Source organism: Sciurus vulgaris, assembly GCF_902686455.1.
Source record: "Sciurus vulgaris genome assembly, chromosome: 4".
Lineage (NCBI taxonomy): Eukaryota > Metazoa > Chordata > Mammalia > Rodentia > Sciuridae > Sciurus > Sciurus vulgaris.
The window spans coordinates 1,295,738-1,424,938 of record NC_136464.1 but is presented as its reverse complement, the minus strand read 5'-3'; the positions used below and the strand labels follow the sequence as shown (position 1 = coordinate 1,424,938).

General features: G+C 58.1%; 3 protein-coding genes across 28 annotated transcripts in view; 2 read left to right on the top strand and 1 right to left on the bottom strand.

The window, feature by feature from the left end:
* Window positions 1-61,176, bottom strand: part of STK32C (serine/threonine kinase 32C) — a 76,044-nt gene extending 14,868 nt beyond the window's left edge. Inside the window, exons 1-3 of one of the 2 annotated variants that reach the window (XM_079137438.1) lie at window positions 60,315-61,176; window positions 19,234-19,289; window positions 2,182-2,333 (exon numbers count right to left, since the gene is read on the bottom strand). In XM_079137438.1, the coding sequence (XP_078993564.1) occupies window positions 2,182-2,333; window positions 19,234-19,289; window positions 60,315-60,579 (473 nt within the window). In that variant the 5' untranslated portion in view covers window positions 60,580-61,176. The remainder of the gene's footprint in view (window positions 1-2,181; window positions 2,334-19,233; window positions 19,290-60,314) is intronic. The other variant, XM_079137437.1, reaches the window with a different exon arrangement.
* An 8,562-nt stretch (window positions 61,177-69,738) lies between these two features.
* Window positions 69,739-99,322, top strand: LRRC27 (leucine rich repeat containing 27). 16 transcript variants are annotated; one of them, XM_079138448.1, is made up of 12 exons: window positions 69,768-69,874; window positions 71,118-71,181; window positions 71,310-71,567; window positions 74,353-74,483; window positions 78,559-78,617; window positions 79,317-79,469; window positions 83,438-83,813; window positions 84,978-85,139; window positions 87,111-87,207; window positions 94,756-94,871; window positions 95,915-96,089; window positions 99,004-99,322. In XM_079138448.1, the coding sequence occupies exons 3-12, from the start codon at window positions 71,358-71,360 to the stop codon at window positions 99,142-99,144; spliced, it is 1,620 nt and encodes a 539-aa protein (XP_078994574.1). In that variant the 5' UTR covers window positions 69,768-69,874; window positions 71,118-71,181; window positions 71,310-71,357; the 3' UTR covers window positions 99,145-99,322. The 16 variants fall into 16 exon arrangements, with proteins under 16 accessions (XP_078994570.1, XP_078994566.1, XP_078994574.1 ...); XM_079138447.1 differs by lacking the exon at window positions 69,768-69,874 and adding an exon at window positions 70,703-70,723; XM_079138444.1 differs by having other exon boundaries at window positions 69,739-69,874; window positions 71,052-71,567.
* Window positions 99,323-109,529: 10,207 nt separating this feature from the next.
* Window positions 109,530-128,692, top strand: PWWP2B (PWWP domain containing 2B). Of its 10 annotated transcripts, none has more exons than XM_079137762.1 (4): window positions 110,006-110,723; window positions 116,823-118,195; window positions 124,425-124,610; window positions 127,919-128,692. In XM_079137762.1, the coding sequence occupies exons 1-3, from the start codon at window positions 110,599-110,601 to the stop codon at window positions 124,565-124,567; spliced, it is 1,641 nt and encodes a 546-aa protein (XP_078993888.1). In that variant the 5' UTR covers window positions 110,006-110,598; the 3' UTR covers window positions 124,568-124,610; window positions 127,919-128,692. The 10 variants fall into 10 exon arrangements, with proteins under 10 accessions (XP_078993882.1, XP_078993883.1, XP_078993887.1 ...); XM_079137758.1 differs by lacking the exons at window positions 124,425-124,610; window positions 127,919-128,692 and adding exons at window positions 114,527-114,608; window positions 115,445-115,551 and having other exon boundaries at window positions 110,678-110,723; window positions 116,823-118,547; XM_079137759.1 differs by lacking the exons at window positions 110,006-110,723; window positions 124,425-124,610; window positions 127,919-128,692 and adding exons at window positions 113,120-114,113; window positions 114,527-114,608; window positions 115,445-115,551 and having other exon boundaries at window positions 116,823-118,547.
* Window positions 128,693-129,201: the final 509 nt, after the last annotated feature.

The following is a 129,201-nucleotide window of genomic DNA, read 5'->3' as shown; positions in this document are numbered from 1 at the left end:
GGTGATGATGGTGATGATGGTGATGGTGATGGTGGTGATGGTGGTGATGATGGTGATGGTGATGATGGTGATGGTGATGATGGTGATGATGGTGATGGTGATGGTGGTGATGGTGGTGATGATGATGGTGGTGATGGTGATGGTGGTGATGGTGGTGATGGTGATGATGATGGTGATGATGGTGATGATGATGGTGGTGATGATGGTGATGATGGTGATGGTGATGATGGTGGTGGTGGAGGTGATAGCAAAGCAACACTTTACAAACCTTCTTTTTAATTTCTTTTGAGATCTCTCAGATGTAACTAATATTTAAAGGACTGGATTTTTTTTCAAAAAGAAAGTCATGAGGAACTCATTTTTCGAGCCATGTCCCTCCACTACCCTCCACAAGCCACCCGGTCCTGCACCCTGTCAGTGTAGGGTGGGCTTGAGAAGGTGGTACAGGTTGGGGCTTAGGGAAGAGAGCTCAGGGAGAGAGCCACAGGCCAGAGATCAGAACATCAGGCTTCAGAAAGGGCCCATGGTCCTGGAGAGCCATAAACAAGAGCTGTGGCCCCACCTGGAGGCCAGGTTATGGTGCTCCTGCCCTATGTGGCCCTGGGATAGTGGGCAGCATCCCCTGGTGGCTGGCAGTGGGGCTGGGAGTGCTGCAGCCGGAGGGAAGGAGCGTGCAAGGCACAGGACAACTGCAGCTCAGCTTCGCCCACAGACGCTGCAGACGGCAGCACAGGACCACTCCACCCACTTTGCACGGCAAGGAGACTGACAGCAGGGAGGTTAGGTATGTCGTCCTTGGCCGGGGGAGGGGGAGCCAACCCAGCAGCTGTGCTCCTGACCATGAGGAAACAATGTCTCTCAGAGCTGGAGGGCCCCAAGGCCCCAGGGGAGGGAGATTTGAGGTCCTGTTTCTTCTCAAGAGGTCCACCAAGGTTGTGCTTCTGCTGGATTGCAAGCCAGTCTCCTCCTCCCTGCTGACCCCTGGGGAGCAACCACCCCACATAAGTGTGGGGGTCTGCCCAGGCCTGTCCTCCCTGGCCATAGGTGGAAGGGGCAGGCTCAATGGCACTTGGTGCTTGTGTACCCCTACCTTCAGGACAGATGCCCTGGGCTGCTGAAAACAAGGCAGACCATAGACCATGAAGATGCCATCTTACCCACCAGCCCATCTCCTGCTTGGAAACTAGATGGGTGCAAGCACCCTGGTGGCTTCAGTGAGTGAGGACAGTGGCCACACACAGCAGGGGCTGAAGTTGCCACACAGGAGGGGGCAAAGAGCTCCTCATGCTCCATCCTCTAGGCCTGGGCAGCCCGGGGCCCGAGTGCTGTGGTCAGTACTCCCATCTCCCCCAGCTACCTGGGAAGGCCAGGCTCTCGCCAGCCCTGTCCGAGCACCCCCCCGTCACTGTGGAGCACAGCCTCTGAGAAGACTCCTGAGCCACGTCATGCAGTCCCTGGGCAGTGGCTGCTGCCCACTTTGAAGTCCCTCACCCTACTGTGGGGACCCCAGGTAAGCACTCAGGTGGGGGCAGATCTGAGCTCTGCACACTGCCTGCCACCCCAGGTCCCCCTCAAGCAGAACACGCCTGTCTCCCTTATCCCTAGCACGGGATGCGCTGCCTCTCCCTGTAAGCCACCTGCAGGGAGGGGGCTCCTAAACCCTCCAGGGGCTGCTTGACAGGGCTCCCTCATGTGCTCACGGACTGTTTGGGTACCAGGCCCATACGGAAGCACGTCACAGCAGAACCCACCGTGAAGGGAGTCAGAGAGGACCCCTGCACTGGGGAGAGGGGAAGGGTGAAATTCCCCACAGCCTGTAGGTGTCTACGCTTCCTGGGACTGGTTTTGACACTGATTTTTGCAAGGAACACAAGGTCAGCACCTAAATTCTCCCCCTGGCTTCAGAGCAAACTGCCCCATGGGAAGCACATCTCCACTGCTATAGGCTCTGGGCTTCCAGCAAGCCCCAGTATGCTGAGGACCCTGGCCTTGCACTGGCCCTGGGCACAGGAAGACAAGGAGGGCACACTGGGAGGGCAAGGAGGGCCTGCAGGTGGAGCATCCCAAGGCACCAGGGTCAGGGAGCAGGAGGGAGGGCAGCCTAGAGGAGAGGACATGGACGGCATCCCGCTCGGGGCAAGGCCCTGCACAGGCGTCCCTGGCAGGCCTGGGCGAGCTCACCAGAGGTTCACCAGGAAAACGTGCTCGATCTCCTGCAGGATCTCCAGCTCCCGGAAGACGTTGCGGACCTCATCACGCTCGATGCACTGCTGCTTGTTCATGTACTTCATGGCATACATCTTCTCCGTGTCCCGCTTCTGCACAATGCACACCTGGCGGGCAAAGCACAGCTCAGCACCATACCTGGGGCGGGAGCTCCGAGCCCCGTCTCTGGTGCCACTCTGAAAGGACCAGGATCTCCAGCCATGGTGGGACAAGGCTAGGAACAGTCACCTCTGCAGACAGCAGAGAGTACCCAGGTCTGAGCCCAAGCTTCGCAGTGGGCTGGCCCATAGAGGGGGCGCTGCAGTGAGTCCCTCCCCAGCCACGATCTGGGCAGGTGGCCCCACCCTCCTGAGCCCGTTTCCCTTCATGAGGTCCAGATCAGCACAGGGCTGCTGGGGAAGACGAGAGAACCCCCTCAGCACCGAGCCCCCAGGAAGCCCTCACCAACCCTAAGACCATCAGTCCACCACGCAGAAGCCCTGTGTTGACTGGGCCCCGTGCAGCCTTATAATGCAATGCTCCCCAGGCACTGAGCTGCCATGTCAGCCAGCATGCTGACATCGCTAATGCACTGCTAATTGGCTGCTTGGCAGAGAAGACTGGGGCAGAGAAGTGAGAAGTCAGGGTCCCCTGTGGCCAGGGAACATCTGTCAGAATCAAGGCCAGGCGCTCCAAAGGGAAATCGGAGTTGAAGTACAGGGTGGTGGCCTCAGGGACAACACCCAGACCCTTCCAGGCATGGGAGCCCTGCAGGACGCACACCTGGGGTCCAAGGTCATTTCTGCAGGATGCCTGAGCAGAAGCTCTGCAGTGCCCCCAACCTGCAGCACGACTCTGCAAGGGCCAGGACCAGCCACAGCAGGACAAGGCTGTGAAGAGCACCTTCTGCAGCAGAGGACCCAGCCCAAGAGCACCCAGCACTCTGGGTACCAGGAGGGACCAGCCACAAGTGTGCATGTCAGTGACCACAGCACCCACCTGTGCCACGTCAGCTGGTGACCACAATGTCCATCTATGCTATGGAAAATTCACTTCTCAAGCTGTCAGGACTGCTCTGGACAATAATGGGCAATCAGGCTCAGGATGGACAGAGTGGGCAGAAACGCTCATAAAAGAATCCAGGGAGGTGGCCCTTAGCAGATCTCCTGCCCATAAGGCCACAGACTTTAGGGCAATGATACTTCCTGTACCTTTCCTTTCACTTAAAAAAGGGGGGCAAAAGTTGTCCCCAGAACAGCCACAGAGCTCCCTGGTTGGCCAACCCTTGGCAGAGGGAGGCAAACCCAGAATCTGCCACGAGGGCCTTGGGCAGCCAGGTTTAGCTTGCATTTTTCTGTCCCATGTTTTTCCCACGACCTCCCAAACTGATGAGTCCCCTAGAAATGAGGAGTGACACAAAGGACAAGAGGAGAACAGAGGCACCAGGCAGTCCTGTGAACTGCCTGACGTGCAACTCTGCAGGCGCAAAGCCAGGTCCTCATGCGTGCACGTGCTTTCTCGGGATTTCTGAGCCTATGTCAAGGGCAACTGGGTTCTCCCCTCCCACCCTGGCCAACATTTGAGGGTCCAGGAGGGAAACTGCAGGCAGGGCCCCAAAGGGCAAGTAGGGCCAAAGAAAGAGGGAGAGAACAGGACGGGGAGAGCTGCAGGACACCTCTTCCCCACAAGGCTCCCGCAGTGGCTCTCCCTGGCTGGGTGCCCTGGGAGGCCCTGACGCCAGGCCCCACGCCCCTGGATTCTAACAAGCAGCAGATCAAGCACCATCCAGCTACAGGGCAAAGGGGGCTGGCCATTCTCCAAACAGCTGTGGCCTGTGTGAGGACCCTGCCCAGGGGGGACTGCCCCCTGCAAACTGTCGTCCTGGATGTTAGAATGGGCTGACACTGCAGACCTTGGCTCCAGGTGCCCACACGTGAGGCCACACACCTGAGAACCGAGGCCACGTCCTAATGTGGAAATGGCACACGGGTGTGCTCCTCGTCACGCGGGGCTCCACACCACCCTGCCCGGCCCAGCACCAGTGCAGGCTGCAGGGCAGAGGTGCCGACTCGCAGAGGGCCCTGGAGTCAGCCAGGCAAGCACTTCCACTCCGGGAGGTCGGGCAGCCACACCTGCAGCCACTGGGCTTGTGCCATGCAGCCTCGGCTGCCTGACTCTAGGATCCCGACATCCTAAGAGAGAATGCCCTGAGCTTCCAGAGGACGTGCCAACCACGGTGCAGGGGGATGAGCGCCCTCGTGGCCCGCCGGTTGAGGGTCCAACATGGCCCCGTCGGCTTGCACACAGCCTTGCTCTCTTCTGCTCCTGTTCCATGCTACCATTGTTCTGCTCAGTGCTTTCTGGGCCTCTCCAAGTGAAATGCCTAGGAGGCAGAGGCTCGGTCCTCGGGGCCAAGCAGAAGCAGTTTGCAGAAAGAAAGAAAAACAGCCAACAGCACCTCACGCCTCTGTCTCACTGACACGAAGCTCCAGGACCAGCACCTGCCCTCCACAGTGCTGCAGAGTCCCAGAAGGTCCAACTGCTCAGCTGGCCCCAGAGAACCTCAGCCCAAGTAGGCCAGGAGTCCATCCAGGGCAGTACCCCTAGAGCCAGGCACCACTGGGCACAAGGACAGCCAGGCGGGCATGGAACTCGCACATCATCTATTCTGAATTAAAAGCACTTTAAAAAAGAGCAGGTGCCAACAGATCACTGGCCATCGTGTTGCCTAAAATTCCCAGGGGAAGGTGCCCACCCCTTCCAGAAGGAAAGCAGTGTTCTTGTGGCCAAGTTGAGAGCCCGTCCTGGATGTGCCCTGCATGGCCAGTGTGCACAGGGGTCGGACGGCCTCACCCGCCTGCTGGGCCACCATCATATGCCAAGCCTGGGAGAGACCTCTGGGGAGTGCTGACCATTACCCAGAGCCGGGGCTGGGCCTGGGGAGGCTAAGAAGGTCACTGGGTCACCACCTGTCAAGTCACGTTCTGTCCCTCTGATCAGGACCCCTATGTGGCTGGCTGCCCGCCTCAGCTAAGAGCTCTGGCCTGAGCACCCTCGAGGCTGACTACCCTGTCCCCGCTCAGTCCTGTCACTCAGGGATGCCCTCTTCCCAATTGGCAGCGACCCTGAGCCCCTGGCCTGCAGGCACCAGGGCTGCGGCCTGTGCCTCCGCCTGCTGAACCTGGGCAGCGTCAGCAATCCCAGCTGCTCCAACAGCTGCTGGAAGGGCCAACGGCATCTTAGTCCACGGCAGCACACCGCGACTGGGCACAGGACTGGGGCAGGTGTGGGGAAGGAGAGCACAGGTGTGGTGCCATTCAGGCCTGCCTCACCTGGTGGCACCCTGGGGGGGCCAAGTCACAGCTCTGATGAGGAGCGGGCTGCACCTCCCTGGCTGAGGCGGGCAGGGGTCCTTACCGCTCACTGCCCCCACGGGGCTCCTACTGCTACCTCTGGAGCCTCCAGGCGGGGCCCTCCAGGAGGTCACGGCATTCCAAGCCCTGGTGCGGCCCCTGTGAGCAAAACCGGCAGTGTGGCTCGTGGTGGCGGCTGCACGAGGCAGACACTGTGTCTTCAGTCTGGGACGCGAAGCTTGCCCGTCACCAATGGCCTGGTGGCCTGTTTCCAGAGGCTACTTCTGCATTTCATTGGTTGAGACTCTACCACAGGCAGCAACCCCCCTCCCGCCCTTCTCATTGCCCTGAGCAGCGGCCACCCTCAGCCAGCAGGACCTGCACCCTCTCTGCTTGACGCTGCTGGGCCTGGGACAGGATGCAGCCAGGCCTGTTAAATTTACATCCAAAGAAAGGGCGCAGGCTGCCAGGGAGCTCCAGGCTCCAGCACCAGAACGTATGCCCACTGCTGCCTGCTTGCTCAGGTCTGGGTCCCTGCTCATAGCCCCAGTGCACAGGCTGCAGTGTGGACTTCCAGGAAGGCCAGCTCCATCTCCCATGGCAACAGCCTCTGCCAGGGCAGCTCCCGGCCAGCTCTGGAGCCTGCACTGCAACAGTGGTCCTCTGGGTATCCTGGGCACCTTGGTGAGACCTGGTACCTCCCACAGACCCTATGTCCATTCCCTCCCCTCCCCAGAGGCCTGAGGAAGGGTGTATGTGCCTGTGGGGGTGAGGATGGAGGAAAGGGAAATGAGGACATTCCCAGGGTCTGTTCACTCTACGGCTCAGGGAAAGGATCAGCCTCTTGAATTGCTTGAGACACATTTTCTTAACTGGAAAAAAGAACATTTTGCAGGGTTCTCTTATTAAGACTGCAGCATAGGGATGGACGCATCCAGGCTGTCCCTGGAGACCCCTCCCTATGACACGGTCCTGCAGGGCAAGCATAAGGACCCTCCCTCTGTTCCCAGGGCCTGGAATGGCCTGTATGGACCTGGGCTGTAGAGTGTGGGTGCTGGAGACATGGCCAGTCTGCACCGAGGACTCTTAGCCAGGCCTCTCCATCACCCTGCCCCAACCTGGTGGTGGTTGCCAGCCATCAAGTGTGCAGACGCAGGTCCCAGAGGATGCAGGGGCCAAGAACAGAGCCAGCTGCAGGCCTCAGGCCATGCATGGAAGCCAGGAGGAAGCATGTACCATGTGCCAGTGAGGCCCCTCGGTGCTGTGAGGGACCTTTTCCTGAACTACCTACAATTATTTTTTAAATTATTATTTTGAAAGCCAGTCGAAAATCTCAGAATGAAAATAAGCATCAGCCGCAGCAGGCCACCAGCCCACCTGGTCTCAGCTCCAGGCCCTTCTCCAGCTGGCACTTGGCTCTGCTCGCTGGGAGCTGAATTACAGGCTCATCTGTCACAGCACAGGCCGGCAGCAGAGCAGCCCGCCTGTCCCCCAACACACACCTCAACGTGGGAGGCAGAGAAGTCCAATTACTCCCAGTAGGGAGTGAGCTCTACTTATCAGGGCCCAGGACCGGAAGAACTGTGCTCCAGCGCAGGGCACGGCGATGCCCCTCCAGCCCGACAGTCCACCGCACACACACAGGGATGGTGGTGGCCTGGATTGGCTCTGGTCTGCAGAGGGTCATTCACGCAGGGCCATGCGGCAGCAGGCTGGGTAGGGCAGGGATGTAGGCCCTGCTGCCCAGCTGGAGCTGGCAGGGCTCAGTGCAGGGGTCAGGAAGGCGGGGTGGGTGGCAAGCCTCCCCAACGGGGTCCACCTGTGGGGCCAGTAGCTCAAGGCCTTCCCAGCAGGGCCAACCCCAGGCTACCCTGTCCCTTTTGTGCCCTCCACTCAAAAGCTGCCTGCCCAAGTGACCTGATCCTTTCTGGGGTCTCTGCACACCTAGCCGCACATGGGGCAAGGTCTCCAGGATCCTAAAGAGGAATGCTTTCCATGGCTCAGCATGTGGCCTGTGTGGGACAAAGCTCTCTGAAGATGTAAGTTGAGGGTCTCAGGCTTCATGGGGTTCCCCTTACACGGACATGGGGCAATTCCGTCCAAGTGTCCTCTGGCGCAGGACCGAGAAGAGGCAAACGTCCAGCTGAAGAGCCTGCTGGTCTGCCTCCAACGTGGGCTCTGCCCCAGCCCCACTGGGAAGCTCCAAGGAGCTTAGAGTGGGGGTCTGTGCCATCCCTGTTCAGAAGAACCCCAGGTACCACGGGCCCAGCGAAGCACTGCTTCAAAATCCTGGGCCGCTCAGGGCAGGGAAGACTGACGTTTCCTTGTTGGAAACTGGTCTGTGCTTTCAGGCTGCTTCTTCCAGTGACCCACGCAAGCCCAGACGAAGAGGAAGCAGAGCCAGACCTTTGAGGAGTGAGCCTGCAGATCCCGGGCTGCGGGGTGCCCCTGTGATATGCCGCCCTACGCCCAGAGTGGGCTGCTGACTGATGGCAGCTAATTGCCACTTTAATTCAATGCTGTTTACGTATTTTGCAGATTTAAGTGATTCACCCAGAGCTCTTTTTCTTTCCAAGTGATTTTTGTTCCCCAGAAAGCAAATGCCTGACAACAGGTACTTAAATCCTCTGAATTACAATGAAACTGCTCCTAATCCACCTGGGGGAGCTCAAAAGACCCAGGCTCTGCCAAAGAGCCACAGGGGACCAGGGAGGGCCAGTCGCTCCCCAGGGCTCTGTGGCCATTGTCAGGCACCACAGAAGCGAGGCTGGACGGGTCTGGAGAGGTGCCTGGGTTGTGCGGAGGCAAGGCCTGTGGGGGAGCAAGGCCCCATGCTGAGCCCGGCACCTTGCGCAGGGCTGCGGTGCCGGCGGCGTCCAGCAGCCACTAGTCTCCACTCTCCTCTGCCCCTTCCAAGAGGCTGCCCAGCCGCCTGAGTCCCTCAGGCTCACCAGTCCTGGGGACCCTCCCTGCTGAGCTCCCGAGCACACCTGGTGGAAGAGGTGCCTCGGCACCTGGGCCAGCCCCGCTGTTCTGCACCTGTATGGGCATCCCTCACCACCCCCAACCACCCTCCCAGGAGTGGGGGCACCCCAATGCCACAGGGGAGGGGAGAGGAGCTGGAGGACAGGAAGGGCCAGTTTCCCCATGCTGGGTGCAGCGGCTGAGCTGTGGAAAGTGGCAGCAACCTGTCTTGAAGGTGCGGACACTGGAAGACCCACAGAGGGACCCCTGGAGCAGCCTGGGTGGCCAGCTGGAGGCAGCTCCTCATGCTGAGGGCTCTTTCACACCTGGAGCTTCACATATTGGGGTCGTTTGTTCTAATAACTGCTGGGAATCCCAGCAGAGCCCGCCAAGCCAAGGACTGATGAGCCAGCAGGAAGATCCACTCTGGGAGGCAGAGGGGAGCCTGGGGGGAACTCCGGGCCCTGGGGCCAGATACCCGTGTGCCAAGTGCAGGTGGCAGTCCACACTCTCATCCCAGTCCCCAGAGCACCTGGGGCAGGTCCTCCTACCCCGGCTTGTAGGTGTAGAAACTGGGGGTCAGAGTGCAGTGCATCCCCTGGCTCCAATCCAGCCAGTGACCAGCAGGTCCAAGGCCAACTAGATGAGCAATGAGCTGCCTCTGCCTGCAGGTGACTTGGCTTTATATCTGAAACGGACTGAATCAAAATAATCTCTGGAAAAACTACCAGAATTTTAAGGAAAATCAGCAAAACTGGTTACAAATGATACAAAATATCGGTGGACTCTGCAAATACAAAACTAGTTCAAATATTTAACCCAAGTGAAAAGCCTTTTAAAAAAGCAAAATATGTTGGCAAAACCCACATGAAGAAAACTCCCATGGTCTCCTACGGCAGAGAAGCAAGGAGCAAATGTAAAGCAGCCAGGTGCACGGCCAGGACCACACCTGTGTGAGTCGACAAGGTCCCAGAGAAAACGAAATCCAGCACCCCACAGAGAGGACACGCTCGTCACTCGACTCATCTGCAGAGATAACCAGGCACTGACAGTTTTTAAAACCTTAAAGAGGACCAGGGTGGCTGCTGGCCCTGTGGCATAGTGAGTGTGTCACAGGAAGTGTCCCCAGGGAGAGTGTGGCTCTAGTGCACAGGCAGGTAGGCGACGGAGCAGATGGACGGCAGAAACAGCCCCAGCCACAGAAGGACACTGGATGTATCCTCAAGGCGGTATCTCAAGTTTACGGGAAAAATGGACTTTTTAATAAGCGGTGCTGGGGTGACTTGAATAGTTCTATGAAAACAGGATGAAATTTGACCATTTCTGACACTGCAGGCCAAAACATGTCCCAAATGTGTAAATTTTAACATGGCAAATGAAGGCCAGAAGTGACAGAGGAACACAGGACATCTCTGAATGGAAGCAGGATAACGACCTGAGACCCAAGAGCCAGGACAGTCTGGAAAGGACCAGCTAGCACAACTTGTAAACATGCTATGGCGGGCGACTTGAGAGGCTTCCCCTGAGGTCGGAGCAGGGCGAGCACGCCCACCCGGACACCGCCTCGGGCAGCGTGAAAGGCAGGCAGGGGTCTGCAGCTCCTGGAAGGAGCCCGGCCCATCGAGGAGAAGGCAAAGCACAGCCAATAAGACAAAGTGCCTGTCGGGCTGGCACAGATCCACGTGCCTGGCAGCGTGGCTGGCGGGCACCGCGTGGAGGGTGGGTGTGCCACCCAGGGCCTGGCAACTTCTCATGTGCAGACCCCCCACCCACACAGCCACTCCCAGGCACCAGCAGAAAGGCTGCAGAAGGCAGAGGCCCAGTGACAGTCCCCAAGGTGCCCACGTCCGTTCTGGAGCTGTGTCACCTTCCCCGGCAAAGGGGCTATGGATGTGACGAGGATCTTGAGAGGAGAGCGCCCTGGACCACCCAGGGGAACCCGAGCCACACAAGTTGCTGGTCAAGCCAGGGTAGAGGCAGGGGTCAGAGGCAGGAGGAAGCGTGAACAGAGCCAAGAGGTCTGGGTTTGGGCACAGCCACCTGCCCAGCATGCCAGCTGCCTCTGGAAACTGGACAGAGGGACTGGGCTCTCCCTGCAGGAAGGCAGGCCTGCCAGCCCGGGGGTGCAGCCAAGGGATGACCAGGCTAGCACTCAGCAGCAGCAGCACCAGGACACAAGCAGACACAAGGTCCCTGACAAGAATTCAGCTTCCAGAAAGCCTGGCTCAAAGTTCAAAGTCACGCCTGACCCAGGGAAGCCTGCCCAGATCCACAGCCAGCTCTCAGCAGCAGCAGGGACAGAAGGAAAGGGACACACCCGGGGACTCCCAGTGATGTGAGAGCAAAAGCAGGTGGACTCTGGGAACAGAATGACCTGGATCTCACCAGCGGCATGGCTGCTGCCCACAGTGGACAGGTCAGCAGGTGAGTACTGGTCAGCTCTGATGCTGGGCTCTGGGCTGTTGGGAGGCCTGGATCGTCAGACTTTGGATGAGCAGAGGGCTGGCTGCCCTGGCAGGGGTTGACCAAGGCTCATGCAGCCCTAGCACCTGTTAACTGTCACCAGGTTCCTGCAAGGAGGGGGGACCAAAGGGGCAGCTGGAAACCCCCAGCAGAGATGGGCCTTTGCAGACCCACTCAGAGCCAGCTGTGACCCACAACTACTTCCAGACTCATGAACAACGGGTGACCAGTAAAGCTGCCTTTTGAGGCCTCACTGCCCCTGGTGATCAGCTGGACCAACTTGGCTAGGCATTCCCATGCCACTAAGACCAGGGTGGCCCCCCACTGCCTCGGCTTCTGCAAGGCTTCAGGGCAGGCAGACGCCATCACATACACACACCTGTCCAAAGAAGAGAATAGGTGGACACATAGCCCTCCTCCAGAGACCGCCAGAGGGAAATGGCTATTTACAGCACATGAAGCCCAGGGGACCTCGGGAGGTGGCCCAGCGCACTCATACCAGGCTTTGGCCCAGTTAGGGGCATGTGGCAAGCACCCTGCCCTGTTTAGCTGATGCTCCGTGGAGAGCCTGCTGGCGCCCTCACCCTGCAGTATTGGCAAAGGCAATTCTGCAGCAAGCCTGGTGGGGAGGGGTGTGCCTGAGGCTGCTGGTTAGCAAACAGGCTCAGCAGAGCTGCCGGCAGAACAGGATCCCAGGTCTGGGCAGGGAGACAGGCTCACACCCAGGTCCAGCCCCTTCCACTATGGTCTGACCTCTCCTGCTGACCTTTGACTTTCCTCATGGCTCCTCTTGGTTCTGACTGGCCCCTCTGACCTCTGGCCACTGCAAACATCAGCCCTGACCTTCCTGGAGAAAGGCTGCTGTGGGAACCCCCTTAAGAGGGCAGCAGTGTGGACAAGGCCAGCAGGGGGCCAGCAGCCTCAGACAGGGCACAAGGCAGGCTCTGGTGGGGAGGGATGAGGCCCAGGTGGCTCCCACAAGGTCTGTGGCTCTGGGGCCCAGGGGAAGGGACAGCTGGGGTCTCACGAGACAGACTGTGCACCCCAAGGCCACATACCTCCCATTGGGGTCCTAAGCAGGAAAGATCTTGTTTCACTTTCCAGAGTTAAAACCCAGCACCAAGCTGGACCTAAGGGGCCGAGTTGGGCTGAGGGCCTCCCCCACAGCCTGGGCAGGACTCAGGCCTTGGGCACGTACCCACTCTGCATCTCTGTAGCCCCTCGCTGGTTCCAGAGCAGGCCCACCTGCTTCCAAGGTCCCACAGGGGAGAGGTTATGCCTCAGCCAGCACCAGCATGTGGCCACGCGTGCGCATGCACACACACACATGCACGCTCACACACACACACAACACACACACACAATCACTACAAGCAGCACGACCAGCGAAACCCAAGCAAGAGTCAATATCAAACTGTCTTAGATCCCAACTAGTCTGCCAACAAACGCTGCTGCTCTGAGATCTGCCAAAGGGAGTCACCTCAGGACATCTGCTGGTGAGCAGTCTGCCCAAGTGGGTGGGTGGGCTCAGTGGGATGGCTGTGAGAGGGCACGAGGCAGGAGGGCCCAGGAGAGGCCGGAGCTGGCGGCTGCAGGACTTTCGCAGATGCTGTTGAATGTCACCCAAGGCTGGTGGCTACCTCTGGCTTGCTGGTAGCAAAGCCTCCCAAGCTCACAGATGCTATCTGCACCGTGGCAAGATGGGGCTGCAGAGCTGTGGTCCTAACATCCCTGCACACCGAGTGGGTTTCCAAACCCAGAGTCTGGGATCTGGGTGGGAACATCCCAAGAGAGGCTGCACAGTGATGGCAAAGGACACACTGCCCACCTCTGTGGGCCACAGCACACCTGGCCTTCACCTGTTGGTCTCAGAGTTCCTTGGGTGAACATGAAGGACACAGCCACTTGCCACACTGGATCAGTCCAGGCTGCCTCCAGACAGAGCTGCTCATTCTGCATCCTGAGGGCATGAGCCCAGGCAGAGCAGGGCCGAGTGTGGGCTGCAAGCGGAGCTGGCTCCACAGTCCCGGCGGCCCGAGTCCCACAACTCTGAGCCAACGCCAGGCCACACCCCAGAACTCAGACACTGAGCTCTCTGCAGCCACAGCTCACCTCTTCCTACAGCACAGAATCCCCAAGAACCATCTGCTCTGGACCCTGAGAGCCACTGGCCCAGCAGAGCTGTCCCCGCAGCACTCCTGATGGGGTGATCAAGACCAGTCACCGTGGTTACCACGGTGCTGTGGTGTGGGTACGGAATGTCCCCCGAAGACTCATGTGCTTGGACCCCAATACAGCAACGTCTGGAGGTGGGCTCTTGGGAAGTGACTGGGTCATGGGGCTCTGACCTCTTCAGTGGATTAAGCACTGACGGATGGATCGAGGGGATCACTGGAAGGTGGGAGAAACTGTAGGAGGTGGACCTACCTGTAGGACCCGGCTGGAGGAAGCAGGCCACTGGAAGGGTCTCCTCTGTCCCCGGCCCCATACTTTCTCTACTTCCCAGCTGCCGTGAGCTGAGACGCTTTCCCCCGAGCTCCTGCCCCATGGCGTTCTGCCCGCCTCAGGCCCAAAGCAATGGAACCAGCTGCCCTTGGACTGAAACCATGAGCCCAAATGAGCCTTTGCTCCTCTAAGCAGTGTTCCTCAGGTGCCTGTCACAGTGACCAAGAGCCGGCTAGCATGGCGATCACAATGCTGTCACCTACCAGGCAAGGCTGGCCTGCCAAGGTGGGAGAGGCGCCTCCAGCTCGAGGCTCTCTGGCTCGACGCGCCTCTCTCCTGTTCCATCCGAGGACCTGGGGTCACAGCAGGCACAGGGGTTCCTCAGGCCTTCGTTCCTAGCACAGAAACTCTGCCCTGTGCCTAGCCCTTTCTCCCAGGGCTGGTCTGTGCGTTCTCTCTCCCCTCGAAAGCCATTCTGCCATCCTGCCAGCTCTGTGTCCATTGGGCGGGGCCGGCTGCCCAGAAGAGGGGCCTCAGACTGATGGCTGCACAGGAGAGGGTCCCCAGGCCCCATGGCTGGAGAAGGGTCCCATCTACTCCTGAGAACCTGGGCTAGGGGAGAGGCAGAAAGAGGCAGGCCCACCTGGCAGCACCTGTGTGGGCTCAGGTCAGCCTCTGCAGCAACCACAGGGAGGAGGGATGCTACGGGCTGCAGGTACACAGGCAGCAGCGGGAGGGAGCCCATGAAGGTGCCAGAGAGGGGAGGGAGGAGGTCACTCAGAGGAGAGCTCAGACCAGCACAGGATCCAGGGTGCTGGGTGCGAGACATTTCTGCCAAAACACCTACTCGTGCCCACTGCCCCAAGTCAGTCGTGAAAAAGTCCATCCAGGTCAGGGGCCAACCCCCAGATGTGCCTACCAGTGGATGTGCCCACCAGGAGCCTCCACGCTCTCTTCCAGGAGGAGCTGCAGGGCCTGGCCCAGCCTGCAGGCAGCACTGAGGACACACTCGCTCCCAGCATGGAGCACAGTTGTCACGTCACACAAAAGGGTCTCCTGCCTCAAAAGCCCCAAATACCCCAAGTCACACCTGGAGAAGGGCTTGCTATGCCCAGCAAGTGCCCACAAACTGGCAAAGCAGCCAACAGCAGCCTACCTGTGCCCCAGGCTGGGTGCAAGTGCTATGTCCAGGGTCCCACCCCACTGGCCTCAGGCATGAGGACAAGGCAGGGAGCAGGTGAACGTGGGACCCAGGAGGGCTAGGGGAGGGCAGGACTGACAGGCAGACGCACAAGTCCAGCAGCCTCCCAGAGCTGGGCAAAAGCAGGCTGGGCCTGCTCCGTGGAAGGTGCCTGCCTGGCACGTGTGAGGCACTGGATTCCATCCTCAGCACCACAATCGATCAATCAATAAATAAACTGTGTCCATTTGCAACTAAAAAAAATTTTAAAAATATTTTTTAAAAAGCTGGACAAAAGAGACCCCTCATTCTCAAGAGCGAGACTCAATACATAACACAGCAGTGGCCACAACCGCAGGACACAGTGGACACAGGAAAGCATGCAGGCCTGCTGTATAAAAGCAGCCAGGTCCCTAGACCTTAGGATGTCGACCCAACGCTCCATGGACCCTACAGGGCAATCCCAATGCAGACCTCATTGGCTTGCCCCTCACCTTGAAGTTTATTCCAGAGTCCAGCTGGAAGGACGGGCCTGGGCCAACAGCAGCACTTCTGGAAGACTGAGAGGAAGCCGGGAGGGAGGAGCAGCTCACTAGGACACTCAGCCCCCAGAGCCACACGGTGTGGAGAGGATAGCATCCCTGAACGGGGCAAGCTCTGTGGACAGCGACTGCCCAGGAAGGACCGAAGCAGCTGGCCAGACCCGGCTGGGAAGCTGGAGCTTGTGGGTGGGAAAGGCCCCATGATCTGGGCGTTTCCTCCATCTCTGGAAACAGGCCGTGTGAAGCTGATGGGGGCCTCCCCAGGATGGTGGGGCTTTCCAGAGGAGGGTCCCGTGCACTGAGGGGACCGCCGGCAGAGGGGGCAGCTCCTCAGACCCTCCTGAGGTGGGGAGAGTGGTGAGGAGGGCTGCCTGGCATGAGGGGAGGCAGTCCTGGGGCACATTAGGGGTCAGGCCAGGCGTGGGTACACTGCCACTTTGGGTACCAAGTACCTGGAGCTGGAGGCACGTGAACTCCAGAAAGCACCAGAAAGGATTTCTCCCCCAACAAACTCACTGCCGCAAATCCTCCCCGGGAGACGGATGCTCTCCACACGGGGCCTAGGCAGACCCTCCCCAGGGTCAGCCACATGCAAGACACCCCCCGTGTCTCTAAGGCCCTCTCACCATCCCTGCGTCCTCTGCTGCCCGAGCGGCCCTCCCTGTCTTCCACTGAGGCAGTGTTGGTGCTCAGACCCCACTCACTCTGGCCATCCATGGACTGTCCCTGGGACAGTGAGGCCCAGCACCTGTGGCTTGGGCTGGAATTCCATCCCCTGGGTTCACAGCAAACACAACCGGGCAGTGCTGGGGAGGGCAAGCTCCGTCGGGGGTGGAGCTGGGGGCCCTGCGGGCTCTCACACGTGGGCCTAAGCAGGGTGGAAATGTCCGAGCAGCAGTCTTGTGCCTCCTGGCGCCTCCTGGTGTTCCCGAGGGCCCAAGGACAAGGCCTTACACCGTCCCCCAGCTCATTCCCAAGCCACAGCAGTGGCTGACCACTAACGCTCTCTCCCTGGAGCACAGAACACCGGCTCCATGACCTGATGCTCCAGGTTGCAGGTGATGGGTGGTCTGACCACGCCCCACTTCTTCAGGGACACCCATCACATCAGGGAGCGGCAAGAGCCTGCAGGAGAGTGAGGCCACCTGGGAATGACACCGTCCCATGGAGCATCCGGAGTTCCTCTGAGACCCTTCTCAGAACTCTGACTTGGCAAGGAAAGCCGAGGTCCCGACACTTGGACCACCAGGGCCTGCTGCCCTGTGCAGGTGACCCCCAGGCGCGCAGGTCTTCCTCCACGAGGGACAAACTTGAAAAACCAGCACTCAGAGGGCAGCTCCAGGGCAGGTCAGTGCCGAGGTCAGCCTGGCTGGACTCGGAACAGCTGGCCCTTCTGGTTCTCATCTCCACCCTCTGCTTCCCAGACTCGAGGCACACGTCTGAGCACCGACTGCATGCCCAGCTGTGCCCTGACAGCAGACAGCCCGCCAAACTCTGCTCCCAGCAATAACAGTGCCTTCCTTTCTGGGCAGGAAACCTTGGAAGAGAGCAGCCTCCAACGCCCCAGCAGGAGGTGAGGGGCCGGGTCCCCTCCTCACAGAGGCTGGGGTCCTGTCACCTGGATGGTTCCTCCTCAGAGGTGAGAACCTCGTCAAGGGGGCTTCACCCCAGACTTAGGAAAAAGGCAACTCAAAACCACAGGACACACCTCAGCCCTCCAGGAAGGCTCCCGGAAGTGCTGAGGACCTGGGACACGGGCCCTGGAACCCTGCTGCTGGGATGAGACAGCTGCAGGCCTGCGGCTCCTGGAGGCACACACAGAGCCGCCCTGATCCAGCCACTCACCGGGGAAGGAGCGGCTCTCAGGGCCTCCAGGAAGTCCTGTGCGCCCCCGTTTACAGCAGCACTGTTCCAGCAGTGAGGACGTGGGGGCGGCAGGTGTCCATCCGTCAGGAGGTGGTTGCTGCAAACCACAGGACACCTCTGCCTTCAAGGAGGGGATTCTGACGCACGCGACTCGGATGGACCCGAGGACATCTCGCTACTTGAAATACAGTGAGCATGGAAGACAGCGATCACACGATCCACTTCAGGGCAGTGAGAATGAGGGCCTCCCTGCCTCTGTCATCCTCATCCCTGGGAGGCGGCCGAGGCCGGGAGGGGGAGCCTGGCGAGTGGATCTGTGCCCTCACGGGGATCACAGGAGCCCCGAGAACTCGCTGCCTCCTTCCACTGCGTGATGCACAGCGGGGACCCGCTGTCCACCCTGGGAAACCGGCCCTGTCAGACCCTGAGTCTGCATCCGAGCTGGCCCTGCAGCCCCTGGCACTCTGAGACCTGCTGCTCCAGCCCCCAGGCTGTGGTTTGGTTGTAGCAGCTGAACAGAGTGGACAAAATCACAGGGAGAAGGTGGACGGCTGGCCGCGGGGCGGGCAGGGGCCGGAGCGTCAGCTCTGCTCCAGGAGGCTCAGAGCCTGCTGCTCGAGAGTGCTCCTGCTGGAAGCGTGGGAGGCTCCTGAAGGCGGCTGAGGGAAATGGCACCATGACCACCACCGTATTTTAGAAATGGAAAAACAGAAGCCAAGGACCAGATGCTACAAATTTAGATACTCCCTCTCCGGGAGCTATGGTGAGGTGAAAGGGACGCTGGCTGGGAGCAGACCGTCTCCTGGGATGCACACCTGACTCTGCCACCAGCCTGAAGGGGCCCAGCCTCAGTGGGTGCTGCAGGCTGACGCCCACCCACACAGAGCAGTTGCAGGTGGAGGTGCTGGGAGCAGGGAGGCCTGTGCACGCCCCCAGGGGGAAACAGGCCCGCTGAGGCACAGCCGTATACGCAGATGCACCCCAGGGCCTGCTGGACCCTCTGCAGGCAGCTCAGCACCCCTCAGTTTCTGAACTATTTCTGAATGACTGGTGCCTGGTCTCCTGTCTCAGTCAGTCCTCCTGAACCTGGTCAGAGCCACTGTCCTCTGCTGCCAGGGCTGAGGCGTGTCCCCACCTGCCTGACCTGGTGCTTCCCCATACCCTCTGTGGCCCTGGGGACAGAGCTTATGCCCCACGGGGAGAAGAGGAGTATAGAGGTGTCCCAGGACCTCAGGGTCCTCACCCCAAAGTCCCACCTTTACGAAGGCCAGAACCACAGAGGCCACTGACACCTCCTGACACCAGAGACCCTCTCAATGTCCCTCCTTGATGTGTTTCAAAGGGGCTCATCTGCCCAACTGAGAGTTACCCTGTCACCCAGCACAAGCAATCACTCCTGATATCACAAAATGGAGGCAATTAATCAGATTTAAACACCCTGCGCAGTCGGCTCTGGTAGACAGCAATCCCTTTATTTAAAAGGGCTTACGGAGCTTAAACAGACACGGCGTCCAGGCAGCTGTCAGGCGGGAGGGGCCGCCGTCTGCCAGGCCCGGCAGCACAGGAAGCGCTGTTCAGCGTCAGCAGCATGCACAGCGCAGCGGCTGGCCAAGACTTTCAGAGCATCCTGGGCCTCTTGGAGTCATGATTACCCCAATCTCTAGATGCCACCAGGCGGCAACCAGGCAGCTGAGCTGGCCAGGAGGGAGTGGAGGACAGTGAGGAGCTGCTGGGCTCTGTGGGGGCTCCGTGGGGCCTCCAACACAGAGGCACTTGGGCCACGCGCCCCTGGTCCAGTCATCTGCATGTCCTGAAGAAGCGGGCAGGCGCAGCCGGCCTCCGGGCTCCAGTGTGGTCCACTGCAGCCTTCGAGTGCCACAGGGGCTCCTGGACACCGGGCAGCGGCAGCCCCACGCAGCCCTTCTAAATGCTCGCTCCTCAGGCCCAAGCCACTGCCTCCCTGAAGGAAGCTTGTCAGTCCAGCGCTGGCCTCAGTGCCCCTGGTGCGGGCAACAGCCTCAGCCCTGTCACGTGATGACAGACCCTGTTTCGCTGGGCCTCCCATGCTGACACCCCAGGTACCCACGCCCTCCCGACACTGCCCAGTGGGGCTAGTTTCTCCAGGAGAGAAGAGGAAGCAAGCAGAAGGGTGGTCAGTTGCCCAGCTCAAGGTCCAGCCACTGCACAGCCCTGGCCACTGCAGGCCCCGCCTTACCTTGCCGAAGCTGCCCTTCCCGATGGCACGCAGGATCTGGAAGTGGTCAAAGTTCACTGCGGAATGAAACAGAGGACTGCAGGTGAGAAAGGCCCATGCCGGGCACGAGCCCCCAGCAGCTGCCCCCCTCAGCACCCACAGCCCGCCAGAGGCCCACCTGCTCCACCCCGCAGGGGGTTCACTGGGGCTCGGGCGGAACTCCGGCTCTTGTGCAAGCTGGAAGCACGGAGGCAGAGGAGGGCCCAGGCCCAGCAGCCCCTCTTCTCAGGACCATCATGGGTGGGCACAGGCACCTGGCCCACAACTGCACACAGGTGACCAAGAGGAAATGCACCCCCCAGAGCACTGGACCAGTGGATCACTACAGTCCTGCCATCGGCAACCCCGACAGAAGGCCACCTGTCGCTCCTGAGGGCCCATGGACAGGCAAGCCTAGGAGTCAGGGAACCCTGCCCATTCAGTGGAAGTGTGCCATCCCCAACTCTCCTGTCCAGAGGGGTGGGGAGGGGTCTGCCCTGCTGGGATCACTGGACAGGCCTGAGGGGCTGTGACGGCCCACGATCAGTAACAGAGAGGCACAGGAACAGAGGCTTTGCACGGCCCGGTCACTCCTGCAGAGAGCCTGTAGTCACCATGGCCCTGGTGAGGGACACGCCGTCGTGCGTGTAACCCCGGGCAAGTGGGCTCCTGAGATTTCCCAGAACCCTTTGCCCCGCAACGCAATGCAGCTCAGCACTGGGCTCGGGCAGCCTTGGCGACGACCCGCCAGCTGATCCCGGCACCAGGTGAGCACCCCCAGGGCCGTGTGCCCACGGAGGGCCTGCACTTGGCCTTGGCCCTCACCCGCGCAGGCTCTGATGAACCCAGTGCAGGCCTGGGTGACAGTGGGTGGATGGAGAAGCTGCTTCGGGCGGGCAAGGAAGGCATCTGGGGAGGTGACCAGGTCGGGAGGCCCTCAGGGAAGGGGACCACATTCACAGAGGGAACCGAGGCTGTGGGCTGAGCTGGCACAGTCCCTGAGAGTGCAGCCCAGGCCTGACCCAAGCCACCCACCTCCGTGGCCTGTGCTCCCCATGGCACCTCAACCACCAGCTGCATCACGGCCTCCTCCCCTGGGGATCCTGAGCACACCAGAGACTGGGCCACCGAGGAGGAGGTGTCCGCAGCCAGAGGCACCCAGGGCCACCCAGCCCGCAGACCCCATCGGGGGAGAACACCGCTGCTGCCTGGCATAATTCCCTCAATCTGCCAGGTACGAAGGGAAGGCAGGTGCTCTCAGCCTGAGCTAACGGGGACACAACTGGGGGAAGAACAAAGCAAGAGGGGGCACCTGGCGGTGAGGGGTCCCTGTGAATGCTGGCCGGCAGGGAGTCCCAAGCGCGTCGTCCTCCTCAAGCCCCAACCACCTCGCCTCCGTGTGAAGCTGGCAGGCAGGAAGAGCCGCCCTCAGAGGACATCCCCCTGCAGGGGCTGTGAGGACGCTTGGTGGGCACTGCGACTGCTGGCCATTGCTGAGGTCTGTTTATTCTGGTCCTTGGCCACCTGTGCCAGCACTGACTGCACGAAGTGGTGCCAGACAGCATCACACTCAAGCACCTGTGGGGCTCCTCGGGACGTGCTCCTCAGCGTCCAGATGTGGAGTGGGGTGTGCAGAACTGGCTTTTGGGTCTGCACTACAAAGGAGGACCACAGGGGTGTCCATGAGGGGCCCAGGGCTGAGCAGGCAGTGGTGCAGCCTGGGGTGAGGGGCTCCATTGGGAAGCTCTGGGCCAGGGACCTTCTGCCCACTCAGTGCACACCAGGCCGGCTGCTGCTGCCCAGCTGCTCCCGGGCTCCTAGAGAGGCACACGACGCTTGTGAGTCTGGTTAGACAGAAGCCTCCGCCTTCCAGCAAAGCTGAGGCTGCAGCAGGACACTCATGCACCCCCAGGGACACTTGGAGTCACTGGGCCACAGTTCCAGCCACCAGCCTGTGGGTGCCTGCAATTCCATCCAGCACCACATGGGAGGGGGATGATGGGTTGACCCACCATGATGCACAAGCTCCTGGCCACCTGGCTGGGCGGGAGCACCTGACCGTGTCACCAAGCACCCACTGCAGCTTACAGAAGGCAAGGTAGGCATCCTCCTGCCCAAGGGTAGCCCACTGCAATGCCCCCTCTGCAGCGCCCTGCAGCCAGCACAAGGCAGAGCTCCAAGCATCCACCCCTGGGAACCTGGCCAAGACAAACACCACGTTCAGAGAAGCAGCACTTGTTTACAATTGGGGTCTCTGCTGGAGAGAAGGTGAAATACACGGTGCAGCAGGTCCAAGGCATAAGGGAGTCCCTGTCAGACTTCACGCTCAGACACCCCGGCCACGTCACCACCAGGGTTTTGGCAAGGAGAGCTCTCGGGGAAGGAGATCTGGCGGGGTCATGGGCACAGAGCCAGCTGAGCCAGCAAGCAAGAGAGTGCATGCTGCTAGCTTGGATGCTAGCCTGTGGCCTCCCGCCAGCCCTCAGCTTCCGGTGAGGGCAGGGGAGGTGTGGTCTCTACCGGCAGCCCAGGCCACTGAGACCTGTGGCTTTGAGCGTTATGCTGCCCACTTCCTAAGCCTTACCAGGAGGGGCAGCCACATGGACAGGGAGTCCCAAACAGTGGCCCCCAGATGGCCACAGAGAAGTCCTAGGTGAGACAGGAATCCCAGATGTGGCTGGTGGACACCTCGAGGCAAGCAGAGTGGAGTCCCTGGGCAGGGCACACATTGCAATCACCACCAAAGACCCTGCTAGACGGCTGCCTCCATAGCATCTCTGCTCAGAGGAACCACCAGCCCAGGCCCTGCCTCAGTCCTCAGGGTGCTGGGGACTATATGGAGGACCCACAGACCTGCTGACCCACCCGGACAAACAGGTTCCTACCTGGTCCTGACCACCTGGCTGGGGTGAAAGCACCTGACCATGACATCAAGCACGCACCACAGCTTACACCCCCTGCCCTCCAACTCAGCCCAGGCCAGGGAGCAACAAATCCGAGATCTGCCCAGGTCCCTCCCGAGTCTGCTATTAGCAGCCCAGGAAGGTCTCAAGTTCTCGGCAGCAGGTCAGGACCTCCCCTAACCACCTGCCCTGCCCAGCTCCCAGACAAGGTACTCAGCCTGGCTGGCTTCTAAAGGAGAAGGGAACTTTAGATCCACCCTCACGGAGGCAGCAAACAAGGAACTCCACCAGCAGGAATTTGTCCAAACAGTCGTCTCATCGAAGGGCTTTGCCGAGAGCAACACTGATGCGGTCTGATGCCCCGTGCAGACAGCCTGCATCTGTGCGGCTCTCAGAAAGCCACTCTGGTGGCATTTAGGGCAGTCCCCCAACTCTGAATCCCAAGTGTGCCCCACCTAGAGGAAGGACAGGCCGCCAGGGTCCTGGGATGCGGCCCTCCACGCAGGGCCACGAGGGGCAATGCCCTGAGCGGCAGTGAGTGCAGCAGGCGGGTCCCCAGGACCCAGAGGAGTGGGACGGGGATGATGCCCAGGGGCTTTCAGGACCTGCCCACCCTCTGCCGAGCACAGAGCACTGTAGGGCAGAGTGCACGTGGTCAGCGTGGCCAGCGCGGTCAGCGTGCTCACCAAACTCAGTGAGAACTAAACTGAAGGGAAGACGCACCGGGTGTGGCAGGCCCACAGCAGGAGGCGCCACAGGGCACTGCAAATGCACAGGCTGCAGGCGAGGCTTCCCGTGGCAGCCGCGTCTCGTAGAGGCCTGACGGCCAAGGGCGCTCCTGGGCCCGGACGGGGAGGAGGCTGCACACGAGGGCAGGGCCCTCAGGAAGTGGAGCGCGGGCTGTGCGGTCAGAGTGGGGGCTGTGTTGGGAGAGAGGGGTGGAAGGGAGGGGAGGAGATGCGGGAGGGTAAGGCGGACAGGCACACTCAGGGCAGGCAGCTGGCAGGCCCCTGCCGCCCACAAGCCTGCAGCCTCGGTCTCCTCATCAGTCAAAGGGATGTCTGCCCCCGCCCCCGCCAGCTCTTGCTGTGGGGTGAGGGACTTGGACAGGTCTGGCACTGCACCAGAGGAGGAGCAGTGCCGGGCGGCCTCAGGCCATCGCCTCCCGCAGCCAGCGAGGGAGCAGACCTCAGGGGACATGTGCATTCCAAACTCACAAACTGGAGAGCGCTCCAGGGCCTCCCCCAGTGTCGGGGTCAGTGTCACCCCAGGAAGAAGACCCCAGCAGGCCAAAGGCCCGAGCTAGACTGTCGCCCACCCTCGGGTCAGCCCCGGCCCTGCAGCCATGTGAAGATCCTTGCTGTAAGAGAATCGAAGCGCGAGTTCCTTACTCTGCCCAAACCCGCCCATTAGCAACAGCTTCCCCTCCCGGCCCTGGCGGGGACCACCCGCATCCTCCCTCAGACAGCAGCCAGGGGACTCAACCCCACTGTGCCGAGAAGAGCCTGGGTCTGAGGTGACTTCTCGGTCCCTGCGCCATTTGGGACACGCAGGAGATGCCCCCAAGCACACGCCCTGAGGTAGGGAGACCGGCTGAGGAGTAGGGACAGGCAGCAAGCATCCAGATGGGGTTCCCGTTTTTCATAAAGTCGATGCAGAGATCCTTCTGAAGCTGATGGGCCTGTGACCAGGGGCTCTCAGAGCAGAACCTGTGTGGCAGGAAAGCCACTTGGACTCCCGGCCGGCCTGGGCAGCACGGACGAGTTCCTCCCGGAGCCAAGGAGCTGTGGGGAAGCCCCTGCCTACCCTGTGGCTGATGAAGGCAGAGCTGGGAGCTCCAGCCCCATGTCCCCTCCTCTGTGCGTAGCAGGCTGAGGGGACATAAATATTCCCAGTGCACATAAATATTTCAAAATTAAGGGCTTTAAAATTCATTCTTCAAAGGTTTCCACTTTGCAGAGCTGGTCATGGGAAGCAGGGTCGTTGCCATGAGAACGTATCCTCCTTCTGCAGGTGCTGTCAGGAGGCGCTGTGCGAGCCATCGCGAGCCTCACCAGGCCTTGTCCGAGGGCCACCAGCTGGGCTCAGCTCAGGAGGTGAGCCCAGTAACGACTGACAGATCTCGTCACTGCTGCCCAAGACGGGTGCCCAGATGGACCCTCTCCACAAGCACTTAACTTTGCTCTCAGTCTCGTTCACCCTCAAGGCTGGGCTAGGGGCAAAGCAGACACTGGCAGAGGAAAGGCCAGGAGCTCTCTCCTCAAGTGGGCCGTGCTGCATGGCCTGCTCCAGCGGGCCTCACACAGATTACTCCTGCCTCTCAGGACCACAGGTTGCCAGGACTGTGCCGCGAACAGGCGTGTTCTGGATCAGAAGCCCCCAGCACATCTGGCTGGTACACAGGGCCGCGTGCCCTGGTCCTGCTGTGGGGGGTGGAGGGGAGCTGGAGGGGCAGCAGAGGGCGTGGTCACTCCCGAAGACAGTGTTGCAGCCCCATTAGAGACAGGGAGAGGGAAAGCCAGAGCAAGGGCCACTGTTGGCAACCCCAAAATCCGAAGCAGAAGGAGTAGGTAGTGTTGAACATTTCCTGTTAATAAAATCACCCCCTTCCCTTCATGTGTCTGGCCAGACTTCCTTCCCGATTCCCACAGACCCTGCGTGGCTCTGGCCCTCAGTGTGTGCCCTCCACAGGCTTGGAAGCAGCACCTTCCAGACAAACCACTGGGCTTCCGTAGCCAGGGCTTTCTTTACAACAGACATGCCCACCGACAGGGAGGCAGAGAAGACAGCCCCTGGGAGGGTAAAAACAGACCTGCTACGGGCAGTGAGTCACTCTGCTGTCATCAGCTGCCCCCGCAGCCAGAAGGCCTCCTGCAGACCGGAGGTGCTGCTCCGACACCCCAGTCCTGATGCCCAGAGGTCCAGCACCTTAGAGCCAGAGAAGCCAAGGCAAGGGAACTGCCCAGTCACAGGACTGCCCTGGCCCTGCACGCAGAGGGGACCTTCGCTGCCTCAGCCTGCCTCATTGTCACCAGGGGAGGCCCTGGACCCACAGCTGCCCACAGACCAGCTCCTTGGTCCACAAGTCGTTCCGCCCTAGCAGTGGGGCTGTCTGGAGTTTTAGCTTGCCCATGCTACACTCCACGTGGAAGCCAATTAAGTCTTACGTGTGTCACTGGCCCCGCGAACTCCCACTTGAAGAGAATTCCCAGTCCAACTTCCCCAGAGCTTGTGTGGCCTCTGCAGAAGGAGCGGACCACGCCAGGGGCTTCCCGGGGCACGTTGCCAGGGGCCCTCCTCGGGAGCACTCAGCCCAAAGCCTCCTGTCTGCCACAGGCTGCTCCAGACACAGGCAGGACCAGAGCTGGCTCTCAGTCACCACGGGGCCAGGGGTGCCCCTATGTCCCCAGGTGCTCTCGTAAGGAACATGGGACCTTGAACAGAAAAGGCTGCTCTCTGCTAACCCTCAGTCCCTGGTTGGTGCCGGCCACTGTTTTTTGTGGCTCCTGGAGACGTCTCCAGCTCCTGGGACAGAAGTTCACCTGTTGGAAACAGGGGAGCAGATGTCTGCTCTGGCCCTGACCCTGGACTCCTCTGTCTGCGGAGGGACGTGAAGCCTGGAGGGCATGCCAGGTGATGACCAGTGTTTCCAGTACTGCCCATGGATCTCAAAGGACCCAGTCAGCCATCTCCCCATCCTCCACCGTCCACCCCAAGGCACAGCAGCAAGCAGACCCCAGTGGCCAGGACTGAGTCCTGGCATCCCTGGCTACCACCCGAGGGGCTGGAAGGCTCTGCCTCAGTTGGCACCTCCAGGCGACTGCAGGTCACTAGGCTCTCTGGCCTTGCTACTCCACCCACTTATCACCTCTGGGCCTTCCCTGAAGGCAGGCTAGTCTCGGTGGCAGCCCTCTGAGCACCCCAGCTTGCCTCTGAGCCTGCTGCTGTCCTCAACCCCTAACCTGGGGTCCGGTGTAGACCCTTCCCACAGGGCACCAGCTGAGTGGGAGCAACATCAGATGTGGCAGCAGGGCTGAGACCCCCAGATCTAGAACAATGTTGGTTTTTCCTGCCCAGGAAGGTGCACAGAGCCAGGGCCTGGCACCGGCCTCCAGGCTGGACCCTGCGGGGGCCAGAGTCTCACCACCCCCACCTTTATTCACAGCAGAAACTCCAGCCAAACCCAGTTCTGCTTCCTGACCACTCTGGTCACGGGCCTGCAGGCCTGAGTGAACTGGATCTGTGCCCCAGGGCTTCTGCTGACATCCCAGGCAGCACCGGAAACTTCCATAAATTATGTATTAGGACAGTGGCCAGATAATACAGCATCCCTAGGCCAGCTGCACTCAGCTCCTGGGACTGCAGGAAGGCCACCTGGGACAGAGAGGGAGTGGCCCACAGTGGCTGGAACTCAGGGTTCTCCCAAAGTAGTGGGCAGCAGTACCTCCCCAGAGCCATTCAGAGGGGCCCTTCAGTTCGAGGCCTGGCCTTTCCCATCACCCCGGGTGCTCAGCACACCTGGGATGGCCCCAAGTGGCCCCTGCCTCAGGTAAGGCTGGTTCTGGGGGTTGGGGTGGCAGACCTGTGGACCCCAGAGCAGGACTCTGCCCCGGCCCGGGTGGGCTTGGGTTGTGGAGGAGGTGCAAGCTCTATCTGCTCCAGTGACCTGGTGACTCTGGCACTAAGGCCCTGGGCAGACCCACCTGCTGGGCCGTGACGATGGGAGGGACATGCCCGGGGCCTGGTGTGGCAAGGGCACAGGTCACACCTCACACAGTAGCACTTCACTCAGGCAAAGACGCCGTCCCCAAACTCAGCAGTGCACAGGCCCACAGCCTCCCCTTTCCAGGAACAAAGCGACCATGGCAACATGTGTCCAGGGCCCTTCACCAAGGCCAGCAGGGCAGCCTGTCCCCTTCTTCCTTGGCCTGGCCACCTGCCAGAGGAAGGAACCTGACCAACCAGTGCTCACGGTTTCAGCCTTTCTGCACAACCCTTCCCAACCCAGCAGGGACGGGCATGGGGGCACAGGGCTGGTCCTCTGGCACCCTGCCAGCCCCTGTCCAAGCAGCCTGCAAACTGATGCCTGAGCAGGTCCTCAAAAGAAGCCACTCACTGCCCCTGGACAGAAGGTCACACCGTCCTTTCTAAACAAGCCAAGCCCGTGGCCACACACCTGTGGTCTGCCAAGACCACGGCCCCCAACGCCACCACACCCAGGAGGTGGACACACACCAAGATCTCAACCACACACACGTAGGAGGGTGAGGACAGGCCACGCCTCCCAAGCTGCTAGAGCAGGAAAAGAGCAAGTCCAATTAAAGCATTTGCCCAGGGGAGTCCTGCTCAGGAGGACCCCGGGCAGCACCAGGTGAGGCCTCTCCCCGCCCACACTGCGAAGCCTCCCCGGCCTAGAAGGAGAGGTGCCAGGGTTGGAAGCACTGCCAAGTGGGCATCTGCAGCTCCTCCCAGCAGCCCAGAGGCCGCAGGGCTCCTGGGGAGGGGCCCGGCCTCAGTGGAGAGGAGCTACTCCCAACAACGCCCTCAGGAGGTGAGTCCTACGACACCTCCTCCACGCAGCCTCACGGCCTGCAGACGGGGAGCAGGCCTGCCCGCGAAATGGAGCCTCTTGCTCAGAACACACAGCTCCTGACCAACCTCTCTCGGACTGGCCCTCAGGTCAGAGCGGCCCCAACACGGGGCCTGAACTCTGCCTGCCTTGGGGACCCACAGCTCTGGGACGGGCCTAGTCACAAGAGAGAACCCAGAGGCCTCTCCAGGGCAGTGGGCACCAGTGCAGCCTCAGGCAGAGGAGAGGAAGGGACTGAAGGGAGAACTCCTCCCAGTTCTGACCACCAGGCACTGGGAGGGACACGGCTCAGGTGGCCACCCAGTCGCCCAGTCCACCTGACCGGAGAGACTCACACCCCCATTAACTACTGGGTGGGGTCCAGGCAAGGTCAGTGCCTGCCTCGGAGGCCAAGGGGAGTGGGCAGCAGCTCTGAACACGTGGACTCAACATGGCGGGGCCCAGTCCTGCACACATCCTACCCACCTCCCACTCCCCAGGTCCCAGCTCCCCACACTGGAGGGTCCACTGCAGGGAGGCCTCTAAGTCTCGCAGCAGGGCAGGTGCCCGTGTCCTCCATCAGGACGAGGGGCTCTGGACGCTCAGGAAGTTGCCAAGGCAACAGGAGCAGCGCGATGCTAAAGTATCTGTGGCGCATGCGCAAGCATCCTGCCAGCAAGCCAGAGCGGCTAGTGATGCCTTCACTACTCACTCCCTCGACAGTGCACCGCGGCGCAGGACGCTCCTGCACACTGCAGCACTCCGTGCCACACCCACACGCTCACATGTGCCCACCCTGGTGTGTGCACAGGACACTCCTGCACACTGCAGCACTCCGTGCCATACCCACACGCTCACATGTGCCCACCCTGGTGTGTGCACAGGACGCTCCTGCACACGGCAGCACTCCGTGCCACACCCACACGCTCACGTGTGCCCACCCTGGTGTGTGCACAGGACGCTCCTGCACACGGCAGCACTCCGTGCCACACCCACACGCTCACGTGTGCCCACCCTGGTGTGTGCACAGGACGCTCCTGCACACTGCAGCACTCCATTCCACACCCACACACTCACGTGTGCTCACCCTGGTGTGTGCACAGGATGCTCCTGTATGCTGAAGCACACCATTTTACACACACACACACACACACACACACACACACACACGCTCCCACCCACTCTGTCCACCCTGGGTATGCACAGGACGCTCACACTTCTCCACACTCACGATGATCACACTTGCCCCACACGAGGACTCTCCATCAACTCTTCACCCATCAGGCACCCCGCTGGCCTCTCTGCTGGCCAGCTCCTACCTGCCTGGAGCCACCTGCCCCTCATGCCCACTCTCCATGGGGCCCCTGCTGCCACCTGGAGAAAAGTGTGAGCAGGGAAGAGCCCCAGCAGGGCCACCCAGGCCTGTCCTCCTCTCAGGCAGAGGGCCTGAGAAGAAGCACCAGCCCCTCCCGGGCCCAGTGACCCTGTGCTTGGAGCCATGGAGTCCACCCACGGCCCATCTCCCCCAGCCTGGCCTGAGGAGCCCCATCTCGGTGCCACGGAAACCACAGCCAAAGGCCTTCAGCTGATAACTCGCACAGGCCCAGGACAGGCCGGACCACACCCCAGATGTGGTCTGCAACAAGCCTCAGGTCCCAGGCCCCAAGGCGAGGAAGCAGGACCCTGAAGCCCAGGCACCCCCCTCCTCTGCTGCTGCAGACAGACGCCATTCTGTCTGCCAGCTTCCCAGGCCCTGAGCCAACACAGAACCCAGTGTGAAGGACACCTGCAGAGCTGAACGGGCCATGACTACAGCTCACCTCGCAGAACCCTCTCAGCTCGGGACACCCAGATGCAGGGGTTCCCCTGAGGGGCACGCGCATTCCTCTTCCCAGGACCATTCGGTGCTGGGAACACTGGGCCCCTGCCCTGGGCAGAAGTCCTCCCACTACCAGGGTGCCCCCTACCAGTCCGCGGCGCCTGCCCTGGGCCCATTCCAGGGCTACCTCACAACCCCAAGTGGCCTGATCACTGAGGCCAGGGGCCTGAATTCCAGGGTTCAGGTCAGCAGCTCTGCTGCACACTGCACGCTCCTCTGCAGGTCACTGCCCTGTGCAGCACAGCTGTGGGTCCATCCAGTCTCCCAGCTCTGCACGGGCTCCCTCACCCACCTGGGTCCTCCTCCTGCTGTGCCTATAGAGCTGGGAGCGGCTGAGGAGCCCCTGGCATCTGCACGTCCTGGCCCGGAAGCCATGGCTTATGACCAGCTCAGCTGTTCTCCCTCACCTCTGGGGTTTCAAGCCCCACATGGGTGTCACCCAGCTGACGTCACAGCACCGGCTCAGGAAAGTTCTGAAAGCTTGCATCCCCCGAATCCTCATGCTGACCCCCCATGAGCTGGTCCTGGAGGTGGCCTTCCAGAAGTGGTCAGGTCATGACAGAGGCCTCGCTGATGGGATCTGTGCTGTCGTGAGAGGCCCAGAGGGCAGCCTGCCACTCCATCAAGTGAATACACAAAAGACACCACACGGGAACCAGGGGGCAGCCCTCCCAGGGACCCAGGCCTCAGCCCCAGGCTCTGGACTGCTGGCCCAGCACCTCCTGGCAAGGCTGCGAGGCAGGGAGTGCCTCACTGGGCAGGGCCTCAGGCCAGCGCTGTCCCACTCACCATTGCCCAACTGCAGAGTCACTGCCCTGGCAGCTGTGAGCGATTAGCAAGGACCACACCACTCCCAAACCTGCCATTATGTATTTCAATCCAGAAAAAAACAATTCTATTTGGAGACTAATTGCTCTGAGGGCCTCTTTTCAAAATGCAAATGTGTGCCTGAGACCTTCTGGTTAACCAGCACAGGCGCCACCTCTGCCCAACCTACCCGGTGGCTCTTGAAAGAGCATAAGAACTTCCAGGGCCAGCCCAGGGCTGGGCTGTTGTGGGGGGTGCGGTGAGGGCGCTGCCCCACCCCAGAGGAAATGGTGCCACTGGACAGACACTGGATGGCACTGGAAGGAGGGCAAGGGAGGTCTCTTGGAGGAGAGGCCCTCGGGTCTCCCATGGGCTGATTGAGAGGGAACCAACACTCCTTGGGGTTCCAGGAAGCCTGTGGGGGTCTAGATTGGGCAGGATGTGGGGTGCAAGGCCACAGGAGGGTGCAGTGCCCAGCTTCAGGGACAGGGAGGGCCAGAAGGGCTCGGGGGTCACGAGGAACTGGATCCGGGGTGCCAAGTGCTGCCTGACCTGCGAGGCCAGGGAGTCTGGGCTAGTGTGGGCACATGCATGACCACACATGTATGCTCAGGAGGAGCATGTTTACATACATTCACATATGTGCTTACATCTGTGTGTACCCATATATGCTCACATGGGCTCAAGGGCTCTGTCAGGAGCGTGCTGTGTGCCTGTGCACATGCGTGTGTGCTTGTGTCTTTTTATCAAACATTTGTGTGCACACGTGCTTTCATTCATTTGTGCATTACATGCATGTGTGCATGTACGTGTGCTCATAGGTGTGTGCATGCTTGTACATGCATGAGCACGTGCTTTCAAGTACGTGCACACATTTGTGTCTGCACAATCCGACCTGTGAAACGACATCATCATAGAGGGGTACAGAGGACCCTCGCCCTCGAGAGCCAGCCTGGGGCCTGACACCCACTGCACCGCGGCCCGTGCTGGATGCTGCTTTCACCCCTTGCCCGGAACCCGTTGTGGGAAAGCATTCTCACCCAGGCGGGGCCTTCCCCGCCCCAGCCCCAGAGCCGGGTCAGGTGAAAACAGGCCCTACATGTCCACCTCCTACTAGGGACAGGCGACCTACTGGGGCGGTCACTGGTGGCAGCAGCAGGTCCGATGGCTGGAAGCTGCAGGCTCCTGGGACATGGTCGCTGGCAGGGCACTCGAACACGGGGCGCCACGAGCTCTCAGCCACCCTCCCCACGGTCAGCTGGTTGAACACCCACTGGCTCCAGGGGCCCCCACAGTTTCCTGCTCCACGTCAGCTCCTGGCCAAGGTCAGGGCACACGTCACCAGGACTAGTTTTGCCAGCGCCTGGGGGAGGGGAGGGGACAGGCACCACCCAAGCCCCAGCGCCTCCGGCACTGGCTCTCCGGCCACACAGGCCCCTCAGGAAGCCATGGCCACTGCCACACATGCTGTGATGGAGGACACATAGTGTCCTCTGCTCCTGCTTGGGGGACAGTGTCACTCAAGGGGACAGCTCTGCTCCCACAGCCACCCCAACCACAGCACCATCAGAAACCAGCCAGGCCCACACCACTGCTTTCCGAGGACACCTGGGGATGAGGCCCCACCTGTGTCTGTGCACGTGAACCAGCAGCAGCCATGTGGCACCATTTAATCCAGGACACTCCACTCCCATGGGTGTTGATATCACCCAACACCAGCACGTGAGACCTCCAGGGAAAGAGTTTTCTCCCTCCGAATGCTGTTGGGCAGGATGGTCAGCAATCGTGTTTTTTTCTTGAAAGAGGTAAATATACATATCCACAGCTTTATTCTGACTCTGACTTCATGGATGACCTTAAACTACTTAGACCCAGTCTCGGGAAAGCACTCACGGCAGCCATGCTTGGTGACACTGCCTCAGAGCAGCAGGGAGGCCCCAGGCCTGAGCTGCTGCCGCCAAGGAGGAGCACCAGGGCACAAGGCCAGGGTCCCCGTCACCCTCCCTCACCCCACTCCATGTCACCCTCTCCTCCAACAGCAGCCTGACGCTCTAGGGGACCCACTGGCAGGAACACAGCTCCTAAGAGCCAGTCTGGCGTCCAGATCACAGAAACGTCCAGAAGGATCACGGGGCAGGACCCGAGTCCAGAGCTGTTGCTTGCCACGACCTCGGGGGAGCGAGCCGGAGCACGAGCCAGCCAAGGACAGAGTTGCTGCTGGCGGCGGGGGCGCCCAGGCAGCTCCGCTGAGCCCTGCAGCAGCCTCCTGGCCCCGCCTGCTTTCCGGCCAGTGCTTTTCCTCCTCCCTGAGGTTCTGAGTCAGCTCCAGCCACAGGCAGCCAGAGCGAACAAGGAGCTTCTGCAAACCCGTAGAAAAGTGGCAAGAAATTAAGAATAAGCAAGCTTGGTCAGGTGCGTCACTGGGGGATTTACAAAAGGCCAAAAGCACTCGGGAAGTTGAGGAATAACATTCATCTCCAAGAAAAGCCGACTAGAACCAGCAGGACGGCTCTGACACCAACAGCGTGGTCAACATGGCAAGACCCACCGCACAAGCGTTGGCTGGAACCCATGGGCAGAGGTGGGAGCGTGACGGGGCACAGGCACTGTGCGAGCCCCGCGGCTTCTTAGGAAGTTAAACCGCTTGCCGTGCAACCCAGGATCCCATTCCTAGGTGCTAGCCCAAGAGAAATGAGACACATCCACGCAGGAATTCAACCTGAGTCGCAGCAGCCCAGAGCTGTAAGCCACCCCAGTGTCCACCAGGAGGGTGGTGAAGAGGAAATCGTGCTCTGTGACATTCATGCAATGGAATAATACCTGGCGATTTTTTAAAGGAAAAATTGACATGTAATAACATGGACGGATCTCAAAAATATGATAAAAGAAAGAAGTCAGATTTGAAGACTACCTATGGTACAATTCCATCCATTTGAGTTCAGAAACAGCAATCTCAGTGCCAGATGAGGAAGTACTCAGGGCAGAGCACAAAGGGACTCTGCAAACAGCAGCAAAGGTCTGCACCCAGGGGTTGTAGTTTCAGAGCAGAGCACACTTGCCAAAGCTCACCAACCTCCCTCTACCTACAGGCCCTGGGTCATGATCATAAGGAGGTGAAAATGCCAAATGTGCAGAATAACAGGGACACTAGGCAGAGGGCAGTTTTGGGAATTATCTGCACTGTGGGAAGTGGACTATGCCACTGATTGACAACAGGAAACAGGCTCATGGAGGTCCAGGGACCTCCCAGAGTCACAGCCAACACACAGTGCCAAGCAGGTCCAGATCCAGGTTCTGGGATGACCATCTGAGCCCAGATGGGTGAGGTGAGCCAGATAAGATAGGCAGAGCAGGGTGCAGAGGAGGAGCAGAGGGACGTGCTGCAGAGGGGTCCAGTCAGCTGGCTGGGTTGTGGTGAGGCCTGCAGGGACCAGGGCACTGGAGGTACATGCAGCAAGAGGAGCTCAGGGAGCCACAGCAGGCTGGAAGGGCAGACCAGTGGGATCATGAGCAACCTGGAGTGACAAGGGAGGCTGGGGAGGGGTTGTGGGCCCAGGGCCAGCAAGGAGCCACAGCTCCATCTCCACCTCTCCCATGGGGCACTGGGCACTCAGGCCATCACTGTGTGGGTAGCTGTGTACCCAACCCAAAGCCAGGTCAGTGGGCACAGTGGCCTATGCAGCCCTCTAGCCCATCCCAGCTCCCCAGCCCCTAAGTCCCCACACAGCTCCTCTGCCTATGACACACACTCCCTGGGCTCAGTGGGGCAGAGCAGACCAGCTGCACCAGGGACCAGGCTCCTGTTAGAAACAGGGTGTCCACTGCAGGGCACTGCCCCTTTCCCTCAAAATCTGGTCATAACAGGAGAAGTTAGTGCAGCACAGAGTTCATTCTGACTCTAGAAGTCTCTGGTGCACCTAGACCACACCTGTGTGCATGTGCACATGCATTCGTGTGTGTGTGTGCATGTGCGTACCTATGGATGCAACTCTGTGCATGTATAAGTATGCATGTACCTGTGGGTGCAGGTCTGTGTATGTGTATGCATGTGCCCCTGGATGCAGCTCTGTGTGCGTATGCATGAGCCCGTGGGTGCATCTCTGTGAGTGTGTATGTATGTGCCCATGGGTGCAGCTCTGTGTGTGTATGCATGTGCCCAGGGGTGCATCTGTGTGTGTGTGTGTGTGTATGCATGTGCTCATGGGTGCATCTCTGTGTGTGTATGTATGCATGAGCCCACGGGTACAGCTCTGTATGTGTGTATGCATGTGCTTGTGGGTGCAACTCTGTGTGTGTATGCATTTGTGTGTGTGTGTGCATGCATGTACATATGGAAGTGGCTCTGTGCATGTATAAGTATGCATGTGCCCGTGGGTGCAGCTCTGTGTGTATGCATGTGCCCATGGGTGCAGCTCTGTGTGCATGCATTCATGTGTGTATGTGTGCATGCTTGTACCTATGGATGCAGCCCTGTGCAAGTATAAGTATGCATGTGTCCTGGGTGCAGCTCTGTGTGTGTGTATGCATGTGTCCTGGGTGCAGCTCTGTGTGTGTGTATGCATGTGCCCATGGGTGCAGCTCTGTGTGCATGCATTCATGTGTGTATGTGTGCATGCTTGTACCTATGGATGCAGCCCTGTGCAAGTATAAGTATGCATGTGTCCTGGGTGCAGCTCTGTGTGTGTGTATACATGTGCCCATGGGTGCAGCTCTCTGTGTGTGTATGCATGTGCCCTTGGGTGCAGCTCTGTGAGCATGCGTTAATGTGTGTGTGTGCATGCATGTACCTATGGATGCAGCCCTGTGCAAGTATAAGTATTCATGTGTCCTGGGTGCAGCTGTGTGTGTGTGTATGCATGTGCCCTTGGGTGCAGCTGTGTGTGTGTGTGTGTGTGTGTGTGTGTGTGTGTATGCATGTGCCCTTGGGTGCAGCTCTGTGTGTGTGTGTATGTGTGTGTCCTGGGTGTAGCTGTGTGTGTGTGTATGCATGTGCCCTTGGGTGCAGCTCTGTGTGTGTGTATGTATGTGTCCTGGGTGCAGCTCTGTGTGTGTGTATGCATGTGCCCTTGGGTGCAGCTCTGTGTGTGTGTGTATGTGTGTGTCCTGGGTGTAGCTGTGTGTATGTGTATGCATGTGCCCTTGGGTGCAGCTCTGTGTGTGAGTATGCATGTGCCCGTGGGTGCAGCAGTGTGTGTGCTCATGCATGTGTACACATATAGGCTCTGGTTTGTGCATGTGTGTCCATGTGGTTCATGTGCCTGTGTTTGTGTGTATTTGTGTATGTCTGCATGCATGCAGTGGTGTGTGTGTGTGCATGTGTGCACATGCAGGGGTGGGGCATGGAGGTCCTGCACAAGGTCCTCTCTGAGTGGGTCTATCATGTGTTTAGCTTCAGTTGACAGATACATCCTGCCAGAGCCTGGAAACTGCCTGAGCTCTGAGTGTGGGATGCAGCCTGAGATTCTGCTGGAAGAGCCAAATCTTCCCTGGAGCCCTCAGGATTCTGCCAGAACTGTGAGCTGCTGAGGGAGCACCTGGGGACAGTGGGTGGAGCACGTGGTCTCACAGTCACTTATCACCATCACTGCCTCTCAGAGTTGCCACTCCTCCTGGGCTGGCTGCTGGGCCTCAGCTGGCTGGTGGACCAATGTATCTGCAAAGGCCTGGAGCCTGCTCACCCAGCTGGCAGGCAGTGTGCAGGCCTGCCCCGCAGGTTGGCTCCATAGGACCCAACTGCCCCTGCAGCAACCCGCATAGAGCACTCTGGACTTCCGCCTGCCTTGCAGAAGTGGGGTGGTCCCAGGTCCCCTTCAGGCCAGGCCCTCCCCTGTGCCTGCAGGAGTGTGGATGCCAGTTGAGATGGAGCAGCTTTCCCAGCCCTGGGAGGTCACTGCTGGGAGCCGTCCAGTAAGAGTCCTGGGCCGCTGAGCCACAGCAGCAGCCTCTCCCCCAGGCCTGCTGCTCCCTGAGCCAGGCCCCTCACCAAGGGCACTGAAACCCAGACCTGCACCCATTCTTCGCTCCCTGTACATAGCCTCCTGGCAACCATGCAGGGCTTTGCAAGCTGGCCCCTCGGCGGGCCCCATCAAGGCAGCACTGACCGAGGGCACCCGTGGTGAGGAGGGCCTCGGTACCCACACAGGCAGCCTGTGGCGGCTCAGCGACACCCAAGCTCTCGTCCCCAGTGTCTGTGAACTTGTCTCCTTACACAGCAAAGGGGCTTTGCAGAGGTGACCCACGAAGGATCTTGAGAAGGGAGCTGATCCTGGGTTGCCCAGGTGGCCCCACTGTGGCCACAGCATCCTTGTAAGAGGGAGGCAGAGGGAGGCCTCAAAGGCCTCCATGCTAACGCAATGCCAGGGTGCTGCTTTGAGGAGGGAGCAAGAGGCCAGAAGCCACGACCTGCTAGGAACACAGCCTCCAGCAGCTGAGGAGGGCAACTCTCTGGGGAGGGGAGTGCAGCCTGCCCACGTCGACCTCAGCCCACTAACAGCTGAGTCCCAACAGGCTGAGACGAGGGCACACAGGGCCTTAGTCAAACGCCAATCTTCCCCAAATGGGGACAAACAGAAGCAACACTTCATTGTTAAGGAAAAGCTGCTATTTTAAATTCCATCCCACAGTAAGTGAATGGTTCATTTCAGACTTCTCTGCAAAGAAATTTGCATGTGCTTTGATGGAAAGTCGATACTTAAAGATTAACAAGCCACACGGCTATTCGTTCTGCAAGAAAGGCATGTCACCAAAACCCTCCAGCAGGCTGTGGAGGCCACACCATGGGACTGACACAGACCCCAGGACTGGGCTGCTGTGGGGTTGGCCACAGAGCCTGCCCCTGCCCCCATCCAGGGTGTCCTCAGGCTGCCCCGGTCCCTCAAGCTCTGACTGCCTGCAGATTAAGCCTGGCCAAGTACACACTAAAGCACTGGAGGGCAAACACCATGTCCAGTGGCTCCTCAGCAGATGGGGCACCTCCATCTCAAGGTCACCTGCAGCTCAGGGTCGGCAAAGGCCAGCTGAGGCCAGGTCACTCCCAGGAGTCCTTCAGAGATCCTCTATCATCCTTTCTCCCAGCTTCAGCGAGGGCAGCCACATCAGAGGCCATGACAGGGACCCTGAGAACACAGCTCCCACATCACCAGCCTCCGAGGACCAGCCACCATGCACAGCCACAGCGCATACATGGGGGTGTCCCCAGGACTAGGGGCAAACCACCACTCCTTTCTCTAAGTGCCGGAGGGCAAGGGGTACTGTCCCTGGTGCTGCCAGCTCCCTGCCAGGCTCCAGCCCAAACTTCTCTGGCTTCCACCTGGACAAGCAGCCCTAATATCCAAACGCCTGCTGCGCCTGGGGCCACGCCCACCCCACCCACACCCACCTCCTCCACAGTCCCGTGGGGCTGCAGGTGGGGCAGGCTGGAGAGCTCCTAGAAAGGTCCCCCGGGGAGACAGGCTTGGCAGGTGGGAAGGCAAAGGAGCCTGGGGCCAGGGGACAAATCACTGTCTGCCCACTGAGGGAGGCAGGCCTGGCCTGGACAATACTGGACTTGGTGCCAAGAACAAGCAATGACAATTAGGTCCCCTTGAGCAATGGGAGAGCCTGTGCGTCCCTACAGTCTTACTCCACAATCACGTTGGGGTCGCACACCCTCTTTCTGACTCAGCTTCTGCAGACATGTTTCCTCTGACCCTGGAATTCCACAGCAGGACTGTACCGGGGGGTGTGTAGGCCACTGCCCCACACAGCCGAGAGCTGGCAGTCAAGACTTCAGCTGGGGTGCACAGGGCCCTGGGCCGCCGGTTGCCACGCCGGCTTCTCTCAGACTCTGTCAGTGTTCCTCCCCACAGACCCCTACATTAGTGAAGCACCGGCTGGGCCAGGTCTCCTGGCAGCTCCATGCTGCCCCTACCCCCCACCTCAGAGGGAGCAAGATGCTCCGCTCCTCACGGGAAGCAGTGGTTCCTGGAAGATCCAGCAGCCCAGAGAGCCCCTGCCCACCCAGCAGCCTGTGGCCTCGCACAGGGAGGTGGTAAAGGCCAGGGCCTGGGAGGACAGGAAGCCAGGATGGCTGGCATTAAGCTCCCTCCCCTCCCAAGGTCGTGCTCCCGGAACCTTCAAACACCACGTCTTTGAGGATCAATTTGTGGTCACCAATCTCCAGTCCACATGTGGACGACATAAAATGCAGGAGGGGAATTTTTCAAGGAAAGATACAAAAAGGTGCTAAGAGGAGTCTTGAGATACCAAAGGACCGAGTGGCCTGGGACTGGCCCGTGTCAGAGGCACAGCCCCACAGCCTCCGGTCATCCCGCAAACCCGTGGTGCCATGGCTCAGACGTAGGCCAGGACTATCCCCTGAGCTGGTGAAGAGGTGCTTAAGCGCAGTCCTGTGAGTCTCCAAGAACACTGAGAAAAGTGTCGGCCAGACGCGCTTCAAGTGTTTGTATCCGACAAACAGCTTAACGCACAACATACCTCCAATCCTGAGGCTCCCACCCTCCCAGGCTGGTCCACTCAGCCTGAGGGCCTGGGTAAATGCAGGGCTGGCTATCCCCAAGTCTCAGGCCACCACACTCAGGCTCCAGAGGAACAGTCCTGGCCAGCCTCCCACCACCCATTCCTGCCCCAGCTCCAGAGACGGGTCCTCACCATGAAAGGGGTGATGCCCGTTTTCAGCCAGCTGAACTAAATCAAGGCAAGCCACTATTTCTAGACAGAGCCTGAGACTTCTGTTCCTTTGTTGTTTCCAAAAACAAGAGTCACAAACTAAGCAGCCCTAGAATTTGCTCAGGTTCCTGCTTTCCAGTGTGAGTCTTGGCCAGGATGCGAAAACCATGTGAACAGACGAGGGCAGCCAGGCCCCCGAGGCCCTCCCAGAGAGACACTGAGGGGGGCCAGGGCTGGTGCCAGCAGCGAGAACCTCCAAGCTGGCTCCAGCACCCAATCCCCAGTGCCCCGGGCAGGAGGGGCCAGGCTGGGGACGGGCATGAGGGCTGAGAGCCTCCAGGAGCATCACAGGCTTCTCTCCAGTCCTCCTGAGTTTCCCAGGGACTGCCTGGGGCGCCTGGGGGGCCTGGCTGTCCCAGCCTCAGCATCACGACCCAAGGCCTCCACCAGGCAGCACTGCCTGAATCACTGGCCCACAGGCTGGGGGAACTTGACTTGGCTCAGCCCAAGTTGGCCACACACCTTCCCCAACCCCTGCCTCCAGCTGTAGGCAGCTGGCTTCTTACCCAGGGCCCTAGCACACCCCTCTCTAATTTCTGAGGCCCCTCAGTCAGTGACAGACTGTGCTCTGGCCTCTCCCCTCCCCCCAAAAAACAGTGGACATCCACATGTCCACCTGTAGAGGCAGAAGCTGTGGCTACAAAGCAGAGCTTCTTGGTCCTCCTTGGTCCCCTCTAGGGTGAGGTGGGTTTAGGGAGAACCCCACACAAAGGTCCCTGGAAGCCCTCTCCACCACCCCTCCTGCAGACCCCTTCTCATTTGTCTTTTGAGGAGGCTCCACGTGGAAGTAGCCTGCAGCAGAGCTACGATAGGCAGGTCACCAGCGCTACAGGGTCAGATAGCTCTGGCCCTCGGGGTTTGGCCCGAGATGCAGAGGCACCCGCATCGGCTGGAGGCTGCTGAGTCCTGGGAGGACACATGGACCCATGTGTACACGGGACCCGCAGAGCCCTGAAAACAGAGGTGCCAGCAAGTTTATCCACAATTCTGCAGCCAGAGGGGCCTTTCCTGGTGGGAGCAAACCTGAGGCCACAAAGGCAAAGACTCGTGTCAGACGGACAGGCCGGATCACGTGAGACGTCTGGGTAGAGAGAAGGTAGGACCTTTAGAATCCACGCCCCACCAACAGGCACTGCCGCATCCTCAGGTGGCTTCCGTGGCGCCTGCTCTTTGACCTCACAGCCTCCACGATAAGGCAGACAAGCCTCATTCTTCACAAATCAAAAGAAGATAGATGAGCCGAGAAAGGCATTCACAGTGACTATGGCAAAGCAGGGGCGAGTCTCCCCAGGTCACAGTGACCTGTGCACATCAGGGAGGAAGTCACGGGGTCTCCCAGGGAAGCTGCTGGTCAGACACCAGGCTGCACCCAGCTTCTTCCCACACAAAGCTGGGCAGGGTTTCTGCAGCTCCTCATCAGGTGTGAACAGCCCCTTCCAGAGCACCTGCTGCCCCTCAGCCTGGGCTCAGGGGCCAGGAGGCACCCTGGACACCGGCAGGAAAAACATCAATTTCACAACAGAGTTGAGGATGGCATGTGCTCTTCCCACAGTGGCCACCTCAGTCCAGTCACAGGCCCTGCGGGCCCAGCAGGATCTGAACACCCCCAGGGACTGCCACCACCACCCACGGGAGCCGCCATGCTGAGAGGACGCCAGTGGGCAGGAGTTCACGGCTGGCCACCGGCCCAGACGGCAGTGCAAGGGTGGGCTGCCTCTCCAATGCGGCCTGGGCCAGGGCCTCCAGCTGCAGCCATGTCCCCAGTGCTGGCGGTGCGGCACACACTGGTGGGTGAGAGGCGCAAGTTAGGTAACACTGCAGCCAGGCACTGTGCTGGGCCAGGGCCGGGGCTCTGCCTAAAACAGCCAGGCGGAACTTCAGAGGCGCTGGCGAGCCAGCAGCACCCTGCAGCACCCTCAAGGGCTTCTCAGAGCTGCCCACCACCCATGCCCCAGAGAGGAGCCTTCCTGGGCCACGTGCCATCACAGAGCCAGAGCACCACGCTGTCCCCCTGCCCAGGCATCAAGCATGGCTGGCTCTTGGCGCAAGCCTGTGAGACTGCTCCTTGGTGGCTTCCTGCAAGCAGCCAAAGCCAATGAGGATGGCACAGGGGCACTGGGCACCCAGTCAGCACTGTGCCTGTCCTCATGTTAACCCATCAGGCTAACATATTCAATGGCCTGATGGCTGGGCCTTCGGCAGGGGCACTAATGAGCTAAACAGCACGTCCAAGGCCCCCCTGTAGTTTAAATGCAGTGTCAACTCTGTGCTCCAAAGGCACCACAAAGACCACTCTGATCACTCGGTTGCTCTGGGAGACCAGCAGCCATCAGTCACATGTCTTAGCCACCACCACGTGCATCTCTGCTGCACCCCATTCATCTTTACAGGGAGGGAGGCAGGGAGGGGAGCCTGGCCTCTGGGAAGGGACTGCCCAGTCTTCACCAAGGCTGGTGAGGGCACCGCTTGCTACCTGCAAACCACAGCAGAAGCAGAGCTGGGTAGGTTGGGGAAGGACAGCCCTTCCCATGAGCTCCAAGAGCCAGGACGATCCTGCTGGCATTCCACACCCAAGTGTGTTCTGCAGAGCTGGGGGGGGGGGCACAGGGGCTGTCATGGAGATGACCCCAGATCACACAGCGGGGACCTACATGCCATCTGGCTCCCTGTAACCAGCTGCCGCCTCCCCACTGCCCCCAGAGCCTGGTTGTGGCTCCCACTTCTCCCTGAACTCAAGCAGGGAGCCACTCCCACCCTGCGCAGGAGGCCTCCCCAAGCCCAGAAGGCCTGGCCAAGCCCCAGTCCCACCACATCCAGAGTCCAGGGGTCAGAGAGAAGAAGAGGTGCTGCCCTTCCTCCAAGCATCTCAGAGGTAATGGAGCTGCAAAGACAGATGCACACCAACAGCACAGAGCCGCACCTGGCCAGGCTCTCCAAATTCCAGGCTTGTGCTGAGGCCTGTAGTATCCCCTGCAGCCTCTGACACCCTGGCCATCTGAAAGGAGCTGGACCACGGGCACACAGTGTTCAAGACCAATGTCAACTAGACACAGCCAAGAAGCCATCCTGCAAGGGTGCCAGATGTTCTGGGGCCTGCAGGGCTGTGGAGGGAGGCCCCAGAAGGCAGCCTTGCATGTCAGGAGGTAGAGGCTCAGGGAAGGGAATGCAGGGGGACGAGGGCCTCTGAGCCGCCAGTCAGCCCCAGCAGACCTGGGCACCGTGGGCCCCTGAGCTCCAGGTTCGCTCCATGATGCGTGGGTATGCAGCACTTCCAGAGGGTGGAAGGAGGCATGTCGTGAGACACTATGGGAGGGCCAACACTGCCGCACTACCACACAGACCTCATCAGACACGTGCCAGTGGTAAAGGGGCACCTCCAGGGCAGAAGACCCATTCATCAAGAGGCAGACCAGGCCCACCTGTGCATGCACCCAAGACAGACCCAGATGCATGGCAAAACCTACGGAATGAAGCGGGAAACAGGTTCCACGAACAGAACAAAGCAGAACACCAAAGGCTGTTCCCACTGGTTCAGAAAAATCCCTTGCCAAAGCTGAATAGCAGTGAATGCGTAAGAATCCAAACCCTGAGCCCACTACTATGGGAAACAGGCTTCCTTCTCTGAGAAGAGGCAGCCTCAATGAGACCCCTGCCACTGCTCCTAGTGGCCAAGCCTGCGCTCCCTGAGGTCAGGACCTCTGCCCAGCACGGCTCACAAGCCCTAGCCATGGGACAGGGCATGAAGGAAGACCCAAACATACCTACGCGTGATGGAAGACTGCACCCAGGGAATCTACAGAGAAGAGGCTGGAGATAAACAGTGAGACCCGCGAGGCTGTAGGACACAAGATCAACACGTGCAAACCCAGTGTATTTTAGAACCCAAAATATGTAGGGGTAAATTGAACAAAATGTGCACAATGCCTGTGCACTGAAAATTATGAAATTAGCGAAGAGAAAGAAAAATAAAAGACCAGAATAAAATGTTACAGCATGCCATGTTCGTGGACTAGAAAACCCCAAATTTTAAGAGATCCACTCTCCCTCAGCCGATCCATACTTTCAATACAATCCCAATCAACATTTCCTGCAAAGTAATACAAATAATGTCTAATGTTTCTAGAAACTGACAATCTGCAGTGGAATAACTAAGGATCTAGGACAGCCAGAACAATTCAGAGAAAGAAGGCAGGAGAGAGCTAGCTTTCAAGATGTATGGGGCTACTGTAACTAGCATGGTAGGGCAGGAGTGTAACACAGTTGAGAAACGAATACAAAGGAAAGACATCCAGAAAGAGACCCACAATTCTAAGCTGGATTTTTAAGGAAAGTGCCAAGGCAATTCAACAGGGAAGGCTGGTCGTTCCAACAGAAGTTGCCAATTCAAACACATCCATGTCACAAGGAATAGGGAGAAGAAGGAGGGGAGGGAGCAATGAGGAGGGGGGACGTATGGCAGGGTCATAGGGAGCACCCTGGGAGGTGAGGGTCCTGCACCCTGAGTGCACACACTGCATGATGGAGCCACAGGGAGCACCCTGGGGGGTGAGGGTCTGCACCCTGAGTGCACACACTGCATGATGGAGCCACAGGGAGCACCCTGGGAGGTGAGGGTCCTGCACCCTGACTGCACACACTGCATGATGGAGCAAAAGGGAGCCTTGCTGGGAGGTGAGGGTCCTGCACCCCGACTTCACACACTGCATGATGGAGCCACAGGGAGTGTCCCTGGGAGGTGAGGGTCGGGGGTGAGGGTCCTGCACCCTGAGTGCACACACTGCATGATGGAGCCACAGGGAGCGCCCCTGGGGGGTGAGGGTCCTGCACCCCGACTGCACACACCGCATGATGGAGCCACAGGGAGTGTCCCTGGGAGGTGAGGGTCCTGCACCCTGACTGCACTGCTGGTTGCACTATTGTGCAGCCATGTCAGAACCCAGGAATCACAGTCTTAGAATCAGTGCCTTTTTAATGTAGATTATACTTTTTAAAAGTCTGATTCTGAGAATTTACTGTATTTCTATGTGACTGCATCAAAAAGAAATTGACATGAAACAATGTCTACTATAATAGCATCAAACCAACTATTTGGAGATAAATATACAAAAGGTGTATAAGACCTAAAACTACAACTCTCTGCTGAGGGAAATTCAAGAAAGTCTAAATGGAGAGATATACCATGTTCATGAATTGTAAGGCCCAATATTATAAAGATATCCAGTCTCCCTAATATTGATTCACATATTTAACACAATCACAATCAATACCTGGTCAGGCTTTCTGTAGAATTGACAAAGTGATTCAAGACTTATAAGGAAATGTAAAGGACCTAGAATTGCCAAAACAATTGGAAACAAGCAAAATTGGACAATGTGCACTATCTTGCTCCAAGACTGACTACAAAGCTACAGTATCAAGACCTCATGACACTGGTACAAGGAGAGTCACAAAGAGGCCCCAGAAACAAACTCACACTTGCTGACTTCGGCTGAAAGTCCCAGGCAATCCAGTGGGAAATCAAAGTCCTTTCAAGGAAAATACTGGGATGACCAGACAGTCACTTGGAAAAAAATGAACCTTTATTCTACTTCACATCCTGCACAAGTTAATTTGAAATGCATGTGAGATCTGAACTTGACTGCAGGGACTGCAGATGTAGCTCAGTGCATGTGCCTAGCATGTGCAAGACCCTAGATTCCATCCTCAGTAGTACACACACACATGAAATTTAAAAATACAAATACATATTACACAAAACAGAAATCAGTAATCGAAAATGCTGCTCATAAAAGAGAATACTGAGAAAATGAGTGGTAAGACACAGATTGGGAGAAAGCATTCACAGCACACAGATCCACCCAAGAGCTTGAATCCTACAACTCAAAAACTCCTACAACTGAATATTAATAAAAGACACACACACACTCTGCATGAGACTTGAATAGACTTCACCAAGTAAAACATAAAATGACTCTGACTTGAGGCTGCCAACAAATGACCACGAACTGGGTGGTTAACTGACAGTCTCTTCTCTGACTTCTCACGCTCTGGGGACCAGAAGTCCAAGGTCGAGATGCTGCACTGTGGGGTGTCTGGTGAGGGCCCGCCTCCTGGGTCATAGCTGTTCCCCTGTGTGTTCAACACAGGAAAGATGTGTTCTTGTCCCAGGTGGTTCCTGAGAGGACAAGGGAGTGGCAAGCAGCTCCCAGGAAATGTCATTCAAATGCGAATTCAGGCTCTCCTCACCAGATCACCAAACTGTAGGGTTGGTGACACTTCCTCCAGGAGTCCTCAGGATGCCAGGCCTGGGAGCTGCATCCTGAGGCAGCCTCCCACCCACAGTCCCAAGGGTCCCAGCTGCTCTGCTCTTCCCAGGGCGCCCACCAGGCCCGCCCATCAGGCACACCCCAGGGAAGCAGCGTGGGGAGAGGCACAATCTGCCCTGTCTGAAGCCTTCTCACCTCTGCACGGCTCTGACAATGACTCACGCGGCTGTGGGAGCTCAGGGTTTGAATAAGGAAAAGAAGAGGTCGGCAGAGCAACCGCCTTGCAGGAGAACAGTCGCTGGATGACAATGTAATTAACAGAAGCTTTCAGAACCTTCCAATTAACTCAATCTGCAGATGAGCTGGCTCAAGTCCTCTGGAGCATTGCAGTTTTAATTTAAAGGAATCTGGGTTCCTTTTGGTAAAGGTTTCCTAAAATCCCACTGCACTAGGGCTCGCTGGACACAACCACATGGGTCCAAAGCCAGGACGGGTGAGTCTAGGTGACCACTGTGCCCTCTGGCCTCTCAGCCCACGATGCATTCCTCCCCAGATCGTGCATGCAGGGTGGAAGATGTACGTCATCCCCATGAGAGGGCAGGCTCGGCCCTCCAGGTATACCAGGGTCCTTGGAACAGGATACCTCTCTTCTCACCCTGAAATAATGGGCCCATAGTTGGGTAACAGGCTGCCAGCTGGGTAGAGGGGCTGTGCTCCTGAGACGCTAGCCCACTGCAATGCAGACCAGTGGGGGTCCCCATTCGCCCCTCTGAAAGACGGAGTGGGCATCGCACGAGGTCCTAGTCCGTCTTACAGCCTCCTCCAGCCTCCCACATGGACACCAAGGCTAAGCTGTGCCAGGATGAAGGTCCTTGATGCCCACACACAGCATTGCACACTCCCAGCTGGTCAGGTGTGAGTGACCAATCAGCCTGGGCTTCAGGCAGACCCTGAAAGGGCCCAGACCCAGGGGCACCATTCCCAACAGCAGGCTGGCACTGAAGCATGACTCCCCGGGGTCTCCAGATGCCCAAGACCCCACTCGCCCCTGGCTCTGACCACACCTGCCATACTGGAAGCTCTGTCAAGCTGGTGGACACAGACTGTGGGTTCCCCACCCTCCCTGTGTGCAAGGACAGCCAGCCTAACCTGATCCTGGGAGCTGGTCACTGGCAGTGAAGGTGCACAGGGGTCCCCATTTCCAGATACCCACAGGAAGGCAAGAAGCAAAGCCACTGAGGTGAGGCCTGCGGGGGTTGCCCCCGTATTCCCTTGCCCTCCCCAGGCCGAGGCCTCTCTCTAGATGCTACAAAGCTGGGACACCTTCTGGACCAGTCAAGAGGCACAGGGCCACCATGCCCCAGAGGCTTCCTAAAGATGACAGAATGACCACTACACCAAGCCCCACTGCCCATGCCCCACCGTCACCCCCTCAGTACCGGAGGGCATCGCTCAGATGTAGGAGTGAGCCCAGGAGGCTGAGCCTGCCTCAGGCACAGGGCCTTCTCAGGCCAATGTGTAGAGAGAACAGCACACAGCAAAGCAGGAGGAGCTGGGTGGCCTGGAGAGAGCACACCTGGCAGTCATGTCCCAGTAATCTGGCCTGGGCTTGGCAGGATGTCCCCTCCTGAATTCTAAGATGGCCCAAGTGACCACTTCAGCCACCAAACGGTAAGCCACTCTCAGGTCAGGGAAATTTCTTTACCAGTGAGAGCCTATCTGGAGAGCTCTTCCCCACTCTAGCCCCGGGTACACACCTCCAGGGTGACAAAGATGCCAAGCCATCTTGCTGGCTTCTGATGGAGCAGGAAGCAGAAGGCAGGCAGGACTGTCCCAAGTCATGGGGTGGGGACTTGCATGGCAGAGCATCCTGCCTGTCCTGACTGGTAAGGGGAGCCAGGCTGCTGGCCAGGCAGGCCCAGGGCACTGACGGTGAGCCGTGGGGCTCCATTAAGAAGCTGCTGAGTGGGGCTGGCCACAGTGGAGGGGACGGGGAGGGACTGCATAGCTGTGCAGACGCTGAGCCCGGCACCAGGCAGGTGGAGGGCAGGTAGAGAGGGCCGCTCCAACTGCAGCACTGGGAATTCAGGGGAGACCCCAGAGGATGCAGAGTCAGAGCTGGGCAGAAACAGAGCTCAGCGCTCATGAGTGCCTGAGACAGAAAAGGCCCGTCCCGTGAAGGCAGAGCCAAGATGGCGCCCTGAAAGCCCAGGGTGGGGGCATAACGGGCCCAGCGAGCACCCCAGCCCCTGGAGGAGGCGGACTTGGGGCAGTGCCGCCATGCGGGGTTCAGGACTAGTTCTGACCATGATGGGTTGAGACATCCCGCGACACAGGAATGATGTCAAGTCTGGCTGGAGAGAAAGCCTGCAGCGTGGGAGACAGGCCCAGCTGGGGAGGCGGACTTGGGAGTCGCTGGCATATCAATGGCATTTGAAGCCATGAGACCACCAACGCATGAGTGGAGAAGGGGAAGGAGCCCGAAGGCATCTGGCACAGAGTCAGCATGACAGGGAGGGTCAGCAGGGAGGCTGAGAAGGACCTCTGGGCAGTGGGCGTCCCAAAAGCCCTGAGAGAAAGGGCGCGGGAGGGTTCAAGAGCGTGGGTTCCTGCCTGGGCTGAGGAGAAGGAGCATGGGGACCCTGCCTGAAGGGGTCATCACAGGACAGCCTGGAGCAGGGGGCGGGTCTGCCCACAGGGGCCAAGACAGGACAGTAGGCAGGTCTGCCTGCGGGGGTCAAGAGAGAACTGGAGGGAGGAGGTGACAACAGTGCTCTCTTTTGCTGAGGACAAGGGGCTAAGACAAGGGACATGGGGTCAGGTAAAGTTTTCTTAACATGGGGCACATTCGTGACACACTCAACAACCAACCCCAGGAAGCCACCTGGATGTTGGCACTGTGTCCCATGTGGGGACACAGACACTCCTGGTTGGTTCTCAGGCCTCTCAGGGGCTAGTGCTAGGACCATCGCCAACTGCGACCCTGAACTGTCGCACACATGGCTGAGAGTACAGCCTGAACCAGCCCTGGTCCTGCGCACCAGCCATCCTGTGGGAATCAGTGCCTTGAACACTGTTCTCCAGGGCCCGGATGGTTCTCCAGATCACGCTTCCCTTAGAGGACATGAGGACCAAGAGCCCAGGGACCAGCAGCTCTACCTGCAGACAGAGGGGTCAGAATGGGTACCTGTCCAGGGTCTGGGGACACTCGCTGGAGGAAGACTCTGAGGCTCAGCTGAGGAGGGCTGCTAAGACACATGGGGTGCAGGAGGGGTGCAGGCAGAGGGCACACAGCACAGGGAGCAAGCATGACAGCAAATGTGTGAGCCATGGCTTGCCGTCGAGGCCACTGGGGACCTGTAGGCTGGGACTGGGCTTCCCAGCACCAAGCCAGTTCTTCAGCAGCAAGAGTCCCAGCAGCACAACTGAAGCCAAACTCCCGGGCAGAGCTGGACATTGGTGATTCTGCTATCCTTGCAGACTTTTAATCAAGGTTGAGCATACATGCAAAACTGATCGGCAACTGAGCTGGTCAGGAGACCGGGAGCCTGTGTGCCCTCCACTCTACAGCCCCACTCTGGCATCGGCAGCACCGGCCTCTGCCCTGTATGTCTGGCTCCCCCTGCTCTGCCATGTTGAGAGGGTCCCTGCTGTTGTGTCCACCACTGGTGGCTGGTTCCATTGCTAGAGTTCTACCAGGCAAATGCACAAGGATCCGGGCAGGTGTTCTCGTTCAGGCCTTTGGGGTAAAGACGTACAGGCCCTATTGGTCATGCCTAGGGACGCACTTGTTGGCAACAGACTCAGTGCCCCACCAGAAGCACCTGTGGCTGCACAGCAATGAGGGAGAACACGCCCTGGGGGAAAGCAGGTGCCCCACAAAGGCGGTGGGAAAGGTGGTGCTAGGTGTGAGGCTATGGTAGATAGTGCTGGAGGCACGAAGGCCAATGTGACCAGGAGGGGACACAAACCTTAGGACTGGGCAGAGAAGGTGGGAGCAGGGAGTCCAGCGGGAAGCCACAGGAGGCAAGGCAGCAGCCCTCACCAGGGCAGCACGGGGTTGGGACACTGTTCAGACCTCACTCCGTCTCTACCTGCCCTGGTCACAGATGCTGATGGGGGGGGTGCTGAGAACTGTCTGTGGTCAGCAGGAGAAACCCAGGCCCCACAGAGGGGCAAGGCCCGCGCATGCTCTCCCAGCGGGGAGCAGAGGTGCAGCAGCCAGATGGCGTTCCAGGCGCTTGTGTGGACCCTCGCCATCAGCAGCGTGTGCAGAGCAGTACACAGAAAAGACATCCAGCTCAATGAACGGAGCCAGTCTCAAGCCAGCAAGAACGGGCCAGTCCTGGGCATTGAGAGACAAGTGTCCCAGGGCAGGACATGTGCCCAGTACCCAGTTCTTAGCTTCTAATACTGTCTCCCAAAAAAGGAACCACGTCCTCGGAGAAATGCTGCTTCTGGGCTGGGTTAGGAAACACACAGAATAAGCCCAGAGCATCCTGTAGTGACGGAAAGGAAGTCATCCAAAACAAGCCGCAACAGACAGGATGGAGGCACGCCCAGGACAGGAGCCACAGGGGCGGGGAACGGTGCGAACAGCAAATAGCCAGGCAGCACCGTGACCCAGTGTAAAAGTCCACAGCAGAATAAATGACTGAGCTTCAGAATAAATGGTGGAAGAGCAAGGGCTTCTGTGCAGAAGAATCCCAAACAACTGTACAGGGACATCCCCACAGAGGTGACCATGACCCCAACCTTTAAGTGTGGGCTGCAGGCAGTGCCATCCTCCCAGGAAGCACAGTACAGAGAGGGAAGGGTAACTTTACAGGGAGCACCTGCACTCTGCTGCACCTGGGTGCCCCAAGGTCCTCAGTGGCAGCGTGGGACGGGTGGAAGCTTCGAAGGGAGGCCTGGTGGCAGGTCTTTGTGCCGCTGAGGGGTTCTGGGACCCGTCTCTCTTGCCCAGCTTCCGTTTGTTCACATAAGCTCTTAGATGCCCACTCTCCCACCATGACGGGTCCCCATCCACCATCCTCACAGAGACCACACCAATGGGCCACCTATCTTGAACTTTGAACCTCAAACGCTGAGCTAATACACCTTTTCTTTATCAGGAGCCTGTGTCAGCTATATTGTCACAGTAACAAAAAGCTGATTCCTATGACCCTCAGCCAGGTGACAGGGCCCACGTTATGAGTGATGAGTCCTGTGGATGGCACCTCACCCTCAGAATCCACACCCAGCTAATCCTGGGGGCATTCCACAAAACACCCCAGCGTGGCCTCGAGGTCATCAGAAACGGGAGCGTCGGAGAAGCTGTCAAGGTACGAGGAGCCCAAGGAATCGTGTCACTAAATGCCATGTGGGGTCCTGGATGGGAGCAGGAGGCAGAGGAGATTCGGGGGAAACTAGGAGATCCGACAAGGCGTGGACTTTGGCTCACAATAACGTATCAGTATCACTTCTCTAGTCCTGACAAAGGGGCCACGTTAACGTGAGATGTGAACAGGGGAGAAAAGCGGGGTGGGGAAGTGGGAACTCTGCCATCTTCTCAGCTTTTCTGTAAGCTACACTATTCTGCACTAAGTTTATTAGAAAAAGTGTTTAAAGGCGATACATATTTTGTATGCGTTCAAATACATGTTGGACTGCAACATGAAAAACTGAAAGTGGTTGTTATATTACTTCTGGGATTACATAAGATGCTGAATGTCTTGATACTTTTTCTTGTCACTTTCATTACATAATAAAAAGCTATAAAGGGAAAAAAGATCATTCTGGTAACAGTTTCTTGCAGTTGAACAGGGATCCATGTAATTCATCACCTAAACCAGGACACCCTTGAGAGTGAAAGGGGACACTATTAATAACCATGCCAGGTCAGCGGCATGAAGTGGAATGTCCCAGGCAACCCTAGGACGGAGAAGTGGGGCTCAGGGGCTTGTGCCCTCTGGAGTCCCCACCAGCTTCAGCAACCCTGGAAAGGGGTATCTGGGCAGCAGGTAGGCCAAGCTAGACGGCCAGGAGTGGAGTGGCCTTGTGGAGGGACACCAGGCCTGCACAGTGCTATGCAGAATCCCCACCACCACCTGGTCCTCTTACACTGCTCAGGATGGCCCACTGCCTTCAGCTGGGCCAGGCCCACAGCTTCACCCTTTCCTTTATGTCCTCCTTCCTCTCCGCTTCCTCTGGGTCCTCCCCGTCACCCCCACCCAGCCTCAGGTACTCACTTTGCAAATTACCTTTTCTGCCCATTGAGCTAAAACATGATATCAGAACCACAAGATGACCTTGGTACTGAGAAGAAACAGAGCAAAATGGACAAGCGAGACCCTGGGCGGGTCACAGGTGGATCTGCTGCGGCAGCACAGGAAGCCCTGAAGCAGGGTTGCGGAGACTCTCAGAAAAGTCCCAGTCAGAGGTGGAGACAGCCACACGCCGGGGCCCTGGCCCCAACACCGGCAGAAGGTGCGCCCTGGCTTCTTGGCTTGCTCGTCAAACTCAGGAAGATGTTGACTTCCAGCACAGAGACAGTTTTCCTTCCAAGATCTTCCAGTTTCGTGCATGGAGATGCTTTGTGTCTGCTGGCACAGCAGCCTGGGTGTGCTGTTTGGCACGGGACAGGCATGGTTAACGCAGGTTAGAGGTCCCAGGTCAGAGCTGCCAAGAGGGAGGCAGCAGCCTGCTCTCTGACAGCACCTCTAGGCTGTCCCTGAGTCCCCTGCCCTGTGTCCAGTTCTTTTTGACAGCCAGCCTTGCTGACCAACAGCCCCCAACTCACCCCAGATGCAGTGCCTTTGGCATGACCCCCACCCCACCCACGCTGCACCTGTCTTCCTCCGATTGCAGGATGTGGCAGAAGGGATGCCAAGTCCATCCAGGCTCATCACAAGAAGGCCTGGCATTATCCACCTCGTGCTCTTGAGAAGTCCTGCCACCTCACTGCAGAGACCTTGAGGCGGGAGAAGCCCAGGGACTACGAGGACAGTGTGGTTCTCCAGTATTTTCCCAGGAAGGGCAAGCCTAACCCTTCCACTGAGCGCGCACTGAACTTGGTGACCCAAGTGACTGGCTGCAGAGGCAGATCGCGACTGGCGGAGCCGAGGCCCCAGCCCAGCAGGGAACCAGGTGGATATGTCCTGCGGCCCCAGTCAAACCAGCAGCTCACGCAAGGCCAGAGCAGATGCACCCCAGGCCCTCTGATGTGCCAGTGCGTGCAACTGTGTGGTGGCGTTCATCACTGTAAGCACCAAGTCCTGAGCAAATCTGTCCAGCAGTGTTGGACAGCCAACGTACCACCAACTGAGGAGCGAGACCCCGGGAGGCCCCCACCGGCACAGCCAGAGCCACTCAGGCCAGGAGGCCACCTTGGAAGCTCTGGTTTCACAGATGTCACCTGGGGCAGAGATGGCCGTCCCCACTGAGCCTTTCAAATTCCCAGACCACAGAATCAGGAGCAGTAGTCAAAAAGGTCGTTAGATGACCAGAGAACGCTGCACAAAACAATGTGCCCCCCAAGCACAAAAGGCATCGCGTGAGGCACAATGTCAGAAACTGACCCCCGTGGGCTGCCAGGGACAGTCTTACTGTGAACGCCAGCTCTGAGGTCAGCTGTGGCAAAGGAAAGGACCCAGGCCCTGGGCACCAGAGAGGCAGAAGTGCCTGGGGGGGGCGGGCAACCATGACCACTGCAGGCCCTCCCCACACTCGCCTCAGGGGCAGAGGGATGACACGGTCCTCACACAAGGCCTTAAGTACCCGCAACGACCAGGCGAGCTCACCGGGAAGCACACACAGCTGAGCCCCTGTGCTCGAGGCCGGGTGCCAGGGAGGTGTTCTGAGGGTGCTGAGACCTTTCTAAATCACTGCGGGAAATGGAGCGTGCTCCGTTCCTATTTTTAATAAATTGGGGGCGATACTGACTCCCACCTGTAGCCAACTTGGCTCCCGAACTTAAATGACATCGAGCTGAGGTTTCACACAATGGGGCTGGAGCTTGGGGGAGGGTGTTAGAGACCAGCCTGGGCTCCTGGTCTGGAGAAAAAGGACGGGTGGTGGCAGTGATCCGCCTTACAGTAGGACGAGCCTCACCAGGGCGGGTCAGGTCTGCTCTCAACCCCCAGCCCTGCTAGCTCTGCAGCTGCCTTCGTTTCTAACATAACAGATTTGGAGTCAATGGGAAGCTTGTTTTTGATGGAGCAGCCATTCTGGTTTTTTAAATAACAATAATTGTGTTAGTCACAGTTTCTGCCATATGGTTTGAAATGTGGGGCAAGGCAATCACTCAGCATGTGGGGTCCCACCTGTCTTTTGGGGGCAGCATTTGCCCAGGCCCTGGGCAGGAGGGAAACCCCTCGGGAAAGTCCCAGGCACAGGGATGACAGGCTCACCCCACCTGGACCCCAGTGTGAGGAGAAGGCCGAGAGGACCAGGGTCCAGCCACTTGCCAGCAGCTTGGCCAGCAGGAGAGATGCTGGCCGCCAGAGCTGCAGCGTCATCCAGCTGCACAGGAGCAGAAGCAGGGACAAAGGAACCGCAATGTTCAGAGGAGGAGGCCAAATCCGGAGGGGGAGGAAAACGGCGGCAGGAAGCAGCCCCAACCTGTGCCGAGTGAACCCAGTTCCGCTGAGCTCCTGGCGGGGAAGGGGCAACACGGGCCCAGGGCACAGGCCCCCACATCAGAACCAGGGCTCCTGGCAGCAGGGTGCTCCCCATCAGGAGCCCACCCCTCCTGCAGCAGGCTCTGGGACAGGAGGACACAGAGACCAAGATGGTGGGGTCGTGCCCCAGCAGCCGGCCAGCACGAAGTCCAGAGGAAGAGGCCATGTGAAATCTCCGGCCACAGTGCTGGGTGACTGACCCAGGTCACAGAACACCAGGCACCTCTCAGTCACACAGAAAGGGCTGGCCTGGGTAAAAGAACTACAGAGCGATAAAAGAAAACCAAAAAGAGACACAGGGCGGCCAGTGCACGCCATCTCCTCAGGGCCAGCTGACCTCCAGCACTAGGTCTGGTGGGTCCAGCCAGCACTGGGCGGGGCCAGGGCAGACAGCTGTCCTCAGCTCCTGGGGGGCCTGGGGCAAGGGACTCAGCCCATGGCCTCCTGCCCTCACTCAACAGTGCACACCTGCTGTATACCCACTGATATGGAGCTTATTGCATATACCTGATGTATACTCGCAGATTTCACTGCACACACCCTCTGTATACTCACAGATCTCACTGTGCACACCCTCTGTATACTCACAGATCTCACTGTGCACACCCTCTGTATACTCACAGATCTCACTGTGCACACCCTCTGTATACTCACAGATCTCACTGTGCACACCCTCTGTATACTCACAGATCTCACTGTGCACACCCTCTGTATACTCACAGATCTCACTGTGCACACCCTCTGTATACTCACAGAGCTTACCATACATGCGTGCTATACACTCACTCATACTGAACTCACTGTACACCTGCTACATACCCACTGATACCCACTGAGTTCCTGCTACTCAGTCTGTCCACAGACCAGCAGCAGTGGCATTGCCTGGAAGCTAGTTGGAGATCCAGAGTCTCCATTTGCCAGACCCACTGACCCAGGATTGGGTGATGTGGATAATACAATGCCAACCATAGTCCCAGAGCTGCACTGAGCTGTTCCAACCGAGTGCTTTCCCATGGTCTGACCTCCCTTCCAACATGGTTTCGTGGCAGAGAGGCCCAGAACAAAACCTATCTCCAATGCATTCCTGCATTTCCTCTCAACCGAAAGCTGGGTGGTTACATTTTTAAAGAAAAAGCCAGCTTATTTTTAGCCTTGTAAAATGTACAACCAGATGGATAGACACACAGAGCTGACATTTGTTACATAAAAAAGTGTGATAGTAGGTCCCAAGTCCATTCTAGAGCCGCCTCACCAATGGAGGAAAGGAGGCATGCAGCTTGAAGTTGCCCCAAGGCCCTCTTGGGCTTGCGTTGCGCCAGTAATCTGAGAACCCAGGAGCACACGTCCAGGGGAGCGCAAGACAGGCCAGGACCACATTCCCCACTACCAACCTGAACCCAAACCCTACTGCCAACACCAGGGGACTCTTAGCCAGCTTCCACCGGAATCCACAGGCTGCCCTTGCCAAAGTCCTTCCAGGGCGGGCCTCACCGCCCCCGCCTCCTAGACCAGGAGGCGAGAGAGGCACCCATAAGGCCTGAGTGCACATCCAACTGGACAAAGGCCTGAGCTGAAGTGAGGAGGAGCTGTGGGGCAGCCCTGCACAGCACTCTGCTCTCCTCTGCCCCCGGAGCCCTGGGTAACGCCATCAAGTAAAGCAAAGGAAAAATCATGTCACTGGGTAACTGAGTCACTTGTTGCAGGTCACCTGACAGACCACTCAGAATACCCAAGGAAAGTAACTCAAAAACCATGAGGACAAACCAAGGCAGGGCGAAATGGCCACATTCAAGAGGAACATCTTAAGTAGATTTCTATCATATCAGCACTAACCAGCGTGACAAAAAGCATGGAAAGCTCCCATTCACAACAAAAAGCAACCAACATATGAAAAGAATAAAGTTTAAACTTGGAAATGTCCTAAATGTGTTCAGCTTAATAAAGTACAGAATACACAGGGGAAAGCTTTCCCACATTATGTCCAATACTATACCCTATGAAGGTTTCAATATAGAAAGTAAAACCACAGAAGTACTAGAAGAAAGTATGAATGCAGTTTTATAAATTGAACTATTATTAACTGTGCCTGGAAAAGAACTTTGTAACACAACACCAAGACAGGAAGCTTCCATGAAGTGGATGTTGATGAACCTGACCACACAAGTATTGAACACATCCCTAGAGGAAGAAAACCCAGCAGCATCATGAGGTAAGGGCAAATACAGCAGGAGGTGGTTAACGTAAGGAAGGTTGCAAATCATTATGGCAAGTGAAGTAGGAGAGACTCCAAGACAAGCAGTACTCACACGTGGAATCTAGAGGAAAGATCACATGAGAGCAGAAGAGCCACCACCAGGAGAGGGGAAGGGATAGCAGGGGCGTACGTGACCAAGATATGCCATCCAAATGCACCAACGTGCCACCATGAAATCCATCGTTCTGTACAATTAACATGCATTAGTAAAAGGAGAAAGAGAAAGCAACAGGACAGCAATCCTCCTGCAGAAAACGCTGGCCAAGACCACACGCTGATAAACTATAAAACAACAGCAAAACAACAAAACAAAGAAAAAAAAATTAAAATACCTCAAACATGAAAAGCAGGTTAGCAATCTCACTGGTGATCAAAGAAACTTCAAAGTGCTAATGCTATCTTGTTTATCTCTTGGATCAGAAAAGAAACGAAATACTGCTAACAGTGGAGGTAGGGGAGGACTTGGGGAGCACCTGTGTGCACTCCTGGAGAAAGTAAAACGAATCTCCCTACCTGGCCAGCTCCGGCCAGCAGGCCCTGCCGTGCACCTCCAGGCCCCGCTCCCACTAGTCCGGCCTTATTTGTGTCTCCTTGCGTACTCTCAGGTTCCCCCTCTGGTCTAGTCGCCTCCCCACAGCAGAGTCACACCAAGGGCTCCTCGCTATGCAGCTGTGCGCTGGACAGCGGGCCGCAGAGGCCCCTCTCCCACCCAGGGCGGCCAGCCACATCCACCCCGACACTCTGCTTGGGCCTCTGGCTTAGCTACGGCATTCCCGGCATTGTGTCCTAAGTTTAGACACATGCCCTGAGGTGGCTGTGCAAAGATGCTCGCAGTAGGACATTAAGTCTACAGGGAGAACTGCATCCACACAGGGAGACGGCAAAGCAGTGGTCTGCCCTGATGCACCTCAAAATCACAGGGAGGCTTAAGGAGGCGTGCAGCCTGAGACCACCCACACCATGCCCACGCCCAGCAATTCAACCACAGGTCCTGAGGGATGCGTGGAGCCTTTTTTAGAGCACCCACTGCATCTGCTACCCTGCTCAGGATGAAAAGGGCTATTAGCCATCCATGCTTCAGACCTGCAAGACATTGACAGCATCTCGCTATACAAAAAAGTAGGTTATGACACAACAATACAGGGCGCGCAATCCCACTGCCATAAAAAATAAAGCAAAGGTGTGTTTCTACAGGTCAGTACGACTGCGTCCAGATTCCGAAGAGCCTGGCAAGTGACCAGAAGCTCCCAGCGGAGACCTCATGGTGCGCAGGTTACAAGGAGCCTGTCAAAATGCACGTAAGTGAGAAAAACAAAGTTTCTTTCTTTTTGCTTTCTAATTTTAAAAGCAATGGCTGGAGAATCAGGAAGCTCCTGTCCCATCTCAGTTCTCCCACCCAACAGCTCCCAGGAGGCATCTCACAGCCTCCAAAGGCCTGGCTTCCTCCCAGCGTTCTGGGCCCAGCCACGACCTCTCCGTCATTAACCACTCTTGGCTGTGAGCTAAGGCCACGGTGGGTCTGAGGCAAGCAGCCGCAGCCCCTCCAGGTTACTGGACCAATGGAAGGGTCCAGAGGCCCCTCAGCAGAGGGAAGTGAGGGGCCTGCCAAGCCCTGCAGCTCTGTGGCAGAGCACAGAACAGGTTGCTAGTAGGTTCAGTCCCAGAAAGGAATGCCACATGGAAGGCCGTGGGGTCTAAGGGAAGGGACAAGGAGCCCTGGTGTGAGGAAGAGAAGCAAAGCATTTCATTCGTGCCCAGACACTTGCCAAGGAAGGGATACGGCTCTGGATTCCCCAGGGATTCCCCAGCAAGAACAGAGGACCTTTAAGCTCTTATGTGTCATAACTATACTTTTTAGTTGAAATTTACCTGGCACTTAAATTGACCTCCTATTTTTTTTTTTTTTTTACTGTTTTTTTAATACCAATTTGATATATTAATTAGGTGTTTTAATCTAAAAAATTCATCAGAGGGCCTTGTATTACCATGGCAACCGTGCAGTTCCTACACAGGCAAGCCACCAGCACAGCACAGCCCCCGCCTGAAGCCTGGCTGCAGAGGGGCCAAGCCTGGGGGAGTGACTTCGCCTCCCAGAAACAGAGGCCCGGCCATTCTCCCTGAATGAGGCCTCCGCGCCTGTCCAGACCACATGGTGAATCCCCAGCCTTCACAGTCAGGGCACACGGTCCCCTTGGACAAGCACCACACCATCTCTCAAGCTGTTTGTGTCCTACCGACAGCACTGAAAAGTGACATGGAGAGTCACCCACCAGAGAATGTCCTCAGCTGCTGCCAGGGCCCAGGTAAACACCAGTGGTGTGTTCAGTGTGGGGATGTGTCCATGAGCCCAGTGGTGAGCCAGTGACAGTCGTATACACAGACAGCAAGCATCTGTGAGCCAGCACCAATTAACCACCCCACACAAACCCAGAACACTCCGTACCTCCGCCATCCTACTACAAGCAAATAAGGAGGTGGGAATGTGTAAAATAATTCTCAAATCAGACAGCGAGCACCATAAACAGATCCTTTGCTCTCTTTGCCTTTTGAATGATCCTTGGATTCTGAGACACAACACACCGAACAAGCAGAGAAATTCTGCCCCAAAACGCCGAGGGCAGCGCTGCACCACATCTGTGCTCCACCTCCCCATCTGTGCCCTGGAGATGGGGATAAGACGGTGGGTTGTGCGACTCCAGGCCGTCACCAGCAAGCACTGAGCACACGTGTCTCAGACCTTTTCTCAAAGCACATCCGCTTTCTAATTAGCTCCTGCTTCACTCTGGGCTTTTTATACTTTGAATATTGATGTTGAAAACAAAATCACAACCCAGGAAATGTTCACCACAGTGAGCTCTACTGTCCCAAAGCTCAGTACACAGGGACAGGCCACCCCAGAACACGCTGTGTCTGACACTGCCCCAACAGGACCCTGCTCCCCTGCTGGCCTCTTCCACGGAGGCCTGGGGAGCCCTGGCCAGCCACCCTACTCTGTTTCTGAGAAATGTGGGCAGGTGCATCCACACTGGCCTGAGGTCCTGCTGTAGTTTCCTATAGTGCTTAGATTATTTATTGGAAATAAATAGGCTGGGCTCTTGAACTGAGTTGTGCTCTAAAATTATTTAAAAAAAAATCCATTATATCACTGCAGGCTGCCTACAAATGAAAATGCAGACTTTCAACTATTTTAAGAAAATGTCAAAAAAACATCAAATGTGTCATCATTGTACCATTTAAAATTATCCGCATGACATCTGTAGAAAAATAGCTATATGTTTGCTTGTGAACTAAGCACAGTGGCCCAAAGTGCCCACTGCACATCACCTTTCCCATGTGTGCCGTCATAGGTCACAGAGCAGAGTCCCAGGAGGTGTGCCGTGCACAGCCAGCTCCTGTCACCTGTCACCCCCAGCACCCACCTCAGTCAGGCCACTCAAGAGACAGTCTCCAGGTTGGCAGATTTCCCTACAGGACTTCGCAGAACCCTGGTTCCCCAGAATGCAGGTGTTTGCAGAAAGGCAAGGCAAGGCCCTGGCTTCACAGCACAACCCAAAGCAAAACTGGGCATGCCACTGGCACTGCACGGTGACCCTGGAGACCCGTGCAACCTGTCAGCAGGCATCTCACTTCTGCAAACTCGGCACACCACAGGTGAGCGCCTCCTGGAAAGGCGAAGTACCACCAAGTCTGCACACTGCCCAAGGGAAAATGAAACCTTAGATGCTCCCGACAGCATCGCACCTAAGCCGAGAGCCGCCTGCCGCAAGCGCCCACCGACCCTCACCTAGCAGGGCCCGCACGACCCCGCTACAGCCGCGGCGCAGCCACTGGACACGCAGGATTCGTGAGAGGACCTCAGACGCCATGCCCGAGTTTCCTCGGTAACCGAGACGCCGTCCCACCCGGGCAGCGACGGTGTCGGGACTCTAAGAATGTCACCTCCGCATCCCCCCTGCTAGAGCGCTTGGGGTCCCCACGCTGTCCCCGGTCGCACTCACCGTCCTCCTTGTCGTCAAACACCGGCCTCCGCGCTGTGGACGCCGATATGGACGACATGGACATTCTCTTCTTCCACTTGCTCCACGGAAACAGGGGGCGCGGCTGCGCTCGAGCATCGCCCGCGTCCCGGGCCCGGGGCTGGCCGGCAGCGGGCAGCGGCAAGGCCGGGGGCGCGTCGGGGCCGGTTGGGCGCCCGCGGCCGGGGGGCGGTGACCCCGGGGGCGCCGCGGCGCTGCTGCCCCTGCGCTCCGCGCCGCTCCTCATCGCCGGGCCTGGGTGCGCGCCGCGGCCGGAGCCCCGAGCATGGCCCTCCCGCCCGGCCGGGCGGGAGCGGGAGCCGGACGCGAGGGACCGGCAGCGCCCGCTTCGCGCTCAGCCTCGGCTCACGCTCGCCTGGACAGCGCACGGCCCCGCGGACTCGAGCGCCCGGGGCGGGCCGGGGCGGAGCCGGGCGGAGCCGAGGCGGAGACGGGCGCGGCCGGGCGGGGCCGGCGCAGGGCGCGGCGCGCGGAGCCCGGGCACGCGGGGTCTGGGGCCGAGCGTGTCCAGTCTGTGTGGGGGCCGCGGCTCCGCCGAGGAGACGGGTACAAGAGCCGAGGAGCCCGGCTGCCTCGGAGGCCCGGAACGGCGGCGGGGAGCCTCCTCCCGAGTGCGAGACCGCGGGGGCTCCGGGGTTCCCTCGGGCCTTCCACCCCCACTGCCTTCGTGGAAAACAGCCGCTCGGAGACTCTTGCCAGCCAATCGGGGGAACCTCAGACTTCAGCCTGAGACCTGGCGCTTTGGGAGGCCGGGCTCGGGGACGGCGGGAAGCGTCCGCGCGGGGCCGGGCCGGGGTGCGGGCCAGCTCGCGCAGGCGGGCGGCGTGGGCCAGGCGCGATCCCACTCTGCGGCTGCAGGTGGCGCGCGAGCGCGGGCCCCTGGAGGATGGGGTGGGGGCGGGGTCTGGCGCATCGGCCCCGCCCCGCGCCGAAGGCCCGGACCCTGGTTGTCGCGCGCGCGCGCGCGTCCGGTATCGAAGCTCAGCACGTGCGCTCGCGCTGGCGGGTTCCGTGCGCTGGATCCTCTCCCAGCGTGGTCCATCCGGTACGGTTCTCCCGGGTCTGCACCCCCGTGGAACTGTGCATCCATATCGTCCACGGTCCCACGACCTTACGGAAATCCTACAGGGATCTCCTTACTGACGTCTGGGCTCTGCATGACCTTTGCAGTTATTTGAGAAGCTTGGGGCGCGGTTTGGCCTCGGTGCATCTCTGCTCCTTTGCAAAGTCAGGACGAGACTGTGAGAATAAAGCGCTCAGCATTTGAGAGGCGGCTCTTTCCCAAGTGCCTACCTGCTTGCTCCTAATGCCTTGTCACTGTGGAATCAGTTGTCTGGCTTTTGGAAGCCTCCACCTCCTTAGGTTCTGCCTTGGACCAGGCCACAAAACACCCCGTTCTGTCCAACCTGCATAAAGCCCTAGTAGGGCCCTTCCTACTGCCTCCACAAGGAACAGCTGATGCCCTCCCCGGGGTCAGGTCCCACTTCCTCACACAGTTCCTAAGCTGGGCTCTGCCCTTCCTACACCTTTGAAATTCATTGTGGCCACCTAACCTGCATGACCAAAGAGCCCCAAGCCAAGTTAGGTGCTGCCTCCCAGTCAGGAAACAGAATCACCCATGGGGAAACTGAGCAGCTCCTGAAAGAGTGCTGGACCTAAGTCTTGGGGTTCCTTCACAGGTCCTTGGGAAGGAAGAGGGATTCACACACAACCCTCCAACTGACTGGGTCACCCCTGTACCCAGCCACAGTGCAGGACCCAAAGATTTACAGGACCAGCTGAGGAGAGCCAGGCTGAGAAAGGGGTGTGCAGGCTGCTGCGCCCGAGAGTGCATTATGACTAGGGACCCTCCAAGGCACAGTTCTAGGGACCTGAGGGGAGCCAAGGCTGGGGCAGGCTGAATGAATGGAAGGCAGCAGGAAAACCAACGAAGGGCCTCAAGCTGCTTGGCAGTGCCCAGGGTGTCAGCCTGCACAGCACACGCTCCTAAGTCCAAAATCTCATCTTAATGTTCTTGGCTCACAAGTCCCAAGGCTCCGGGCTAAATCAGGCACAGTAGTACCCCATCTGCAGTCACACTTACTGTGGTTTCTGTTGCCCTCAATCATTTGCTGTCTGAAAATATTAAATAGGAAATTCCAGAATAAGCAGTTCATAGGCTTGAAATTGGGCATCATTCTGAGCAGTATGAAACCTCTCCCCATGTCACTCCTACGTGCCCAGGACTTGAGCTGCCCGTGTCCAGCGTGTCCATGCTGTATATGCCATCCTCCCCTTAGTCACCTGGCAGCTGTTTTGGATAGCAGGTAGAAGGTCCAGGTATTGCAGAGTTTGTGCTCAGTGACCTTTACCATAATAATGACCTTAAAGTACAAGAGTAGTGGTGCTGGCAATTTGGACATACTTAAGAGAAGCTATGAAGTGCTTCCTGTAAGTAAAAACTGAAAGTTAAATAGAAGAAGAAAAAAAGTATGCTGAGGTGCTAAAATCCAAGGTGAAAGTGAATCCTCTAACCATGAGATTGTGAAGGAGGGGGAGAAAGCCATGCTGGTTTTGCCATCACACCTCAGTTGGTGACAGCGCCACCAGCATCTGAGAGCACTCACTTGGTCAAGGTGGGGGCGTTAAACACGTGTATGTGTAGAAAACAACAGCGCATCCTCGGTGTCAGGCATCGACTGGGGTCTTGGGATGTGTCCTCTGACCAGCGGGGACAGCTGTGTGGGGAGACTCTGGCTGTGATCCATCCTGAGGTAAGATACCTCTGGATCTGTGGGCCTGGAATCTAGGAAACAAGTTATCTGCTCCCAAGCTGAAAGGGGACAGTATAAGACACATTTCCATTCCAAAGGGAGATGCACAAATCAAAGAGCTGCCAGCCCCAGGCAAGGTGGAACCCAGCAGGGGCAGTTCCACTGAGTTCCAGGCCTGAGGAGACCCCTGTAGCTCTGTACTCTCCTCTCTGGGCCACAGGCCCCCCCAGCCGTCCCTGGCTCTTCCTCACTGAGGTTCTCCCTTTCTCGGGAAGCGTAGCACACATTTGTACCCCATTGCCTGCTCACAGTCTCAGGAGTCTGGTGGTCCTCCCTCACTTTGCCCTGAGTCTCCCTTTCAGTCCAAGCTGGCCACCTTTCTGCTGATTGAACATTCCCAAAAGCCGGGTGAGGCTCCCGCGTAGCTTGAAGAGCACTCCACAGGTCTTTGTGGATGCCTGTCTCCATGGGCTTCTGCTCAGGCGTCGAGTGCAGCTGAGCTACGCAAAGAACCTCCAGTATAATTACATGCTAGTTTATGTCTGCTTAGCAGATCTTCTTTACCTTATCTCTTTCCTCTTACATTTTATGATAAGCAGCAGGAAGACAGCAGCCCACACCTTCAACACTTTACCTGAAATCTCCTCAGCTAGAGATACACGTTGCTCAATTGCAAGTTCTGCCATCCACCCAACAGAAGAGCTCAAGTCAGTCCTGTTTCCTGCTGCTTTTTTACTGGGAATCTTTTCCTCCAGTTTCTCATAACATTCCTCATTTCCACCTGCCCTAACCAGAAGCATCCTCCTTGTCTGTATTTCTACTAACCTTCTCTTCCAGGTCTTTCAGCTGACTGGCAGCAGCCCACCTGGATCATCGAGAATCATCTCCTTAAAGTTGACTGGTCATAGATGGTAGTCGTACCTACAAAATACCTTCACAGAAATACCCAGACTAGTGCTTGACTAAGCAACACCCAGACAAGTTCACACCTAAAACCAACTCCTGCCTGTTAAAGGAACACTTGCAAGGAGGGGCACTTTGTGATTCAGATACAGGCACTTGGGCAACACAGATGAGGCCAAGGACGTTGCGCCCTTCCCACAGATGCACCCTTGTCTCCTGAAGGAATCAGTCTTCCCTTGCACACAGCTACTCAATGACCAGCTGGGACAGACGCCACTCAAGTAATGCCACTTCTGGACCCACCAAGACCAGCCTCTTCCCTCCAGGCCATGAACGGGTCAGATGGCAGGTAGTAGGGAGCCATTTTTCTCCTCGTGATAATTCCTGTATCTCTGACCTGATTTACAATTCAGTCTCTGCTGCTAACCAGAACAGAGCATGAGTGTACAGGTGCCTCGATGCCAGGCTCTCTGGGAGTCCTCATTTACTCCCCTCCTTACTGCTGCTGCCCTTGCTTCAGTTTTACCAGTTTGGGTCCAAAGCATCTGGTTTGAGGCCAGGTTGACACGAAGCGCCAGGCTCTGGCTCAGGGCGCAGCTCCTCGGCAGGGCCAAGCATGAGCTGCTGCAGGCAGCGCTTGTCTCCTCCTGATGGAGAAGGCTGAGCCTCCCCAGGCTGCATCCATGTGCACCTAGGTACGAGCTCCTCAGTGGCCAGGATCCCGCCCTCATGGCCGCCCTTTCAAAAGCAAACCTGACTCAAGTATAGCTGTCCACATCCTCTCCTTGGGCACATGATGGATTCAGAGATCTTCAGCGTTGGCAGCATCATGTCTTCCATGGAGAAGGTTGGGTGGGTGGGGGTGTAGCTGCAGGGAGCCAGGGGAGTCTGTCCCCGCTGGCAGCAAAGCATGGCAGAATTGATCAAGCTGCATCCACAGACTTTGTCCTCAGGAAGACGTTCTCCCGCTTTAAGTTAAACCTAAACTGCAAAACCCGCCCCGGGCTTGTCCAGGGTGACAACCATGTGGACAGGAGCAGTTTGGAGAACCCCCTTCTTGCCTCCAGCGCTGCTGTTGCTCCTGAGGCAGTTCCACACAAATATTCTGGAACTCTTTAGAAAAGGGGCCAAGCCGATTCTCTGCATCTTCTAGATTTGGTAGTCCTCAATCCTCTTTTCAAAATAGGCTTACTGTCTTCAGAGCAGTCTTATTCATTTTTGAAGCCATGAAACTCAGGCAAGTTCTGCCTTTTCGGGTGTTGAGGAAGTCCTGTTTCCACCGGCCTCTGCTGGGAATTCCCCATTAGAAGCTCTTGTGGGAAGTTTCCCCAGAGAAGCAGGACCATCATGCTTCCAAGGTCAAGGGCAGATCCCAAAGGACTGATCTGTGTGCCCAGACAGACTCAGTCCAGCATCCAACCCAGGTGGGAAGGTGCCCTGCAGGGCCAGGGACACACTCAGCTCAGAGCCTGCCCAGTACAGAGGCACCTGTAGGAGCACAGGTATGGGGACCAGGGTCCAGCAGCACTGCTATGCCTGCTCCAGCCTGGCCTCCTGGGTCCCATGGGTGTCTGCCCCTGGCCCACAGATCTCCTAATATTGTGAGCTGTGCTGGTTCCATGGTTCTGGAAAGAATCCCTGAGGAGATATCTCTTCTTTACATTAGAACCTTGCTATAGTGGGAGGATCCCGCACCTGTCCTCTACGTAGCTGAGCCAGAGGAGGAGGTGTGCTGCCCTCCGCTGCCCACCTACCAGCAGGCAGGGCACAGTAGCTTACTTGCGACCTCCCTTGTCCTCAGTTCCTTCCATCAAAATCAGGGTAGCACCCCAACTTGCTGGCATCACGGAGAGGACTGCTTGATGCCAGGCCCTGTGCTCCTCCCCCAGCCTGGTCACTGCCTGTGCCCAGCCATCCACCACAAAGACTGGAGGGGCCGTCCAGGCCCAGGCATGAAGCTGGTGCCTGTCGGAGCTGCTCCCGCTGTCCCCAGTGCCTCTCTTCTTGTCACAGAGCAGCAGGTGCAGGCAAGAGGGTCTGTGTAAGGACATGCTCCGAAGTGGCCCCACCCAACCAGCTCCATCCTGTGCCCCACCACCTGCCCCCATCCAAGTGACCACCCGTCCTCTGACCCTCTGGCTGCCATCTTACGTGCCACAGGTCCAATGGCCTCAACACACCATCTTGTTTCCTTGTGGTTCTGGAGGCTGTGAGCATGATCCAGATGTGGCAGGCTCCTGCCTGAGGCCTCTCCTCGGCACGTAAAGGGGTCTTCTCTGATCCTCACACAGCATGTCAGTGTCCCAGTCTTCTCTTCTTAGGAGGAGTCCAGTGCTCTTGGATTAGGGCCCACCCATGGGACCACACAGTACTTTAAGGAACTTTTAATGGCCCTGTTTCCAAATAGAGTCTTAGAAGCACTGGGACCCCAAACGTAAGGACAGAGGCTGTCCCTGACCAGGTCCCCCAAGTCCCCTAAGCCCTGCTGGATTCAGCCTCTACCTGGGCCCATAAATACTGGAACATCCACCCACATGGCTTCTAGCATCCCACAGCTACTTCTCAGCTTGCCTGGGAACCCCAAGTCTGCCAAAGGAGTTTCGTCTGTCCCTGCAGCACCTGCAAACAGCCCTGGCTCCCAACTCTGTGGAGACAGGAGCCTGGGGTCCATGAGAGCCAGTGAACTAACCCAGCCCAGCCTCACATGGACCAAGCCCCTTTCCCTCTTTGGACTGAGCCTGGCTTGCCTGCACCCACCCCTCACTCCTCCTCTGCAGCCCCCTCCCTGCAAATCCAAGCCAAGTTTATGCTAGATTCTTCCTTGCTGCAACAGTGACTAGGACTGACCCTGCGCTGATCCTCTAACTATACCTGGCCTTGTTTGCCTTTGACAGCATGAATCTGGGGCAGCCAGCTCATTCTGTAACACCCACCCTGTGCAGCCCCATCTATCTCCTGCCTTCCCTCTCCCCAGCCTTGGGTTGTGGGATGTCCCCTTGACCTTTTTTTCTTCTTTATTTTTATTTAGTGTGGTCCTGGGGGTGGAACCCGGGGCCTTGCATGTGCCAGGCAAGGACTCTACCACTGAACCACATCCCCAGCCCGCCTTCATTTCAGAATTTCACCTTACATTCTGTCCCTTAGTTCTGCTTGGCTTTCAAGTCACAAAGACAGAGAGGTCTCTGGCAACTCGTCTTACTCTGCTAACACTGTCTCCAAGGCCTCCCCAGGTTGCTCCTGGCTTGCCGAGAGGCTACGAGATGCACCACCCTCGGACTGCACGCGGTCCTTGCCTTGGCAGTTTAGTTTGTTTTCTCTTGTTGTTTTTTGTCAAAGTGCATGACCTTGCTGTGGACACCTTTAGACACAGGTACCAGTACATGTCTCCACTGGCTCCTTTAGAAGAGCGTGGGGCCCACTGGGGTCATCACCCTACACAGGAGTTCCGGGGTCTTTCAAGTCCCCACTTTCCAGCAGACGGAACTGTGAACTCACCAACACGTGGGAATTATCAGGCTTCTTGTTTTGCCATATGAGTGCAAGATGATGTCTCACTTTGGATAAAATCATATTTTCCTGGTAGCTGGTAAAGTAGAACATCTATTTATGTATTTGTTGGCCATTTCTTTGTTTCCCTATTATGAGTTGTTGGCTCATATTTAAACATCTATTATTTTGATCAGTTGCCTGAAGCTCAAGCAGAGAAAGGCCCTCTGCCCAGCCTGGGGCCATGAGTCCCAGTGGCATGGCAGAACATCCACTCTGACCCTGGCCATGGCACACAGCCAGGAAAGCCCAGGAAGGAGACAACGCAAAGCCCGGCCTGCCCTGCAGGCCTCCATTCCAGTTGCAGTGCTGAGAGGTAGGTAACAGGGCCAGTGCCAGTGTCAGCACATGAAACAGCCCTTATGAAATAAGCATAACGAAGCAGAGTTTAGGATGAGTGCGTTCAGGAATCACATGGTGGATAAAGAAAGAAAACAGCAACAAAAGTTAAAAAGATTATAAAACAAAAACTGGAGAAGACAAAATAAAAACAAATGAATACAAAAAAAAGAAAATTAGAACTGTAAAATGAAGTCACTAAAAAAACCCAACACCTCAGCAGATGAAATTCAAAGTCTGATTGGACACCAGAGGAGATGTTCAGTGAACAGTCCACCCAGAACCCAGACAGACAAGCGGAGGCAGGGTGTTGTGAGGTGTGGAGAACAGACTGATAGGCATCCACCAACTTGGGAATCAAGGTCAGGGAGGAGAGATGCGATCATGGAAAGGCCGAGAAGGGCCCAGAACTGAGGGCACGGCTCTCAGAAGGGACACATCAAGTGCCAGGCAGCATCACATGAATTTGTACTCAGAAACACTGTAATGAAATTCCAGAACAGGACGAAGCAAGGGAAGACAGGTTTCCTGCACCTGAATGGCAATTAGTCTGAGCAGCAGCCAGGGACTAATGTCTTAAACATTCCGATGGAAAGTAGGGGTCAACAAGGAACTCTGCACCAGCTAAACAATCACTGAAGAATCAGATCTAAATGAAAACTTGGTACATTCACAGACTTAGATCTGCCCACATGCACGTGCCAAAAGAAGTACCAAAGGTGGTGTTGCAGCTGAAGAAAAAATGAGGACAGAAAATGGCAAAACGTTACTAAATATAACTATAGACTACAAAAATCCAGTTTTTTTTTTTTAACTCTTTAATTCTATTTGTTCTAATTGCCTGTGGCTCCTCTGTAGATCACCTGGAGCCTGCCCTTCTAACTGCAGGAGCCACCAAAACAGAAGAGTCCAAATCTCTGATAAGTGCCTATTGGCAAAAACTTTACCAGTCTGTAACGGAAATATTCAGGGATATACAACTGCCAAAATCTCGGCAATGACACCCCAGGGCTGGTGATGGTCAGTTGGTCAGAGACCACCTGGCCTCAGCTTGGCAGACTATTGCTGGGTCTGTCTTCAGTTTAGTAAGCTTGCTGAGGGGGCATTTCCTTCAGTCCTGCTTTCCATTCCACAAGCCTCCCTTCAGTTCTAAGCGCTCTGGACCCTGCGTTACTGTTGTGCAGTTCTGGAATTCCACTCCGCTTCCTTCCCACCGGCCCAGTATCATTTTTGCTTCCGCAGCCTTACATACGTTGTGCCATGGCTCGAGTGCGGGCCGCCCGCCGGTCAGTCTGTTCTAGGCGGCTTTCCAGGGACCTGACAACGTGCCCACCCTGCCCTGGTGTGGTACAGCGCACACTAAAATCCCTGGAGCTTACGGGACCACCTCGGCGCCATCGGGATCTGACTGGGTCGGCAGGTGGCCTCCGGACATCAACTAAAGCTGTGGTCACTGGACTCTTGAGGGCTTCGCTCAGTAGTTGAGCCTTCCCACGCCTCTGCCAGGCAGGCAGTTGCTCATGCGGGAAAAGTAAGCCCAAACGCCGGACTCGGCTGGCTGGAATTCCTCCTTTACCTCGGCCCGGTTGTTAGCGTTTGCTTCTGCGCGTCCACCCTTTCCAGTCTCGGTGGGCTGCGTCCGGAAGGCCTCACTCGCGCACAGCAGAAACCTGGAGCCCAGGCGCCCGCTTCCCGCCCCCGGCCCCGCCCCTCTGAGGCCCCGCCCCTGAGCCCCGCCCCCCGCCGTGGCCCTTCGCTTCTTCGCCACGCCCTCCCCACGCCTACCTCCATCGCCCCGCCCCCGCCCCTACAAGACCCGGTTTGCGCAGGCGCAACGCAGCCCCCATCACGGCTGGGCGCCCGCGGGCCCCCGTAGCGCGTCGTCTCCAGGACGACCGCGGGCCCAAGCCGCTTCCATTGTTGGCGGCGCCCCCAGCTCTCGGCGGCCGGGCTGCGGGCGTGCAGCGGAAGGGGCCGCAGGTGGGGCGGGCGCGAGCCGGGCGGGGTAGGGCGGAGGCCAGAGGGCTCCCGACGGGGTGGGAGCAGGCGGGGCCATCGGCTGCGGGGCGCGGGGTGGCTGCCAGCCCCGGCCAGGCGGGTAGGAGGTAATGTGGCTGTGGGGCGAGGGGCGGCTGAGGGGCGTGGTAAGACTGTGGAGCGGGGCGTGCCTGCAAGCTGTGACTCGGCGTCAGGGCGCGGGGGCGGGGCGGGCGGGGCGGGGGGCGGGGCGCGGTCCGGCTGGGGGCGGGGCTGCGGGGCGCGGTCGGGCTGAGGGGGCGTGGTCCGGCTGGGGGTCAGGAGGTGATGTAGGGCTGGCCCTGGTCCGCCTTGCCTGCAGAGACCGCTTCGGGCTGGGAACGTGAGACAAAATTCTTATCTTGGCTAAATCGGGAAAACCAAGGTGGGACACGCGGGGACCTGTAACCCGGAGCCCCTTCTGCGCTACCCTGCGCATTTCACTTCAGGTGTGGACGTTTTCTCTGTTGGGTCCGCAACAGGCCGAGGCCTGCCCTTCTGTCCTAGTCCCGAGATTCAGAACCGACTAGGAACTGTGCAGAGACCAAGAGGTCCCGGGGAGCCCGGGGCAGCCTGGGTAGCCTGGGTCACCCGTTTACCTCTGTACAGACCTAGGCTCCCCATTAACTGGGCGCTGTTGGTACGGCTTCTTCACTAACCAGAAGCCCGCCTCCTCCCTAAATGGGAGTGAAATGTACAGGCATACCAGTCACTGGGTCATCCAGTAGACATGCATGTACAACCCATAAGCATTATAGTGTTGATTATCCTTGCTGGACAAAGTGGAGATGCGCCTCACCTGTTGAGATTTGGGTGAGCAACAGTTCTTAAACTTGGTGTTGAGCAAAAGTATTGCTGGACAATTAAGATCCAAGGTTCTCATTTCACACATTTTTCTCCAGGGCCCAACTGGGTGCTGGCCAGATCTGGACTGAACCAGATGGTAACAATTGGCAGGCTTTCTGGCCTCTAGGAACTTGAAACAGCAAGTGGCATAGAACCACAGTGGTTAGGAACAGTTACAAAACTCCCTCCCCAGTCATTTTATGGTAGCCTTACAGTTGGCTTACACATTAAAACGATCTGCAGTAACACAGTTTCTAACATAATCATTCTTGCTGTGCACCTCTGAATTTTCCAGGAGTAGAGTTAAATCTTGGAACTCCATGGAACAGTGAGAAGCAGATGTTTTTTTCTTTTGAAATAGGATCTCACTTTGTTGCCCAGACTGGCCTGGAACTCGCATACCTCTGGAGTATCTGAGACTATAGGTGTTTATTAAGATAGTAACTACATAAGCAAGTTAAATTTTCCAGTCTGCCACAACTGTTTCATCTCGCCTGTGTGGCTGGGTCAGTGTGATTCCTTGTTGCCGGGTCTCCCCTGCCTGTGTCCACAGGTGACTCCAGATCAAGGAGGATGAGCCGTGGCCGCTGGAGGGCTACAGATGGAGGGAAGCTGCGCCTGCGGAGCTCCCTCTGGACCTGCTGAGGATCCAGAGAAGGGTGCTAATGGAGTCAGTAGTTTGCCTGCGTCCCCTTCCAGAGATGTGCATAAGATTATTGAGGGAATCATCTTCTCTCCCTCAACAAACTTAGACCTGAGTCAAAGTGGTCTGCGCCATGTGGGAGAGGTCTTCAAAATCCCCAGCCTTCAAGTGAGTGGCCGCTCCCTGGGATGCACCCCAAGGCTGTGCAGACAAGGGGAGCACTCTCACTGCACTTGCTTCTTGCTTTTTGGAGAATGTTCTAGAAAGAGGCAGAGTAAGGGTTAACTGGACTTTCATATGCTGATCACAACAAAGAGAAATGAGATATGGGCAAGGCGCATCTGCTCACAGTGGGAGCCCATCCTCTGCCCTGTGGTTGTCACTCCACCAAGCCACCTGTGGGAGAGGCAAGCGCCCAAACACCTTTGATCTCTTATTTAAACCACAAACTCCTCCAAAACCTGAGCAGTGGTACAGCGGTTAAAACCTGTTCTGCCTCTGTCTTCCCTGTGGCTGATGTGACGCCCATGGCCTCAGTGCTGGGTGCCTTCTGCAGGGCAGTCCCTGGGAGTGCTTCTGGAGCGCAGCTCCCTTAGAGCACAGCCTGGATGCCAGAAGAGCTGCCCACCACAGTGCCTGCCCACTGGAGTCGCAGAACGCTCCCAATTCACCTGACTTCATCTGAATCTGGGACTGAAAATACTTGCATGGGTTATTGTAAAATGCAGCCCTAGTGTATGTGAAGACTGTGTGGAACAGTTGTGCTGTTAGTCGATGTCTGGCAGTTTTATAGATGCCACATGTTGGAGTGTATGTAGTGTTTGTGCTGCTGAAGCCTGCCCGTGTGTGTGTGCCCTGTTTTACTGCCAGGGCCAGCGCCACTCTTGCTGGTCTTTCATTAGCACTGACCTCTGAGTGCTTTGCGGGCCATAGGGATCCCCCTCATCCTGTGATGGGCTCCTGTTATGCCTGTCGCTTGTGTTGAAGCAGACGCTGAGCCCTGAGGTTCCAGTTGCCTTTGTGCACACAGGGACAGGAGGAAATTCCAAGTCCTTCTGCTTAACAGAGAAACCTCACGACTGTTTACCTTTCAGAAGACAGATGTTAATATGAATTTTATTACCATGCCAACAAATCAGTAAGTTACCTCACTCACAGTTGTAGACTCTTAGGGGTTACAGGCCACATTTTGCAGCTATAGTGCAATCCCTGGAATTGTAGGCAGCACTTCCAAAGATTCTGGAACCCCACCTTCACTCTCCCAGGACCAGGAGGCAGGGAGAGGCTGCACACTGTTCCACCCCACTTCACTCAGGGTAGTGCCTGTATTTCGGGGGTGCTGGGAGAGAATCCTCTTAGTGGCCTTTAGGAGGATCTGTGGTTTCAAAGCTGAGCACTGGAATTGGCTGGCACCAACAAGCCAGGCAGAGACTGGGAGGGTCGACACTCGCTCCAGCAGCAGGCCAAGGAAGGCCCTGCACACGCGTCCTCACAGACCTGGAGGCACACACTATGCTGCCATGCTGCTTTCCAGAGAGTGTGCCAGCTGCCAGCAGGCAGGGACGGGTGGCTTCCTCACAGGCATATGATTTTCAGTGCGACTTTACAGAAGCCTATAAATGGTTTGGATTTGAAAGTGGGGGCCAGAGGTAGAAGTGGAAATTGCAGAGCTCTGATATGCAAGGAGCTGCATGATGGCCCACTGAGTAGAAGAGCAGCTTAGTGGTAAAAGGCCAAGGATCCCAGGCACTCCCCGTGAGGCACCACCCTGTGAGGTGGGGCCCTTCGGCCTGGCAAGGACACTGGAACACCGAGTTCTGGAACTTGCTCAAGGTCACACAGCTGGTAGGTTTCAAAATGTAGCATTGAGCCCAGGCAGTGTGACAGGGTCATGCTCTGAGCATCTGCCTCTGCCTCCTCAGTAAGCCTGAGTACAGATAGAGATATATATGTATAATAATGCTAACTTGCATGGCATGTAACTGTAGCGTTAATGAAGGTATAGTAATAATTTCCCCCTTGTCAAGAGATATTACATAGAAAATTCTACAAATAAATAATGCATAAGTTTTAATGACTTTTACAACATGGCTATAATGGTACTGTTATTGCTCTCTTTTTTGTAGTTATAGATGGACAAAATGCCTTTATTTTGATTATTTTTATGTGGTGCTAAGGATTGAACCCAGTGCCTCACACGTGCTAGGCAAGTGCTGTGCCACTGAGCTGCAACCCCAGTCCTGTTATTGCTCTTGATTGTGGACCTCCTTCTGAGCCTAATTCATAATTGTGTGCATATTGGAGAAATTCAACACATATCCATGCTGTCTGTGGTGTCAGCATCCCTGTAGATAGGTAGGGACAGCTGTGTGTGGGTGGTAGGTGGCTTAACATCAGAGCACAAGCAGTCTTTCTGCCACCTGACCTTATCCATGATGGTGACTTGGACATTCCTGAGCTGATGTGCCATGCTGTTCTGAAGTGGCTTCTGAAGGGACTTCTGTGCAGCGCCTATCATCAATAGTGCCACAGCAGACACCTGTGCCTCTGTCTGGCAGCTTCCCCTAAGCCATGAACTTGGGTGGATCCCCAGGACCTGCTCACTGAGAGGTCAGGTCACTGGGGCTACCAAGAGCCATGGGTCTGAGAGGGGGGCACAGGAAGGAGAAAATGTCTGTGAAGTCCTGGGTTGAGTTTGGTGTCAAAGCGTGCTTGGTTGAGAAAACCAGGTACTCAGTGTGGTGCACAGAAATCACTCTCAGCTCTGAAAACAGCTCTGCTCTTTCTGATCCTGTGTCATTGTTCTTTAAGGGTAAAATGTCATTGTTCCTTTTTAATGTGACGTATGGTGGTAGTTGTTGGTATACTGTTTTTCTGGAAATGCTTTTTTGAATAAACCATGTTTTGAAATTGACTTGGTTAACGGATCATTCTCTGTTCTTTTCTGTGCAAGCAATTGCATCTTCAGCGGAATGCCCTCTGCATGATTCCCAGAGATTTCTTTCAGCTGCTGCCAAACCTGACTTGGCTCGACCTCCGGTACAACAGAATCAAGGCACTTCCCTCTGGGATTGGCTCTCACAAGTGAGTCACGTTCTGTCTCCACCTCTAAACTGTGTCTGTGCATGCTCTTCTGCAGCTTGCTTTCTGCTGCTTCATGGGTTTACTTTAGAATGGAAGCACTGGATGATTTTAGAGCAAGTCAGAAGTGTGCCATCTGAATGTACCACACTCAGCTAGCTGTGACCATGACTGGGGCTCTTTGACACCAGGGAGAATGGCGGTGGCCTCCGTGTCTGTCAGGCAGCCCTTGCCATGCTGGCAACAGTTGGTTCCTCTTCAGACTCTCCTTGTGCGGAACTACCTGGAGGTCAGAAACACCACTGATGAGCTAAATCCAGCTACTCTCTTCATCAGAATGGGATCTTGGAAAATAATGGGAAACTCTTCTTTTGGGAAACCGGAAACCCCACAAGCAAGCTGCGTGTGCCATCCTGCCACCTTCCTGCCACTCCGATGCATGAGCTCAGTCCTACCCCGTCCCTGGGACCTGGCCTCCCCGGGCCCCTGCCTGGCTGCTGACACTCCTTGCTGTGGAGTCTCCCCTCTCCTGAGCCCTCTCAGTGCTCCTCCTTCTGTACCCTCAGAAGCCATCCTGCACATGTCCTGACAAATCCATCTGGCCCTCCTGGGACCTGGGAGGAGGACAGAGGGGAGGACAGAGACTCAGGGGTAGGTGTGTGCTTCTCAGGTGCCAGGCAAGCATGGCATGAAGACCAGTGTGGTGAACCAGAGCTGGAGTGTAAGAGCTGAGTCTTCAGGGTCACCTGAGCTTGAAGCCTGTTAAGGTTGGATCTGGAGTGTCCCCCAAGGCTCCTATGTTGAGGCTTGGTCCCAGGCAGCAGTGTCCAGAGGTGGGGCTTTGGGGAGGCTAACTCCTCAGTGGACTCATCCATCAGTAGTGGGGTCAGTGGGATGGACCACTGGGAGGTGGTGAGAACTGGGGACTGGGGCCTGATGTGAGGAGGTGGGTCACTGGGGTGTGCCCTGGAAGGGTATCTTACCCCTGCCCCTTCCTCCCTTTCTCTGCTTCCTGGATGCCATGAGGGGTACTTCCTCCACCTTGCCCTGCCATCCTCACAGGCCTGAGTTCAAGGAGCAACCGACTGGACGGAAACCTTGACACTGCAAGCCCAAATAAGCCTTTCCTCCTCTAAGCTGTTCTCAGGTGTCGTGTCCCAGCAAAGGGAAGCTCCCCAACAGAGCCGTTTCTCAACGCTCTCCTCTCTGATTTATTCAGGGAGAACTGGGAAGTCACAGGAGGGTGTGAGTGGAGGTAGGGAGGGGGACTTGGCCTGAGCCACTCAGGAGGGGAGGCTGCAGAGATGAGGGAGGAGTCAGGGAGATGGCCAGGAGGCCACTGCAGCAGTCCATCAAGAGGCAGTGCTGGCCAAGGCTGGACGAGCAGCGCCTCAGGTAGAATTGGAGGTGGGGCTGGAGAGGAAAGGGGCATCTAGAGGCCACCCGGAGTTCCTACACAACTGTGTCCCCAGTGATTGTGTCATGGAGGCCACAGAGCAACACCAGAGTAAGGCCTTTGGAAGTCGTTGGAGAAGCGTTCTTGCCACGTGAGCTCATGAGGAAACGCCCGGAGTCACTAGCCATTCCCATGACAGGCTGGTGCTGAAACAGGTGGGAACAGCTGGCGCTCTGGGGGCGTGGGGTCTGCAGGAATGGTCACAGCCAGGCCCAGGAGGGGCCAGCCATTTGAGGACAAGACTGCCAGTGGCCTCGTGCGTCTCTGAGCTGGGGCTCCAGCATTTGGGAAGGTGTCCTGCCTCACAAGGTCATCAGCCCCTGTGGATGAGTGAGTGCTTTTTGTTCACAAATTATTTTAGCCTCACCACTCAGTTCTGGAGAGTAATTGCTACTCAAGAGTGAAAATAAACTAAAGCCTATTCCTGTAAGCACCACTTTTTCCTAAAATAAGCACAGAGCTCAAATTTTGGAATTCTTTGATTTTGCCAGTCAAAGCCAGCTGCTTCTTGTTAAGATATAATTTGTCCTGTGATTTATAACCCATTATATAATTAAAACTGGATCATTTTGCTGAAGAGCTGAAACATATTAATTAGAAATTTTAAGTAATTATGGACCTATTAAAAGCCTTAAACTTTCCCCTTCTCAGTGTCTTGGACTTGTGAGTTTGCTAGCAGAGGGAAATTTTTAAAAAATAGATCCCAAGGCAAGCAAGTCTAATTTGTATGTTCAATTGAGAATCATTGAAATGAAGTAATCGTAAGTAAACGGTGAACTACTAGAATACAAGGGATCATGTTTATAAACTGGCCATTTAAAGTATATGTTATCACACATGGTAGGAGACTCTTTTGTACACTTTGAGCTTATTAGTTGGGAAGCATCCCCTGCCCTGCAAAAGGAGCATGTGTCACATGGACTGAGCTCCCCTGAGCTTTGGAGCTGGAGAAGGGTCAGCAGCTGCCTCTGTCCTCTGCCATCCTCCGTGTCTGGGGACCTCTGTTGACCTCACAGGGAGAGACGCCATCCTCGGCTGTGTCTGTGTGGTCAGAGTGAAACGGGCCGCCGGAAGAGCAGCGCTGAGATGTCCACCCCGTGCACCACAGGGAAAGATTCCCTCACCAGTTTATTCCTTAAAAATGGCAGTAAGGAGGAAAACCCAAGAGAGTAGAAGAAAGCTGTCTAATCCTTCATAATCTGATTTTCTTCTGGATTGCCAATCAGAAAATCAAACAATTTCCATGACACGCAGGAAACCTTAATTTTGTATGTGTGCAATCTTCAGCTGAAATCTGGCCTCAAAAGACCACAGATACACTGGCTTCTCTGTGTGCCTTCAGCCTGAGGGTATGAGGCCCCTTTCACGGGCACCCTGGGAGAGGACAGCACTCCTCTGGGAGAGGACAGCACTCCTGGCTGCTGTCCACCATGACCCACTTACACTGGCTCCACCAGGAGGCAGTGCAGGAAACTGACAGCACCACTCACTCAGCTGCCCTGCTGACCAGTGGCCCTGGCGTCCCGCCGTGCTGCAGAGGAGGTGCTGCTGAGCAGGAGCGTGGCAGCAGGCAGCCGGAGCCCGTGCTGTGCTTCTGTGTGGTGGCCCTGGCTCGTGGAAGGCTACACAGCCCTGTGGCCCCAGATGGACAGTATGGATCTGGTGTGGCTGGGGTGCACGTCAGTCCAGTCCCATGGTGGCGGCTTTCCCCTCCCTTTGAGGCTTCTCAGAGATGGGCCCACTCACCTCCATAAAGGAATCAGTGCTTCCGAGGGAGGACCCATCGGAGTCTCGTTCACCTTGGAGAGGTGAGAAAGTTCAAGCCCACGTCACAACTGACCAGGGTCTCAACTACACAGCTGCACAGATTAACGGGTGATACAGTCTTCAGAACTAATGTGAAAAGTAAGCAGAGTAAGAGGTGTGAACAGGGTCTAACGTAAAATACTGACTTCTCCATCATCAGTAAGTTTCAGTGGCGCCTTTTACATATCTCACCTGTCTGTGACGTCGTATGTGCTAGATGTAGAAGGTGTTAATAGGCACGACATGAGAAAAGCGGCCCAAGGGCAAATACATCCAGAAACGCTGTGCTGACTGCACCTCACCTGAGACTTCCTGGAAGTCCCCACGTGTGAGCGACGGCCTGAGGGGGTGGGGCGTGTCTTTCCCAGAGCACGTGAGGCGCTAGGATTGCTCACTGCACACTGCAGGAAAGGCTGGCAAAAGGTGCAGTCGCAACAGGAGGAGGTGAAAAGCCCCACGCAGGCCTCTCTGCCGGTGGGTTTGCCCCAGAAGACAGTGGGGCTGTCGCAGCTGGAGGCGGAGGGCCAGGATGCCGAGTGCCCACGGTGCGGGCAGCACCCACGGTGGAGCATGGCCTGGCCTGGTGGGGTGTGTGGTGGAGAGTCTCACGCTTTCACGCGTGCAGGTCAGTGCACGTATCATGTATCCTGTGTCTGATATGTTACGCGTATCTGCAGGTGCCACGCATCTGTAGTGCACTTACTTCTGAAAGAGAAGAAGAATAAAGAGATTTGATGATAGATTCTAGGGGTGGTCATTTAGTTTTCTGCTTTTTAATTTTTTTTTTTTTTTTTTTTTTTTTTTTTTTTTTTAAAGGCATTTGAAAACTTTGCTTTTAGAAAGAAATCCTATCAAAATATTACCTGTGGAGCTGGGTAAGTGTTAAAACAATAAAACAAAAGATGATTTTAAATGCTGCCCTTCTGAGTCCCTGGACCTTGTGCCTTGTGATGTAAATAGCAGATGTGATCAGGGAGGGTGGGTGAGGTAGTATTGCCTTTGTTTTGGTACCAGGGATTGAACCCACAGGTGCTTATCCACTGAGCCACACCCCCAGCCCATTTTTATGTTTTATTTCGAGATGGAGTCTCGGAGTCTCCCTAAGTTACTGAGGCTGGCACTGAACTCCCGGCCCTCCTGCCTCAGCCTCCCAAGTTGCTGGGATGACAGAGTGCACCACCACGCCCCACTGTCATGGCTGCTTTGAAGTCTGTCTGCTGGACCCAGCATCCGGGCCTGACAGGCAGTTCCTGGGACTGCCCACTCCTGGAGCCAGGGCACGTTCCCTGGCTCTACGCGTCTGGTGTAGTGTTCATGCTGCAGATGGGTTCCAGGGGTAGATTGTAGCCGCTTTGTGTCACCAGCAGTGCATGAGGGTGGCTAGTGTTGCCTGGTCTCAATCTGTGGAGTCTGTCTCCCCTGCAGCTTTTAAAGAGCAAGCTCAAGCAGCCTCCTTTCCTCTGACCCGAATCCTGACAAGAGTCATTTTAAATGCTTGACCAGCTGCTCTGGTCTCCTCTGCGTCCCCGCTGCAGTTTCTTGCAGAGCACTGAAGTTTCTCTTCTCTGCTGCAGGGAACGTGGCCACGCTGAAGGCACTGAACTTGAGACACTGCCCTCTGGAATTCCCTCCTCAGCTCATCGTGCAGAAGGGAGTGGTGGCCATCCTGGCCTTCCTGCGGATCTGCGCGGTGGAGCATTCCTTCCCCAGAGCGTCAGCTGCTCCAGGTTTGTGGGACCATGGCTGCTGACATGCTGGCGCCGTCCTGCATGGAGCTGAGGGTCGAGCTGTTCAAAGCCAGTGGGGCTCGTCTCTCCACGTCCTCTGCAGATCCCACAGGGACCAGTCACTCCCCACCTCACCTGGCTCTGCGCTTGAGGAGTCACGTCCTCGGTGCCTGTTAAGAGGCCACTGGGAAAACCAACAAAGCAGTCATCTCCTCGCCCAGCCAGCGGCAGGCAGGGGCTCAAGAGGCCTGTGCCCACTTGAAACCATGTCAAGTCCACCATGTGCCTCCTGCTCTGTGCGGGCACAGGAGAGCAGCAGAGTGGTTTTGCCAGCCTGTTGGTCTTGTCACTTCTGCAGCGGGCACTTCCAAGCTATTCCGTCTGGTCAGCACAGTGACCAGCCAGATGTTTTCCAGGGCTCTTGATCTGATCTGATCTCAAGTAACCTCATAGTCACACTCAGAAAAAGCAATGTGAAATAGAGATGGAGAATCACCACGAAGCTCACCAAAACAGAAACATTCTGATATGTTAACTTCGCCCTCTCTAGAATCGGACTATTTAAGTCATATATCCTACACACAGGAACGTGTGTGCGGTTTTAATGATTAGCATATGTGACGTAAATTGCACATGTAAAGAGTCGGCAGGGTCAGTGAAACACGACCTTGCACGTGTGGCCCCGATGGAGCGTACTTGGAAACAGCTTCCAGTGATCCCAGTCAGCAGCTGAGCCCAGCCTCGGTTTCTGGCTGCAGAACTTTCTGCGGGTGCTGAAGCTGCGAGGGCCCCTGATCTGGACTCCTTGGTGGAGGTGCCATGGCCACCGTGACTCTCGGGCCTTCAGCCGGCTCTATGGGGAAGAGGCTGCACTGCCTCTCCACCTCGGGGGAGGGAAGGAAGCTTTCTTGACTCGGTGTTGCTCAGTGCTCTTCACAAGCGAGACTCCGGATGGCTCTCGTTTTTTTGGTTTTCGGTTTTTGTTTGCTTCCATTTGGGTTTTTTGGCCATTGTGATAAGCTTTCCAGATGCTTTCAAGGGCTCCTCCAGTGAGCCGCTGGCTTGCGGCAGCCTGAGGGAAGTGGTCTGCCGATGGGCTCAGAGGAGCTCTGACTTGGCAGAGACAGAAGGAGCCTGAGAGAAGAGGGAGGGGCAGGAGCTTCCTTTTCCTGATGGAATATAGCATCCAAAAGCTGCATGGAGAAGCCTGGTCCAAACTGACCTGGCCTGTGCTTGATCAATCTTGTCCTCAGTCCATTGCAGATGACCCAGAATGCATCATTTCAAAGTGTTGGTCATACATGTAAGATTGAGTCCCCAGAAGCAGCTCCAAGATTGGGATGCAAGGGCCAGTGGCTGGCTTGGGAGGTGAACCCAGGAAGCACTGGTGGAGGGAGGTTATGAGGAGCCAGAGTGCACCAGGTGCCAATCAGAAGCCCCTCCCAGAGTCACTGGGCCCTGGTGCTGTGGCTTAGCCCAGGGCACCTCCTGGAGATGGTGTGTGACTCCCTGCACCGCAGGCCTGCTGTCCTCTGCAGGAGCCACGCGCAGTGGCATCAGAAGCTGCCCGCAAGACCTGTGACATGGACCAGGAAAGGCAGGTAACCATTGTGACGCCAGAGACAGATGACATGGGGCAGTAAAGATGAGACCCAGCAGCGGACTGCACACGTCCGAAGCTTCAGCTGGTGTCTCCTCCAGGAGGGGACCCGCCCTAGCAGGGGTCTGGCTACTCCCCATGTCACAGGAGGTCAGACATCCTGGCCTGTAGCAGGATGGGAACAGCTGCATGCCTGTTGGCATGGCCATGCTACACAGGCACCAGGCCTTGGGACAGGTCGGGCTGTGCAGCTGCCGAGAGCACGCGGGTGGGGTACTTCTGGCTGATCCCCAGCCGCCTGGTCCACTCAGCTGGCTCCTTGTGGAGTGTGTGGCAAAGGCATGGCATGCTAGCTTCTGTGACGCTAGCATAGATGGGGTTGTGTAGTATGCAAGGAATGCATAGTGTACTTTCAGTGGGAAGAGACCAGGAATCAAGGCCTTGGGAACACACCTGCCCTCCCTGGCTGTCTGAGTCAGACTGCATGGTGGAAAGCACTGGCAACTGGCACCTGGCAGGAGCAGTAGGCAGCATGAGCCTGGGATGGCAGAGGAGAGTCAGGTGTGAGGGCCTGGACTCTGCAACTGCTGGGCTCTGTGAGGACAGGTCCCAGGATGCACTGTGCTCAAGGACGTGCCCCACTGACCCCAGTGGAAGAATGTTATGCAGGACAGTCGGCACTCTTCAAAGAGGAGCACACCAGAGGGAAGAAGGGCAGTCAACGGTCTTTCCAGACTGGAGGAGACTGAAGGAGCAGGAAGCTGAATGTGTCTTGACCTGAGTGGAGAGAGGGACAGGGGCACTATTGGGAGAGCTGGTGAGGGGCACGGAGAGTCTGCGTGTGGCCCATGAGCCTTCAGGATGTGTCCCGTCTCGAGGCCAGGCTGGTGCTGGTGGGAGGGTTCTTCATCTGAGGTGGAGGGCCGTGCCTGATACAGAGAAGGGGGCCAGAGTGCGGCCACCCTAGCAGCCCTGGCGTCAGGGCAAAACCCAGGTCCTCTGCCATGTTCTTCCAACTGTTCTTTAAGTTTGAAACCATTTCAAAATAAATGGCCAAAAATACATCAAACAGTTGGTCAGAAATAAAAATCTGCTGTTTCTGTGTCTTCCCGCGTCGTGGGCAGTGAGGTGGCTTCCCTCCTGCTGTGTGAGTCTCGGGCCTCTTGCCTTGGCGGAGTGTGGCACCACCTTCCTCTGGGTGCTCAGGGCTCTGCCCCAGGTGGATTGTCCACATGCAAACTGGCCAAATGTGCATATTTCTAATAGCTAAATTACACTAGGGAATTTCAGAACTCAGTGGGACTTTTAAAAGTGTGTCTGCCCATTTTGTAGACTTTTTCCTTCACCCTACAAACCCCAGGTTGTAGCAGTCAGTGAGGTGCAGAGGTTGGGGACGCTCTCCTGTGCAGGGTGTCCCCTGTGGGAGTTTCCACTCATCCACTGTGGCATGGCAGGGGAGAGCAGCCGCTGGACATGCACAGCAATGACAGCTGTGTGACCTCTTGGTGCCTGGAGGCCCTTCCCAAGGTGTTTAGAGAAAGGCTTCTGCTTAAAGGAGAAAAATTTGCAAACCCCTAACCTTGAAAAATACTTTTTGGAATTAGCACTTTAGTGTGCACTTCGCACGTGAGGTCACCCATGTTCTCGCCCAACTTCCTTCCACCCAGCTCTGGTTTGCAGAGCAGGCTGCTGCTGGAGCTGTCCCAGAGGTGCTGCTGGCACGCGGCAGCCTGTTAAGCAGACAGGCTGCGAAGTCTGACAATGGCGGCACGTGTTCAAAGAGTAGTTAAGTGTGGTCAAGCCATTTAAAATTTGAGAACAGAAGGCACAACAGTGACCAGAGTGGGACACTCCACTGGCCCCCATCCCTTACTGCTGCCCAGCCTTGTTGGTTCCTCCCGGCTCACAGTTCTGAGCATGTGTGTCCAGTGACAGATTCTTCAGGCTGGGTCCCAATATGGACGGCTGGCGACGCCAACCCCAGTTCCAAACACAGTGCAAACACACCCAGGCTAGTTTTTCTCTTGAATAGTCGATGTAGAGCTGAAGTCTCAGAGTCCACAGAGGCCTTGCCACACAAATTAGAAGTCAGGCTTCCGGGCTCCAGGGTGGGAGCAGGGATGGCGGCTGCGTGTGGCAAGACCGCCTCACACGCACACACGGCTACTCTGGATGGTGACGCTCATGCAGAAAGGCTGGCCTCTTGTAGGGATGTCTGCTCCTGTCCGTGCAGCGGCTGCTGAGCTCTGTGGCAGCCTGCTGGGCATGGGAGAAGGGCGCCCGCCCACCTTCCTGGCATCTGGGCGAGCGTTGCTCTTGGGGGTGGCGTCGATGTGCAGGATATTACAATGGTGTTTTATTCCTTCAGAGGTCCCACCAGCTAAGAAGCTGGACCCGAGTGAGCTTCCAGACCCCCAGCTGGACTTGTCCCAGGTCTGCATGCCTGATGAGAGAACCAGGAGCCCTTGGGGCCTGAAGGCCATGCTGGTGAGAGAGGAGGAGGACTTCTTGCCGCCTGTGGAAGGGCCCCACCTGAGCGAGCTCCGGAGGCCCCCTGACGCGGCGGAGCACTGGGCGAGCGAGGAGGAGATCCGGCGCTTCTGGAAGCTGAGGCAGGAGATCGTGGAGAACGAGAAGGCTGAGGTCCTGCAGCACCAGCTTCTTCCCATGGAGCTGCCCCCAAACCTCAGGGCGGCATTAAGCAGCAAGGGGAAAGAGCACCCGAAGCCACGGAACCTGCTCAGGTAGGGCTGGAAGCAACTTCAGCTTCTCTGGCTGCATGCAGAGGTGTAAACAGGTTTCACACTGCTGGGCCACACTGCAGCCAGTGCTACCTGGGATAGGACCAGAGTGCACAAGAGCCCCAGGAGAAGGGCCTTGACCGGAGGTCACTGGAAGACCACACGCGGGTGGTGTGCGTGCACCTGTGTGCACGTATGGATATGTGAAGTATGGGGGCGATAGACCAATCACAGGGTTGTGTGTGTGCACACATGTGCACCCGTGTGCACTTATGTATACTGGTGTGGAGGGAGAATGTGGCAGAATAACAGCTGGGTCTAGAGGTGTGGCCCCCAGGGCCTGTCATTGCATCCAAGGACTGGCTCTTGGGGTGGGAGTCCTCAGAGCCCGCCAGGAGCAGATGCACAGTGCGTCTGTGGGGTGCTGGCTGTGTGTGCAGGAGCTGGGTGGCAGGCAGACAGGTGGCGAGGGAGCTGCTTGGAAGGTGGCTGGCGGTGGTGGCACTGATCTTCCTCTCCTGGAGGTTCCAACATTTTTAAAGTGTCAGAACCTAGAGTGTTACTGGCAGGTCAGGACCTTGGCAGTGCATGTGGGGTTCTAGCTGCAGCGAGGCCTCTGAGGCTCCTGCGCTGTTAGAATGTTCTCGGTGCACATGGTCGTGTGCTGGGAGAACAGGAGGGCTCTGGCTGCGGCTTCCCCCTCCTTCACTTACTGTTATGAATGGCGGTGAAACTTTTCCGGTAAGCTGTGGCAAGCTTGTTAGCAGTACGAGTGTGCCAGTGCGTCGCATTTAGACCCCAGCTCCAGCAGGGCAGTGCTTGGCGGTGTGGGGCTGGGGCCACCAGCGCCTGCCCTGTGGCTCAGTCACTTGCTGACGCTCAGCCATTTCTTAGGGTGACCTGGGGGTGTCTCTTCCTGTGCTTTCTGCTTCAGTAGCTGGCATTCCATGGTGGTCAATGGAGCACAGTGTCCTAGTGTTTCCTAAGATGAGCACAGGTCCCTGCTGTGACTCTGGTGACCACGGTTAGTAGCCATCCTATTGTCCTGACCAGCTGATCCACGGGCTCTGCTCTTAGATTTTTAGGTGTGTTGCTAGTCTTGTCTGTGTGGACAAGACCGAGTCACAGGCTTGTGGAACGTGCGGCGGAGCGTGCTTTGTGTTTCAGAAGGAAGACTGCCTCCTTCAAGAGCATCTTACCTGACCTCTCATCTCCGTACCAGTCATCACCATGCCAGATTCTGACTCGAGCAAAAAGACTTGAAGAGAGTCGCGTCTTGGCCCTCAGAGAGCTCCGGGAGAAGCAGGCTCTGATGGAGCAGCGGAGAAGGTGTGTCTGAAGGGGCAGGTCTCCCTGCAGCCAAGGGCATGTGCAGAGGGCACAGGACTGAGGGCTGCCCGGAGGAGGCCTGGCCGGGTCCAGGCAGGGCCGTGCTCCCGGGGCCGTGGCTCTCTGACGCGCCTCCTGGCAGGGCTGGCATAGGCGCCGGCACGTGCGGTCCCTGTGGGCCTGCCTGCCCTCAGGGAGCACCCAGTTTCTTGCTCTTTCTTGATCCTGTCCTCCTCCCTGTCCATCGCTGACCCACCATCCTGTCCTAAGGAAGTGCATTCAGGCACAGCATAGTCCTTGGTGAGTTCACTCTCGTCCCACACCCTGGGCTCATGGTGGCCAGCTTGCTGCTTTTAGGCCATCAAGGCCCTAGCACCTGCCCTGCTCTGCCCACCAGCACTGCCAACCACCCAGTTACGCCCCGTTCCAGGACCCAGGAGGCTGGCCAGCATGGACTGTCCACAGCCCCCATACTCCTGGCCCTGTGCCCAGGTCCACCTGTGAGGGGTCCCCAGAAGCTGCTCAGGAAGCCGAGAGCAAGGGCAGACCTTCTGTTTCCCTGGCCTCTCTGTGCTTCCCAGGGCTGGCCTCTCGCCACAGGGCACCAACTCCGCCTCTCCTCAGGCTCCTTCCATGGCATGCCTGTGGGCCTCGGGGTGACCTGGCCGTGCCAAGCCCCGGAGCCTGTGCTGCCCCTGGATTCCTGCTCCCTCCCCACCAAAACCTACTGAAGCTGCCCACTGCCTATGCAGCCGAGGGCTGGCTGTTCAGAGGGGTGTCTGCCCGGCTCCCAGCCCCAGCCCGCAGCCAGACCCTGCAGCTGGCCGTCCTCCTCCAGGAGCAGTCCACACCTTCTAGGAGAAGGACCTTGAAGCCAAAGAGCAGGCGAGACCGCTCCCTGCCTGCCTGGAGCCCGAGGCCTGCCTGTGCCTCCTTGCTGAACAGCACCTGCATGTCACCCAAGTAGGGAGGTCACCCCCGCCCCGTGCTTCCTGAGGGCAGACAGGGCCTCCGGTCCTGCGTGACTGAGAGGCACAGACACTGCCTGGAGTCAGGACGAGGGGCTGCCAGCACCCTGGGGCTGAGGACCACGATGCATCCTGGCAGGTGGCAGGGCACAGCCTCACCCAGGAGGAGGTGCCAAGAAACACCCAGGCCTGTGCCCTGAGGGTGGGGCATGGGGAGGATGCCACCCGTCTTGATGCCAGTGGGAGAGCCAGGAGGCTGTGGTGGGGCGGAGGCTCAGGAGGAGACGAGAGGCCAGTCTGGGCAGGAGGTGGAGGAGAAGCAACCCAGGAACTATCAACAGACCAGGAGTTGGTTCAGACAGGCAGCTGGGCCTCGGGCTGCAGAGGCGACTGGATTCCGAGAGGCCTCGTCCATTCCCGCCACAAGGGACAACTTAGAAACTCTGCGCTCCTTCAGGAGCCAAGCCAAGTCTCCCTCTGGGCCTTGCTGCAGGCTGCTCACAGCCCTGGGCAAGGCCTTGTGGAAGGGTGTGGCCCTGCCAGGGGGGAGTCGGAACTCTGCCTGAGGCCTGGGAACGACCAAAGGCACTCGGGCTTTAAGGAGAAAGGCAACCATCTACCAAGAAGTCTACTTTCGAGGGACAATCCTGCGAGCCTTCATGGGCAAGGCCGGAAGGTCACAGGGCCTTTCCTGAGGTGCCTCCTCCCTGGGCTCAGGCAGCCAGGGTTGGGAGACACCCTGCAGTCTCACCAGATGTCGGTCACCCTGGCAGCACACACACACCCCCGAGGGCCTGGGTAGGGACCTGACATTCATAGCTCTGCCCCAACGTGGGGGAGTCCCAGCAGAAGGCACGCACAAGGCCCTGCGCGCCCACCTTGGGGACAGGCAGACAGGAAGAGAAGGCTGTTTGAATGCAGCTAAAAAAGACAGAAGCCCTCGTGAGCGGTGCCGCAGCTGCCTGCAGCTTGTGCCGTTACTACAAGGATGTGTTTTCTCCAGAGACAAGAGAGCCCTGCAGGAGTGGAGAGAGCAGGCCCAGACGGTGCGGAAGAAGCAGGAGGTGCTCAGCCAGCTGCTGCCCCTGCAGAGGAGCATGGTAGGCACCGCATGGCACTGGGCGGGGTGAGGTGGTGCCCCTCGGCCTGGGTCCTGCAGGACGGGTGGGCTGCACTTCGTCCCGCACAGCTGGTCAGTGAGACTGTGGGAGGAACTGGACGCCCTGTCAGCTGCTGCCCTGTAAGTTCTGTCCAATGAATCAGGTGCTCAGAGAGGGAGGGGGTAGGAGTTGAGGGGAAAGATGAAAATAAAATGCACCGAGGCGCCCCACGTCCTCAGGTGTCTTCCTGGGACCCTCCTCTGCTCTGGCTCGGAAGCCAGGAGGCCGTGGCCCCAGTGACCTTGTCCTTGGCCCTGGGGGTGCCAGCCCTCAGGCTTCAGCTCCCCTTCCCACACCCCCAAACCACTGGAGGCAGGTGACAGGCAGGGGCCTGGGAGCTGAGCTCTCCCCCCAGATGCACCCGTCCTCTGAGCCCTAGGCGGTCCTGCTCTGCTGGGTCACCCAGGTCTGCCGTGCCTTGCCTCCTTGCCAGAGGAGGCAGGGTTGCTCTGTGGGGCCTTGGCTGGCCGTGCCTGAGCCCAGCAGCACTGCTGCCTGGAGCTGGCGTCTCGGTTCCCATGGCACTGATGTAGACCCACAGGAAGTTGCCAAAGCAGGGCGGGAGCTTCACACACCCCAGCTCCCCAGTGACGGCTCGAGTGACCACAGCAGGCTGGGGACTGACGTCCCTGCAGGTGCAGCGCCAGAGCCCAGACAGAGACCGAGTCTCACCAGCTTCTCTCCATGACGGGTCGCCCTGCTTCTGTGGCTGGCTATCCTCCTGTCCCCCAGATCTGCAGGCGAGGACAGTGGTCAGTCTTCCCGTGTCTTTCATGATCTTGATGCCTTTGTAGTGCTGACAAGTTACTGTGCTGAGCGTCTCGGCCTGAACTGACCTGGCACTCCTCATGATGGGACCGAGGTCTTCTGTTTGGGGCAGGACCTCGGGAGTGACCTGTGTCTTCCTTGGCCTGGCGTTCGTGGTGTGCCCGGCCTGGGTCCCTCCCTTCAAACAGAACCGGTTCATCAAGTCGGGCGCATCCCACCAGGACACCTTCTGAGGAGCCACTCAGCAGTTTGATCCCTCAGGACTCCTGGACCACGAAGCACTGCTGCCCTGGGGTTCAAAGGTGCCCGACCCTGACACCCACGTTTTCCTTTATTGGGGGTGCAATACTGAGACCACTGCAGCTTTCACAGTGTGGCTGTCTGTCCTGCTCAGCGTCCGTTGTGATTTCTACACTCAGCATGTTATAGATAGACTTTCATGCTCTTTATTTCCTAATATATGTAAAAGTTTAAATATATGTTACATTGCTTCTAGGAAATACATGCACAAGTAGACATCCTTAAGAATGCTTTCAGAGCTTCATCATGGAAAAAATTTAAAATAACTTCAATGTCAGTAGGTGGAAATGGCTAAAAATATCATTACATCCAAACTATGGGTTACCAGCATGCTGTCCAAAATGCTGAGTTAGCAAAGAAATAGAGAAAGCAATCATGGAATTTCTTTGGAAAAATAAGAGACCCAGAATAGCCAGAGCAATCTTTAGCAGGAAGACTGAAACAGGAAGTATCACAATAACAGACCTTAAACTATACTACAGAGCAATAGTAATAAAAGCAGCATGGTATTGGCACCAAAATAGACATGGAGACCAATGGGACAGAATAGAAGACACAGAGACAAACCTACATAAATACAGTTTTCTCATACTAGACAAAGGTGCCAAAAACACACAATGGAGAAAAGATAGCCTCTTTAACAAATGGTTATGGAAAAACTGGAAATCCATATGCAGCAAAATGAAATTAAACCCCTGTCTCTCACCATGCACAAAACTCAACTCACAATGGATCAAGGACCTTGAAATCAGACCAGAGACCCTGCATCTTATAGAAGAAAAAGTAGGTCCAAATCTTCACCTTGTTGGCTTAGGATCAGACTTCCTCAACAGGACTCCCATAGCACAAGAAATAAAAGCAAGAATCAATAACTGGGATAGATTCAAACTAAATAGCTTTCTGTCAGCAAACTATCAGCAATGTGAAGAGAGAGCCTACGGAGTGGGAGAATATCTTTGCCACTCATACTTCAGATAAAGCACTAATTTCCAGAATATATAAAGAACTCAAAAAACTCTACACCAAGAATACAAATAACCCAATCAACAAATGGGCTAAGGAAATGAACAGACACTTCACAGAAGAAGATCTGCAAGCAATCAACAAACATATGAAAAAATGTTCATCATCTTTAGTAATAGGAGAAATACAAATCAAAACTACCCTAAGATTCCATCTCACCCCAATTAGAATGGCGATTATCAAGAACACAAGCAACAATAGGTGTTGGGGAGGATGTGGGGAAAAAGGTACACTCATACATTGCTGGTGGGACTGCAAATTAGTGCAGCCACTCTGGAAAGCAGTGTGGAGATTCCTTAGAAAACTTGGAATGGACCTACCATTTGACCAAGCTATCCCACTCCTCGGCCTATACCCAAAGGACTTAAAATCAGCACACTACAGAGACACAGCCACATCAATGTTCCTAGCGGCTCAATTCACAATAGCCAGACTATGGAACCAACCTCGATGCCCTTCAATTGATGAATGGATAAAGAAACTGTGGTGTATATATACAATGGAATATTACTCAGCCATAAAGAATAATAAAATTATGACATTTGCAGGCAAATGGATGAAATTGGAGAATATCATGTTAAGTGAGATAAGCCAATCTCAAAAATCCAAATGACGAATGATCTCGCTGATAAGCAGATGATGACACATAACTGGGGGTGGGGGGAGGCAAGAATGGAGGAAGGAGGGACTGTATAGAGGGAAAAGAGAGGTGGGAGGGGTGGGGGGCAGGAAAAAAATAACGGAATGAATCAAACATCATTACTCTATGTAAATGTATGAATATGCAAATGGTATGCTGTTAGTCCATGTACAAACAAACAACATGTATCCCATTTGTTTACAATAAAAATAAAGAAAGAAAGAAAGAAAAAAGAAAAAAAAGTAGGCCCAAATCTTCCTCTTGTCAGCTTAGGACCAGACTTCCTTAACAAGACTCCCAAAGCACAAGAAATAAAATCAAGAATCAATAAATGGGATGGATTCAAACTAAAAAGCTTTTTCCCAGCAAAGAAAACAACCAATAATGTGAAGAGAGAGCCTACAGAGTGGGAGAAAATCTTTACCACATGCTCCTCAGATAAAGCACTAATCTCCAGAATTTATAAAGAACTCAAAAAACTTAACACCAAAAATACAAATAACCCAATCAATAAATGGTCTAAGGAACTGAGCAAACACTTCACATAAGATCTACAAGCAACCAACAGATATGTGAAAAAAAGTTCATCTCTAGTAATAAGAGAAATACAAATCAAATCTAAGATTTCATCTCACTCCAATTAGAATGGCAATTATCATGAATACAAGCAACAATAAACTTGCCAAGGATGTGGGGAAAAAGGCACACTCATACATTGCTGGTGGAGTTGCAAATTGGTGCAGCCACTCTGGAAAGCAGTGTGGAGATTCCTCAGAAAACTTGGAATGGAACCACCATTTGACCGAGTTATCCCACTCCTAGGTTTATACCCAGAGGACTTAAAATCAGCACACTACAGTGATGTAGCCACATCAGTGTTCATAGCTGCTCAATTCACAATAGCTAGATTGTGGAACCAACCTAGGTGCCCTTCAACAGAGGAATGGGTAAAGAAACTGTGGAATATATACACGATGGAATATTACTCAGCCTTAAGAATAAAATTATGGCATTTGCAGGCAAATGGAGGGAGCTAGAGATATCATGCTAAGTGAGATAAGCCAATCTTAAAAAACCAAAGCCCGAATGTTTTCTCTGATAAGTGGATGCTGATGCATAACGGGGAGGTGGGGTAAGGGAAGAGTGGAGGAACTTCGGATTGTGCAGAGAAAAGGGGAGGGGAGGGGGAGGGGATGGGAAAGACGGTGGAATGAGACAGACATCATTACCCTAGCTATGCGTATGATTGCACGAATGGCGTGACTCTACATCGTGTACAACCAGAGAAATGAAGAGTTGTGGTCCATTTGAATCAAAATGCATTGTGCTGTCAAGGACAACTAAATAGAACAAAGAATCTTAAAATGCTGAGCTAGCTCTCATGTCTGCTGACTTGGAGATACCTCGAGAGAAGGTAAGCCAGGTGCAGTGGCACATGCCTGTTGTCCCAGTGACATCAGGAGGCTGAGGCAAGAGGATCCCAAGTTCAAGGCCAACCTAGGCAATTTAACAAGACCCTGTCTCAAAATAAAAAATGAAAGGGGCAGGATGTGGCTTAGTGGTAGAGTGCCCCTGGATTCAACCCCCATACCCCCAAGAAACCCACCAAGATGACTGAGTCAAGCCAACCCAGCTTGCAGACCATGCCCAGAGCACACATTGGAAGGAGGCTGGCAGGGAAGGAGGAAGGACTCCTCGGGGCCCCTCCCCGCCCGAGGCTGTGTCCTTTAATCTGGAAACTTCTTAAAGGAAGGGAAAGTGGGTCCTGTCAAAACTCATCAGCCATGAGGTAGACTGACTCAGACAGCAGGGGCCAGATGCGTGCTGTGCCACCAGAGCTGCTGCAGCAGCACAGAGACCAGCCAGACGCGGGCACAGCCGGCTGGTGGCCAGTACACCCCAGGGCAGCAGCTGGCCTGGCAGATGGCCCTCAGGTACTGTCTTCCCACAAATCCCGAACCCCAGGATGCGGGAACTGTGCCTTCCGGGACTGTGCCCACCCACACACTGGAGAAGTGTTTTGTATGGCCCCAGATGCTGTAATCAAAGTCCAGAGATGAAAGACATTTCATGAAAGATGTTGGTATCTAGCACATGAAGATACTTAAAAATCAGAGGCTCCGAGAGGAGAATGGGTCGAAGGTCCCGCAGCCACACACGCACAGAGAACAGCAGTCGGGAGACGTGGCGGTGTGCACTCGAGCCAGCAGGTGGCAGGACTCAGGGACTGGTGCAACCACTGTAGGGCAGCTGCCAGCCTCTTGTCGTGGTGCTGGGGACTGGGGACTGAACCCAGGGCGAGCGCTCTACCACTGAGCTCCAGTCATTTCTAAGTTACTGAGGCTTGGACTTGGAGTCCCTCTGCCTCAGCCTCCCAAGTTGCTGGGATGACCAGAAAGCCCGGCCTGCAAAGTGTCTTTTCAAGTAAAGAACATGCGTGCTTTGTAAACTTTCAGGACACCACCGTGTAGAAATAACAGCAGTCGGACGGCGAGCATTGTTTTTAGCAGTGCCTCTGCAGGAGCAAGCCCCGAGCTGTGAGCTGGGCCAGGAGCTGGTGGCCCTGGGGGTGAAACCGGACTCCAGCCTGCACTGCACCTGCAGAGGACACAAGAGGGCGCCAAGACCCCGCGTGGCGGGCAGCGGCTCCTTGATCCTGGTAGTAGAGGCTGCTGGCTTTGCCCCCTGGCCCATGGGGCATACCCCCTGCCCTGCTCGTCCTGCCTCAGGGATCCTTAAGTGTACAGGCCCCCCGCCTGCGTGTGACAGGCCAGGCCTGCCGACACGCTGCACCCTGCACTGGGCCGGAGCCCCGGGACTGGGCGTCCAGCACACGGACGCTCCACTGTCCTGTGTGAATGGCCTCTGGTTGCCCACAGGTCTCACGCTGCCACCCCGGGGTTCACGCTCTTGTCTCATCAGAGAGTGGGTATTTTTATGAGTGTTCTTCCATGCTTTGTGGTACTGGTGGAAAATGCCTGTGTGGGCTTCTTTCCAAATACATGCTTTTAGTATTTAAAAAAATCAAATGTCTGGCTGCAGAGGAAAAAAGCCTCCTGAATTTAGCACTGTGCATCTTCTGTTGGCCTTGTCTCTGGGGACTCCTAGCCAGTGGCAGTGTGCCAGTCCCACAGCCCAGAGGTGAGGTCTGCGGTGTCCACACTGTGCTTTTCTGGGGTGGTTCCAGGGAAGGGGCGTGTGGCTCCTGTCCCTACCCAACCTCCCTCTTCTTGGTTGTAGACCCTCGAACGTGCCAGGTGTGGCCAGGGTTAAATGACCATACAGACAGACAAGGTCCTGGCTCTGACAATCCACTTAGAGGGGAGAACAGACCCAAGTTGAGCCTGCCATACTCCAGCGGGAGGATCCCTGGCAGGAAGTTCACCCTCTCCTCCTCCCACTTACCACAGACTGCTCCAGACTCACCACAGCACACGTGCCTACGGGCATGTGCGCTCCTGTGCTCGCAGATCCAAGCTCCAGGTCAGACTACTGGAGGCAGCACTGAGCCACGCCCTTGGTGTGTCCACCCCTGCCCTCCGGATTGTACTCCTGAGCGTAGAGGCCCTCATGTGTCCCAGCCTCTGTTGCTGAGGCTGCAGGAGCAGCTTGGGACACTGTTCCATGACCCTGGCAGCGAGCCGGCAGTGGCAGTGGAGGATGTGGACGGGGACCAGGGCGGGGCAGTTGCAGAGGAGCAGGGAGGGGGCAGAGCAGCACTGGAGGCCCCGGCAGGTGGTCGGGGACCAGTGCGCCCAACAGCATAGTGGGCAGGAGGGACAGCACCTGTCAGGAAATGAGTTCGGAGCCTGGAGTCCAGCCAGCTTCCCAGGTGTGGTGTGTGGCAGGAGGGCAGGGCCAGGACTGTGGACAGAGTCGGCATTTTCCCGCTGACCTGAGGAGGGTGAGACGCCCTGGTGGGGCTTCCCGATGTGGGTTCCAGGTGACCAGAAGTCTGTGTGACATGTGGGGGCTCACGCACTGCAGCAGCGCCGTCTGAGCACCTTCTCTGCAGTGCCCGGCCTCAGCAGCCATGAGCCAGGGCTCTTCATGAGTCCAGCTAGTCCACTGGTCTCTGTCCCTGGCTGGGCCGCCCCTGCTTCTTCACAGTGCCCCTTTCCATGTCTGCCTCCCGCTGTTTCCCAAGTCCAGTAAGATCAGGAGTCAGCCTGATCCAGCGTGGCAGCCCTGGACTGGGAAGGCCCCTGGAAGCCCGGCCCCCTGAGCGCAGTGGAGTAGAGCTGCCCAGCTGGGCAGGGCTGTGTTCCACCAGGTGTGCACCGGGAGCTTCCGGCAGGTCTGTGGTTCTCTGCTGCCTGGGCCAGCTCGCTGTGCTGTTGGCCAGGAGCGGGGGCTCATGGTGGGCCTCTTGGGCACGGGTGCAGGGTCCTGCTGTTTGTGTTAGTACCTTAGTGACTTGAAGACACGGTCGCACCTGTGTGAAAGGTATAGGACCCGTTGGGAACAGTATGCATCATGTCTACCGGGGACAGGTGCTCAGAGGGTGCCTGGGGCCAGCTGCTGCAGTCTCAGAGGCCATGCTGGGTCCTGCACCCCATACCTTCCCCCGCACTACCTCCAAAGGCTGTCCAGACCCAGACCTGGGATGGGCTGAGTCCAGCCAAGGCCAGGATGGGGTGGCACGTGAGGAACATCTCCCTGGGAGAGCCCCTGGCAAGCTGCTGGGCAGGCAGGCCAGGTGGTGCCAGGGGCAGCGTGTTCTTAGGGCCTGAAAGCGTCTTGTTGCATCTCCCTAGATGGCACTGAAGTACCCATTTGCCACAGATCTGCTGGGTGGTAGGAAAGTCCAACCCAGTCCCTCTGGAAGAAGGAGACCCGGCAAAGAGAGGATGTCACACACAAATGAGATCAGGTTGGTGGTGGCAGCTTGTCCCGGCCCTCCCAGGCTGTCTGCTCCGCAGCCCCGGCTGTGGCTCACCCCAGCAGCATGCACCGAGCGCCCGGGGGGCCAGGGCTGTGGTGGGCGAGCGGAAGGGGTGGCGTCTGCTCTCAGGGACCACCTGCAGGCAGCCACTGCTCAGCCACCCCCAGGACTGAGGTTGCCGGGCCCTCTGCGGAGGCTGCTGCCACGCTGCCCGCCCCATCCTGTCCCACTCCTTCCCAGTCCCAAGATCTAATCTCACCCCAAAGCCCTGGTTTTCTTAGACTGACCCTTGGGCCCCAACTTGAAGGCTGGTGGGGCTGGGAGGCTGGTTGCTAATCCAGTGAAGGAACAGCTGCATCAGGAGGCCACAGTGGGAGGCCAGCTCTTGGGCACCGAGCAGTTCTGGGATTTGCATGTGGCCAGGCTGCTAGGCAGGCTGCTATCCCAAGAGGCCAGGTCATCTTGGCAACTATCTAGAGCTCAGGAGAGCAGAGAAGATGCAGGACAACCGGGGGACAGGGAGGGTAGGAGTCTCAGGCCGCAGCCATGGGACAGCTTGGAAACAGCATGGGGACAGCATGGTGTTGCAGAGCAAGGGCCTGAGGCTGAGGGACATGAGGCCCACTGTATCCCGGGCCTCTTCTGCCATCCCAAGTCCTTGCACTGATCATCAAGACTGGAAGCCCCAAGACCCAAGCTCTGTGCTGAGAGTCTAACTAAAATCCCTGTGATGCGATTTCCCGCTGCTGTCTCAAGGTTCAGTAAAACCGTGTCTGTCACGTGAGAACAAAACCCGCCGCCCTCCTTGGCGTGGCACAGTGAGCGCCCTGTGTGTGCCCACGGGGTGGGTGTGCAGTGGTATCTGTCCTGTGGCCTTGAAGCTGGGGCACTGGCAGGCCAGCGCTGGAGGAGGGCTGGGGCACCTGGGGCCGCAGGTGGCTGGGGAAGAAAGGGGACTGGGTGGAGGGACTGCCACACTGGCGTGCCGGGCCAGTGTGCCCGTGCCACACTGCGGCCATCCTGTGTTCCAGCGGCAGCGCTGGCCTGGAGGAGCCCGCGAGGCAGCAGGAGCCACAGGTGGGCACACGTCACAGCTCCAGAGGCTCAGCCCCTCTGCTGGAGCCCAGGACCACCGCCCAGGACCGCAGCTCCAGAGGCGCAGCCCCTCTGCTGGAGCCCAGGACCACCGCCCAGGACCTGGAGGCCGTGAGTATGCGCACGCTGGGTCTGCTGGCTTGCACCCCAGCATGGTGGGGATGTGACGGCTCCGTCCTCTCATAAATGCATGGAGCATTCCGGAAGCACCATGGGTCAGAGGGCGAGGACCTGCCCAGGCTGTGCAGGGAGGCCTCAGTGTGTGGGGATCAGAGGTGCAGCGTGAGGCGTCTGCCCCTAGCAGTGGCATCCCAGATGGCACCTGCTCTGCTCCACACACCTGTGGGGTCCCGCAGAGGCTCTGGCCCAGGGCAGCCAGGGGCATGCCAGTGACAAGTGCCCAGCGTCTGCAAGAGAAAGGCCGAACTCAGGGCCAGGCACCGTTTAGGAGCCTCCTAAGCAGTCCGGCCCGAGCCCACCCAGGCGTTTGAATCCCAACTTCTTCCCGCCGAGCGCTCGCTCCCTTGGTGCCGCGCCTACCTGTGCTGAGCTAGAGCGACCCGCATGAGCAGCGCAGGGAGAGGGAGGCCTTTCCCGCCCTGCGGCCTGAGGAAACTGCCACCCTTCCAGTGAGCACCAGCCGCCTGTCCCCTCCCTGCTCACCAAGGGCACTCGTCTGGTCCCTGGGGCACCCAGGCCTGACAGCGCACTCAGCCCGCCCTATGTACAGCAGGCTGGTGCTGGGCTGCCACAGCACCGCCCCGGACCGGAAGTCCCTGCTCCCGAAGCCCATCTGTGGGCTCCATCTCCACTGTCTCCAGCTGACGAAGGGAAATGTTGAATCAAAGCAGCCAGCAGAGTGGGCCTCCCAGGCCCCCTCAGGTCCCACGAGGTGCTCAGGAGAAGTGGCTTCCCTGATAGAGGGAAGCGTTAGCTGGGCACAGGCACCTAACAAAAGGCCCACTCCCACCTTCCCCCGCAGCCCGAGGAGGGCATGTGACCCTCTGGCCAGCAGGTGAGAGCTGTGTTCGCTTTCCCTGAGCCTCGCCCTTCCCTCCCCCGACCAGAATGCAAGTGTGAGTGCAGGAGCCAGGCAGCCTTCGTGGGCCCCAGTAAAGGCCTGATGGAGGATACAGAGTAGCAGGCTGCAGGAGCATCTACTCTCCAGCCCTGGGAGCACTCCTCGTGGAGAAACCAAGATGCAATCATCTGGCCCTCGGGCCTACCAGCCGGGCCTGTGTCCAGACACATTCGGGGTCAGTGTGGCTTTGCCAGTGAAAGTCCCTGCAGGTCAGGGCCTGTAGAGAGCAGTGCCAACAGGAGCCAAGACCATCTCGGGAGCACAGACTCGAACCGTGGGGCCAGGTCAGACCCCATTCGCGGGCTCCTGTTGGCCGCGGCTCCACTGCCCCCGAAGGCTGCTGGATTCCTCTCTAGAGAAACAGAAGGACCAGGCACCCTGGGCCTGGTGACTGGCCCAGGCTGCCTCCCTGAGCCCTGAGAACGGGACGAGGCCCGGCGTGTCCAGGACATGCCAGGAGCCTGCTTGCCTCCCAGGCCTCTCAGCTGGCCAGCACAAGGCTACGGGCCCCTGCCTGACTGGTGGACATGGCCCTGGGGCCTTCTGAGGGATAGGGAGCCACAGAGGCCTCTGGGGAAGCCCGGTGTGAAGAAGAGGCCTCCCAAAGCAGGCGGAGAGTGAGCTTGAGAACATGGGACCTCACTGACTGATCAAAGGTCGCCAGCCAGCGTCCAGACCCTCCAGGTGACCAAAGGACATACTGCCACCTTGACACACAGCAAGACGCCGTGACACTCAGAGGCTCCAGCGCCCAGGGAGAACTCCCGAGTAGAGCCAAAAGGGAAGCCGTTTTAAAGGATTTGAACCAGTGGACAAAACTGAGCAAACCCCCCGGAGTGAGGCGAGCCAAGAGGGGTGGCGGGAGGCAGAGACGCACAGAGATTCTGAACCCGCGTGGATGACGGCCTCTGAGATTCAGCCTCTCCTGGTGCGTTCCAGTCTAGAGCAAGTGAGGGGAGAGAGATGAGGAGAAAGGCAGGGTCCCCAGGAATGGCCGTGCTTCAGACAGAGGGCCCACCTAGCCTCTCCACGGAGGTGGATGATGATCCTGAGGCCAGGGTGGACGCCAGTAAAGGCCTTAGACCCACCATACTCAGACAGGAGACTTGGGCATGGCCTTTGTGCCAAGGTCTCTTTGGGAGCCAGCCCGTGTCCATGGCTCTCTGGGGATAGGATTTGGCCAGAAGGAGCATCAAGAACCGGCCCCTTTGGGAGATTGAAGGGCAGGCAGGCAGGCGTGCAGGAAAGGGTGAAACTACAGGAGGCAGTGTCCACTCCCACAGGGAGACCACGTCTGCTTGAGGCACAGTGACCGGCGCACACTCACAGGGTCAGAAGGCAGCAGCGCTTCCCTAGTCACCATGGCTCAGCCCAGATGACGGAAACCTCAGTGTGCCACAGCCACAGCCCGCAAGGGGCTGAGGGGCTGGGGGCACAGGTGCAGTGGGCCCCCAGGGCTGAACTCCTCAGGGTGGGGCCAGGCGCCTGCTGGGCAGAGGTGGGCAGGGCCTGCCGGAAGCCACCGGGGCCTCCCGCCGGCTACATAAGTACAGCCTCCTGTTTGGCCTTGCTCTGGCCTGCAAGCTGGGCGGAGCCTGGGTTTGGAACAGGTGTGTGGCTGACCTGGGGAGCAGGCTGGCCCTGTGTGTGGCTGTGGGGGGTCGGCCCCCAGGATGGTCTCAGGTCTCACCGGCCTGTGGCGGCACGTCTGAGCAAGGCCTGGGGTGGGGCAGCCGCAGCGGGTCCTCTCTTCACCATACCTTCAGGACACCAGGTGGGGCCTGTTGGGCTCACCAAGATGAGTGGCCCGCGTGGCTGATGTCCTCGCACAGAGGGACAGCATGGAAGCCCCTGGGCAGGCGGCACCTTTGCGCCTGCCGGGTGCATGGGCAGTCCCAGGGGCTGCCACTCTTACTTCCTCTCTCCTCCTCCTCCTTCCCAAAGGCCAAGAGGCTGCAGGACGAAGTGATGAAGCTGAACCTGGACTCCAGCTTGAGCAGAGCAGCCGCAGGCGGCCTTCGCGGAGGCCTCGCTCCCCCGCCAGCATCACAACCTCCAAACACGCTGTTTAACAGGAGACACTGAGCGCAGAACACCGGCAGCACCGCGACGCGGGAGGGCCACCTGGCAGTGGGCTGAGGCCAGCGGCTGGACGTCGCCGGTGCCAGGGGCTTCGCAGGCAGCTGTCGATTTTAAATAGACCTTGGTTTCTTTTCTGAGGCTGTAGAAGGTTTAACTGCATTAAAAGGAGATCCTGTGGACACCACGGGGTTTCTTCTCTTCTCTGTTTCTGCCAGTCCAGGTGATGGCGCATTTGACTGTCAGCCACTGACACAGAGGGGCACCCTGGTCACAGGCCTGACCGCAGTGGGCATGAACGGGTTTCTGGGTTCAGGACAGGGCAGGGTCCCTGTGGTCAGCCCAGCAGAGGTCCACCTTGGGCCTGGACATTGCCAGAGTGATTGTGGACGTGTATATTTCCTCTTTCAGGTATGCTAGTTCTGCTGCTTGTATTTAGGCACTACGTCGCTAGACGTAGAGCTTGTTGCGCGAACACTGTGACTTTCTCTCTGTACCTCTCTCTCCTTTTCCTCCTCCCTTGAGGGCTGCCGGGCTGATGTTTCCGTAGGCTTCCCACTGCTGCCCTGTTTCCCGGAAGCATCTTCCCTGGTTCACTTTCTGCCTCCCTGTGTGTCCTGAGCATCTCGTGGAAACCCCACATGGGCGGGTCTTGTTCTCAGGATGGAGCCTGTCCTTCTCACTTTCAATCAGAGTGGATGCCCTTACGTTTGAGGCAGTTGTACACGTGATTGTCTGAAGTCCGCCATCTTGCTTTTGGTTTTGTATGCTTTATGATTTTACTCCTTTATTCTCCCTTTACTGCTTTTTGAAAAGGGATAGAAATGTCTCTGACTCCCCTCTGGCTCTTCTGTTGGAGGGTCAGCGGGGCCTTTCTGGGCCGCTCTTCTGTTGGAGGGTCAGCGGGCCTTTCTGGGCTGCTCCTCCCGTGTGGCCGCAGCAAGCACACTGGCTTTGTGTCTGTTAGGGTCTGCCTTCCAGAAGCCACATGGCCTACGTATTTCTTGGAAGTCCTGTTCATGGTCTCTTAACGTCTTTCCTCCATGGTCAGCTTTATTTCCAAGACTATATTTTGTCTTCGCTACCTGAAACTCTGTCTTCCAAGTGTTCTAATCTGTTGGGGACGCTTTCCATTGAACTTAAATTTGGTTTATTGTTTCCTTCATTTTGAGGGTTTCCGCTTGATTTTTTTCAGGACCTCCATCTCTGTATTGAGGTGACCTTCCACCTCCTGTGCTCTCTCTGATCTCGCTCCTCCACACCCTCACTTCACAGGCTGGTCCTGCAGAACCTCATCCTCTGCTGCGCCCTGGTGCTGATGTGCTGGACGTGGTCCTGCGTGCCACAGGTGCCCAGGGGGCAGGCATCCTCCCACATTGCCGGCCAGTGCCCACTCCTGCCTGCTCTCCCATCGAATCAGGGATGATTTCCGCTCCTCTAAAGAACTTTGTGTTTTACGGTTTCTTTGTACTGTGGTCATGGTTCACCTGGCAACTAATTCCCTTAGAATTTGTCTGAACACAAATGTGGTCTGCCTGTGTTTCTGCTTAGGATAGAATTCAGGCTGGCAGTCTTCATCATCCCGCGTACTTTAATGCTTTCTTTCTACTGCCCTTAGTTCCCATGGGTTTTGTTTTTTAGGGACCAGAGTTGTGGCTCCGTAGTGGAGCACTTGCCTAGCATGTGTGAGGCACTGGGTTTGAGTCTCAGCACTGCATATAAGTAAATGAATTTTTAAAACATGGTCTACCAACATCTAAGAAATTTTTTTTTTAATTCAGCTTATGAATTCTTTCAGCTCGGTGGCTAAAAATTCAGCTTATGGTGCCTTCTTTGAAGGTAATGTCTTTTCCTCTGATTGTCTTAAATAACTTTTTGATCTTTGTTCTTAGCCAACTGTATCATGCATAGCTGCCATTTCCCTTTTACTCACCTTCAGAGAAGCCAGAACTTCCAGAATCTGGGAGTTAATGTCATTCAACAGTTTTGTGGAATTCTCAGCTCCCCCCCCCCCATTCTCTCTCCTTCTTTCTGAACCTCAGTTCCATGACACCAACCTGCCATGGGCTGCGCTCTACACATATCTCTTGTTCTTTCCATTCTTTATTACTTTTTATACTTCAGCTTGGATATTTTCTGCAGACATAGTTTGGAATTTACTAAATTCATCTTCTGCTCTGCCCTGCAAAAAACCAGTGAGATTTTTCTTCATCAAAAATGCAGCTCAACTCAAAATAGTTAAAGAATGGAACCAACCTAGGTGTCCAGCAAATGACTGGATAAAGAAAATGTGGCATATATATATATTATATATATATATTATATATATATATAATGGAATATTACTCAGCCTTAAAGAAGAATGAAATGATGGCATTTTCTGGTAAATGGATAGAGCTGGAGAATATCATGCTAAGTCAAATAAGCCAATTCTCAAAAAAACAAAGGCTGAATGTTTTCTCTGATATGCAGATGCTAATTCACAATAAATGAGGTGGTTAGGGAAGAATAGAGGTATTTTGGATTAGGCAGAGGGGAGTGAAGGAGCCTAAGGGTAAGAAGGATAGTAGACTGAATCGACATTATTACACTATGTTCACACATGACTACACAACCGGTGTGATTCTACATCATGTACAGCCAGGAGAATGAGTGTTATACTCCATGTATGTATGATGAGTCAACGTGCATTCTGTTGTCATGTACGACTAATTAGAACCAATTCTTTAAAATGTGCTACAGCCCAGGCACAGTAGCACACACCTGTAATCCCAGAACTTGGGAGGCCGAGGCAGGAGGATCATGAGTTCAAAGCCAGACTCAGCAACTTAGCAAGGTCCTAAGTAACTCAGTGAGACCTGTCTCTAAATAAAACGTAAAAAGGGGCTTAGCTCAGTGGTCAAGGCTCCTGGGTTCAATCCCTGGTACCAAAAAAAAAAAAAAGATGTGCTACAGGCTGGGGTTTTGCTCAGTAGAGGGCACTTGCTAGTAGGCACAAGGCCCTGGCTTCTGTCCCCAGCCCCCCACCCACCAAAAAAAAGAAAGGAAGGAATAAATCAGGCTTTACTGTAGAGAAGGAAGGAAGGAGAGAGGAAGGGAGGGGGGAGGAAGGAAGGAGAGGGAGGGAGGGAGGGAGGGAACCAAGGGTTGGGTCTGGGGTGCAGGAGACTGCACGGCCGTCCTTGGCGAGGCCTCTGGGCACGCGGCACATCTCTGCACTCTGCGCTCCCCTGAGGGCCCTGCAGGCATTCGCCATCACGAGGAGCTGGCTGGAGCTCCTGGCAGGTCCACCTGGGGCTTCCCATCCCTGCTGCAGCCACCAGAGCTTGCTGTCCACCTTTCCCACAGGTCTATGACACATTCGTCATGAAGGTCGAGGGTCAAATTTCAGACACTGGGTTTCTGACCCCAGGACGTTTGTGATCAGAGGCCATTTCCCAGTGAAGCCGTCCTCCTCAGCCCTTTCGCGCGTCTTCTACCTCGCTCGTCTCAAAGTTTCGTACTGTGGGCCAATGCTGCATGTTAACAAGCCAAGTGTGGGGACCGAGGGGCGCATCCCCAGGACTGGCTCTCGCTGACCAGCAGGCAGGGGGCGAGGTCGACACCGCCCGCCCACTGGGCTGGAGCTGGCTGGAGCCATGCCCTCTCCCCAGGACAGCGCTGGGCTCCCCTGGGACCCTGCGCCCTGCGTGTTCACACCACAGTGTAGCCGTGGTGCCACTCAGCTGGCCCCCGCCCTTCCCGCAGTCTCCCGCAGGCTCTGGGCTTCCCGGGCCTGGTCCTCCCAAGTGCCTGTCACTCATCCTGCCCGGAAGCCACCTTCTGTTCCCAGGATGCCTGCAAATCACTTCACTTTAAGTGTGTTGCTCCTGAACAGAGCACAGGTGAGACTCCAAGACTGGCTTGTATTAAAAACCTGCAGCCAACAGATGATGTGGCTGCTGAGCACTCAGTGTGGCCACTGCCCTGCTCCAGCCACGCCTTTGGCCGGTATGAGCTGTGGTCCAGCTGCTGTCCATTCTGTTACCTCCTTGTCCATCACAAGGTGCACTGAATTTTGTCTGCTAGTAGTTGCATTCCGGTACCTTCCCCCACAAGCAGGTGGCGACTTACTGCACTTTGAGAGCTGGCTGTCAGCTGGCTTTCTGCACTTCCCCCAACAGTTTCGCTTCCTGTCCTCTCCCCACCTTGGCTGAGGCCTAGAGGATGGCTCCGTCTGACCCTCCCGCCCTACCTAGGTTTTCTATTGCCAAGTGACAGAACCCCTGGTCCCTGCTTGGAAGGTGCTCCCAGCCTGGTCAGGGAGAACATTCTGGAAGCCCTGATCCTGTGACTCAGCCCTGCTCCCACCTGGCCTGCTCCTGACTGGCCTGCTGTCAGCTGCTTCCCACCTTGGCCCCTGTGTCCTTGGGTCCTGTGGTAGAGCATGGGGTGGGGCACCCAGCAGGTGCCATCTGTGCCACCTCTCCTAGTGACTGAGCCAGTCTGGGCCTGTGCTCCTGGGGCTGTGCTCTGGTTCTCTGGGGTGTGTTTGCTGGGCCTGGCTCACACTGGCTCAGGGTGAAGGCCAGGACCCTCAGGCGTCAGCTGTGCTGCAGGGGTGGGTGGGGTTGTGGTGGCTGCAGCTGAGTCAGCCTCACAACCAGCAGCAGTGGCCAGTTCTAGGAAGTGTCAAGAGCCATTGGTAGAAATGGCCAGAGACGAGTGGGTTTGCTGCCTGCAGTCACCCCAGGCCCATGGCACCTCAAAGCAGGATGCTTGGTGAACTCACGCGGCCACTGCAGGGCCAAGGGGTGAGGGGCACAGGGCCCAGAGAAGCAGCTGCCTTGCCCTGCCCCTTGGGATTGCCACGCCAGGCCAGGACAAGGTGTAGACGAGCATTCAGCAAACACATCCACTTTCCTGACTCTGCCTGGGGAGCACGGCCCTTCTCTGATGTCCCAGGAGCCTCAGAGTCCTGCAATCAACATGAGCACCAGAAAGCAGGTCAGGCCCACGGCTGCTGTGGGCAGCCCAGCCCAGGACAGGGCTTCTGGGACCCCTGCAGCTCCACTCAAGTGTCAGAAGGACTCCCAGTGTGAAGCCAGGGTGGGCCTGGGACCCGTGGGTAGGGGTAGAGTCCAGGTGGCTCGGGGAGGTCCTGAGGCAGCTTCCCACACACTGGCCAAGGACATCTTGTCCTTCCTGGGGGAAGGACCAGATGGGGACAGGGCCCTCAGGCTGCCCATGGGGAGACATGGCCGTGCCAGTGAGTGCCAGTCTGTCTGGGGCAAGGCCTCGGGGCCAGAGAGCTCCTGCCCTTCCCTTGCCAGTGGCCAGGTGGCGCTGGGTGCTTTGCGTGCCCTGGCAGAGCGAGCCTGATGCAGCAGGCACAGGGGCAAGCAGGTCTCGCTGGGCTCAGGCTGGACGCTGCTGGATGCTGGGAGCCTGCACAGTCCCCAGCGCAGACAGGCACATTTTCTGGCTGAGAAGAGCCAGTTGGAGGATCCAGGCAGCCTGAGGCCCGGTGGGCTGCAGAGCTGAGCCAAGTGGGGAAGCTTTGCCGGGCCATGAGTCCGGTGGCCTCGGCCCCTGGGAAAGGTCTTCAGCCCAGCCCTGGGCCCCAGCCCTGAGTCTGCCTCTTGCAGATGGCGACTTCCCTTCCAGCAGAGCAGCAGCCTGGTGTGGGGGGAAGAGTGAGCCGGGGTGGGGAGCTTCCCTCGGAGGGTGGCGGCCCCTCGGTAGCAGCCAGCACCCTGTAGGGTCTGGCAAGGCCTCCCTGGAGCTGCGGAGGTTGTAGAGGAGCACGTGCAGAGCCACCCCAAGGGCAAGAAGGCCTTGGAACCCCCACTAGGTTTGGGGGACCCTGAGTGTGAACAGGAAAGGGTCCACAGGAAGCCCTCGGGGTCTGCTCTGGCGGAGTTGCCACTGCCCTGGGGGGAGGGGCACAGCCTTCCCAGCAACAGTGCCCACTGCCCACCTGGCCTCGACGCTGGCCAGCCTCCTGCTCTAGAAGTGGGAGTGGAGGCGGGTCCAAGAGTAGGAGGTGACAGTGTCCTCCAAAGCTGGAGCATGAAAACACTCGTGTGCCAAGAGGCTGTTCTCAGCTGCCCCCAGAAGTGGGTCACAAAACTAGTTTAACTGTGAAAGATCACCGTGCTTTTAGGAAACAAAAGCCCCACTTTTTAGCATGAGGCTCAATATTGCCATAAGGTAAGAAACAGAAACCCCACACAAGACTCCTGCCAAAGCAGGAGGCACCGCGGAGAGGGAGGGCCTCGGAGGGCCTGGGCCCAGGCGGGCTTCACGCACAGGGCTCTTCTCTGCCGCAGGGACCCGTCCGTCTGTTGTTGCCGGACGTAGGACTGGCAGGAGCGGAACCAGAACTAGAGCTTGGTATGCCGGGTGGGCGCAGCTCCTCCAGGGCAAGTTTCCTAAGAACGTGACACTCAGTTCAGCTGCCTCTTCCCCTTGGCCTCTGCACACAGCGGTCAGAGAATGTGATTCTCCAGAATGTTCCTTTCACGTATTGAAAAATGTGCTTGCTGTGTTCAAGCACCGAGCCAGGTGCAGGACCCTGGAGTGACGTCTCCACCGTGAGCCCTGCTCCTGGTACCTCCACACACAGGTTCCCACCAGGAGCCCCACGTGCTCTGGACCAAGGCTCCCAGGACGTTCCTGACCATGTGCTTTCTGACCTCAGGTCCGAGCTGCTGGGCCAGGGCCCTTTCCTGGAGAACTGCAGGCTTTGGGAATATTGTCCCCACAGGCCACTCCACACTCTTCCTAGAGGTCTTCCCCAGAAAGGCCAGTTTCCTCAACTGCTGATTCTTGCAGCACAGCCCAGTTTCTGGTCAAGCAGATTGGACCAACACAGGGAAAATTCCCCCTCTCCAATACTGGGATGTCAAGGGTTAACTTCCAACCAGGGAAACAGGGGTCTGGGCAGCGCATTGACCCTAGAAACACCTTCCAGGGGACAGTCGAAATTCTCCACGGAGTAAAGAAAGTCAGTTCTCAATGACTCAAAGCCAGTTTGGGATGCTCTGTCTAGGTTACTTTGTCACGGAGAACAGAATTATCTCAAGGAAGAAACACCAAGCACATTCAAGACAGAAGGGCCACAGATTGTTTTGAAACTAAAACAATCATTCAGGGAAGAGATCGCCACCCTCAAAATATCCTTGCTCAGATGCATGCAGCTGCCAGCCTCTTGGGCATCAGCCTGGAGAACATTCTTGTCCCCTACTGAGAGCCATGCTGGCCATGGGCTGCAAGGATGAGGGAGCACACGTGTCATGGGCAAGTAGGGGTACAGAGCAACTCTCTGGAAGCGCTCACTGGGCTCCACTGCAGCTCCGCTGGCCTGGTCAAATCCTGCCCCTCTAGAGCATGTGGGAACGCAGTTTGCTTCTCCTGCCCATCCCTGACCACACCGCAGGGCCTTGGGGGATGGGGGGAGCTGCAAGGAAGAACAGTGGTGGTGGTAGTGATGGTGGTAACAATGATGGTGGTGGTGGGGATGGTGGTGACGGTGATGATGGTCGTGGTTTAGTGATGGTGATGAGGATGGTGGTGATGATGGGGTGCTGACGAAGGTGGTGGGGATGATGGTGGTGGGGATGGTGGTGACGGTGATGATGGTCGTGGTTGGGTGATGATGAGGATGGTGGTGATGGTGATGATACTGCAGGTGATGCTTGATGGTGAGGGTGATGGTGGTGATGGTGATGACAGTGGTAATAGTGATGGTAGTGATAATGGTGGTGGTGGTGATGATGGAAATGGTAGCTGACTCTTGTTGAGTCCCTGCTGAGAGTTGGTGCTATGCTAGGTACATCATGAAAATCAACTTAATCTGCATTATATGCCAAGTGATAGGGAGCATCATCATTCCCATTGTACAGATGAGTACATTGAGGCAAAGGGAAGGTAGACAGTCCCCAAGGTCACACAGAAGATTCCGCTGCTCAGAGTCTATGCTCTTTGCCAGCTCTCTGCACAAGCTCCAGTGCAACTGGGACAGGTTCTGGGCCCAGTTGGGCCTTTGGGATGTTTCCCTGTGGGAAGCGCTGTCAAAATCTTGATAATCCATAGGGCAGACCCTGAATGATGGTCAGACAGAACAAAACAAGTCTTGCAGACCCAAACTTCCCTTCAAGAATGTCCTGACTGCAACAGAGTGAAACAAGGTTCTGTGACCTGCAGGGAGGTTTGGGTTCTCTGGCTGCAAAACATCCTTTGAGCCCTTGCCTTGAAAGATACCACAACACCATTGCCCAGGCCAACCTCCGGGAGCTTGGCTCCCCAAGATGCCTTGGTGAGGAGGGGAGGGCTCGTTTGCCAGTGCTGCCCTCTCTACCTGTACCACACGGCTGCTTGAGACATCAGACCCCCCTCATCCTTGTTCTCAATGGCCTCAGCCTCTGCCCTTCCTGTCGGCTGCCGGGCATGAGGCCTGCCCCCAATGAAGCCGAGGCTCAGGCATCAGGACCCACCCCTCTGGCCTCTGGGAACCAGCTTCAGAGGAATCTGTGGTCTCTGATGCATAGCTGTGTCCTGCACAACCTCCAGGCAGACCAGGCTCCTTTGATCCCATATCAGAAGAGCCCATCCTGACAAAGCCCGGCCATGCTTCAGGAGACTAGCGCAGCTGGCCAAGCCCCATGGGCTCAGAAAGAGGAGGCAGAGGCAGGTCCAAGCGTGGGGTCACCAGCCGCCTGGCCTAGCAACCCTGAGACAGTATGGTCACAGTCATGGAGGGGCCTTGGTGAGTCTCCTCACTCCTGGAGAAGACCACGGCTGACTGTGTAGTGCAGTCAGTGAGATCTGAGGACAGTACTAGGAGGGTCTCAACTGAGAGGTCAAGGGCAGGGCCATTTGAGCCAGGATCTGGAGAAGGGTGAGTCACCCTGCAAGACAGAGGGCAGGCATGGGGCTGGTGGAGGGTGAGTGTTGCGGCACAGAGACGGGGACCCCAAGGGGAGGCAGCCTACAGCCCACTTTCCTCTGCTGCCCAGAGAGGGGACACTGAAGTCAGCCCTTCTGTCATCACCAACCCTGTCACCCCTCCTGCCAACTCCTGGGCACCCAAATTCAGTCTCAGTGAGAGTGCCAGTCTCCTGTCCTCTCTTCACCCCCACTCTGCCTCATCTGGGTAGGCCAGGCAAAGGCTAGAATCTCCTAGGCTCTGTCCAGGTGGAGGTGGTGCCTGCTGAAGGCCTTAGGGAATTTAGGGACTCAAGTCTCTTGAAGGCAAAGCCTGGAGACTTAGGGAGGGGCCTGCTCTGGGAGGACTCACCTGAAGCCTCTTTCTAGTCGCAAGTAAGCAGTTCAAGAACAGCACAGCAGGCAACTGCACTAAGGGGGTATCCTGTCCCAGCACCAGCCTAAGAAAGCAGGGTTTTAGGAATGCTCTCAGCACTGACTATGCAGGCCCGGCCAGTGCAACTCAGGGTCACAAAGGAGGGCAGATGGGCTGAGGTGCCCAAGACACCTGGCTGGGGAGGCCAGAGGTCATATGCATTTAAATCAGGGACTCTGGAAGTTCCCACAGCCTTCTAGAAACAAGAAAGGGGAACAAATAGGAGCAGGTGGGGTGTCTGAGGCTGTGAAGGAGGTAGTGTACCCTCTAAGGCCAACATTTAATTGAAAAGCAAACTGTCTGCTGTCTTTCTAGATATTCTACCCAGTGGGGCACTGGGGGAGGTCTTCCAAGTTCACTTAAACAGGCACAGTACGAACTGGGTGGACAGAGGCAGAGGAGGTGCAGGGGTGGAGCTTCTCACTGCTCCTCCCCTCAACCTGTGAGCTGCCAGCTGCATTCCTAGGGCCTGTGTTCCCATGCTCATGGTGGGGCATCAGACTCCACCCACCTGGCCCTTCCCAGAGGCCAGCAAGTGCTCAGGTGTGTCCCAGGCCACACCCCAATGCTCTTCCTGCCACCTGGAGTTACCAGTAGACTCACATCTTTAGAGGCATCTTCCCTGTCCACCCCTCCAATGGCTCAAACCCAGAATCTTGCATCCGCCAGCAGGGGCCCCTCTGGGAGGATGCCTGCCCACTCCAGTACCCCTCTGCACTCTTGGATGGAGGCCCCCTCCACAAGCAGCCCCTCCCCTGAGTTGGGGTTGGTGGTGCTGTGGTCTGTGGTTCTGTCCCAAGTGCCCAGAAAAGGCTGTGCCCACCAGGCAACTTCTACAGAGGTAGAAGAGCTCAGTTTGCAGCCTCCAGCCGGCCCCTACCCACCACCTGAGACAGAGCTGGGAGAGCTGCGTGGCGTTTGGACTACAAAGTCACCCTCACCCAGCACTGGAGGGGTGCGGGCAGCACTCGGACACCTCAGGGCCCTAGACCCTCCGGAGGAGAGCAGGCGCTCCTGAAGTGCCTGAGGCTCCGCAGGCTTCATTATTGTGCCTGCTCCCTGCGCCATGGCCGCCGGAGGGCGATGTCGAGTGGCGCCCCAGCGGCCCCAACTGTCCCCGATGATGCCCGGTGTGGCCACCCGATCCAGGTCCCAGCGGAGCGGGGACACCATTCCAAGGCTGAGGGTGGGGGACCAGCGGGCGAGTGGTCAGGACAGCTCTTTCCCCCACCCCGCGCCTCCGGTGCTGGGTTAGGTGCTACAAGTGTGGCTTAGGGTCCCGGACCGCTGGTTCCAGAGTCATTGCAACAGGCTGGGCTCTTGGGGAGCGGTTATGAGGACCGGAACCAGACGAGGACGCGCAAGTGTGAAGGAAGCCAACCGAGTCCGGGATGGAGGGCCAGCGTCCCTCCGCCACTGCCTGGAGCTCAGGTCGGCCCTGAGTCGGGCGCGCACCTCCGGTCGCCCAAGGAGGCGCCGAAGTTCCCTGGGGTGGCCCCGTGCCCCCGCCTCCCCCACGCGGCCAGGGCAACACGAAGCCCTTCCCGGGTGCCTGCGATGCCCTCTCGGAGCCCCGCGTCTCCTCTGTCCGGCCCGACCGGCTTCCTGCGCGCCGCCAGGGACTTCCTCCCTTCAGTGCCCCGTGGGTGCGGGGCGCAGACCCCGAGTCAGGGGAGCCCGGAAAACAGGGCGGCAGGGTCCCAGGGCAGGGCCGGGGAGGGGGCGGGCCCCAGGAATGGGACCCTGGGCAAGGTCTGCGGGCGCGGGCCCGCCAAGGGCCGGCGAGTGTCCCGCCGCCCCTCGGCTGCCGGCTCCCGGGGCCTCCTGGACCAGGGGACGCCGCTGGCCAGCGTGGCGGGGAGACCAACGAGCCCCCTCCCCGCCCGGCGGGGCTCCGCAGTGCGCCCTCAGCCCCGCTCCGCGGGCTGGCGCGGGCCGCCGGACACACGCTGCGGGCGGCCGGCCCGTGCCCGGAGCCCAGCCCGCGGCCGCGCGCCCCGGCCCGGCTCGGCGGTGGCGGCCGGCCGAGCGAGCTTTGTGACGTCAGGCGGCGTCACGCGGGGCTGACCCGGCGGCGGCGGCGGCGGGCGGGGGCGGCCTCGGGACGCGGCGGGAGCATGGAGCCGCGGGCCGGCTGCCGGCTGCCTGTGCGGGTGGAGCAGGTCGTCAACGGCGCGCTGGTGGTCACCGTGAGCTGCGGCGAGCGCAGCTTCGCGGGGATCCTGCTGGACTGCACGAAAAAGTGAGCGGGGCGGGGGCGCGGGCCGGGACGCCGGGAGTCCCCGGGGACACTCTGTCGCCGGACGGGGCCAGGGACCGGCTGGGGCGGGGCGGCGCGGGCCGGCGCCCGCTTTCGGTTTCCGCCCGGCCTGGGCTCCGGCGCGAGCCGGCTGCCGCTGGGGGCGGGGGGCAAAAGTGGCTGTCTCCCAAAGTCGCCGCGACTTTCGGGCTGGAGACCGCGCGGCCGGGCGCGGGGCTGCGGGCGCCAGGCCGGCCGCGCACGCGGAGCGGGCGAACTCCCGGGTCTGCGGTGATTAACGCACTTTTCTTTGTTCAGAGGCACTGTTGAATTTGGCTGTTTGCAGGATTGGGATCCCTTCGAGAGGGATCAGATGTGCCGTGGCCTCGCCCCGTCACTCGGGAGCCCTGTCTGTGCGTGGGTCCCAGGCTTGTAGGATCGGCGGGTGGGAGCAGTGTGGCTGCTGCGGGCTGTGCAAACCCGGCGGCGGGTCCGGGAGCCGCGCACAGGAGTAGAAGGTAGAAGTTATGGGGCCAGTGTCCCTGCCAGAGGGGCGTCCTGACTGGAAATGCACCTGTACACTGGCTGCAGGGACTCCTGAGCAGATGAGCCTCCTGAATACCCGTCACGTGGCGGTGAGCTGTCACTGCCAGATAAATGATTAGGCATTAATCATCTCCTCTCTTGCTGGGCTTTATTTTGGAATTGGGAGCAGTGGATGCCCCCTGATCTCAAAGGCCCAACTTTTTGCTTCCCCAAAGCCCAGATTTTTCCCGTTGTGCCAACAGAGCAGAGATCGTCCTTCTTTGACAGTGATCCTGCTGACATTATCTCTTCATTAGATGTGCCAGAAGCCATTTATGCACAAGTCACGTGACTTAACATATGGCCTCCCGTGTGACTGTTGCCCTGCTCTGTGTTGGCTACCACTGGGAGTGCCTGACGGAGGGAGCGACATCCAGGGGCCGCAGAACGGCCACCTGGGAGCTGGTGTGAGCTAGGGGTTCAGGTGTCTGTGATCCCCCCACCCATGGCTCCTCAGCCTCCTGGGCAGGCTGGGCTTGGTCCTGGGTCTGCCCACTGCGCTGGCCTTTCCTCCCTTGGGAGGGGCATTTGCAGCAGAGGTCCCCTACTATCTGGGGGTGAGGCAGGCCACCGCAGCACAACTCACGCTGCATTGTCTGCAGAGGCAGTGGTCTCCTCTCCCTGAGGCCTGGGGCTGACTGGTTCGCAAATCCATACCCCGTCACAGAAAGAAGCAGGCCTGCTGAGGCCAGGACCTGGGGACTGGCAGCGGTAGAAAGCACGGGCATCAGTGCCCCAGCCAGAGCCACCCCGAGCCGCGAGCTGGGTTTTGGTGGGTGCGGCTCTGCTCTGCCTACGCTTTTTCTGACTTTGCCGCCCCTGGATCCTTGAGGGGAATCCAAGGATAAACCTGGCTTTCCTGCCCCTCTGGCCCTCCAAGGCTTGGTCCTTAAACTACCCCTGCTTCTGCCCTCCCTGGCCTGCCTCTCGGTTTCCGTTTCCAGTTCTCTACCCACAATGTTATGAGTTGCAAAGCTAATGTTTACTGCCCTGCCTGTCGAGCAGGAACCAGATTGCAGCTTACAAGCTTGTCCAGGTGCTATGGGTGGCGGGGTGTTGTCCTCATGCTGCAGGGTTCAGGTACCTGCCCTCCCTGGGCACCAGTGTCTCCTCAGTGCTTGAATCCTGACCATGGGCCCTCACTGGCAGCAAAAAGCTGCTAGGTGCTCTGATGACCCATGTTCACCCACCCCAGAGGACCCTGAGGGTCTAGAGAAGCACAGTGCCAGGCAGGCTCAGTCACAATTTCTGGGCGCTGATGGTGTTGGTAGCCATCAGAGCAGCTTCCCTGGCTCAGATGCTCACCTGGTGTCCTGGGAGATCACTGCATGTCCCCCTTGCTGGAGCGAAATGGTCATGTGGGACAGGCCCTTTCACGGAGGCCCCTTGGTGAGAGGGCTGAGGCAGGGGCCAGCTGGGTGTCCTCTCCTGTGGTTCTCCCCCTGTTTGCAGGGGTAGAGGAGCTTGGAGAGGCTGGGGCTCAGGTCTTGATAGCGTCCGTCTGCATTCCGAATCTGCTGTCGGCCTACAGTGTGGCCTGAAACAAGCTCTCAGCTGCTCTGGGTTGGGTCTGTCCACGCATTCATGTATGTTCATTGAGCACCTACTGTGTGCAGGGACGGAGCCGAAGGCAAGCTTCTCCAGCAGCCCCCACTTCCTGGCAAATCTGAGGATCCCTTCCATAGCCCTGATGACTGAGTCACGTCTGGAGGGGGGAGTGGGCATTGTTTTATGAGTGATTTGGGGCTGTACCTCTGGCTGAGATCCTCAGGTGGTGAGTCCCTGGCTGAGGGGTGACCTGAGAGTGGATGTTCAGGGTGTGGAAGGGCTGGTCTTGTGGACAATGACACAAGGGCCACTATCTGTGGCCTGGTGACCCAGGGCCTCCAGCCTTGATATGGAAGCTAGTGTTTTTCAAACTCACCCAGCTGTGAGTCACCCACTGTGCATTACCACACAGACGTCTGGTCCCATCTGCTGGGAAGATCACGGTGCCATCCTCTGTGACTAGGACCCCAGCTATGGCCTGTCCCCCAGCAGAAGGTCACTGTGTCCTGGCCCATACCCCTCCCCCATCCAGGACAGAGGCTCAGCTGCCAGTGGATGCTCCTGGGATAGAGCCCAGGGGTGTAGAGGGACCCAGCATCAGGACTGGTGTGCAGGGGCCCTTCTGGCATTCTAGTCTTGGTGGCTTCTCCCTGGGTTGCCATCTGAGCAAGTGGGTGAGGGACATGGTGATGGAAGGGTCCAGAGGGCCTGGTCGTGCTGGGGGAGCCCAGAAGGCTTGGAGAAGAGTCCAGAATGCTGGGGCTCCGCTTTCTCCCCAGGATCTGCGAGAGTCAGTGTCCACAGGGTGGGGCAGATCCCCGTGTGCCCTGGGAAAGGAGACGCTCTGCTGTCCAGTTGTGGCTTGCCCTGCCTCCCACAGCCGAGGGGCCCTGGGAGGCCTCTGAGCTCCAGCAGGTCTGCGCAGCCTGTCCTGCCTCCTGCAGGGCCTTCCTGCTCCTGTTGTGCTCTGGCCCTGCAGTTGGCTGTCTGGTCAGCAGGAAAGCAGAAAGATTGCGGGTGTTTTCTAAGCTGCCCCCAGTGGGCATGCCAAGGCGGGGCCTTGGCGTTGGAGTCAGGCCATCCTGGGGCTGCAGCTCCTGGCAACATGCTTGGTGACGGTGTCCACAGGCTCTGCTCGACTTTGCCCACCCCACGTTTACCCGTCCCTGCAGGCAGCAGGCAGCAGGATGGCCTCCCCACAGAGGCTGGGGGCAAGTTCCAGGGCAGACAGTGGGGAGAGGAGCAGTGGCGGCCACTGAGGTGCCAGCAGCCTGAGGGCCGGAGAGCCGGAGAGAGGTGGCTGCAGGCTGGGGCAGGCTGGGTTCTGGCAGGCAGCCAAGCTGTCCTCTTCCTGCCCGTGGGCTGGCCTCCGCCTGGGCTGCTGTGGGTGGACCGCTGGGCCCAGACCCTCTAGTTATCCCTAGGGACATGACTCGGCCATGGGAGTCCTGCTGAGGACCTTGGACCAGGCCATGATTCCCTGGGCCTGTGTCCTTACAGGACACTCTGCAGAGGGACCTTGGTGACCCTAGGGAGCTCTGGGTCTCTGAACCATTTCTTGCTTTGAGGTCTCCCCGTCCCCCACCTTGAGTCTCCTGAGCTCTTTACCCCTGCCTCAGTTTCCCCATCATCCTCAAAACAGGCTTTTCCCTCCCTGACTCCAACTTCCCAAGGTCACTGTCTTGAGAGTTGCTTCTGGGTCCCGGCAGTTTCTGCATGGAGACTTTGGCTGGCCCTGCCTGGGCTCCCACCCTGGTGAGTCACCATGGGCCCCAGGGCCCCTCCCCAGGTTGCCTGCTTTCCACCCCAGCCTAGGGTCCCCCACGGCGACCTCCAGGGGCCCCGGGTGAGCCGTGGCAGACTTGATCTGGCTGCAGGGTGGCCCACTTCTCCTACCCTCCAGGGCCTGCAGTATCACCTGAGTGCTGCCAGGCCAGGGAGCCTCTGTCCCTGGGCTGGACTGGCGCCAGCCATGGCTGGGCCTTGTGGGGAGCCAGGGCTGTAGTGCTTGCTTCTAGGCCTAGGAGACACTGGGTTCTCCCCAGACAGCACCTTATGCCAAGGCTGTCTGTGCTTTGGAGGCAGTGGGCCCAGGTCACAGGACCACTCAGCTGGGACAGGGTCTCTGGTCCCACTCGACCTCACGCTCCCATCTGTGAACTGGGAACGGAGATGCTGGGCAACCGTGGGGCTGCTGAAGCATCAAGGGAGCTGAAGTCCCTGTAGGGCCACTGCTGTGAGCTCTGCTGGGCCCCAGGTCTGCTCCAGCCTGGGGTGAGCCATTCCCACTGTTAGCCAACCAGGCAGGGGTGGGTGTGGCCCTGGCAGGGCGGCAGTTCCAGGAAGGAAGTGTGGCTGCCTGCTGTGCCCGGGCACTGCTGCTTCTGCAGGGCTGGCCTCTCTGGTCCTGGGCTGCTGCTGTCGGGGGGTGATCTGGGGTCATCAAGAGTGTGGTGTGAAGCTTGGGCTGCTTCCCAGGCTGACCTACCTGGGAAAGGACCAGCCCCTGGCCTGTGTCTGGTAGCGGGGCTGTGGCTGGGTTGGGGCCTGAGTCTCCGGCCAAGAGCTGTGTGTCCATCCTAAACATACAGATACCACCTGAGGGGACAGTGCTGTGAATGGGCAGACTCCCAGAGCATGTGAGCTGCAGGGCTGTCAGCTGGGGGACCCCCTGCCCCAGCTGCTGTGCAGATAGCAGGTGAGGAGGCTCAGAACATATTGGGGACCCACCCGGGGGGACGACAGAGCCCACCACAGAGAGCTGAGTTGGGCCTTGGGGAATGACTGGCCAAGGGCTGCCCAGCGCTCTGGTTCTGTGTCCCTGGGCCTAGCCCACAGAAGGGGCTCTCCAGGCCTCAGAAGGCTGGCCTGGGGCAGAGGCTGAGTTTTGGGGACCTTGGTGGAGCCCAAGGAGGCTGGGGACAGAGGGAGCAGATGGGGAGGAGGACGCCAGAGGGAACCCCCACTCTGCAGCCTGGAAGGCCATGAAAGCTGGCAGGAGCTGGGCTTTGGTGGAGGCCCTGAGAAGGAGTCTCCCGCCCAGGTCCCTGGCCTGCAGCCTGCCTCCCCAGCCGCAGTTGCAGGTACCCTGTTGGCCTGGCACGTTCAACCCTGTGTGCTCAGGGTGCCATACTCCCCCGTCCAGGGAGGGGTCTGCCCAGCCCCCAGGGGCTCGCTGCCATCCAGTCCTCCCGGGCTGCCCTGACCTCTCCAGCTAGGCTCCCGTCCATCACTTCTGCTCCATGGAGCTGGGGATTCCCGCATCCCCTTTCTCTAACACCACCCTCATTTGCGGCCCTCTAGTGAGTCCTGGGGGGAGGGCTGGGGGCAGCAGGTTGGTAGCAAGGTCCTTCCAGGTTGTGAGGCTGGTGACCCAGCTCTGAGGGTCACTGAAGCAGCTGGAGCCAACCGTGGGACTCTGGGCTCTGAGAGGGCTGTGGTCTGGTGGCTGCCTCTGTCTCCTCTGGGCTGTAGAGGCTGGGGCTGCTGCCCTGAACCTGACCACATGCAGCTGCCACCCACATCAGGCACACGTCAGATGCTCCAGGGACAAGCCCGGGGGCCTGGAGGCTGACCTGGGGGTCCCTAGCCCTCTGGAATGCTTCCCCTGGAGAGGAGGGAAGGGAACCAGTGAGCAAGGGCCTGGGCCTCGGGCCAGGTCAGCCACAGCTCTGCATGCAGACCCCACTCCATGCTCCCTGGCAGCTCTCAGCTGTGAGCGTTCCTTCCCCTGTGGCCACGGCCTGAGGTTCAGACACTGATCAGAGAAGCAGGCTGCAGGCCACGTGCTTCAGGCTTGACGTGTCTGTGTCCACTTGCTCACCCAGAAAGGCCCTTCATGGGGGCCTGCTTGTCTGTCGACAGTCCAGGGATGCCACCTGGCCCTTGGCACGCGACAGGGTCCCGGCAGCAAGGCAGGCTGCTGCTGGAGCCCTCACCTGCTCACTCTCTCTCTGTCTCCCCTGCCAGGTCCGGCCTCTTTGGGCTGCCCCTGCTGGCTCCACTCTGCCCGGCTGACAATGCCCCTGCCCTCAGCTGCCATGGCCGGGCCCCCGAGGAGAGGGACGGAGAGGTGATGCAGCTGGGCTGGGGCTCCCCACCTCCTCCCTGCAGGGACCAGCCCCCTGAGGACCAGCCCCCCAGGACGTCCGGCCCCGAGCCGCCCCCGCCCCTCGTGCCGCCGCTGCCTGCCGGGAGCCTGCCCCCCTACCCACCCTACTTTGAAGGCGCCCCCTTCCCCCACCCACTCTGGCTCAGGAACACCTACCAGCAGTGGGTGCCACAGCCTCCGCCCAGGACCATCAAGCGGACCCGGCGGCGTCTGTCCCGCAACCGCGACCCGGGCCGGCTCATCCTGAGCACCATCCGCCTGCGACCTCGCCAGGTGCTCTGTGAGAAGTGCAAGAGCACCGTGAGTCCCCAGGAGGCCAGCCCTGGACCCCCCGCTGCCCCCAGGGCCCGCCGCAGGCTGGGCAGTGGCCCAGACAGGGAGCACCCCAAGCCCGAGGAGCCGGAAGATGGCGACCCTGCGGCTGCTGCCACTGTGAGGAGGAGCAAGAGGGAGCGGCGGGAGGAGGAGAGGACGCCAGGGGAGCAGGTCCCGCGCAGCCCCGTCATCAAGATCTCCTACAGCACCCCCCAGGGCAAGGGCGAGGTGGTCAAGATCCCCTCCCGCGTGCATGGCTCCCTGGAGCCCTTCTGCCCACCGCAGGCCCCGCAGGATGGCAGCCAGGACCCCGCAGCACCGCGAGACGTGGAGCCCAGGGGCAGCGGGGACCGGCCGCTGGGGGGGCCCTCGGCCGCCATCCCCAAGCTAAAGCTGACGCGGCCCGTGCCTGCTGGCTTGGACCTGCCACCCCCCAAGATCCGCCTGAAGCCCCACCGCGCGGGGGACGGCGAGAGTGAGCCCCTGTACAGGGCCGAGCTGGTCGGGGAGCTGAACGGCTGCCAGCCGGGGCCCCGGGCCAGCCCCGCCGCCCTCCTTGCAGATGGCTCTGCCCAGGGGCTGGGGGACTTGTCTTCCGGAAGTTCTGGCGAGGATGACGACTTCAAGAGGGGTCCTCAGGGGAAACAGGGACGCGAGGGCTTGGCTTTCCTCGTCAGCTGCCCCAGTGAGTCTGCGTGCAGCAGCGACAGCCTGGACGAGTCCAAGTCCTCCAGCTCCGAGGCCACGTCTGCGGACACGGGGGACCTCTCGTCCGGGGACGGAGCGGCTGGGCCTGCCTCCTGCAGGGATGCTCGCCAGACAGTCCCACCCCTCACCGTCAGGCTACACACCCAGAGCGTCTCCAAGTGCGTCACCGAAGACGGAAGGACGGTGGCCGTAGGGGACGTCGTGTGGGGTAAGGTCCATGGTTTTCCTTGGTGGCCAGCGCGTGTCCTTGACATCAGTCTTGGCCAGAAGGAGGACGGAGAGCCCTCTTGGCAGGAAGCCAAAGTCTCATGGTTCGGGTCTCCGACTACGTCATTCTTGTCTATTTCAAAGCTCTCCCCTTTCTCTGAATTTTTCAAACTGAGATTTAACCGTAAGAAGAAGGGGATGTATCGGAAAGCTATCACCGAGGCTGCGAATGCCGCGAGACACGTGGCCCCAGAGATCAGGGAGCTCTTGACCCAGTTTGAAACATAACTCTGGCGCCTGACCAGGTGAGTCTGGCTGCTGACGGTTGTCCCGAGGTCGTGCTCCTCTGCGTCGAGGCCCCAGGGGCTGCGGGGAGGCAGGTGTGCCCCAGCTGGTGCTTCTCCCCAAGCTCGGAGGTCTCTGGAGAGGTGTGTTAGCCAGTCGTGTGGCTGCTGCTTCGGGGCAAGGTTGCGTTCTGCAGCCATTTTCCAAAGGAGCCCCAAGAAGGGTTCCTTACGCCTCTGCTGGACTTTGGAGGAAGGGATGGGTCTGGACTGGCTCAGGGCGAGCACTCTGCACGCCTTCCCAAGGCCTGGAGCAGGGCTGGTTGCACCTGCTGCCCTGCTGTGCCTCCCTGGCATCTTGGCTGGCAGGAGGACAGGGCAAGGTGTGCTTCCTGCCTCGTCCCCGAGTCGTGGTGTAGGTCTCTGACTACATCCTTCTTGTCTGTTGGTCCTTGGCTGGGTCACCTGCGTGGCCTGCTCCTGGGGTCGGGGTCTCACACTCCCTCCCTAACTCCAGGAGAGCTTTCCCAAATGGAGCCTCTGCCAGTAGGGTCCTCGCAATGCATGAGGCCAGGGGCATCACCCTGTAGGGGGCATCACCCCATGGAGTTGGGGGAGTCAGGTGGCAAGTCTGAGCCCCACATAGGGCATCTGGAAAGGCACAGAGGGCTGTGGCCTGCCCTGCACTTGTTGCTGGGCGTGTTCATGCCCGACTGGTGACCGGTGCCAGACTGCCCCACCACCCCTGCTGGCACCCTCTGTGCTTGTCTTCCGACTGGGGCCAACTAATGCTCATCCCCCTGGGCACGGAGACTCGGCCAGGGGCCTGCAACAGGACAAGAGCCATCCCTTGCAGTCCCCAGCTGGGCCTCTGCCCTGTCTTAGTGATCTTCAGTGACCAACCTGCCTGGTCCACCTGCTGGCACCACCCACCTAGCATCCTGGCTTCCTGGGTGGCCATCCTTCCGGCCTTAGCAGCACTGCCTGATGGCTGGGGAAGGGGTCGGGTCGGTGGGCTTTGAGTCCTGTCACTCCTCTGCCTTGTGCACTGGGGGTCCTAAGACAGTGATGAGGTGGTGAGGGCCCATCGTCAAGCTCATTCCCAGGCTGCCTGGCTGTTCAGGCTCTGCCCGGCCTGTCCTCTCCACCTGGTCAGTGGGTACCTCTGCCTCCTTCCCCGGAGTTCAGGCACAAACCTCTTTCCAACCGGGCTCATTTCCCGTCAGTTCTGGGCCAGGCGGGTGTGTGGGAGCCAGGCAGGTACACAGACCTGTGGGTGTGGGTGGTAGTCTCTGCACGCCTGCGCCTGTCCTGAGCCACAGCCCCCCATGGGGAGGGGTGAGAGGAAGGCCAGATGGCACTTCCCCAGGGTCTCCCTGCTGAGGTCTGGCCTAGTGGGACCCCTGGCTGCAGCCACCTGCCTACCTGCAGCACCTGGTCTGCCTCACCTTCTGCTCTGTCCTAGCCCCTGGCTCCACGGCTGGTCTTTGCTCTGACTGTCCGGGCTCCTCTCAAACATGCCCCTTCTGTGTGCCATAAGCCTGGCTCCAGGAGGAGCGTGGAGACCAGCTCAGCCCTCACAACACGACCTCTAGTCCCCGTCACAGTGGCCGTGGGGACTCAGTTACAGGGGACACAACCCCCTGTAGGGTCACCAGAATGGACTGGTGGGCTGTGGGAAGCCCAGCAAGGCGGAGGCTGTAGGTCAGAGAATCCAGCCATGTAGGTTCAGGGCTGGCTGTGTTTATCCGGAAGCAAAGGAAAAATCTTGCCCGACCGGTTTGCCTGCCGCAGAGGCTGCTTCTCCCAGGGCCACGCTTGGGCCAGAGGCTCTGGCCTCCAGTGTGGAAGTGCTCAGCGTGTCTGCCTGATCTGCCTTCTGCTCTTGTTCGCTAAGGCTCAGATTGGGAGCAAGGTTTCTGCACCCGGGCCGTTCGCGTGCCCAGCCCTGCCCAGAGCTCCTGGCTGCCACCTGAGGCCTCCTGCTCACAGTGGGTCGTGGTCTCCTGGTGGACACTGTGGTCTCTTGGTGGACGCTCGCGTGGAAGTGTCAGCAGTGCTGTGGGGGCAGCCCTCGTCCCACTCTGGAGGGAAGCTTGGGGGTCCCGCCCTGCGGGAAGGTGCAGTGGGGACCTGGGGCTGGAGCCAGGACAGGCAGGCCCAGTGGGAAGGCCACCTGCCAGCCGCCAGGCGCTGGCTGTGCTGGGGGTGGCACAGACGCGTGTCAGGGGCAGTGACAGCAGATGAGCAAGATCCGCACCCTCCCAGGGCAGAGAGCTCAGCACCATCCCTGAGACCCTCACCAGGCTGGGCATGGGGGCAGGCCCTTGGGTCCTCAGTGGGGATGCTGCCAGGACGTGTGGTACTGAAGTGGTGGACTGGCCCTGCTCCTGGTGAGCCCTGGCCTAGGCGTGTCCTGGGGGTGACAGCGGCTCCTGCCCCGCGGCTGAAGGAGCCAGGCCGTGTGCAGTGCTGCAGCCTCTGTGGGTCACCATGGCCGGGCCAGGGCTGAGTGACACACTGGCAGCCTCCTCTGTCTTGGCACAAGGGTGTGAGGTCAGAGGCTGTGCCAGGGATGAGGGGCTGGGGGCCAGCTCTCAGCTCTCAGGGGGTCCCTGTGCTGGGAGCAGGGTGCACACCCCTGTGGATGGGACAGGCACCCTGTCCCTGCCCGTGGTGCTGCGTGGGGCCCTAGAGGAGCTGGCTGGTCGGCTTTGTCCTAGCAACAGGACAAAGGGACCCAGAGAGCTTGTGCAAGGCCTGCCTACACCACATCTCCTGGACTAGCTGGGCCTAGAGGGGTTGTTCTGGGTGCTCAAGGCCATGGCACTGGTGCTCGCTAGCCTTTGGTCCTGTCCATCTGCCCCACCTAATCTGTCCACACCCCTGAGGGCAAACAGGCCGGTTGAGGCCTAGAGGGTGGGGCAAAGTCATGGAGGTCCTCACCCTGAGGTTATGTCTGGGGTTACAACTGGGGTCACAGTCACACACAGGGGTCACACAGAGAAGGAAGGCAGGAAGCCCTGGGGCAGAGCAGCAGTGGGAACTTTGGCCTGGACTGGGATCTGGGAAGGCTTCGGAGAGGAGGCAACAGAAGCCCAGATCCTGAATGGAGAGCCAATCAGGAGCCCACAGGATGCGGGTGGTGTGGAAGGCAGAAGGAGCACCGGGGCACATTCCAAGGGTTGGCCCCGCTCCAGGGGGCCTTGGGCCTGCTGGGCCCAGACTCAGGCTCTGCCTGGGGGTCTGCGTGTGGCCAGTGAGCAGCTCCTATTTGTGGACAGGCCCTGCTTTGAGCACAGGTGTGATGGCTGGTGCCAGGGCCTGGTGACGTGCACCCAGTGTGCCCTGTCTGCTGTTGGAACTGGGGGTGCCACCCTCCTGCCCCACGATGGCGGTCTGAACTGGGGGTGGCTACAATGCTCTGGCGAGGAGGTGCCCCAGGGTTTAGCGGGAGGCACCTCAGGGCGGAAAGCTCAGCACCCAGGACTGGGGTGAGGGGTGGACCCACGTCTGGGGCGACTGACCAGGTCAGACCTGTAGGGCGGTGGGCAGCCCTGACAGGGCTGCTTGAGGGCGGGCCTTTGGAGCACGAGAGGTGGGGAGGCAACAGGGTGGCGAGCGGCAGTTCGCGGGCAGGACAAGGGTCTGGCAGAGAGTGGGCAGTGCTGGCCAATGTGGGGAAAGGTGGCCTGCCAGGACCGCAGGGTCAACTTTGCAGCTGACCCTGATTAAATGGGAGCCTCACCTGTGGCCCCGCGGGGGTCAGGGTGCCAGGTGAGCAGTCACCGGGCAAGCCCGGGGGAAGTCTTCCCGAGGATGGGCCAGACACACCCCTGCCCGTGTGTTCTGGGAGCTGCAGGGGCCAATGGAGACCCTTCTGTGACACCCTGGGAACCCAGACCCCTCCTGAGGCAGAGCCACAGAGTGGGCAGGTGGCCAGGGTCCTGCACGAGGCTGTGGCTGCGGCTGGGGGTGGGCTGGGAGCCACAGCTCCTCCCTGGAGGGGGCAGAGGGCCGTCCCAGGCCCGAGAGAGGCCCCTGTCTGGCGGTAGGCGCTTCCTGGCTGGGGCAGAACACCCTTGGGGTCCGGCGCCATGCTCCACCCAGCTGCCAGCTTGTCCGTGGGCCTCCGGGCAGCCTGCTGCTTGGTGTGAACTTCCTGTGGCCACAGTAGCAAACGACCACAGAAGGGGGCCAGGGGCATTCATTCTCACATCCCTGCAGTCAAAAGCCTGACACCAAGCTGTGGGCAGGGCCGTGTAGCCTCTGAAGACTCTGGGGAGGGTCCTTCCTGCCTTCCCAGCACCTGAGGGCTCCAGCTCTGGCCTGCAACCACTTACCCTCTCTGCTCCACATCGTTGGCTCTTCCTCCTCCAGGTAGTGCCCTGTCTGGGGCCAGGACCTGCTCTGGACTCCCTTCCCCTCGCTCCTCCTCTCCATTGTCCATTTCCCCATGTGTGTATCTGTGGGTGCAGGAGGTCCATTCCAGCCTCTGTGGCAGAGGGCACGACCCAGCCTCGGCCAGGCCTGCCCGGGGCCGTCAGGTGCTGCCCCTGCTCGGGCATGGTGGAGCTCATGGGCTGCAGGGTCTGAGGGGTTTGTGCAGAAGGCAGAAAGCCTTTGTTCCAGAGGGCCTGCGGGGGCTGGGAAGGCTCTGCCAGCACCAGGCCTGGGAGCACCCCCACCCGCCTTCCCCACAAGGTTGGTTCCCCAGGGATCTTGTGAGGATACTGATCAGCAGCCAGTGCGTATGGCAGGTACGGATCCATGTGGGAGCCTGGCGTCCCATGACGCGCCCTGGTGGTGTGTGAACAGCACCCTTCAGCTGGGCGCGGCGAGCCAGCTCCTCCTCCTCCCAGCTCTAAATAAAATGTCCTCCTTCTCCTGAAGACGGCTGTCAGCCGACTTCCACGTTGCTTTTAGGGAATCCAGGTCCTCCACGAAGGTTGTAATTATTTTGTTCCAGAAGGAAACTAAGGCCTGTAATTCTGAGCCTGCTGCGGGGGCTCCGTCCATCCCACCCCACCTCCTAGCAGCCTGCCCCTGCCACCTCCCCTGGCTATCCGGTGGGCCCCTGTGGGCAGGTGGGGCAGGCAGTTCTGGGGTGCTCTTCCAAGAGCTGGGTTTCTGGGGTGCAGTGGTCTCGGCGTGCCCCCTGCCTGTCTACACCCTTGGGTCCAAGGGTGGCCCCTCTCTCCAGTGAGATGTCCGAATGCCACGTGCTTCTTGGGTCTCCCACAAGCATGTAAACCTGCACGTGTAGAAGTTGGTATGTGCACGCCAAACATTATTTCAAAAAAGAACGTCTGTGGTGTGTGGTGTCATACTGTGTTATGACCCCCCAGGAGGGGACCTGCACAGGCGCCAGCAGGTTGTGAGCGCCGCCGCACGGTTCTGGCAGGCCCTTCCTGTGTCACTGTGCTCCCCACGTAGAGACTCTTGCCCTCTCATCGCCGCGCGTTTGTCGACTCAGGTTTCCATGTGTAAGATTTCTGGGTTCTGGAGATCCAGTCTCTTGTGCTTCTCTGAGCAGGTCCATGGCTCCCCACTGCTTCCCTCCTGGCCCCGTCCACCCAGCCCCTCCCGTGGCTCTGCACCCTGGTTTGTCCCTCGGGTCTGAGCAGAGCAGGTTCACAGGTGCCCTGGCGTGGGGGTCTGAGCAGCAGCTCACAGCCTGTCCCCGAGTCCCCGACCCCCATGTGGATACTGCCTCCTGCCTCCTCTTCCCTGAGCCTCATAAGGGCAGGGGTGCTCTCTGGTCAGGATGCTGCTGGCCTCTGGTGCCCAGACACTGGTGTGCAGGGATGGGGTGGGTCCCAGGATCTGCCCCAGCGCCGTTCTGTGAAGACCTGGAGGCAACAATGCTTCTCTTGCCAGGAGAGGGAAGGTGTCTCTGAAGGCCACTGTTGTGGGCTGGCGAGGTCCTGGCCACCTCCTCTCCAGGCCTGTCCTGCACTTTCCTAATGAGAACCACAGCTGAAGGACGTCTGACATTTCCAGATCTGCGCTGCTGTTGGTGGAGAGGGATGCAGCGGTTCTGGGTGTGTCTGCAGTGGAACATGGCTGCCTCGACCTGGCCCTCTTAAACCCTGGAGTCCCAGGTAGAAGGGTGGAGGAGGCAGTTTCCAGGTATGGCTGTCCCCCACCCAGAGCCCACAGAGAGCCTGCAGAGGCCCTCTTGGTCAGACCTTGCCAGCAGCCCTGGCCATTCACAGAGGTTTGCAAGGGGCACCCTGCCCAGGGTGACTGACTGTCCTCAGATGCTCTCCAGCCTGGGTGTTAGCCTGGGCCTCAGCACCGCCTCACAGATCAACCACAGATGACTTGGGAGGGGTGTGCAGACCCCTGGGCCTCACCCTCACCTGTGAGGGATGTGCTGGTACCCAGGAGACACTGCTGGTTGGTGACCAAGGAGGACACATTGAGGAGGTGGTGTGGCCTCAGGGAGGCTGATGGGCCTGACTGCTAAGCCTGGCTGCAGGCTGGGAGGGGCATGGTGGTGACCAGGGCTGACCCAGGAGCAGGGGTACTTGTGCCCATTAGCCCCCGCAGCACCAAAGAGCAGGCAAGCATGGTGCAGGTGCCATGGTCAGGAATGCCAGCAGCGCTGGCCACACCTGCCAGTGGCTTGAGCAGCAGCTCAGTCCAGGGGTGTGAGCATCGCCGTGAGAGAACAGATCTGTTGTGGGGTGCTGTGACCTGACCTCTCCAGGGCACAGCAGTGCTGGACGGTTCTGCAGGGGAATTGAGTCAGGGCCTCAGCTGGCCTTGGGCAGGGCCACTGCCCAAGGTGGCCTTTGGCTCATCTGGGCCCTCCCGCCAAGTCTGTGCTCTGGTTTGGACACAGCTTGTCCTCCCTGTGGGGAGTGAGGTCAGCGTTGGGGGATGGGGGTTGGGCCTGGACTGAGGTAAATGGACAGTGTAACCACCTGACCCCAGGCCCCTCCGGCACCTCTCCCAGATGCTCAATCTTCTGTCCATATGATGCTGTGAGTCAGGCCTGCACAAGCCAAGTCTAGGCCTCATGGGGTCCCTCCTCAGGCTCAGTCGGGCTCCAGAAGAAGGGGCTCCCAGACCAAGTGGCCCTCCTGGCCTGCCCAGCTTTCCCGAGGCACCCTGTTCCCCATCACTGTCCTCGGGCCACACCTATCCTCTCTGTGACTGGATGCCAGGGCTGGGCCTCGCCACTTCCTGGGCGCACCTGGGTGAGCTCCCTCCCTTTGTAAGAGAGGCTCTGTGCCCCGCCCTTGCCCAGCACTGGGGAGGGGTCATGCAGATCACACAGGCAGCCTGACTGGGCCAGCTGTCCACCGTGTCTTGGGGCCCCTGCAAAAGGCAGGTGCTGGCATTGGATGCTGGGTGGTGGGCTCAGTCTAGCCGCAGTGGGCAGGGTCTCTAGACAGGCTGAGGCCTCTACAGTTCCACACTGCAAGAGTGCAGGGTGACTGGGAAACCAGGCTGCTGACCGACTCACCCGTCCTTCCCTGGAGCCAAGTGTTTGCCCAACCCCAGCTCCTGCAAGGGAGCGGGGTGGGCAGGGGCACACCCTGCCAAGCCCCTGTGACTCGCAGAGGTGGCTCCCTGTGTCCCGCCTCACACCTGGTGGCTCTGCCCATCAAGGTAGCCCGCTCTTGGGTTGCTGAGTCCCTCGGCAGGGCTGTGTTTGGTGGGGATCCAGCCCCTGCAGTCTCCATGCCTGGGGATGGTGTGTGTGAGGCCTACAAGCATCGCTCTCCAGAGTGCCCGGCCCACTTTACCAAGGCTGGGTAAGAGTGGTCACTGCTGAACTCCCAGCAGCAAGAGGCAGCAGCAAGAAGCGGGGCCTGTCCTGCACACCTCAAAGCCAGGCTGCCTGGTGGGCAGGCACTGCCTATCCCAGGACACCGAGGAGCGTCACCTAGCAGGGGTCTAACCCGACTATGCTGTGGGTTCTGTGGCCCTGCCTGGTGGGCCTCTTCAGTCTGGCCTTGTGTGGACCTGGGCAGGCGCAGTTGCAGCCTCCTGGGACTCTTGGACATGTAGGTTGCTGTGCTACCTTGAATGTTCCCATGGTCTTCCTCACCCCTCTGCCTGTCCAGTGGCCAGTGTGGCCTCATGTGGGAAGGTCTGGGGAGGCCAGGTGCCCCACTGGGGCCAGGCCTCTCTTTAGCAGAGGGTCCTTTTGGGAGTAAGCCCCCCTCCCATGGCCTTTCTCCCCGGAGGGGGAGATGGGGGTTCCCAACAGCTGACCAGCCCCACTGAGCAGCTGAGTGGAGAGGAGACTGGGCGTCTCCGCTGCAGGGTGCTCGTCAGACTCCTGGAAGGCCCATGGCCTCCAGCTCCTCTCCAGACTCCGATGGAAAAGCAGTGGTCCTGAGCTCACTTGCAGAGAGCTCCTGGATGCACGTCTAGTGACATTCCACGAGACGTGCTAGTTGTGGCCTCCTCGTTAAAGTCCACTATGAAAGGAAGTGGGCTGGGCGCCGAGGGCGCCTTCTCCGGGTTTCCGCGTGGTGGCTCCTGATGCTTGATCTGTCAGCCTACTTGTAGTTGGTGACTTCTTCCTGTAGCAGAGGAGGAGTTCACCTTCCGTCCCCGGCTCCCAGCCGCGTGCATGCACTGCGGCTGGACAGGGACAACTGTGCTCGCCCTGCCCGGAGCAGTGGACGCACTTGACCCCGGGCCCTCTGCTCTCGGGCTGGTCCTGGCCTGGCCTTCGATCTCGTGGGCACCATGGTCCTGCCCCTCCTTTGTCCCCAGCTCTCGGCCCCTTCGCCCACGAGGGGCTTGTTTCCATGTGACCTTGCCGTGTGACACGCTTCCCTCCAGTGTCTCCACACAGCGCCCATGGTCGGCCTCACAGCTCTCTGTGCCCACTGGCCCGCAGTGTCGGCCAGGCTGGGACAACCAGAGGACAGGAGCGTGGGGCTGTGCCTCCCACACGTGCTCTCTCCTGGGACCCCTGTGCCAGAGGGATGTGTCCTGGTGGAGGGGGACCCTGGGACACCCCCAGGCTCAGCTACTGAAGGAACATGTCCCTTCAAGGGCCACCAGTGCACATGAGGGGCCCCCAAGAGGGTCACACAGGTTTTCCCTGCACAGTGAACCTGTGGCCAGAAGGATCCAGAACAGCGGGCTGTCCCTCACACCCGAGTGACTTGCCCTACTGCTGGACTCGGGTTGGCCCCATGGTCCAGGCTCTCCAGCCTTTGAAGACCCTCCCCTTTCCTCATGCATGGCCAGGCCATGGGCACCCGAGGGCAGGGCAGGTGGGACTCGTGGACGTGGAAGGGCTAGTGGGAGCTGGGGACCTCTGGGGGTCCCTGGAGAGTTGCAGAGCCCAAGGTGGCTGGCTCGGAAGATCTGCGGCTGGCTCTCTGGCCTGGCGCTGGGACCCGAGGGGCCTGCCTTGTAGCCCTTGCCTCCACGTAACCTATGCCCCTTTCTGCTTCCCCGAGGTCAGCGACGGTGAGGGCACGGCTGTCATCCTGGAGCTTCTGACTTCCGTCCGAGGGACCCCATGTGCCTTCTGGCTGGCTGTGTGTGGGAGCACTCTGGGTACAGTGGTCAGCTGGTGCAAAGCCCCCAGAGCAGCAGGTGTGTCCAGGGAGGGGACAGGCCAAGGGCACAGCGGCTCCTCTCAGCTGAGTGTGTCCAAGCCCACGGCTCAGGCCACGGCGTTCCCGGAGGGAAGTAACCAGGAACTCAGTGACATGCTTGCTGCTTCCTGTGTCGGGTGCAGGCAGCCGCCGGGCTCAGGCATCGCCACGCAGGAGCAGGGCCTGCCTCCCTGGCCAGTCCAGCCACTGGTGTGGCAGCCGTGCCCAGCCACGGAGCACCCTCCAGGCATGTCTGTCCTGGCTGCTCAGCTTGGGCTGCCCCGCAGGCTGAAGGAAAACCAAACTGCACGTGTGGGTGTCCTTCCCGAGCCCTTGGGTGCAGAGTTGTAGGGCACCCGAGAGCCGGGGACCTGCCCAGTCTCCCCCACGTCCTCCCAGAGCATGGGGCCACCTGCAAGGCCACCCTGTCCTGGAGATGCTGCTTCCAGCTGCCAGCGCAGTGAGGAGGAGATGAGGGGCAGGCCTCGGAAAGGCGCTGCCATTGAGAGGAGAGCGTTCCCTCCCCGTCACTTTAAAGACCAAAAGGAAAAAGAAAGAAAAGGAAAAGATAAAATTCGTCTTCTGCTCTTTCTTTGTTTAAATGTAAAAAGAATAAAGTCTGTGTCGAGGTTCTGCCTGAGCCCGAGGTTGCCCGTGCGCCGTGGGAGCCCTGGTGTGAGGAGGAGCTGTGCTGCTTCTCTGTCCCCTGGCAGGACTCTGCCACCTGTCGTGAGGGCCGGCCGCGGCTGCGCTGCAGGTGGGCCGCAGGTCCAGCCTGTTCCTGTTTGACACTTGAGTCCTGGGCAGAGGCGGCAGCCCTGTACAAGGGCAGTTCAGCAGGATTTCTGCTGGTGGAGCCTCTCCCCGCCTCTCCTGGTTTCTTGATTGGCTCCTGTCACGGATGATGGGCAGCCCCAGCCCTGCCCGTCCCTGGTTTCACAGGAACATTCTGTATTGGAAGGGCGCCACCATCCTCAGGAAGGACGTGGGGGGCAGTGGACACCCTGAGGGTGCTCTCCAGCGGAGATGAGGGGACTGGACCCTGACCCCTCGCTGCCTGCCCTGATGGCTGTCCTCTTGGTTTCCTGTGGTCCTGTGCCTGCTCACAGGTGCAGAGGGCCTGACTTCCTAACCTGACTCTG

Coding starts and splice junctions, on each gene's coding strand:
- LRRC27 (XM_079138444.1), top strand. CDS start 71,358: ATGGAGGGAAGCTGCGCCTGCGGAGCTCCCTCTGGACCTGCTGAGGAT. Junction 85,140..87,110: donor CTGATGGAGCAGCGGAGAAG/GTGTGTCTGAAG, acceptor TGTTTTCTCCAG/AGACAAGAGAGCCCTGCAGG. Junction 94,872..95,914: donor TCACACACAAATGAGATCAG/GTTGGTGGTGGC, acceptor CCTGTGTTCCAG/CGGCAGCGCTGGCCTGGAGG.
- PWWP2B (XM_079137754.1), top strand. CDS start 110,599: ATGGAGCCGCGGGCCGGCTGCCGGCTGCCTGTGCGGGTGGAGCAGGTC. Junction 110,724..116,822: donor CTGCTGGACTGCACGAAAAA/GTGAGCGGGGCG, acceptor CTCCCCTGCCAG/GTCCGGCCTCTTTGGGCTGC.